Here is a 112663-nt window from a genome sequence, read left to right on the forward strand (position 1 = left end):
AATATGAACTCAAATATTCAATGTTTTATGGGTTATCATGCAATGATATCATGTATTTCGTTGCTCAAATTTTTTCACATTTGGCCTTTGGGAGCTCCTTCACCCCTGTGAGGAAGGTAGCACTATCTCCTTTTTATAAATGAGTAATTGAGATTCAAAAAGGGTAAACAGTTTAGTTATTCATGATTACAAGGCTATTAAATAGCAGTAGGGGAATTGAATTTGACTTGGTTTTGGCTGTAGGTTGCAGAGGGAAATTTTTCCCCAAATAAGAAGTTCAGCAAGGTTCTCAGAATCCAGGAGGGAATTGAAAGTCAAGTCAACATGCGTTTCTTGAGGGCCTGCTAGGTACAAGTTCCTTAAGCACCACTTGGCCAGAGGGACAGACCCACAGGTGGGTGAGTCTGATCCAGGAATTATTTGTTTCTGTATGTGAAGTAGGTAAGAGAAAAGAGAAGACAGGTGTCCTAGCCGCTGTGCTGGAGACAGAAATTTGGGAACTCAGAGTCTCCTACCTAAAGCTCTTTCTCTGTCGTGATCCCACCTTTTATTCATTCACCAAACAACTATTTTCTGAATGCCTACTATGTAATGGATGTTACTTTAGATGCTGGGGATACATCAGTGAACACAACAGACAAGCTTCCTGCTTTCATGGAGCTAACATTCTGGGAGAAGAAACAGAAAATAAGTAAGGAAAATCCTTCTGGATGGTGATATGCCCTTCAGATGGCCAGAGCAGGCCTCACTGAAGAGTTGAGCTTTGTTTGAATGGAGCCCTGAACTGCAGCCACACAGAGGTTGTGGGGTGGCTGCCAAGGGAGTGCTATTCCAGGCAGAAGGAGTGGTGATGGCAAAGGTTTTCTGACTGGGATGGATTTAGAATGTTTGTGGAGCATGCTCCTGTGATTTGCTGAGTTGGAGCCTGGTGAGGGAAGCAGGAGAGAAGTGGGTGGGGTGGGGTGGGGTGTAGAGAGCTCAGTAAGGAGTAAGGAGTGGGGGTCAGGAATCTGCTGAGGAATTTGGGTCTTACTCTGAGCTTGGGGAATACTTTTTCAGATTTAACGTTTTCAAAAGGTCATGTTAACTGCTGTGTGGAGAATGGAACACAAGTGTTTAAGGTCAGTTAGGAGCTGGTTGAAGTTGCCCAGGCAAGAGGTGATGCAGACTCAGACCAGAGCAGTATATTCAAACCATGTTTGAGTGTAGCTTCAACACAGCACGCTGATGGGACTTCCCACCAGGGAAGTAGCTAAGAATCCACCTGCCAGTGCAGGGGACATGGGTTCCACCTCTGGCCTGGGAAGATTCCGTGAAACGGGCAGCGAAGCCCATTCACCGCAACTACTGAGCCAGAACACTAGAGCCTGAGCTCTGCAGTAAGAGAAGGCACCTCAGTGAGAAGCCTGCACACCACAGAAAGTAGCCTGTACTCAGCAGCAAAGCCCCAGAGCAACCATAACTAACTAACTAACTAAAATAAAAACAGAAACAGAGCATGCTGATGGATTGGACATGACAAGTGAAGGAGAAACAGTCAGGGCCTGAGCCTCGAGGGCCTCCAGAGCAGTTGTGCTGATCAGCAGGAGATCTTGGCTCCAACCAGCATGCTCTGCATTGCTCTCTGATGGCACTGGGTACCTGACACTGTGATAGGCTCTGGCGGTGAAGCAAAGATAAAAACATGCAGGACCTAGCTCCCAAAGAGCTTAGCTTTTCACCAAGACTTCTCCAAGGACAAGGGGGAATGTCCCCATTTTTTCAGAACTTCAAAAACCATCTTATAAACCTTGCAGTATATTTTCTGAACACACGTTTAATGCTTTTAACATATACTCTCCCTAACAACAACAAGCAATATGAGTGTCTAGTCACATAGTAATAGCTGGATTTATTTTAAAATACAATTGCATTCCATGCCATGGAAGGTGTGGTATGGCACCGGGTCCACATTTAAGTTGCTTACTTGATGAACACCTTCTTTCCACCCCACCCCTGAGGGATGGGGTATCTCTGTGATGGGGTGCCAGTCCCCTTGGGAAAGCAGCAAGAATCTAAATGTGAGGTCTCAAGTGACTGAGTGGCTCTCCTGGTTCCTTCTCTAACAACACTGCGTCTACTTTCTTCATTTATCTACCAAATACTTATTCCACCCTGGTGTAAAAGGCCTGAGGTAGGCAGTAAATAAATAAGCCCCCAAAGAAATGGCAATTTCAGAAAGTGATAAGTAAAGGAAATCTAATAGGAAAATGTGTAGAAAGTGCTAGAGAGAGGAGGACAAGATGAGGGAGGCAGATCTGGGAAGGTTACCCTGTGAAGGTGGTGTATAAGCTGAAACCTATGTGATGAGGAAGGCCAGGCTCTGCCGGGGAGCTAGGAGGAGCATGCCCTTGACAGACGGTAGACAAAGGCCAAGATGGGAAGGAGCTTCCCAGTTTCTGGAACAGAGATGATCAGGCGCTGGGCTGGAGGGATTCAGCAGTCGAGCAGATGGCCAGGGCCAGCAAGGGGCTCCAGGAGCTCTGAGAACTCGCCCCCAGAAAGCTTTACCCAACTCCCCAGGGAAGGGAAGGGAGAGGAACAGGAGAAATAAAGTCTAGTTCTCTCAGCTTCTTCAGGCCTGGCTTGCCGGTGCCTCTGCCCCTTGCCCTGAGCATCTCCCCTACCCTCTGCTGCCCTTCTGGCCTTGGACACTTTCCGGCTGGGAAAGTGTTCGGAACAATGAGGAAAGAAACCAGTTCTTCCAGAAAGATCACCTGCCTCCAACGGCCCTCTCCTGTCCACAGGCTGTTTCACCATGTGCAAACGGCCGTGAACTAATCCTGAGTCTAAACTAACCCTAATATTGCCTCTCCCTGGGAATGGGGGAGCACAGAGCTGGAAGTATCTGCCTCCTTCCTGGTTTATGCCCAGTCCTGACCTAGACCCCAGCCTGACCACAGTGATGGGCTTGTCACTAACTAGACTGAATAAACTTCAGCTCTGTCTTCTTCCTGAAAGGAAGTTGGGAAGCCAGGGAACTTTTCTTTTTTCTGGGATACCAAAGGAAACCCTGGAGGGAATTCCTCTGGCCAGTCCAGGAATCAGGGGTGGGCCTCATATACATGGAAGGTGCCCCAAGCCAATATGTGACTCAGTTCCAGTTATGCTGAGAGAGCAGCTCATGTCCTATAAGCATATCCATTATACACATTTGCATTCCCTTCATTTGCATTTGGAGAAGGCAATGGCACCCCACTCCAGTACTCTTGCCTGGAAAATCCCATGGACCGAGGAGCCTGGTAGGCAGCAGTCCGTGGGGTCGCTAAAAGTCAGACTCGACTGAGCGATTTCACTTTCACTTTTCACTTTCATGCATTGGAGAAGGAAATGGCAACCCACTCCAGTGTTCTCACCTGGAGAATCCCAGGGATGGGGGAGCCTGATGGGCTGCTGTCTATTGGGTCACACAGAGTCAGACATGACTGAAGCGACTTAGCCGCAGCAGCATTGCATTTGCTTTACTTTTCCCTGTTACTAATTTCCTGGATAACATCTATATTTCTATATGGAGTTATATCTTTGAAACCATCATGTATCTCTTTGCAGGTGTATACAAATAAACCAGATTGGCAAATCATACTATAACTGAAAGGTGAGAAAAAAAAAATCTAATTTCTGTATTAGTGCTCCAAGAATCTGGTCTTCCTCATGAGTCCCTACTTGCCAGTTAACTAGGAGAACATAAATGTTTAGGCTCACTGTTTTAAAATACTGGTTTATGAGGACTAATTGTCAAATTTTCAGGAATTTTGAGAGCCCAGTTGTTAAATACAAATAGTATTTAAATTATTAAACTTACAATTAATTATATCAAAGACAAAGATAATGCTCAAAAATCTATCACTTCCTAATTATTTCACTATATTTACTTTTTATACTTTTAAGTTTATTTACATCTACTGTAGATAGGGGCTTCCCAGGTGGCACTAGTGGTAAAGAGCCCACCTGCCAATGCAGGAGTCGTAAGAGACACAGGTTCTATCCCTGGGTTGGGAAGATCCCCTGGGAGAGGGCTCAGCAACCAAGTCCAGTATTCTTGCCTGGAGAATCCCCATGGAGAGAGGAGCCTGGTGGGCTGCAGTCCATAGGGCTGCAAAGAGTCAGATACCTCTACTTAGCTTGCACACCCACTGTATTTGTACATAGAAATACTGTACAGTGATTTCTTAATGCGCTTCTCTTCCCAACATGTTGGTAGCTTGAAATCATCCTTGATGGGAGGACTTATACCACAAAAATCAGCAAAGGCTACATATCTGGATTTGTTTTTATTATTTTATTGATTGCCTAGGCTTAAGAAATAAATGCAGGAAATGTTAATAATTCAGATTAACAAGTGTATTGCCTGTAGGCATTACATTGTGAACAGCACAAAAAATGAGAAAATCCTCTTTCGGTATCTGGAAACTCTTCAGCAGTTACATGGGTTATTGGCAAATGAGTGAAGATGCAACCAACATAGTCTTGGATGCTTCAATTCCCTCTTACTTGTTAACATAAAGCACAATGTCAAGTTACAGTTGTGTTGGAACTACATTCACTCACCAGTTGCAATCACAGGTTAGTTGTAGATGCACACGTTTACCAGCACACCATTGACAACACTAAGACAGTCCCTTGCCAGGGTGCATGACTTGCAATCTAGAATTTACTTCCTCCCCCTCCTCCATCCCAGTCCCTCCACTGAGCACCTTTGTGTCTTAGTAAATAAACTGTAAGCCAGTATACCATGATTCTACCCCCAGGGCTTCCTTCCACTGAATCAAGCCAATTTCACTTTAGGCTGCTCTGACAGAGAGAAACTGGATTCTTCCCAAAGTCTTAAATAAGAGCTACCTGACACCCTCTCTTACCTGACATACCTCTTTTATTTTAAAGTTTTCCATCACCCCTGAAAGGTCCACTTCTATCCTCACATGCAAGTACACTCACCCCTCAGTTCAGAGCTGGGATTTGTTCCAGTCCCCCTGTGGATTTGAAAATCCAAGGATGCTCAAGTCCCTTATATAAAATAGTGTAGTATTTACATATAATCTAAGCTCATCCTCCCATATACTTTAAGTCATTACTTATAGCTGTAAATACAATGTAATGCTATGTAAACAGTTTCCTTTGCCAACTGAAGCTTTCCTTTGGGGAATACTGAGATTTTCTTTTATTTTTCCTTAATATTATCTATAGTCAGTTGGTTGAATTTTGATTGCAGAATCTATGGGTACAGAGGGCTAACTGTATACTTATGGCCTGGTGCCATGGCTGGGGAATCTGTCTTATAGGCTCTATAGGAGAATTCCAGAAACTGAGTCCACCAGATTTGGGTGTGATTTGCTAAAAGGAAGTGAGATGAGAGGGAATGGGATAAAGGAATTTAGAGAATCTTCTCCCAAGACAATAGGCTAGTCTTCAAGTCTGTTTACTTGAAACACAATCCAGTATTTGAATGCCAAAAGCTATATCTGAGCAGGAGGACTGACTACATAATTTGTGGGACCCAGTGCAAAACGAAAATGTGGGACTCCTTGTTCCGATTGTGAAGAATTTCAAGATGGTGGTGGCAGAACATCTGTAAGTCCATCACAAGCTGGGGCCTGGTGAGACACCCATCACACCCCATGATGCCAGCCCTGTCATACATTTTCTTTCTCTTTCCATTCCTTCAGAAACGTTACTGACTACCATCCCCTCTCCTGCCCCAGGCACATGGATGTTCTGAGAGTGAATCATATATTCACAAAGGCAAAATGAAAAGCAAATTAATATATTTTTTAGTTATTTAAATTTCCTAAATCAAGGACCTGGTGGTCCAGGGGCTTTGACTTGAAGCTTCCAATACAGGGGGCCCGAGTTCCATGCTTGGTCAGAAAATTAGATCCTAAATCCTCAAATAAGATTTTGCATGCCTCAACTAAAGAAGCCACATACTACAGCTAAGTCCTGATGTGGCCAAATAGATTTATAAATATTTTCATAAATAAATAAATGTCCTCAGGCATACCCAGATCCACTCCCCTGAGTCTGAGAATGGCAAAATCACATTTCTTTCATTTATTTATTCATTCATTCACCATTGATTTACTGAATATTGCCCTCCTCCTAGGGGATCCCTAGGCCTGAGGGATTTAATAGTAAGCAAAGCAGACCTGTCTTTGTCCTTGTGAGAGTCTCCGTTTAGTCCAAGAAATGAACTCTAAAAAATCAGTGATTCACCTAAATAGACAATTATAGACTGGAATAAAAGAAGAGGCATGGTTAAAGAAGCATGGTTTAAAAAAAAAAAAAAGAAGAAGAAGAAGCATGGTTTTACGAGCAAGCCTTGAATATATTAAAGAAGATTGACCTGGCCCAAGGATGTAGGTTGGGAATGGGTGGTTTGGGGTTTCCCTGGGTGATCTTAGGCTGAGCCCCAAGTAGAAGTTTAAAGACAGGGAGCCAAGCCCATTCCTAACAGAGGGAAGAGCAGGTGCTGTGACGACAGCCCCCCCGGACACTCCTTCTTGAGCGGTATCCCCCTCTCCTGGTTGCTTGGGGTTCCATCTAAGCTGTTCTTACCTGTTGCCTTTTCAGATTCTCTGATTCTGGGAAACAAAGAATTGGCAGTACACCTGAAAATGACCAGAAGGAGGATGTACTGGGTCCCCAGGTCTTCTGGTGGCCTTGTGAATCTCGGCTTGGATGTAGATGATGACATGGTTTCAGGACTTAGCTATGTAAGTAGATCTCCTTTGCATCAAAACACCAGGAAACTGAGTTCAAAGGGTACTGTCAGTGGTCATAAACTGGATCAAATTTTTTTGGTCCCCTATTTATTCAATTTTGAGTTTTTTAAAATGAAGCTCTGGCTTCTACAATTAGATGAATCATAATTGTTGATTATGATGCATGTTCATGGCTCATACAGCTGTCTCCCACTACCCTCCACTCCCCACCCCATTTCTGTCTCTCTCACTTATTTATGCACTTACTTATACTAATATGATAAGCACCAATAAATCTACCACCAACTTACCAGTTCGGACCTTGACCCCATTACATTCCCAAACTCTCCCTGGTTCCTTCAGGAACCACTATTCTGAACCTTTACCCAAGGATCCCTTACTGTGTTTTCAAGAGAGTATTATTTATTCTATATGAAGTCCTAGAGATAATATACCTTTTTCATTTCAGTGGTTTCCTACTTTATCAAAAGGGTAACATGTAATGTCTTGTGATTTGTTTTTTACTTCTTGATTTCTTTTTAATAGTTTTATCCTTAGAGAGTGACTTGGTTTTGCATTCTGTGGGTGACTAAACATAACACCCTTTCTTGTCTACAGTGTTTATGGCCAGAGAAAAGCCCAGAGAAGTTGAGGGAACTGCCCAGAGTAGGAGCAGAGCCAGAGCTGGGAGCTGGTTATTCTGACACATCACTCATTCCCTACCTGGCAGGCTTTCCTTTATTTATTTTTATTGAGACATAAGTGGCATAAAACATCATATGACTTTCAGATGTATGATATAATGATTCATTATTTGTATAAATTATGAGAGGATCACCACAATATCCATCACCACTCATAGTTCAACTATTTTTTTTTTCTCATGAGAAATTTTAAGACCTACTCTCTTAACAACTTTCAGATATGCAGTGCAATATTATCAGTTATAGTTACCATGTTGTACATTATATTCCCATGACTTATTCATTTTATAAATGTATGTCTGTACTTTTTGACCACCTTCACCCATTTTGCCTATCTTCACCTCTGGCAATTACCAGTCAGGTTTTTGTTTTGTTGTTAGTTGGGTAGGTATTTTTTATTCTATTCAGTTCAGTTCAGTTCAGTTGCTCAGTTGTGTCCGACTCTATATGACCCCAGGGAGTGCAGCACACCAGGTTTCCCTGTCCATCACCAACTCCCAGAGCTTACTTAAACTCATGTCCATCAAGTTGGTGATGCCATCCAACCATCTTATCCTCTGTCATCCCCTTCTCTTCCTGTCTTCAACCTTTCCCAGCATTAGGGTCTTTTCCAATGAGTCAGTTCTTCACATCAGGTGGCCAGAGTATTGGAGTTTCAGCTTCAGCATCAGTCATTCCAATGAATATTCAGGGTTGATTTCCTTTAGGATTGACTGGTTTGATCTTGCAGTCCAACGGACTCTCAAGGGTCTTCTCCAACACCACAGTTCAAAAGCATCAATTCTTTGGCACACAGCTTTCTTTATAGTCCAACTCTCACATCCATACCTGACTCCTGGAAAACCATAGCTTTGACTAGATGGACCTTTGTTGGCTCCATGGTGTTGTTTAAGACTCTTAAGAGTCCCTTGGACTGCAAGGAGATCAAATCAGTCAATCCTAAAGGAAATGAGTCCTGAATATTCATTGGAAGGACTGATGCTAAAGCTGAAATTCCAATACTCTGGCCACCTGATGTGAAGAACTGACTCATTGGAAAAGACCTTGATCCTGGGAAAGACTGAAGCCAGGAGGAGAAAGGGGTGACAGAGGATGAGATGGTTGGATGGCATCACCACCTCAATGGACATGAGTTTGAGTAAACTCTGGGAGTTGGTGATGGACAGGGAGGCCTGGTGTGTTGCAGTCCATGGGGTCACAAAGAGTCGGACACGACTGAGCAACTGAACTGAACTGAACTGAACCTTTGTTGGCAAAGTGATGTCTCTGCTTTTTAATATGCTGTCTAGGTTGGTCATAGCTTTCCTTCCAAGGAGCAAGCATCTTTTAATTCCATGGCTGCAGTCACCATCTGCAGTGATTTTGGAGCCCAAGAAAATAAAGCCTCTCACTGTTTCCATTGTTTCCCCATCTATTTGCCATAAAGTGATGATACCAGATGCCATGATCTTTGTTTTTTGAATGTTGAGTTTTAAGCCAACTTTTTCACTCTCATCAAGAGGCTCTTTAGTTCTTCTCTTTCTGCCATAAGGGTGGTGTCATCTGCATATCTGGAGTTATTTATATATCTCTCAGCAATCTTGATTCCAGCTAGTGCTTCATCTAGCCCAGCATTTCACTTGATGTACTCTGCATGTATGTTAAATAAGCAGGGTGACAATATACAGTCTTGACATACTCCTTTCCCAATTTGGAACCGGTCTATTGTTCCATGTCCAGTTCTAACTGTTGTTTCTTGACCCACATACAGATTTCTCAGGAGGCAGATGGTTCCCATCTTCCCATCTTAAGAATTCCCATCTCTCTAAGAATTTTCCAGTTTGTTGTGATCCATACAGTCAGAGGCTTTGCTTTAGTCAATAAAGCAAAAGTAGATGTTTTTCTGGAACTCTCTTGCTTTATTCTATTAGGGTGGCCAAAAAGTTCCTTGGGGGTCTTTCCATAACATCTTATGGATGTTATATCTCAGATATATGTAAGTGAGATCATAGACTATTTGTCTTTTTCTGTCTGACTGCCATATCCTTTCTCTAGGAGGCTGAATGTGGAAAGATCTATCCTCCTTGGGTGGCTGGTCCCTCATTCCCTCAGGACAGTATTTGTGAGGTCTGAAACTGATGCTCTTTTGTTTTTTCTTTCCCAAGAAAACAATAACTGTTGAAGATAGCCCCTGGAGACAGCAGGTGAGGGAACCTGAGGCACCAGGGAGAGGGAAGTATGATGCTGCCTGGAAAACCATGATTCCCTTCCGACCAAAGCCAAAGTGAGTCCTGAGTGGGAGCTGAGGGTCGGTACCCTCCAGGGCAGTGATACTCAGGCCCTCACACCTGGACCCCTCCAAAAGGCTGCACAGCCCTGTCCCAACACTGTCCTGTCACCCTGCACAGCCAAACACCTCCCAAGAAACCTGAGACACATCAGGGCAGCACAGCCAGCATCTCCATTCATTCAGCCAGTCAGTCAACAGGACTCATTGACACTGGGCTAGACTGTGGGGGGTAACAGTGAGCCAGCCAGACACGACCCTTGCCCATTACCGACCTCACATGGGGGAGAATGAGTAAGCTTATAAGCATGCCAACCAAGTTCTATCTAGTCAAAGCTATGGTTTTTCCAGTAGTCACGCATGGATGTGAGAGTTGGACTATAAAGAAAGCCGAGCACCAAATAATTGATGCTTTTGAACTGTGCTATTGGAGAAGACTTTTGAGAGTCTTTTGGACTGCAAGGAGATCCAACCACTCCATCCTAAGGGAAATCAGTCCTGAATATTCATTGGAAGGACTGATACTGATGCTGAAACTCCAATTCTTTGGCTACGTAATTCGAAGAGCTGACTCATTGGAAAAGACCCTGATGCTGGGAAAGGTTTAAAGTGGGAGGAGAAGGGGACAACAGAGGATAACATGGTTGGATGGCATCACTGACTTGATGGACATGAGTTTGAGTAAGCTCTGGGAGTTGGTGATGGACAGGGAAGCCTGGTGTGCTGCAGTCCATGGGGTTGCAAAGAGTCAGACAGGACTGAGCAACTGAACTGAAACATATGATTATTGCTGTTTGAGGAAGGTGCTGTAAAGAAATGTGGGGGTGTGAGGGACACAGAATAGCGACAGCATGATAGGTTCTGAGTGACACTGAAACTGAGACCTGGAGCATGATCAGGAGGCCGATGTGGGCAGCATGTGCGAGGGCCTGGCCTTGCAGTGGGAGAACAGAGTGATGTGCGTGTCCAGGATCTGAGAAGGAGGCCAGTGCCTCTGCAGAGTCCTGGCCATAGTGGATGCGGCAAGGCGACACCACCAGCATGTCTCCACAGACCACATTAAGTACGTCGGTCTTCATCCAGTGAAAAATGGGCAGCCATTGAAAGGCCAAATGCCCTGTGATGTTACCTTAAGCTTAAGAGTTTAAGAAATTCATGGAGCCTCCTCTACTAAACCATAGTTTCAACCATCCCCAAATGACTTTCTGGTTTATACACCTGGGGCTTCAGGGAACTCCACAGATTCACGCACATACTCATTTATGCAGCATTTGTTGACAGGCGCTTAACACTTCTGCTCTGATCCCTCAGTGTTTCGTCATGGGAAAAACTTTGTATTTAGGAATCCCTCTTCGCTCCAGTGTTTTTCTAACAAACAAACAGCAGGGGTTTTCCCTATTTTTTAAATTTGAGCTTCTATCAATACCAGTTACATTGTTACCCACCAAATCAATCGTATCTCCACCAGGAATAGAGAACTTTGGTACTTGAGTTCAGCTGGACAGCCTTATCTTAGAGAAGAAATGTTTCTGCTGGGCCCTTGGAATATCAGCCCCGGCGCATTAGTTCTGGCCCAACCCTTGCCATCACAGATGGCCCCACACATCTCCTATAATGTCTCATCTTCCCTCAGTTCTTCTCTCCCAACATCCCCTGCTGAGGCCCGGCCAGCATATCCCAGAACGTACAACCATGATCGCTGGTGGGCTGGAAGGATGTAAAGGGCCAGAATGTGGAGAAAAGAGTCCATAACCCGAACAAGAGAACATCTTGCAAGTCTGGCATTTTTGTCTTCACATCTATCTCCCCAAATCTTTTTTAATGTTGAATTTTCCTCATATTGAACCATATAACATTAGAGACAATGTTGAAAAAAAAGTGAAATTACACACAATATCAACACCTTAATGAAATCATTATTTGTCTTTTGTGAATGATTCACAAAGATATGACCTTATCATTCTTATTTACTTTTTTTGTTTTTTACAGTTTTTATGGAAGTTACAGAAGCAGAGCATACACATTTAAAGTGATGAGAATTTAGTTTTGCTCCTTTGCAATTTCTAACCCCTACTTCAAAGTCAATCTATGAATGATTTGATATAAATTGTTATATAATTTGATGTTTATTATATATAATATGCTGCTGCTGTGTTGCTTCAGTCGTGTCTGACTCTGCGTGACCCATAGACAGCTTCCCGTCCCTGGGATTCTCCAGGCAAGAACACTGGAGTGGGTTGCCATTTCCTTCTCCAAGGCATGAAAGTAAAAAGTGAAAGTGAAGTCGCTCAGTCATGTCCGACTCTATCGACCCCATGGACTGCAGCCTACCAGGCTCCTCCGTCCATGGGATTTTCTAGGCAAAAGTACTGGAGTGGGGTGCCATTGCCTTCTCCGATGTATAATATAGATATTTAAAATATATATAATATAGATATGTGTATATTGTTCTCTGTCTGATGTCCCTTATTTCTTCGTTTTTTATATAAGTAAAAATATTTTAAACTTCTTGATCTTCAAGTGACCTTTTTTTCAGTATGCTTAGAGCCCGCTCCATGTTCTGCGTGTAGATCGTCCCTATTTTTAGACCCTTCTGCACTGTTTTCTGGAAAATCCCATGGACAGAGGAGCCTGGTAGGCTGCAGTCCATGGGGTTGCTGAGGGTCAGACACGACTGAGTGACTTCACTTTCACTTTTCACTTTCCTGCATTGGAGAAGGAAATGGCAACCCACTCCAGTGTTCTTGCCTGGAGAATCCCATGGATGGAGGAGCCTGGTGGGCTGCAGTCCATGGGGTCGCTAAGAGTCAGACACGACTGAGCGACTTCACTTTCACTTTTCACTTTCCTGCATTGGAGAAGGCGATAGCAACCCACTCCAGTGTTCTTGCCTGGAGAATCCCAGGGACGGGGGAGCCTGGTGGGCTGCCGTCTATGGGGTCGCACAGAGTCGGACACAACTGGAGCGACTTAGCAGCAGCAGCAGCAGCAGCACTGTTTTCTACAACATGGTGCAGGATATGCCGTATTTGTCTTCTTTCTTTTTAAATCATTCCTCTGTTGCTGGATGTTTTGTTGCTTCTGGTTTTTAACTATGAGAACTGGGGAAAAAGCACAGTGTGGTCCTCTGGATGTAGGAAAAAAGTATTTTTTCATGACTATTATTTGTGATGTTAATAATAGTCATGAAAAAATACTGTTTTCTCCATGTAGACGGTGTAGAATCCACACTGTGGTTTTCCCCCAGTCCTTGTTCGTCTCTTCCAAGTTCTGCCTGTGCCTGAGCTGTCCACCCCTGGAGCCCACGGCCCGGTGTCACCGTGTTGCCCGTGTCTCTTCTGCTAGGTTTCCTGAGCCCCAGCCCCTGGATGATGCTGGCCTGTTCTCCTACCTCACGCTGTCATGGCTCAGCCCGCTCATGGTTCGAGGTTTACGGAGAAGCTTAGATGAGGACAACATCCCCCAGCTGTCAGTACACGATGCTGCAGACAAAAACGCCAAAAGGTAAAGTCATGCTGGGCAAGCCCGCGGGGTTAAAGACCATGTCTCGGCAGTCGGTGCCAAGTCGCTTCAGTATGTGTTTTAAGGGGAGGGGGGCAGTGGTTCATCTTCAGACGAGCAAAATATATCAGTTCTCCCTTTGTAGCAGGAACCCTCCTTCTATGGGAGGTTCTTAATCTGGAGTTAAGTAATAATTTACGTATTTCATATGTAAATATTTATATATTTACATACAGGCTAGAGAACTTATTCTGGAACAAGAATTCTCATCTTTTATTGGGTCTGTCTGAGGTCCCAGGACCCTGAGAAAGAAAGTACTGCTTCTTGTCCCTTTTGCCTTTTTTGGTGTGTGGATAAAGCATTTATCTGTGTCCCAGATCATTAAATTTTGGCTAGTGGCCCAGGCACTTAAGCCACCTTGAGCCACCACTAATTGTTGTGGGATTACATTTCCTGTACCGTCTACCTCACAGGTGAAATTAGATCAAAAGGGGAGGGGTGGGAATGAGTGACCTGGAATGTCCTGTACTCATGTTACTGCCTCTAGGTTCTTCATGAGAGACACCAGGTGTAGATGGCCTTTTCCAAATGTATCCCAGACATGACGGCACTCTAAGAGCCTTCCTGAAAAGAATATTCAGTGGTCAGAGAATTTGTGAACCGTCAGATGCTATCACCAGGTCTCAGAGATTTATAAAGAAAATCAGTGTAGTGAAGGCACTGACAAAGCAGAAACTGGTTGAATTTTGACCCATTGCTTCTTAGACTCAGGAAAAAAAATAGAGGTTCCAGGGAGCACCTCTTGGATAATGCCAGATATTGGTAGAATCTCACCTCTTACCAGCTATGATGTCAGAGGAGTTACTTACCTATGTTTTTGTGTATAAAATAGTGAATTATAAAAAAAATATCTCTCATTGCCCTTCATTGGTTCATTATGAAAATCCCATGGATGGAGGAGCCTGGTAGGCTGCAGTCCATGGGGTCGCTGAGGGTCAGACATGACTGAGTGACTTCACTTTCACTTTTCACTTTCCTGCATTGGAGAAGGAAATGGCAACCCAGTCCAGTGTTTTTGCCTGGAGAATCCCAGGGACGGCGGAGCCTGGTGGGCTGCCGTCTATGGGGTTGCCCAGAGTCGGATATGACTGAAGTGACTTAGCAAGAAGCAGAAGAGGTAATAGATTTGATGTAAAGCACCTGGGAAAATGCCAGACGCATCATAGGCCGTCAGTTAAATGTTAGCTTGCTTGTTCTTCCCTAACCATTGCGAAGACCAGGTCTCCTAATTTACTTCTGTTCACTTTCCGCCCACTGGTGCTGCCTTTTTTATTCTGTAACTCAGAATGCCTCACCACCAACATTTTTGCAATCACTCCATCTTTACATGTTTCTTTGAAATGGTAATTTCCCGTGCATTCACACTTTTAGAGGAATTTCTTTCTATGTGTTCTCCGTTTAACAGGGCTTCCCAGGTGGCACTAGTGGTAAAGAACTCACCTGACAAAGCAAGAGACTCAGGAGAAATGGGTTCCGTCCTTGCTTCAGAAAGATCCCCTGGAGGGGGGCCTGGCAACCCATTCCAGTATTCTTGCCTGGAGAATCCCATGGACAGAGGAGCCTGATGGGCTATGGTCCATAGGGTCACAGAGAGTCAGACATGACTGAAGCAACTTGGCACACCATTTAACAGGCAGCGTTCTGGGTCACATCTTCCCTAATCCTTCAAAAGAGCTGCTGTGTTTCCTATGAGGATGGGCTGACAAAGTGCCAACCATCACCCTCACCACCACTCTCAGCGGGATTACCATTGTCACCACCATCATCTTCATCCTGTGATCACCATAATCCCTCACATGTTAACTGTTCTTAACTATAGAGCATCTCCCCACCCATTGTCTCCTTTGACCATCACAAAAGGTTTATGAAATAAACAAGGCAGATGTTATTTCCCCCATCTTACAAATGAAGAACCAGAATTAAGAGAAGTATGTTCCTTGAATCATATCATGAATGAATGGAGGAGGTAAAATGAGAAACCAAGTCTCTTGAATCTGAATCTAATAATCATGGCCAGAAATAGATAGTGATGCCCAGAGAGCTGTGGGTAGGCTACGGAAGACTTGGATTTGTTTAGCCAAAGTAGAACTGACTCTAGAGCTTGTTGTTCCTGAGGATTGTGTCATGTGTGGAGGCAGGGCTAGAATGAGGAGAGGCAGCCCCATGGTTTGACCTGAGCAATAGCATCCACAAACAATAGAATCCTCCAACACAGACAGGGTTCGTGGGGACGTTTTGGCTTTGTTGAGCTAGGGTCCGGGCCCCTCAGGTTATCTGATCCGCATAGGTGGGCCTGGATGGAATGGGGGTAGTTTTTTAATAACTCAGAAAGGAAAAAGCCTGGAGTTTTGATTGCAGAAGGAAAGTGGGACAGAAAGGTCTCATGGTATTGGTTCCCTTCTGGTTTAGGCTGGGCAGGAGTATCCATGGCTGGAGGAGTAAAGAGTTGAAAGGGCCAGAACTGCTTTGTCACGATGAGAGACTTGCTGAGATTCTGGGCAGAGGATGAGAACCAGATGCCGACAGAGCTCTCCGAGAACAGGCACATCTAGTGCCGCTGTCGGGCCCTGGGGGCAAAGGGCAGCCCAACAAGGGACAGCTTTGTCCACTGTGCTCTTGCTGTCTAAGGAGCAGCAGCTTTGGCGAGTGCCTGGAGTCCCTTGGCCTGATCCACGACGCTGTCATGATTGCTGTTGTTCAGTTGCTAAGTCACGTCCGACTCTTTGCAGCCCCGTGGACGGCAGCATGCCAGGTTTCCCCGTCCTTCACTAACTCCCAGACTTTGCTTAACATCATGTCCATTGAGTCAATGATGCAATAAAACCGTCTCATCCTCTGTCACCCCTTTCTCCTCCTGCCCTTAGTCTTTCTCAGCATCAGGGTCTTTTCCAATGAGTTGGCTCTTTGTGAGGTGGCCAAAGTATTGGAGCTTCAGCGTCAGTCATTCCAATTAGTATTTATAGCTGACTTCCTTTATGATTGACTGGTTTGATCTCCCTGCTGTCCAAGGAACTCTTAAGAGTCTTCTCTAGCACCACAGTTCAAAAGCATCAATTCTTCAGCATTCAACCTTCTTGATAGTCCAACTGTCACATCCATACATGACCACTGGAAAAACCATAGCTTTGACTAGACAGATCTTTGTCGGCAAGGTGATGTCTCTGCTGTCGTCATGGGCAGCGCTAACCGCTTTCCAAACAGGGGAACCGGACATAGGGAATCAGGAGCCAGGACGTCCAAGTTCAGCCAGCATGGTGCCTGCAGCTGATAGATTGGACTGTGGATGCATGCTGAGGCAGGGAGGCATCCAGAGCGAGATTAAGAGTCCGGAAGCCTTGAGTATCATAATGACTATTGTCTAGTCACTTGTTCCTGCCTCTGAAACAAAAGAGAAGTGTAGGAAAGTCAACACAATTTAAAATCTTTTCATGAAAACTTCTTGGATGCTTTTTTAAAAAAGCTTATATACAAATAGTATATCAATTTTCTCCCCAAAGATATGTTTAGGTGTTCTTATTCTGCTGGTGTACCACAAATCTCCCAGGCATCATCAGCTTGGAATGTCAAAATTAGGATACATTTTTGGTTGCATGATCCAACACTGGGGCACCCTTTTGGGAATTTTGAAATAAATAAGGACACTTTTTGGAGATCAGAGTTCTGTGTTTTATGAATCTTATTTTGTGTATAAAAAGGAAGGGCGATGTTTTTCAGAGCCTTAGGCTATTTCTTCAACTAACTGTATTTCAGGGTAACAAAACAGTTGATGAGGGAAATTTCTTTTTTTAATATTTCCATGTTTATTTTTATTTGGCTGTGCCAGGTTTTAGTTGCGGCATGCAGAATCTTAGGTTCAAAATTTGGGCATGTGGGATCTAGTTCCCTGACCAGGGATCGAACCCAGGTCCCCTGCATTGGCAACTTGGAGCCTTAGCCACTGGACCACCAGGAAACTTCTGGGAAAATTATTTTTTTTACAGAAAAGTCAAGCTGATAACTATAAATGGAATGATAGAATTAGACAAACCACCATTTTGCCAGTCCTGTCGGAGGTGGACATAGGCAATGATCATCACCGATGGGGAACTTGGCAATGGATGAGTCAGGCTAACACACCTTAACTCAGTGATCCAGCTTAACATATCCAAAAGTGGGATAGCACACTTTGTACGTCTTCTGATGTGATAAAAGGAACATATACTATATCATCTATTAAGTATTTTTGCCAGCTGACTTGAATTCTGAATTTTATTATGCCTCTCACCCCACTCCAGTACTCTTGCCTGGAAAATCCCATGGATGGAGGAGCCTGGTAGGCTGCAGTTCATGGGGTCGCTAAGAGTCGGACACGACTGAGCAACTTCACTTTCACTTTTCACTTTCTTGCACTGGAGAAGGAAATGGCAGCCCTCTCCGGTGTTCTTGCCTGGAGAATCCCAGGGACGGGGGAGCCTGGTGGGCTGCCGTCTATGGGGTCGCACAGAGTCGGACACAACTGAAGTGACTTAGCAGCAGATCTAGCTAACAGCTTAATAGGAAATACATGGCATAGAAACTTATACGAGCCCCACAGGGGTGCAATCAGTCAAATCCAGAATGTGGAAAACTCAACAGGATAAATCATTCAGATTCTTTATAAAGTAAATGGCAGAAAATGCAGAGGATTGGAAATTATTACAGATAAAATGAGATGCAAGAGGTCTGTCAGATTTGTCTTTAACTCCAATGAGTGGGACCTGTTTGGATCTTGATTTAAGCAAACTAACTGTAAGAACATATTTTTGAAATAATTAGAGAAAGTTGAATTAAATGCCATTCTTACTATGCTATTAATATATGCCTATTATTAATAGTTAATAATGAATAGGCATTAATTCATAACCATTTTTATGGTTACTCTGTGGCTTTTTAGGGCTTTATCTGGAAGAGATGCATACTGAAGCATTTATAGATGAAACAATATCTTTGGGATTTGCTTGAAATATTCTTGCAAAAAGAAAAATAATGGAAGGGGAGGAGAGATTAAACAAAAATGTCAAATGTTGGTAATTCTTGGAGCTGGGGCATGCATGCAATCTAAATGCCCTGTATTGTTCTCTCTCTTTGTGTTATCTTTGACAATTTCTGTAACCAAGTTCCTAGACCAGCAAGAACTGGGGGAGTTGGGTGATACAACCAAAGAGATTTCATTTGCTTCCATTTTCTTCTTTTCAAGGCTTCGTCTTCTTTGGGAAGAAGAGGTCTCAAGGCATGGAATCGACAAAGCTTCAGTGCTTCGAGTGATGCTGAGATTCCAAAGAACAAGGCTTATTTTTGATACAATTATGAGCTGCTGCTTCTCCATCACAAGTGTTCTGGGGCCCGTAAGTAGCAGACTTGACGAGGTGTCCGGACTTCAGGACTTGGTGATTAGCATGTTTAGATCCATGCCAAGAACTGGAGATGTCTTGAGACTTCCCTGGTGGGTCAGTGGTTAGGACTCCACACCTCCAACTAGGGGGAGGAGGTGGGTGTGCAAGTTTGATCCCTGGTTGGGGAACTAAGATCCTATATGCCATGCAGGGTGGCCACAGAAAATAACAATAATTTTTTAAAACCCCAAAACATAAATAAACAAACAAAAAGATTTGAGGATGTCTGTCTCTCAACTGCTGCTCAGAAAATGAAGGCTTTCTGGGGGCAGTGGAGCTAGTAGTAGCTGGAAGTGCGAATTCTGCAGCCAGTGCTTAGGTCCCAACCTTGGTTATGCTACTTAATTTCTGGGTGACTTTGGGAAATTTGTTTACCCCTTCTGTGCCTTGGTTCCCTCATGGAACCCCATGATGCTCTCAACCATAGTCCTCATGGAAACTCTCATGTTTGAAATGGAGAGCCTGACATTGTCTGGCTCATAGGGTGACCTTAAGTTCAGTATAGAAAACATTTAGAACTCAGTCTGTCTCAGGACGTGGGAGCTGCTTTGAGAAATGGCTGAACAGCTCGGGGCATGCAGGAGACTCCACGTACCGTGGTTAGGATGAATGGGCTCGCTATTTCCTGTTAGTTCCTCAACTGCAGACAGTGAACCTGGCTGTCCCAGCTGGGGTCACGTGCTCACTTGCTTGGTCAGCAGTGGAACGCTTTGATTGACGATCCAGCCTAGACTGTGTGCATTGGAGCAGGCGACCGTCTTCCCAGAAGAAAATAGAGGCGTTGTTACCAGCTCGGGGGAGAGGGGTTACAGGTCAGGAGGAAGCAACAGCTGATGACACCACAGAGAGAAGTGACTTGGGTGACAGCACGTTCTCCATTCGTCCCTCCAGATCCACTCTCCACCCTTGTCCGCACCACCCTATGCTATGCCCCTAGTGTGAGACCTCTCTGGATCACATCCGTGGGGTACCTCTACCTCTGGCTTCTGGTTGAGTTTGACCAGTGGGAGACCCCATCTGGAGGCTGGAGGGAAGGAGAAGGTGAGGGCAAGATATATATCACTCTGACTTCCTCCCTCCCTGTCACTGAGGGTTGGTGACCAGATCCTAAAATGAAGGGCCCTTTTTGTATGACTTTCTCCTTCTAGGCTTCAGGAAAACTCATCCTCCCCTCCCCATTTAGTTCCCTGTGGTTGCTAGCTCCAAGGTGCTTCTCCATTCCTGTTAAATTTCCTCAGTTCTGCCCACATCTTTATAAATAGTCAGGTTATTAACCCCTGGATTACTCCATGTGTGTGTAATCTATTTCCCATTGGGACTGATGCTGAAATGTGGTCTCTGTACTCTGGTGCCAAATCAAATCTCAGAGACAGAATTTTGGTGAAGGGCTTCCCAGGTGGAGCTAGTGGTAAAAAAAAAAATGTCCCTCTGCCAGTGCAGGAGATGCAAGAGACATGGGTTCAGTCCCTGAGTTGGGAAAAGCCCCTGCAGTAGGAAATGGCAACCTAGTCCAATATTCTTGCCTGGAAAATTCTATGGACAGAGGAACCTGGTGGGCTACAGCCCATGAGGTCACAAAGAGTTGGACATGACTGAGTGACTAAGCAGCCACACACTCACACAGAAAAGAATAGCTTTATTGCTTTGCCAGGCAAATGGGGACACAGTGGGCTAATGACCTCAAAACTGTGTGTCCCAATTCAGGGGGATTTGGTAAGGAGTTTTATACCAATCCTCATGGCTCAGACAGTAAAGAATTTGCCTGCAATGATGGAGACCCGGGTTCGATCCCAGGGTTGGGTAGATCTCCTTGAGTAGAAAATGGCAACCCACTCCAGAATTCTTGCCTGGAGAATTCCATGGACAGAGGAGCTTAGTGGGCTACAGTTCGTGGAGTCACAAAGAGTCAGACATGACTGAATGACTAACATTTTCACTTTATAGCAATGGTTCAAGGGTGAGGTTTGCTGATGAGATCAGGGTGTGTGTATGGCCTGCACTCCTTTAATCTGGCCTCAGGAGGTTTTCTGATGAGCTTCTGTGGTTCTCGAGGTTATCAAACTGTGACCTTCTCTCTGGAGTAGAGTATTTCATCAAGTAGTTAGCAGCTTCCATTTGTTGGGCGTTTTAATTCTGCAGAAGAGCTCAAAGATATTGTTATGTGTATCCCTTGAGGAGGAACCAGGACCCTGCCCAAGACTGTGCTATTGTTTCTTGGTTGCTCCATCCTTGTCTCCCCATCCCCTCTCTTCCCTTAGGAATGCAGGGAAGGTAATGGAGGCTGGAGTCTGTTCCCTACAAATGAGAAATAGGGAGCACAGAATAGGCTTCTGCGTCCAGGAGCACCAGAGGATCCTGCTTGGTGGTGGTGGGCTTCTATGAGGTGGTGGAGCTGGGCTTCAGATCTGGGTCAGTTGAACTCCTAAGTGTCCTCCAACTGGACTGCGATCTTCTGCGTGCAGAATTGTGCTTGAGTCAGTTGTGATCATCTAGTAAGCCCCCTCTCTTGACCTGAGGACCTCACACCCAGTGCACTTTGGTTAGGTGTTGCCTGAAAGCAGGATTGGGAAGTCAGAGTGATCCAAACTCCTGTTTCCTTTTAGATATTGCTTATGCCAAAGATCCTGGAATACGCCAAAAACCCATCCAGGGACGTTGCCTATGGAGTTGGGCTTTGCCTTGCCCTTTTTTTCACTGAATGTCTGAAGTCTCTGAGTATGTGCTCATGCTGGGTCATCAACCAGCGCACAGGCGTCAGGTTTCGTGCAGCTGTCTTCTCCTTTGCCTTTGAGAAGCTGATGCAATTTAAGTCTCTAACACACATCACCGTGGGAGAGGTAAGTGACGAGGTTGCACATTGAGGGGGTACTTTCCTCCTCCTCCTCCTCCATACCTCCTTACCCTGGAGGCCAAGGGATGGAGAAAAGGCTGGAGACAAAGAAGAAAGAGAAAGGAAATCATTTCCAGGGTGAGTGTTGATAACCATCAATAATTGCCTCTGGGATCATAGGAGCAGGTCAACAGTAAATGAGATTCCAGCTGTATTCAAAGCCTTAGAGAGGATTTATCCATCCATTCAATAAATTGTTACTGAGGTATGCTTTGGGCCAAGCCCTGTTCTAGGCCCTATGGGTATGTGCTAAGTCACTTCAGTCGTGTCTGACTCTATGTGACCACATGGACTGTAGCCCACTAGGCTCCTCCATTCATGAGATCCTCCAGGCAAGAATACTGGAGTGGTTTGCCATTTCCTTCTCCACCTAGGGGTATAGTTCAGTTCAGTTGCTTAGTTGTGTCTGGCTCTGCGACCCCATGGACTGCAGCACGCCAGGCCTCCCTGTCCATCACCAAGTCCCGGAGCTTGCTCAAACTCATGTCCATCGAGTCAGTGATGCCATCCAACCATCTCATCCTCTGTTGTTCCCTTCTCCTGCCTTCAACCTTTCCCAGTATCAGGGTCTTTTCAAATGAGTCAGCTCTTTGCATCAGGTGGCCAGAGTATTGGAGGTTCAGCTTCAGCATCAATCCTTCCAATGAATATTCAGGACTGATTTCCTTTAGGATGGACTGATTTGATCTCCTTGCAGTCCAAGGGACTCTCAAGAGTCTTCTCCAACATCACAGTTCAAAAGCATTAGTTCTTTGGCACTTAGCTTTCTTTATGGTCCAACTCTCACACCCATACATGACTACTGGGAAGACCATAGCTTTGACTAAACGGACTTTTGTTGGCAAAGTAATGTCTCTGCTTTTTAATAAGCTAAGTTGGTCATAGCTTTTCTTCCAAGGAGCAAGTGTCTTTTAATTTCATGGCTGCAGTCACCATTTGCAGTGAGTTTGGAGCCCAAGAAAATAAAGTCTCTCACTGTTTCCATTGTTTCCCCATCTATTTGCCATGAAGTGATGGGACCGGACGCCATGATCTTTGTTTTTGAAGGAGTTTTAAGCCAACTTTTTCACTCTCCTCTTTCACTTTCATCAAAAGGCTCTTTAGTTCTCCACTTTCTGCCATAGGGTGGTGTCATCTGCATATCTTAGGTTATTGATATATCTCCCAGAAATCTTGATTCCAGCTTGTGGTTCATTTAGCCCGGCATTTCACGTGATGTACTCTGCATATAAGTTAAATAAGCAGGGTGAAAATATACAGCCTTGATGTACTCCTTTCCCAATTTGGAACCAGTCTATTGTTCTATGTCCAGTTCTAACTGTTGTTTCTTGACTTGCATACAGATTTCTCAGGAGGCAGGTAAGGTGGTCTGGTATTCCCATCTCTTTAAGAATTTTCCACAGTTTGTTGTGATCCACATAGTCATAGGATTTGGTGTAGTCAATCAGCAGAAGTAGATGTTTTTCTGGAACTCTCTTGCTTTTTCGATGATCCAGTGGATGCTGGCATTTTGATCTCTTGAGCTACCAAGTCCTCCCATACTTTTCTTCCCAAGTCGTCTGGGGGGATCAGTCCAGGCAAGACTACTGGAGTGGGTAGCCTTTCCTTTCTCTAGGGGATCTTCCCAATCCAGGGATCAAACCCAGGTCTTCTGCATTGCAGGCAGATTCTTTACCAGCTGAGCCACAAAGGAAGCCCAAGAACACCAGAGTGGGTAGCCTATCCCTTCTCCAGTGGATCTTCTTGACCCAGGCATCGAACTGGGGTCTCCTGCATTGCAGGCCAGTTCTTTACCAAGTGAGCTATGAGGGAAGCCCACCAAAGGGGTACAGCAGTGGCCAAAAAGACAAAAATCTTGGGACTTCCCTGGTGGTCCAGTGTTTAAGACTCCATGCTTCCATTGTAAGAGGATATGGGTTCCATCTCTGGTCTGGGAACTAAGATCCTTCATGCAGCTAAAAATTAAAACAAAAAAACCATGAATCCCCAGTAGAAGCACATCAGAAACCACATCCCCTCAGATGCCCTGGGGAGGAAGGTATGGGAGGACTTGGTAGCTCAAGGAAAAACAAGAAGAGATAATCTCTGGGTGTTAATTTTCTTATCTGCAGAGGAGAAATACTTACAGCTGCCTGGTTATTGTTATTGATGGGTTATTTCCTAGCTGGTGCTCCCTACAGCATAACACAAACAATGGCAGAGACTGACGAAAGATATATGACCAACTATGACCCAGAGTCATGGGGGGATATTGGAATTTTCTATGTTTAATTTCACTTTCTCTATTTTTCTACTATTACTACTACTGCTACTGCTAAGTCACTTCAGTCATGTCCAACTCTGTGCGACCCCATAGACGGCAGCCCACCAGGCTCCCCTGTCCCTGGGATTCTCCAGGCAAGAACACTGGACTGGGTTGCCATTTTCTTCTCCAATGCATGAAAGTGAAAAGTGAAAGTGAAGTCGCTCAGTCGTGCCCGACTCTTAGCGATCCCATGGACTGCAGCCCATCTGGCTCCTCCGTCCATGGGATTTTCCAGGCAAGACTACTGGAGTGAGGTGCCATTGCCCTCTCTGTCTCTATTTTTCTACTGCTTACCAATTGCCTTGATGAGCATGGATTACTTTTATATTGAAACAGATTATTTAATTTTTGGAAAAGACATCCCTGCTCTGGCTCTTTCCTCTCAAACAAACTCCTTTGTGATCTGGCCTCAGCAGCTGTCCTGCCTCATCTCTTCCTGTGTTCCTTTCTCTAGTCCTAGGTTGACTTCTACCCTCCTGGCCAGGCAGGGCTAAACCTCTAGCCCCAAATAGACCAGGCATGTCCACCTCCAGGCAGCTTTGCTCACATCACTCCCCCCGCCCTTTCAAAATCTCATTCAATCTTCAAAGGCCTGGCTGAGATGGTCTCTCCTTCATGATAGTATCTCTAGACCCCCTCTTTCTGACCCTACTCCCCACCAAGCCCAAATCTGGTTTCTCCACTCAGATGAGCTCCCTTCAAAGACATGAACTATTTCAGATCCACAACTCTATCCCTCAAAAAGCCAGGCATCTGAATTACACAGGATAATCTCCAAACTACAGTCGGCTAAATGAACCATTGCCCCCAAACAGATGCTTCTTCTAACTCAAGTACCAACAAATGTAAGACTTTTATCTTACATGATAATGTATTGTTATCATTATTACTGTTCTTCTTCACCATTTTACTCATTCTCTAACCTTAGGCAACTTGTTCAGCCTCTCTGGAACTGTGGGATAGTAATAGGACCAACCTTGTAGAAGTGTTGTCTTACAGGATTACGTGAGTTAGTACATATAAAGGAGAAGGCAATGGCACCCCACTCCAGTACTCTTGCCTGGAAAATCCCATGGACGGAGGAGCCTGCTAGGCTCCAGTCCATGGGGTCGCACAGAGTCGGACACGACTGAAGCGACTTAGCAGTAGCAGCAGTACATATAAAGCACGTAGAAGAGGGGCAGTGATTCATATGTTCAGTTGTATCATTAATTCCTTGTAGGCCTTAAGCATCAAAGCTACCCTGTCCTCCTGCTCTTGACCGGAGCTCAAGGAGCCATGGCAGCCCTTCTCCCTGTTCTCAGCAAAGTTATCACACTAACTGTGAACGTCCTTTGGCCAGATATTATCCCAAACCCATCACTAAGTTGGCTCACTCGGTCCTCTGATGACCTCTTACGTGATAGCTTCTGTTACTGTTCCCATTGTCATGGAGGAGGAAACTGAGGCCAGGAAAGGGTATGAAACTTGGACAAGGTCACACGATTGGTAAGTGGCAGAGCCTGGCTGCAGACTCCAGGCTCTGAACCCGAGCTGCCACCTGACTTGCTAAGGAGATCTTCTGCATTCAGGCCAGTGCTGCTGCCTTTTCTGTTTGTCTGTTCTAAGCCCCACTATATGTGAAGTCCAACTTTCCCAACATCTTCACAGAAGCAGAAAATAAGATGATCCATTTGGAACTGAAGATGGAAGTAGTTGCTCGTATGAGGATTTCTAGAGAGTTGCTTCCATAAGTTTTATATTAAAATTAATTTTAAGGACACCTGGGCTGTGTCCATGTCCCGGCTATCGTAAAAGGTGCTGCTGTGAACACTGGGGTTACATGTGTCTTCTTCTCAGGATATATGCCCAGGAGTGGGGTGGCTGGGTCAGATAATAGATTTAGCCCCATCCTAGTTTCTAAAGGAATCTCCATACTGTTCTCCATAATGGCTGTATCAGTTTACATTTCTGGCAGAAACTAACACAGCACTGTAAAAATTTTAATTAAAAAAGCAATAGAAAAAAAAGTTTAAAAAAGCACACCTGAATACTTTCTCCTTAGGAAAGAAATAGAAAAACTAATACAGATGACCCCCTACACCTGGTCACTCCTCCTATGCCTGAACTAACATCACCTCCCAACTTTTAAAAGTACATTTAGGTACACATGTGAATTACCCATAGAAAACATAATATATTTTGTGTGCATGTTTTTGCATAAATCATACTGCATTTTACATAGTTCTGCAACTTGGTTTTACCAATAGAAAATGTAAGATATGTATTTTGGGGTGAGATTTTTACATCAGTGGTACTACATCACTTACATCATTTTGCAGTTTTTTCTTCTCTCCTCGCTATGCCTTTAATTTCCATGTTGGCACATTTAGATTCTTCCTCATTACTTTTCAGTGATGCTTACTCATAATTAAAGCACTTTCTCTTTTCTTTATTTTTCACTGTGATATAATTGATGTAGAACTTTGTATTAGTACAAAATACACAGCATAATGGGCCTTCCCAGGTGGCATTAGTGGTAAAGAACCCGACTGCCAGTGTAGGACACGTGAGAGACATGGGTTTGATCCCTGGGTCAGAAAGATCCCCTGGAAGAGGGCATGGCAACCCACTCCAGTATTCTTGCCTGGAGAATCCCATGGACAGAGGAGCCTGGTGGTCTACAGGGTCGCAAAGGGTTGGACATGACTGAAGTGATTTAGCACGCATGCACGCATACAGCATAATAATTTGATGTATGCATATATTGCAAAGTGATTGCCACAGTAAGTTTAGTTAACAACCAGCACTACACAGAGTTACAGACTTTTCTTGTGATGAGGATTTTTAAGATTTATTTTCTTAGCAACTTCCAGGTATACAATACAGTTTTGTTAATTATAGTCACCATGCTGTACCTTACATTCCCAAGGACTTATTTATGTTATAACTGGTAGCTTTTACCTTTTGATCACTTTTGTCCGTTTCTATCACTGCCATATAGCCTTCTCAATGTGTGAAAATATTTTGTATGTGCTACCTCATTCAGTTATCACATCAACGCTATAAAGTAGGTTGTTTTATTATTCCCATTTTACTGATGAGGCAACAGAGGCTCAGAGTGACTGAGTCACACATCTGTGGCTCCATAAATGACAAGCCTGAGACATCAACACTGACAGTGTGCTCCAGGATCCAATATTAACTAATACTTCTTAAGTGAGTGCTTTAACCTTCCCCCACCAATGGACATTTAGGATGTTTCTGGGTTTGCTGCCATGGGCAGTGCTATAATCAACATCCTTATATATGTGCTTCCACCAGCACATCAGAGTGTTTCTCAATGGAGAAATGAAAGTGACAGTCATGAGGTTTGTATAATTATTAGTTTTCGAAAGACACTGTTAACTTGTCCTCCAAACTGGCTGTACAAAGTTATGCTCACCCAACGCTAAAAATTTTTAAAGGCTCAGCCTGGGGCACATTCTGGGCACTGGAAGGAGATTGGGTTAAAATGAAAAGAAAACACTTCTTAAGGATTCAGATTGGTAATTCCACAAGACATTAACGAATTGATTCCTTAAATATGTTGTGACTTGGAATGTCAGCTTTTATACAATGCAGTAGGCAGTACATGTTGGGGAGGGAGGGAGTGGGCAGAAGAATCTATAGCAAATAAGAGAAAGGAGAAGGAGAAAAAGACTCAGCTCCTGCCAAAAAATGCAGGTATTATTATTAGAATGAATGGAATGGAATGGAATAGAATAAAATACTACAAGCAACTCTGTGGAGTCTGGCTATTAGTAGTAGTAGCAATAGTAGTAGTAGTAGCAATAGTAGTAGCTAATTAATAGTAGTAGCAATAGTTCAAAAATGTAACTTTCGTTGGGTGCAGTCTGTGTGTGCAGGTATTTATCTCATTGACATTCTTACAATAACCATGTAATCATTCCAGCTTTACAGGTGGAGGCTCAGAGTGGCAAAGTAACTTGTTCAGGGTCACAAAGCTAGTGACGTGAGACCTGTGAACCTGGTGTGTCTCTCCGCTCTGCCACCCTGCCTCTCTAGCTTGCCTGCCCATAGAAGGCATGGCGAAGCCACCTGTCACAGGCACATGCAGCCTCTTCTGGGAACTTGGAGAGGTGACACCTGTGTCCATGGGCTTATTGTCTCACAGGCCATTGGCTTCTTCACCACCGATGTAAACTGCCTGTACGAGGGAGTGTACTATGGGCCCCTGGCCGTGCTCACCTTCTTACTGTTGATAAGCTGCAGCATCACCTCTTGCCTTGTTCTCGGACCCATAGCGCTCATTGCCACGCTGTGCTATCTTCTGTTTTTGCCACTGCAGGTAATGTCTTTGCCACCCGTTTGATGTTGGACATTCCCCAGAACTCTTAGGGCTCTGGAATTGGGGGTGCTTCTGAATGGGAAGGCTGACACTTGTTGACTGCTCATTCTATTGCAAGTGAGATTCAGAGTCCATTCCTACCTCAAATGGTTCTCTGACCACCATGCTGGGGCCTCATAAATATTAATAAGAAGTGAACCTGATGGGTGAGGTCCACCTCGTGGGTTTCTGTGAGTGATTATCTGCTTCATGGACTTTCCTCAGTAGCTATCTTCTGTGGAAGATTTTGGTTCCTTCTCTTTTACCCGGACTGTGCTGGTATACTAGAGCTGACAGCATAGAACATTGGCACAATTTAATGGGGGAAGGGAAGCAAATTTGCTGCCAAAGATTCAGCTGAAAAAAAAAAATGGGCAAAACAGGAAGTGACTCTTGGATTTGTGTGCTCTGAATTATTGAAATGGAGTGTTTTCCTTTGTCAGTTCAGGTAATCTAATCAAAAGGTGATTGTGGTCCCACTGCACAGCACAGGAAACCATATTCAATATCCTGTGACAAACCATAATGGAAAATTATTTTTATATATATATATATGTATGTATAACTGAGTCATTTTGCTGTACTGAGAAATTAATACAGCACTATAAATTAACTATACTTCAATAAAATTTTTTTAAAAGGTGGTGTAATTGGTAGAGGGTTTAGGGTTCCCAGAGGCAGAGGAGTCATGTTTCTGTTTAGTTGGCCAAGTTCTGGCTTGGAACCCAGAAGAGAAAGCCCCCCAAGGATGTGTGAGGCAGGTGTCTTGAGGCATGATGGCCCAGAGAGGCTTCTAAACCTTCAGCGGGGACCAGGAACCGGGAGTGCAGGATTAGACCCAGGGATTCAGTCCACACGCAGAGCTGACTTTGGAAGTACTCTCAGTTGCCACACTAATGCCAGACTGCACTTTCCTGCCCTTATAAAAGATGCTCTTGCTGCATCCTCACTGCAGGCATTCCTGACCAGACAGCTTGTGGAGTCACAGAAACATACATCAGAGGTCAGTGACCAGCGCATCCGCATGACCAGTGAAGTTCTCACAAGCATTAAGTTGATTAAAATGTACACCTGGGAGAAGCCATTTACAAAAGTCATTAAAGGTACAGAATATCTGGCTTTCTGCTCTGAGCCTGGGATGTCATGGTGGACTGAGCCTTTCACCTTCTGGGGATTCTTTCATCTTCTGGGGCTTGATCTATGCTCCTGGGAGAATGTTCTTGTGATTCATTTCTTCATTTTGAATTTTCCAGATCTCAGAAAAAAGGAAACAAAGCTCTTGGAGAAGTGTGGGCTTATCCAGAGCCTGACCACAGTCATCTTGTTCCTAGCCCCCTCCTTATCTGCAGTACTGCTGTTCCTCACTCACGTAGGCTTACGGTTGAAACTCACAATTTCAGTAGTAAGTGCTGGGGTACTTCATTTCCTCCCTCATATTGATAGGGAGTTTTCTCATGTGTCCTTTTCCAGTTCATGCCCCCTGAAAGATCTAGAGGTTTTGTAAATGAATAATACAAATGAATCTTGATTTTCCAGGCTGTTAGCGTCTTGAGCTTTCTTCCATTTCAGTCCATATGTGGAGCTGATATCCCCTGCATAGCAGCTGTGGGGGCAGGAGCGGGGTGGGGAATGACTATCATCTGGAGGGCAGTGGAGGTGAAATGTGTAATTAAAACCCAGACAATGCTGAGGTTGAAAATCCTGAAGTGGAGAGCTCCTCTGATCTCAAGATAGGGCCCTGGAAATGCATTTTAAATGCAAAGGTCTGGCTTCTTCTGTCTTTTCTTTTGTGATCTGACCCTGGCCTTGGGGAGCAGCAGCTGCCTTTCAAGGTTAGGAAGTTGATTAATTGACAATAGAGGCTTTCCAGGTGCTCAGTGGTAAAGAATCCGTGGGTTTGACCCCTGGGTTGGGAGGATCCCCTGGAGAAGGAAATGGTAACCCACTCCAATATTCTTGCCTGGAGAATCCCATAGACACAGGAACCTGGCGGGCTACAGTCCATGGGGTTGCAAAGAGTTGGACAAGACTTAGTGACTAAACAACAACAACAACAAAGCAGCTGTTAGAGAGGTTAGAATCCATCCGGAAAGCCCAGGAGCCTGCACCTGAAACGAGAGAGGTAGCATTTGACAGTCTGCAGCCAAGGGCTTGTTGCTGCTCCAGACGGCAGTCACCTCTGCTAGCCCGGCACACACCAAGGAACACCCCAGCGAGTCATTGGGTGGTAGGAAGACTGTGTAAGGAGAACGCTCAGTGGAACTTTAAGGTCACACTGCACTTACACCACACAAGTTTAGACTAAAGGTTAGACTAAAGCTCGGTTGGAGTGGAGGTTAATTTGGACCAAGAAGAGGGTAGAGACGGGGCATGAACTGCATAAATTGAATGGAAGGTTCCCAAGGTACCTCCAGGAGGTCATTCTCTGGGATCCTGAAAACCAAGGGTGGTTTGCTACAGTCAGGAAAGTTCTCCTGACAGGGTAAGGTGAGGCATGGATTAAGCCTGATGCTTAGGGAGATTTTTTCTTTTTTTTCTAAATTTTTATTGGATTGTAGCTCATTTATAATGTTATGTTAGCAAAGTGAATCAGATATATCAATTTTTTTTCAGATTTTTTTTCCTATATAGCTCATTACAGAATATTGAATAGAGTTCCCTGTGCTATATAGTCGATCCTTGTTAGTTATCTATTTTATATATAGTAGTCTGTACATATTAATCTCAATTTCCTAGTTTATCTCTTCCCCCCACGTTTCCCCTTTGAAAACCGTAAGTTTAATTTTGAGATCAGTGAGTCTGTTTCTGTTTTGTGAATAAGTACATCTGTATCATTGTAAATTAGATTCCACATATAAATGATATCATATGCTCTTTGTCTTTCTCTGACTTAATTCTCTTAGTATGATAATCTCTAGATTCATCCATGTTGCTACTAATGGCCTTATTTCATTCTGTTTTATGGATGAGTCATATGCCATTGAATGTATGTACCACATCTTCTTTATTCATCTGTCATTGGACATTTAGGTTGCTTCGATGTCTTGGCTGTTGTGAATAGTGCTTCCACGAACATTGTGGTGTACATATCTTTTCAAATTATGGTTTTCTCTGAATATATGCCCAGGAGTAGAATTGCTGGGTAATATGGTACTTTTCAGTTCAGTCGCTCAGTCCTGTCCGACTCTTTGTGATCCCATGAATCACAGCACGCCAGGCATCCCTGTCCATCACCAACTCCTGGAGTTCACCAAAACTCACATCCATCGAGTTGGTGATGTCATCCAGCCATCTCATCCTCTGTCGTCCCCTTCTCCCCCTGCCCCCAATCCCTCCCAGCATCAGAGTCTTTTCCAATGAGTCAACTCTTCATATGAGGTGGCCAAACTATTGGAGTTTCAGCTTTAGCATCAGTCCTTCTAAAGAATGCCCAGGACTGATCTGCTTTAGAATGGACTGGTTGGATCTCCTTGCAGTCCAAGGGACTCTCAAGAGTCCTCCAACACCACAGTTCAAAAGCATCAATTCTTCAGCGCTCAGCTTTCTTCATAGTCCAACTCTCACATCCATACATGACCACTGGAAAAACCATAGCCTTGACTAGACAGACCTTTGTGGACAAAGTAATGTCTCTGCTTTTGAATATGCTATCTAGGTTGGTCATAACTTTCCTTCCAAGGAGTAAGCATCTTTTAATTTCATGGCTGCAGTCACCATCTGCAGTGATTTTGGAGCCCAGAAAAAAAAGTCTGACACTGTTTCCACTGTTTCCCCATCTATTTCCCATGAAGTGATGGGACTGGATGCCATGATCTTTGTTTCCTGAATGTTGAGCTTTAAGCCAACTTTTTCACTCTCCACTTTCACTTTCATCAAGAAGCTTTTTAGTTCCTCTTCACTTGCTGCCATAAGAGTGGTGTCATCTGCATATCTGAGGTTATTGATATTTCTCCCAGTAATCTTGATTCCAGCTTGTGTTTCTTCCAGTCCAGCATTTCTCATGATGTACTCTGCATATAAGTTAAATAAACAGGGTGACAATATATAGCCTTGATGAACTCCTTTTCCTATTTGGAACCAGTCTGTTGTTCCATGTCCAGTCCTAACTGTTGCTTCCTGACCTGCATACAGGTTTCTCAAGAGGCAGGTCAGGTGGTCTGGTATTCCCATCTCTTGAAGAATTTTCCACAGTTTATTGTGATCCACACAGTCAAAGGCTTTGGCATAGTCAATAAAGCAGAAATAGATGCTTTTCTGGAACTCTCTTGCTTTTTCCATGATCCAGCGGATGTTGGCAATTTGATCTCTGGTTCCTCTGCCTTTTCTAAAACCAGCTTGAACATCTGTAAGTTCACGCTTCATGTATTACTGAAGCCTGGCTTGGAGAATTTTGAGCATTACTTTACTATCGTGTGCTGCTGCTCCTGCTAAGTCACTTCAGTCGTGTCCGACTCTGTGTGACCCCATAGACGGCAGCCCACCAGACTCCCCTGTCCCTGGGATTCTCCAGGAAAGAACACTGGACTGGGTTGCCATGAGCGCAATTGTGCGGTAGTTTGAGCATTCTTTGGCATTGCCTTTCTTTGGGATTGGAATGAAAACTGACCTTTTCCAGTCCTGTGGTCACTGCTGAGTGTTCCAAATTTGCTGGCATATTGAGTGCAGCACTTTCACAGCATCATCTTTCAGGATTTGAAATAGCTCCACTGGAATTCCATCACCTCCATTAGCTTTGTTCGTAGTGATGCTTTCTAAGGCCCACTTGACTTCACATTCCAGGATGTCTGGCTCTAGGTGAGTGATCACACCATTGTGATTATCTGGGTCGTGAAGATCTTTTTTGTATAGTTCTTTTGTGTATTCTTGCCACCTTGTCTTAATATCTTCTGCTTCTGTTAGGTCCATACCATTTCTGTCCTTTATTCAGCCCATCTTTGCATGAAATGTTCCCTTGGTATCTCTAATTTTCTTGAAGAGATCTCCAGTCTTTCCTATTCTGTTGTTTTCCTCTATATTTTTCTTTGCATTGATCGGTGAGGAAGGCTTTCTTATCTCTCTTTGCTGTTCTTTGGAACTCTGCATTCAGATGCTTATACCTTTCCTTTTCTCCTTTGCTTTTTGCTTCTCTTCTTTTCACAGTTATTTGTAAGGCCTTCCCAGACAGCCATTTTGCTTTTTTGCATTTCTTTTCCATGGGGATGGTCTTGATCCCTGTCTCCTGTAATGAATGTCACTTAATTGTATAAATATATATATATATTTAAGGAACCTCCATATTGTTCTCCATAATGGTTGTACTAATTTACATTTCCACCAACAGTATAGGAGGATTCACTTTTCTCTACACCCTCTCTAGCATTATTATTTATAGATTTTTTGATTTATTTATTTTTAATTGAAGGATAATTGCTTTACAGTATTACATTAGTTTCTACCAAACATCAACATGAATCAGCCATAGGTTTATCCATGTCCCTTCTCACTTGAACATCCCTCCAACATCCCTCCCAATCCCACCCCTCTAGGTTGTTACAGAGCCCCAGTTTGAGTTCCTGAGCCGTACAACAAATTCCCATTGGCTATCTATTTTGCACTTGGTAATGTATATTTACATGTTACTCTCTCCATACCTCCCACCGTCTCCTTCTTCCCTCTGCATCTGTCCGTAAGTCTGTTCTCAATGTATCTCCACTGCTGCTGTGTAAATAGGTTCATCGGTACCATCTTTCTAGATTCCATATACATGCATTAGTATACAAAATTGCTTTTCTATTTCTGACTTACTTCACTCTGTGTACTAGGTTCTAGGTTCATTCACCTTATTAGGACTGACTCTCAAATGTGTTCTTTTTTATGGCTAAGTAACATTCCATTGTAAATATGTACCACAGCTTCTTTATCCATTCATCTGTTGATGGACATCTAGGTTGCTTCCATGTCCTAGCTATTATAAATAAAGCTGCAATGAACATTGGGGTACATATGTCTTTTTCAGTTTTGGTTTCCTCAGGGTATGTGCCTAGTAGTAGGATTGCTGGGTCATATGGTAGTTTTATTCTTAGTTTTTTAAAGGAATCTCCATGCTGTTCTCCATAGTGGCTGTATCAATTTTCATTCCAACCAACACTGCAAGAGGGTTCCCTCTTCTCCACACCCTGTCAAGCATTTATTGTTTGTAGATTTTTTGATTATGGCCGTTGTGACCAGCGGAGAAGGAGATGGCACCCCACTCCAGTACTCTTGCCTGGAAAATCCCATGGACGGAGGAGCCTGGTAGGCTGCGGTCCATGGGGTGGCGAAGAGTCGGACACAGCTGAGCGACTTCACTTTGACTTCTCATTTTCATGCATTGGAGAAGGAAATGGCAACCCACTCCAGTGTTCTTGCCTGGAGAATCCTAGGGACGGGGGAGCCTGGTGGGCTGCCGTCTATGGGGTCTCACAGAGTCGGACACGACTGACACGACTTAGCAGGAGTAGCAGCGTTGTGACCAGTGAGAGATGATACCTCATTGTAGTTTTTGATTTGCATTTCTCTAATAATTAATGGTGTTGAACATCTTTTCATGTTTTTTTTGTTTTGGTCATCTGTCTGTGTTCTTTGGAGAAATGTCTGTTTAGATTTTCTGCCTATTTTTTGATTTTTTTTCTTTTATTGAGCTACATGAGCTGTTCGTATATTTTAGAGATTAATCTCTTTTAACAACAGTAATAGTTCAAAGCTATGTCACTGGTAGCTCTCTGGGTAATTTTTCAGTGCTTCCCAACTATTCCTGTACCACCGTCAGGATTTGGGGCATTTTGCCAATGGGGAAACTGTGGTGGGAGTGACCTGTCTGAGTTAAGGAATTACCCAGTGCTAAGCTATAAACGCGACCAGGCCTTCACTCAGTGACTTTAAGATGAGTGCTCTTCTCCACTTTTCCTAGTCTTCCCGAAATACCACATGAAGCTTGCTGGAAGCTACAGGTCTGGCTTTGCAGCTTGAAGCTCCTGGATGGGGTCTTCCTTGGGGTGGGGGAGCAGGACAGTGTTGAGACACTCACTGCCTCCTCTCTGCCTCATCCAGGCCTTCACCACTTTGGCCACCTTGGGTCCCATGCGGCTGTCAGTGTTCTTAACACCCTTCGCAGTCAAAGGCCTCACAAACTCCAAGTCTGCCGCGGACAGGTTCAAGGTGAGTGGCCAGAGGTCTGACCATGCAATCCTTTACTCCCTGTTCTCATGTGCCTTCAGCCCCATGGCGTTCCTCCTGAGTGTGACCCCAGGCCAGGCAGGTCCAGCCTAGATGGAGAGGGACTAACTAGTAGTAGGATTGCTAATCCATCTAACTCAGTGGCCTCCTGTGCCCAGGCTGGTGTGGGGCTGGGAAGACAGATGAGTCAGGCTAGTTCCTGGGCCCCAAGGACATTCTAGGACATGGATCCAAACCACATCTCAGCCAGATGTGGTTTGACCTGCAGACCCTGTTCAGGTGTGGGTAGAGTTACCATGATGGTTTTGGTTTTTTAAAAATTGTATCTGTTGCTGGCATTTAAAAAACCGGAAATTGTATATTAAAGGCTCAGATTTCTGGATTTTCTTGAATAATCAGAAGATCTGGCAATAGTGGGCCCGCATTATTCTGTGGCCACAGCAGCTCTAGCCGAGGTGATAGCTACCCCTCATTTAGTCAGGGAATTCAGGTGGAGTTTGCTGCAGCCTCCACCATGGCATAGCACACCTCCAGGCCTGGGGCTTACTTTCCATTCATCATCTCAGCAATGGTTTACTTCACTTCTTTACATTTCTGGTCTTGTCCCTATAGGCATCAAAGTTGAAAAACTCTAATCTAAACCAATTTTTAAAAGCATTTTATAGTCATCTCTCTTAAATGTGTGCAGTCCTCAATCTATATCATCCATTCACTCATACACTTATTAAAAAAAAAAAAAAATTAGCAAGAAGTTTCCCGGCAGTCCAGTGGTTAAGAGCCTACATTTTCACTGCTGTTGCTCTGATTCAATCCCTGGCAGGGAACTTAGATCCTACAAGTTACACAATGTGGCTTAAAAAAAAAAAAATTAATGAATACCCACTCCAGTACTCTTGCCTGAAAAGTCCCATGGACGGAGGAGCCTGGTAGGCTGCAGTCCATGTGGTCGCTAAGAGTCGGACACGACTGACCGACTTCACTTTGACTTTTCACTTTCATGCATTGGAGAAGGAAATGGCAACCCACTCCAGTGTTCTTGCCTGAAGAATCCCAGGGACGGGGGAGCCTGGTGGGCTTCTGTCTATGGGGTCTCACAGAGTCGGACACGACTGAAGCGACTTAGCAGCAGCAGCAGGCATGGAGAACACCACAGTGAGAATGACCAGTATGGTTCCTGCTCTCAGAGGGTTGTAATTGTTACCAAGTCCAGGTTCACTCTGCTCACCACACGACAGGCCAATTAATCAAGAGACGAGGTGTTGAGTCAAGGAATACGACTTTATTTGGAAAGTTGGCAGACTGAGAAGATGTCAGAATAATGTCTCAAAATAACCATCCTATGGGGGTCTGGATGCCAGGTTCTTTTATAGAACAGAGATGGGGGGAAGTGAGGAAGTAAAAAAGACCATTGGTTTTACAAATGTCTCCTGGCATGGCCATCCTTGGGGAGGAGATGTGTTAATTTCTTCCTTCCTGTAGCCATCCACAAGTGGACACGGTACTGAACAAAGGCATTCTGGTTTAACTTTCAAGCAGAGAAGGGCAGGGTTCTCTGAGGCAGGCCATTATGTAGGAGCAGTATCCTTTTAGTGGATAAAAGCAGTGGGAAGCAAAGGTTAAAGTAAAAGAAGCAGATCCAATATGGAGTCAGTTCTTTTCTATAACGTAATCTGGTATTGGAAACAGGTGATGTACAAGTGAATTAACTATCAGAGAAGATAACATTAGCTCATGTGAAGGGCTGTGGTACCAATAAAGCAGAGTGATATTCTGGAGTGCGTGCTGGGGAGGGCTGGGGCCACAGTGGTCAGGGACGTATCTCTTCCAAGGAGAGGTTTGAGTTGAGTGATAATGACAAAGCAGAGAGGACAGAAAGTACAAAAGCCCTGAGGCTGGAATTAACTTGTCTTGTCTGAGTAACACCAGTTCTTGACTTATCAACAGCCGCAGGAGCTCCCTAACTTCTCAGCTTCAGCTGTTGGGGCCCCTTCTGCCTCCTCCTCCCCACTGGAGGAGTTCTCCTGCCCTCCCCTTCCTGCAGGGGAGGAGGAGGCTACAGCCTGGGCTCAGAAAGGTGGGTAGGGATGCTGACCAGGGAGACAGCTACAGGGCAGGGAAGGGAGTGGGATGGATGCAGGAAGAGAGGAGGAGGCTGGAAGGGGAGGGTCAGGGCAAAGCCACGGTTTTTCCAGTAGCCATGTACAAATGTGAGAGTTGGACACAAAGAAGGCTGAGCACCGAAGAATTGATGCTTTCAAATTGTGGTGCTGGAGAAGACTCTTAAGAATCCTGTGGACTACAAGGAGATCAAACCAGTGAATCCTACAGGAAATCAACCCTGAATATTCGTTAGAAGGACTGATGCTGAAGCTGAAGCTCCAGTACGAAGATGTAAAGAGCCAGCTCATTGGAAAAGACTGATGCTGGGAAAGACTGAGGGCAGGAGAAGGGAGCAACTGGGATGAGATGGTTGGATGGCATCACTGACTCAGTGAACATGAATTTGAGCAAACTCCAGGAGATAGTGAAAGACAGGGAAGCCTGGCATGCTGCAGTCCATGGGGTCTCAAAGAATTAGACAGGACTTAACTACTAAACACCAGCAAGAGAGCTAAGATATCAGACACTGGACTGCACTTCCTCAAGGCCTCAAAGGGCTGCAGCTGTTACGCTGGACAGGTACTAACCCTCCAAGTCCCTTCACTTCAAGACCTCTTTTCAGTCACCTGCATTTTCTGTCTGATGCATAGGCATTTGTCTTTGAGATCCTCAGGCTGGAAGCGGGAGGAGAGATCTCTGAGGCCAGATTCTTTCTCCTCTGTTCCCCTCAGGGCTGTACTAAGGAGTCACCTTGGGGATGGGGCAGGGAGAAGAAAGCTGCAGGCCCTCAGGAAGGCTGCCTCTGTGCAGGTGGTCACAGGTAGGAGGCAAGGTGGCTGCTGGGTGCTGCCGAGGCTGCATGCTGGGCTCTGGGCAAGGCCCCGCGGTGGGCCGCACTCAAGACCACCTTTTCCTCTGCACTGGTTATTAAAAAAAAAAATGAGTGAAAAGTCACTGAATGGCATCACTAAAGCTACAGACTGAGAATTTGCTTAGAGCATTTGGGGGTCACCCCATAACCCAGTTTGTTGGTGTCAATTCATGTCCAGATGTGTGCTTGCTGCGCTGACACATTAAGGCAGTGTGCTGTTTTTGTTCTTTTTTTTTTTTTTTTAAAGCAAGGGAATGAAAACCACAAATCTGGGGACAGTGGTTGCCCAAGGGGAGGGCTTGGAATGAGGGGGTTGCTTTGTCCCACCAAGCAGGAGGATGAGCTGGGGAAGGACCCCATTGATCGATAAAAGTCATGGTTCCTGGGTCTGCTGGTGGGCTCACAGATATTCAGTATATTATTAAAAAATTGCTAAACAAGTAAATGCCCAACTAGCTAAATGAAATAAAGTGGGCCATGCAGTTCCTGCTGATGACTATATGCCTTGACCCAAATATTATAGTTAATTCATGTCAATGTACCTGAGGTTCAATTTTTAAAAATAAACAAACTACCTCTCTTTTTCTAAATTTTATTTTATGTTAGAATATAGTTGATTTACAATGTTGTATTGGTTTCATGGATACAGCAAAGTGATTTATATATATATATATATATACACATTTATATATCTCTATACACACACACACACACACATACACACACATATATATACACATTCTTTTTCAAATTATTTTCCTGTATAGGTCATTACAGAATACTGAGTAGAGTTCCCTGTGCTATACAATGGGTCCTTGTTGGTTATCTATTTTAAATAGAGTAGTATGTATCTGTTAATTCCAAACTCCTAATTTATCCCTGCCTCTACCTTTCTTCTTTGGTGATGATACATTTGTTTTCCAAGTCTGTAGTCTGTTTCTGTTTTGTAGATAAAATTCATTTGTACCTTTTTTTTTTAGATTCTGGATTTACTTCACTTAGTATGATAATCTCTGGGTCCATCCATATTGCTACATGTGGCATTATTTCTTTTATTCCTCTGAAAATAGCTTTTTGTTGTGTTTTTGTGAAAGGCTATATACTCTTTGCAAAGGTTCAGACAAGGCAAAAAGATACAGAGAATAAAGATTTCTCAGTATTTACTATAGAGAGACAAAATCAATTGTCCAAAATGTCCGCAAGTGTCTTTCTAGATCTCTTTCTGAGCATGTCCTGGTGGAGAAATGCAAATGCAATTTGATCAGTGAGGTCATACTTCCCACCCACCTTTTTTTGGTGCTAGAATTCTTGCAGTTCAACTCTTATTCCTTGCAGACAGTGAGATGGAGGTGTGGAGAAAAGTGACCTGCCAATACATTTTGAAATATATGACCCAAACAGCATTTTGCACAGAGTTGTGCCTGGACAGACCTTTTTACTTTTAATACTTAGAAATGAAAGTTAATGAGAAAAACCACACATCAGTATTATGTTTCAACAGCTCTTACCACTTAAGACAAGGCTAATGTAGGTTATGTCACTGCTGCTGCTGCTGCTAAGTCGTGTCCAACTCTGTGCTCCTGCTTCAGTCGTGTCCGACTCTGTGCGACCCCATAGACGGCAGCCCACCAGGCTCCCCCGTCCCTGGGATTCTCCACGAAAGAACACTGGAGTGGGTTGCCATTTCCTTCTCCAATGCATGAAAGTGAAAAGTGAAAGTGAAGTCGCTCAGTCGTGCCTGACTCTCAGTGACCCCATGGACTGCAGCCCACCAGGTTATGTCACTAGTTAATGTAAATTAAGATGGAAAAGAACTCAGTACAGGAAGGATACAAATGTGAAAGAACGGCCCAGTAGTCTGAGATTTGGAAAACCCTGATGTGGAATTTTCACTAGCAAAAACTAGCCTCTTCCAATTGATGGTGGTTCTTCAGACTTCTCAGTTTATTAAAAGTTCATAAATCAGACCAGTTGGCAAGCCAGTAAAACGGGTATGTGTTCCTACTGGACTAAAGAACTAAATTCCTCCCCGCTTCCTTTCCTTTTTTTTTTCTGTACAGAAATTTTTCCTCCAAGAGAGCCCTGTCATATATGTTAAGGAATTGGAAGACCCCAGAAAACCAGTGGTTTTAGAGGAGGCCACATTGTCATGGAGAAAGACTTGCCCTGGGATCGTCAATGGGGCCTTGGAGCTGGAGAAGAACAGATACACTCCCGAGGGGATGACTAGAGCTCAGCCACCTCTGAGCGGCCTTGAGCCCGAGGATCAAGGGGACACCCGGGGCCCAGAGTTGCGCAAGATAAACCTGGTGCTGTCAAAGGTAGCCTCGTGTGGTCTGTGCAGGCGGGCTGGTGGCCAGACTTTCAGGGCCGAAGACTGGGAGATTGGCCTCACGCACCACCACTTCCTTGGCTAAAAACTGCCCTCTCCAAGATCTCCCTCTAAAATAGAAAATTTCCATAGAAAGACAAAGAGAGAGAAAATTTCCATGGAGGGCAAATAGGAAGTCTTTCATACTTAAGTGTAAATCAGTTAATCATCTAAACTGTTTTGTAATAGCATGACCTAGAATAGCAAGCTGTATGTTCGCTGGTCTTTGCAGGGACCAAGGATAAAGGGAGAAGGCTAAACTAATGTTTATTGAGTTCCTAGTGTGTGCCAAGCACTGTGCTGTATCTTTCAGTTTGGTTATTCTGTGAACTGACATCATTTGGCTTCTTCTCTGACTAATATTTGCAACAGTTGGCTCCTCTGCTCTGTCTAATAATCATATAGATATAGAATATAGACATTGATCTATATCTAGTGATAGATATATCTAAAATAGATACAAATATCTAATAGTAATCAATATTGACATCTAGTAATAATAAATATTAATATCTAATATTAGTGATATATCTATATTTCCCCCCTTGATGGTCACCTGCAGTCCCATGGCTCTGGCATCCAGCTCTACGGTGTTATTATCTCTAGCCTTGAAGTTTCCTCTGAGTTCCAGACTTAACTCTCTGTTTATTACCTCCTGTTCAATGCCTACCAGATATTTCAAACAAACAAGACCAAAAAAGAACTTGGTTTTCACCCTCTCTGATCCATTCCCCAGGTCTTCTCCATCTCTGGAGGTGGCATCACCATCTTTCCAGGGGTTAAGGTCCTAGAAGTCAAACTTGCCTTTCCTTTCCTCCCATCCATCCAGTCTCCATCAGTGAGGCCTGGCAGCTCTACAAAAGCATCTCTCCTGGACCAGCCTCATCTCACCACAGCCTCCTCCACTGCCTTAGCCTCAATCACCAGCATGCCATGCCCAGCTCCTCTATCAAACCAGTCGCTCAGTCGTGTCTGACTCTTTGCGACCCCATGAGTTGCAGCACGCCAGGCCTCCCTGTCCATCACCAACTCCCGGAGTTCACTCAGACACACGTCCATCGAGTCAGTGATGCCATCCAGCCATCTCATCCTCTGTCGTCCCCTTCTCCTCTTGCCCCCAGTCCCTCCCAGCATCAGAGTCTTTTCCAATGAGTCAACTCTTCGCATGACGTGGCCAAAGTACTGGAGTTTCAGCTTCAGCATCATTCCTTCCAAAGAAATCCCAGGGCTGATCTCCTTCAGAATGGACTGGTTGGATCTCCTTGCAGTCCAAGGGACTCTCAAGAGTCTTCTCCAACACCACAGTTCAAAAGCATCAATGCTTCGGCGCTCAGCCTTCTTCACAGTCCAACTCTCACATCCATACATGACCACTGGAAAAACCATAGTCTTGACTAGACAAACCTTTGTTGGCAAAGTAATGTCTCTGCTTTTCAATATGCTATTTAGATTGGTCATTACTTTCCTTCCAAAGAGTAAGCATCTTTTAATTTCATGGCTGCAGTCACCATCTGTAGTGATTTTGGAGCCCAGAAAAATAAAGTCTGACACTGTTTCCACTGTTTCCCCATCTATTTCCCATGAAGTGATGGGACCGGATGCCATGATCTTTGTTTCCTGAATGTTGAGCTTTAAGCCAACTTTTTCACTCTCCACTTTCACTTTCATCAAGAGGCATTTTAGTTCCTCTTCACTTGCTGCCATAAGGGTGGTGTCATCTGCATATCTGAGGTTATTGATATTTCTCCCGGTAATCTTGATTCCAGCTTGTGTTTCTTCCAGTCCCGCGTTTCTCATGATGTACTCTGCATATAAGTTAAATAAACAGGGTGACAATATATAGCCTTGATGAACTCCTTTTCCTATTTGGAACCAGTCTGTTGTTCCATGTCCAGGTCTAACTGTTGCTTCCTGACCTGCATACAGGTTTCTCAAGAGGCAGGTCAGGTGGTCTGGTATTCCCATCTCTTGAAGAATTTTCCACAGTTTATTGTGATCCACACAGTCAAAGGCTTTTTCATAGTCAATAAAGCAGAAATAGATGCTTTTCTGGAACTCTCTTGCTTTTTCCATGATCCAGCAGATGTTGGCAATTTGATCTCTGGTTCCTCTGCCTTGTCTAAAACCAGCTTGAACATCAGGAAGTTCACTGTTCACATATTGCTGAAGCCTGGCTTGGAGAATTTTGAGCATTACTTTACTAGCATGTGAGATGAGTACAATTGTGCAGTAGTTTGAGCATTCTTTGGCATTGCCTTTCTTTGGGATTGGAATGAAAACTGACCTTTTCCAGTCTTGTGGCCACTGCTGAGTTTTCCAAACTTACTGGCATATTGAGTGCAGCACTTTCACAGCATCATCTTTCAGGATTTGGAATAGCTCAACTGGAATTCCATCACCTCCACTAGCTTTGTTCGTAGTGATGCTTTCTAAGGCCCACTTGACTTCACATTCCAGGATGTCTGGCTCTAGGTCAGTGATCACACCATCGTGATTATCTGGGTCGTGAAGATCTTTTTTGTACAGTTCTTCTGTGTATTCTTGCCATTTCTTCTTAATATCTTCTGCTTCTGTTAGGTCCATACCATTTCTGTCCTTTATCGAGCCCATCTTTACATGAAATGTTCCTTTGGTATCTCTGATTTTCTTGAAGAGATCCCTAGTTTTTCCCATTCTGTTGTTTTCCTCCATTTCTTTGCATTGATCGCTGAAGAAGGCTTTCTTATCTCTTCTTGCTATTCTTTGGAACTCTGCATTCAGATGTTTGTATCTTTCCTTTTCTCCTTTGCTTTTCGCTTCTCTTCTTTTCACAGCTATTTGTAAGGCCTCTCCAGACAGCCATCTTGCTTTTTTGCATTTCTTTTCCATGGCGATGGTCTTGATCCCTGTCTAAGAGCCTCCTTAGTAGCCTCTCTGCTTCCACTTTTGCCCTCTTACAGTCCATCCCACGTGGTGGACAGAGGGAGCCTTCGAAAACAAACCAATTCAAGTCAGTCTTCTGGTTAAGTCATTCGGTGACTCTCCACTGCACTTAGGGTAGAGTCTAGGTTTCCCTGAGCACCTGCCCACGTCTCCAACCTCGTCTCTCATTCATTCCCTCCACACCAGCCCTCTAACTGCTCTTTGTCTGTCACCTTGTTCCTATCTCAGGACCTCTGCTCCTCTTGTTCCCATGGTGTGAAACCTTCAGGTCTTCTCTCTCACTCCTTCTTGTCATTCAGGTATCCGCTGCAATGACACATACTCTTATGAAGCCTTCCCTGGCCAGCCCATCTAACACTGCTTTAACCTCCAACTGTCTGTCATGGTAGCAAATTTATTTAATTTATACCACTTACCACCATCTGTTTTCTTTGTTTTGTTATTTATTTCATGGTTTTTCTCTCCCCACTAGTTGTAAACTTAATGAGAGTTCTTGGTGCACAGAAGAAATGCACATGACTATTCGATGGATGAATGAATGAATGAATGAAGGAGTATATGCTGAACTGGCTTCATTATCCCCATTTTACAGATGAGGAAACCGAGGCATAGAGAGTCTTAAGTGACTTGCCCAGGATCATAGAGTAGAATAGATGTAGATCCGGAATTTGGGTTTTGTGCCTGACGGGCCATCTGTGCATAATTCCTTTCTGCCAGCCTCATGCAATTTCCTTCCTCTGAGGTTGCCGCATCCCACCTGTACAGACTGGCCTCTCAGCTCCTCTTGAGCTTTGTCTGAGGGGCCTTGGGGTGCGTGTAGCTGTTTTCTGTTTGTCATTTTGCATAACAGACAATAGACCTGTCCTGGGCAAGTCACCTGTCCCAACGCCTGTCTGTTCTCCTTGGCTTTGCAGGGTACCATGCTAGGGGTCTGTGGCAACACAGGGAGTGGCAAGAGCAGCCTGCTATCAGCCATCCTGGGGCAGGTGAGTGTATTCTGGCCCATGCATGCACCCCCGCCCCCACTGAGGGCCAGAAACCCCCAGGTTCCAGGTCCCCCAGCAAGTCACGCCACCACTTCTTTCCCAGAAAGGGGTCCAAACCAATAGAATTTTTATAAATTCAAAACAGTTGAGCATGTGCTATGGGGGAGGTGAGTTATGAATGTGCTTCCATTTCACCTCCCAATGGGAGAACCACTTCTTAGGACACCTGGAGATCCATCCTCATTCTCTATGCTTTCCCTGCCCTTTGCTGTAATCAAGCGGCTACCAAGGTGGTGATACAGGCATCTCGATGCTTAATATGATAACACAAATCATCTCATGAAGACAAACTCAGAGTGGGACATGTGTCCCTATGGAGACAGCATCAGGCCCTTGAAATCTGAACCATCTAATCGCATTGCCTGGGGACATTCTTGAGGTCTGCTTCATCTGCAGCTATGCAGGCATATCACTCAGCCCACTCCTTCTCCAGTTTCCAACAAGACCAACCCTTTCCCCCCAAACATTGAGGTCATATTGCACACCTCCTGCTAAGTCGCTTAGTCACTTCAGTCATGTCCGACTCTGTGCAACCCCAGAGACGGCAGCCCACCAGGCTCCTCTGTCCCTGGGATTCTCCAGGCAGGAACACTGGAGTGGGTTGCCATTGCCTTCTCCTAGTGAACAACAAAAAACAGCCATAAACCTGGACTGTATCTTAACAGCCATCTGTGTGTCTATGGCCCCCTTCTCACGGGGGATCTCTCCAGCCCTTCCACACAGCCTCAGCCTCACTGCGTCCTAGGGCTCTCTCCTACCCCCTCCCCACTTTGTCCACTGTCCTCCTTCCCACATGGTTGGGAGAACTATCTGGTATCCCTCCTTCCTTAGCTCCTCCTCCTTAAAGCACATGGACAAACTCATCACCTGCTAGGAAAACGCTCACCTTGTCAATAGCAATTCTCTCTGAATACATCAGTCTGATGGCTCATTTTTTTGTGTGTGTGTGCACCACAGGTGATGCAATTTCTTCCCCCAACTTCTTACAACTAAGGAGAAGAAAACTTCCACTTTTAAAAAATCATTCACTCATTCATGTATACATTCGGCTGTGTTGTGTCTTAGTTGCGGCATGAGGTGTCTTCGTTGCATTATGTGGAATCTTTCACTGTGGCTCATGGATTCTCTAGTTATGGTGTGAGGGCTTAGTTGCTCCCACACATGTAGAATCTTGGTTCCCTGACCAGGGATCGAACCCACGTCCCTTGCATTGCAAGGTGGATTCTTAACCACTGGGCCACCAGGGAAGTCCCCACTTTTTTTTTTTAATAAAAATAGTTTGAATAGTATTTGAATGCCAGGCCCTGTGTTCAGAGCTTCCCATTTTTTCCCTTGGCCCGCAACCCAAAAACAAACTCCACGAGGAAGGCACAGACATTGAGGTCAGTTTACAGATGAGTAAATGAGGCTGAGAGAGGTGACTTGCCCACAGCTGCCAGCAGGTGAGGGATGCAGCCAGGGAGGATACCAGTCCAGCTGATGTCAGAGCTTTGCTTCTCATCACAGCTACGTTTCCCAGCAGCTTCCATTCAGGGCCACCTTTCTACGTGGTTGGGGGCTTGTCGCTTCAAATGAACCAATCACTTAGCTTCCCATAAAGGAAAACAAAAAGATGTCATTTAAAGGTTTAGTTCTTATTAAAGCCTGTCTTCAGTTAAGAAGTAGGAAGCACAGGATAAGAAGAGAAAGAAGCATAAGATCATGAGGTCCTCTGCTGGGGTCATGGGCATGAGGGTTGTGGCCTTGATTCTTTTTAAATGTGTGCTTTTAAATTTACCCTGCAGAAAAGCAGGAAGAACACTACGGTAAAGATCCGTATACCCACCATTGAGATTCAGGAGTTGATAGCATTTGTATATTTGCCACATCTATGTAGAAATATACTTTGTAGAAGCATTATTTATTTATTTTTTGGTAGACCTATTTTAAATTACAAAGATTATGACACTTTCCCCACTAATGTTTCACCACGATGTCCAAAAAGTAAAGGCATTTCCTCATCTAACCGTGATGACATTATCACATCCACAAATCAGTAATAATTCTGTGATACTCAGGGATGGACAGAGGTGGCCTGGAGCTTGCCATCTCACAGCAAGGGATTGGGGCTGGGGAAATAAGAGGAAAAAAGTATGGGTGACTTCAATGTGAACCTTGCCTTCAGTCACAGTAGGAACAGGTCTGGCTTTCCCCAACTACTGCCCACGTTCTCAGGGCCTTCACCAGTGGGCCTGACAGGATCCTGTTAAGATTTCATTTACACAGGAGAGCCCCCAGGTTCCTGGAGCACAGTGGAGCCCTGGGCACTGTGGCTGCTGAGCCAGGGGGGATCTGTTCCGTGGCTGCCACGGTCCTGAGGCTGGACTCACTCTGCCGCAGATGCACTTGCTGGAGGGTTCAGTGGGGGTGCACGGAAGCCTGGCCTATGTCCCCCAGCAGGCCTGGATCATCAAGGGGAGTGTCCGGGAGAACATCCTCATGGGAAGCCAATACGACGAGGCCTGGTGAGCTTCTGAGCTTCTGGGGCTGGTTTGGAGAGGGGCCTCTCACTGCTAATAATGACTTGCTGTGTGCTCACTTACATGCATCACTGTATTTCCTTCTCACTGGGAAGGAAAGATTCTCATCAGATCCATTTTCTAGCAAATCAGCTGAGGCCCCCAAGAGACTGAATAATTTGCCCAAAGTCGTTGAGCTGCTAGGATATGGTAGAGTCAGAATCTGAACCCAGTTGCTTTCAGAAACTTCACGCTAAGTCGCTTCAGTCGTGTCATACTCTGTACAACCCCATGGACTGTAGCTCCTCTGTCCATGGGATTCTCCAGGCTAGAATATTGGAGTGGATTGCCATGCCCTCCTTTAGGGGGTCTTCTCAACCGAGGGACCGAATTCGTGTCTCACACCTCCAGCAAAGGCAAGCAGGTCCTTTACAGCTAGTGCCACCAAATTTAACTATTGTGCTCCTTTGGCTCAAAATAACCCTCCCCTTCCGAAAGTGTTCCTTTGAAACTTCCTTTGTGTTAATTAATTCCTGAAGGTAAAGTCAAAAGCTAAAACACATGGGTGGTGTGCAACAGTAGAGGAAGGAGTTTAGATTCCCAGCCCCGCCCACACCCTCCTTACCCTTTGCAGCCTCTCCCTCCAGAGTCCTGGGTGGACCTGCCTGAGACACGTGCTCTGAAGTCATGAGCAAAGTCTGGTCAGTGGAGGAGCAAGGAAAACTGCTCTGATTGCTACAGCTATGCTTCCAATTCTGGTGGACTCTGGCCCCTTTTAACTCTTTGCCTGATTTTGCAATCTGCCTGTTGTAACCTTGCTGAAAGGCACAGATATGTGGGTGTATAAACCAGCTGTCTCCAGTCGGTTTGTTCGTGAGCTCCTCAACATCAGGTCTATCATGCCCAGCCCCCACCCCACCTGCTTTTCCTCCCAAATTCCCAATTAGGCTTAATGGCATCACTGAACTGTGCAACCCAGGGAGCCCGACCCTGCCTCCTCCAAGAACCACCTCCTCCTTCCACATGTAATTGGTCAGCAACTCTGGAAGACTCAACCTCCTAAATAGCACTGGTATAATATTTCCCTTCTCCACCTCCACTGCCAGCTCTGGTCTGTGACCTTCTGCCAGAACGGTGCCCACTGCCCCGCTCTTGGCTCTGTCTCCAGCCTTCTCCTGCTCTGTTCGACTTTGTGCTCTGCCTCCAGGGCAGCTGTCCTAAAAGCCCAGTCTCATCCTGTCACTGCTCAGCTTTCAGACTGACATGACTCATAGAGCAGTTTGTCAAAAATAAAAACACACTATCTTTTGACTCTGAAAATTCACCGCTATGTAGTTAATACATATAGCGCCACCCATGAATGCCAAGATCCATGTACAAGAATGTTCACATCGAATTATTCAGGATAGCCAAAAACTAGCAACAATCCAAATGTCCAGCATTAGCTCACTGGTTAAACAGTGCATGGTGCTTCCCTATACTGCAATATGGTAGTGCCATTAAAACAATATAAACCTATATCTGCTGTACATACCGTACATCACTAGATTATTTCTGAACACGTATAGAGGAAACTGTATTAGTGACTGATTCAGAGGAAAGCAGCTGAGGGTCAACGGTGCGAAGGAGACTCACTTTTCACCTTTTCTTCTTTTTGTTCTGTTCAAACAATTACCAAGTGCACGTGTTAACATTTAAAAAAAATGAAGGAAGGAAATGAAAAAAGCCTCCTGTGATTTACCATTAAATTCAGGATCAAGGCCAAATTTTTCAGCATGGAATGCAAGACCTTCCCTTCCAAACTGGAGAAGGCCGGAGGGCCTGCGGCCGGCCACCAGGCCCTTTAGCTCCCTCTCCTTCACAGGTATCTCCAGGTGCTCCACTGCTGCTCCCTGAACCATGATCTGGAAATTCTGCCCTTCGGAGACATGACGGAGGTGAGCGGGAGGCGAGGGTACCGCACTTCTGTTGTGATGGTACCTTTGTCATGGTGTTCTGGGGTCCCCAGACTGCCTCCCTGGGTAGGTAAGACGAGAGACCCCAGCTCTTCCTTCCCAAAGCAGCTGGAGCTAGTCCTGCAGTCTCAGAGCCTTCCCTCCCAAGGAAGGGAAGTTGTGGCTCACCTGACCTTGGGAGCTGACAAACGGGCTACCTTGCCTCACCAGAATGGGAGTTGATCTCAGACTTCTTCTGAATCAAGAGCAGAGACCCTGTGAGGATGAGAAGCACCCCCAACCCCTCTACTCCACCCCCACCCCAGTCATCCATCTTCCTCCCCACCACCCTGCCCCTCTAGAGCACTGCCTTTGACAGTGGGGATGGTAGCCATAGCCCTGCTGTGGCAGTGCCAGTTCTGACTGCTAGGTGCTCCTGATAATTCTCCATCTTTCACGTCAGTAGCCACCCTTACTCTACATAAGACCTTTGTAAGATAAAAGCAGTATGGTTGCCTTGATTTTATTATCTAATAATAGCTCAGTTGGCTGAGCATTCACTACATTCAAGGTACTGTTCTAGCAACTCTAATATATTAGGTGAGCCTCAGATAACCTATGAGGTCAGTTCTTTTATTATCCTTCCTTTAATGATCAGCAGTGTACCCTGGAGGGTAGAGAGCTTGGTTGTTTTGTTCAGCGTCTCCCCTTCAGTAGGAAGAACCAGCTCTGCTCTGTAAAATGCATCAGTAATAGTTCTGACCTCATCAGGATGATTAGAGGTTTAGGTGAGTTGATACATAACTTGCTTTGAATAGTGCTTGGCGTAGGTTAAGTGTTAGGCCGTCATTAGAGGAACACAGTAGGCATTGAAGTCTGCTGAGTGAGTAAGGAAACTGAGCCTCGCCCAGGCCAAGCCCCTTATCTATGGTCACATGCGAACTGGAGGCAGAGCAGTGACAAGCGGTCACCCCACTGCTCTTTAAACTGCTTCTCTTCTACAGCGTCACCAGAGTTCAGGGTCGAGCAGAGATAGAACTTAGACCCTGGGTGTCACGGCCTCAGGACCTGACATAGGGATGGGCCAGCCAGCACTGCCTGAAGTGCTAGTCTGCTAGGGAACTCCAATACACTGCCCAGTGATTCTGGTTAGCACCCTCGACTCCTGACATAACAAACCTGCCCACCACCTCAGCTATAATACAGTCTTGGTCTTGGGCAATACCCCTAACCCAGGCCAGTGATCCCACCAGTTGACAGTTACAGTCAACAGAAATTTAAAACCATTGTAAGATGTAAGAAGGTGCTGTTTCTTGGGATAAGTGATTTATTTTTATGAGCTAAGCTGTTAAAAGTTTTAATATGCTTTCTGACAAGCCAACCAATTTAGAAAAAATGATATGTTACTATGAATTACAAATTTCAGTTAAGTGAGCATCAGTTTTTTTCATCCTTTACTAGGCATATTGTGAAAAGTATTTTTATTTTCTTTTTAATTAATTATTAATTTTTGTTTGACTGTGCTGGCTCTTCATTGCTGCACCCAGGCTTTCTCTAGTTGCAGCGGGCAGGGGCTGCTCTCTAGTTGCAGTGCTCGGGTTTCTCATTGTGGTGGCTTCTTTTGTCACTGAACACAGGCTCTAAGAGCTCCCAGACTTCAATAGTTGCAGCATGAGGGCTCTAGAACACAGGCTCAGTAGTTGCGGGACATGGGTTTAGTTGCCTGGTGACACATGGAAGCTTTCCGGACCGGGGATCAAACTCACGTCCCCTGTATTGGCAGGTGGACTGTTAACCACTGGGAAGTCGAGATTGTGAAAAATATTTTAAGTGCCAGGGGTGTCAAATCATTAGGTGTCCAGGAGTGTGCACCGAGGGGGGTTAGTCTGTCCACCTGCCCACCTGGCTGGTGGGAGCACAGCTGGCTGGGTCACCCTCCAGACTCGGTGCCTTTGGCTGCCTGTCCACAGATTGGGGAGCGGGGCCTCAACCTCTCGGGGGGGCAGAAGCAGAGGATCAGCCTGGCCCGGGCCGTCTACTCTGACCGTGAGCTCTACCTGCTGGATGACCCACTCTCGGCCGTGGATGCCCATGTGGGGAAGCATATCTTTGAGGAGTGCTTTAAGAAGGTGCTCAGGAGGAAGACCGTCATTTTGGTGACCCATCAGCTGCAGGTGACCACCCTTCCGGGGCTCTGGCCATGATTGACAGATAATGTAGCTCCTCAAGCCCCTGCCATCTCAGCATGATCAATAACAGCCTCCCAGCAGATACCCCTTCGTATCTCAGACAGACCCCAAAGTCAGAGAGGATTGCAAAGAACTTGATGTCCTCTGCTTTCTATGTGGAGAAGATAAGTTGGTAAAAATGGAAACTAAATTTTTTAAAATTGTTTTTTATTGAAGGATAATTGCTTTATAGAATTTTTTAAATGGTTTTTTTGAAACTAAATATTGAGGCCTCCTTTATTTTCAAAATTGTATGGGCGAGCCCCTGCTTTTGAAGTTACAAAAAACTCCCTCAGAGAAGAATTCGCCAAGTCTCACATTCTTCCATCAAGCACACTGGCTGTGCTGGGTGCTGCCTCTCATGGGTCATTTTCCCTAGATATGTTCATACCAGACCTTGTTATTATTTATCCTTCTCCTATTTGGGCTTTAGTATTTTTGGTATAAAATATGTAAGACATAAAAACAGGTTAGAAAATAACCTAATGAAAGCCCATGTAACTGCCCAGATGACACATCACAGTCCAATGTCGATGGCCCTCAGATCACAGCCCCTTCCCTCCTTCCTGCTCCTCACTCACTGTTCACTGTTTCCATGTGCGTATTCACACTTTTACAACATATGTGTCAATCCAGACAGAGCAAATGTCCTTTTGCATATTTAACAACTTATAATCGATGTTTTACTTTCTGTGTCCTTAGGTAATTTGCTTTTCTACTCAACATTATATTTTTAAGGTCTTCCATGTGGATACATGGAATTTTATTTCTTTCTTACTAGTATTGTATTACAATATCTGAATATTCCAGAATTTATTTCTCCAGGATGGATATTCGGGTTGTTTCCCATTTTTCACTTTTTACAAAAAAATGCTTCAGTATATTGATACATTCTTCTACATGTGTTTTTATGCATGTGTTTGAGAGGGCTTTTTTTTGGGAAGTGTTTTAGGAGTAGAATTATTGGTTCATAATTCTTCAAAAATCTTTAATTTTACTAGATATTGTCAAATTGTTTTTCAAAGTAGCTGTACCAATCTATGCAGGCCTCCCCCTCCACCCCAGTTTTGTAAGAGTCCCTTTACCCTAGTCATTACCAACACTTGGGATTGTTTTTGCCAAACTGGTGATATAAAATATTTTCTCAGGATTTAAATTTTTCCTTTTGAATAGTGAAGTTGAGCATCTTTTAGTATGCTTATTGAAGATCTTATTTCTTCTGACTCTTCAGTATTTAGAATTTTGTGACCAGATCATTTTATTTGAAGATGGGAAAATCTGTGAAAAAGGAATTCACAGTGAGCTCATACAGAAGAGGGGACGATACGCCCAGCTCATCCAGAAGATGCGCGGGAAAGCCACACAGGTGATTTCCCCCTACCCCACCCTCACTTCTGACCCAACTGGGCAGACCCTTCCCTGCATCCATGGCTTGTGCTTTCTCCCCAGGGTGTGTTGCAGGGAGTAGCAAAGACAGAAGAGGATCTACAGCTGGAAGGTCAGGCCCAGACCGCTTGCCAGGAAGAACTTCTCAGTGAAAATGCTGGTAATAGTGCTGAATGAAATAGTGCTTTCACCTGGGAGCAGGGTGAAACCCTCTGCCTGCCTGTCTGCATCTTCCACAGGCTCTGGCATTTCGTCCTGAATGTGAGACCAGGCCTTGTCACTCACTGAATGGGGTGCCAGACATTACTCATATAGGGTACAGATCCAAGTATTGGAGGGCTGTGGGGTAAGGGCTGTGCTGGTCCAGAGGCCTGAAGCAACCAGGAAGTGACTATTGTTGGGGGAACAGCTGAGGGTGTGCAGAGGCAGATTGAGGGTTGACCTCGAGTGACTCTGATATAAACTTTGCACAGTTTCTGGGCCATTAATTCATTATACATTTTTTGAGAACAATGCCATTGGAAGTCAGAAATAAATTAAGCCCAGTTCTGGGCATTCAAAAGGTGAAGCTGAACATCTTTTAGTATGCTTATTGAAGATCTTGCTCTTTTCTGAGACAAGGTAGCAGACGAGAAAGACTTTCATTTTTAAAGTAAGACAGGTTCTGGATTAGAATTCCAGGACTACTGCTCTCAAAGCCGTGTGACTTTGGCCAAACAGGTTAAACTCTCTGAACCGTCACTGGCAAAAGTGGAGATAATTGTTCTTATATTACAACACCACAGTGGAGATTAGAAGAGGTCCTGAGGGGTTAGGACAGTGCCTGGCACATCTGTCACAAACAGAGCCTTCAGCTGCAAAGATCAGAAGCCAATTTGGGCAGAAAAATAATGTGTTGGCAGAAAAGGGTGTTGATCATAGAGTGAAAAAAAAGCTGGAGTACTAGACCTCAGAAAGTTTGGAGTCTAGAATAGCAGGAACAGGTATAGAATCCTTTTGAAGAAAACCTGCTTCAGATGTTTTCCATCCTAGTCTAATTTCCTGCAAGATTAAAATCCCACAAAGAGAGCTGTCTTCTCCTGGGAAAATAGTGGTGTTGCTGTTAGAAGAAGGGAGAGCGGCAGGCAGAAACAGTAGGTATCCCCTACAGTGCTGCCTCCTGTTACTGTTGTTGTGGTGGTTGTCATTGACAACATTGATGACATCTACTGATATTTCAGGTACTGATCTCTCTGCCCTGCTGTAGGCCACGTGTCCGCTTGGGCTGGTGTCAAATCTGTTTCGAGGAGCTGTTTCAGAAGCATATCGCTACAAAGCGTCTTAGTGATTATCTGTAGGCCTGCCAGTTGTCAGATGAGGAAACAGAGAGGTTAAGTGATTTGCTTCTTGAAGCTGTACAGTATCATGATGACAATTCTGGTCCCAGGTCACTGCTTTCTTCCTTCTCTCCCGCTCTCTCTCTCAACCCATTCAGCCCTTGGGAACCTCAGGCTCTCCAGGGTCTATTGAATGGCTGGTGATGGACCCCCTTTTCAGAGTCCAGGCAGATCTGCAAACTCTGCTGGTTGGAGTTAGACTTGGGTGGGGTACGGGTGGCAACCAGAATAGAAGGCTTCGCAAGGACTCTTCTTGACCAGGAAGGAGATATAGGAGATTGGGAGGCATACTGTTTCCTTTTTCTTTTCCCTGATCCAGTGCTGGAAAATCAACTCTCACAGAAGGAGAAGATGGAAGAAGGGTCCTTGAAGTGGACAGTCTACCACCACTATATCCAGGCGGGCGGAGGTATGGGCTGTTAGCTGCCCCAGGCCAGGCCTGCTCACAAAGCTGGGTCAGACTGGAATGTGCAAGGTCATGGGAGGTAGAGGGACTCAAACGGTCATGCCATTCATGAGTTTAACTTGCATAATTCCAGCCATTCTCAACTATAATAACTCTACCACTGTAGTCAGTGCCAGAAATTATGTTTCTATGTGTATTTGTGTTAATATACCTGGCATTTAAAAAATCAAATATGTCAAGGCATATAGACATGTAAATTATGTTCATGAAGGGAAAAGTTTATACTTTTTTGCCTAGAAATAGGCATGGTATGCATGCCGTGAAGGACCACATGGGGGAAGCACCAAGTTTGGCCAGTGGTGGAGTGGTAAGAGAAAGCAGGGCCCAGAGCCTTTACTGGGGTTTCTGTGGGAAGAAGTGGGTGAGGCAGGGTAGGCACCCTGAGTAAGCTTAGGATTGGACAGCTTGAACAATTCTGGAGGGCTCATTGCTATAGTGATGGTCCTAAATGTCTGATACCTGGTCTTAGGGTGATTTAGGGGAGGGCAAATATTGGCTTGGTGGGTGAGAGTTTGATAAAAGAGGTTATTGGGAGGGTGGGCTGTGGATTGGTTCGTTTGTATATCAAAGGTGTGCCTGTAAGGAGTTAATTGCTGTTTCTAGGAATTAGCTAGCCTTGGGATTAGCAGTCTGTCAGGATTAAGGCCCCAAATAACACAGTATTAGGAATATAGAAAATAAGAAACATTTTACATTAAACATCATTAATATTTTTAGTGAAATAAAGAATGCCATAGTACTCTTTATCTCAGTGCTTTTCATACCACAGGTCCCAGCCCACTAGTGGGCTGTGAAATCAACTGAGTGGGTTGTAAGGAGCGTTGAGAATAGAAATGTGACTAGAGTTGAAAATATCTGCAGAAGTGATGTTGGTGAAGCTTTCATTTTATTATGTATTAGACTGTATATCTGAAGGTGGATGGCAATAAAAAGTTTCAAAGCTTCTGCTTTATTTAATGGTGTATGTTACCAAATTCACACATATATAACTCTACAATGTTGTAAACATGAGACCAGGTATATGCTACTGTGGTTTTGAGTAACTTAATTTTTGAGAGTAATTTTGACTCCATGCCAACTTTTTATTCTTCATTGATTTTGGAACCTAACCCTGCACAAGGCGTGTCTTCTCTCTACCTGTCTAGGGAGGAGGAGGCAGGCTGTGCATAGGAGATTGCCATCCTCACCCCTTCCACTGTGAGCATCCTTACAGGATATAACACAGGGCCTGACCAGAGCAGGGGAGCAGCAAATACTTGTGAAACGCAATGAATGAACCAAAAAACCAATTGATCTGTATTTAGGAAGTACCTGTTATGAACCAGGCTCTTGCTGAGTTCTGGAGGGGAGGGTGTATAAAGTTGCCTGAGAACCTACCCTGTAATCTAGAGAATTAAAACATTCATCCACTGGTAGCAAGAGAGAGAGATCTCCGGGACCAAGCATGGTCTCAGATGTCATTAAAGAGAGTTGGCCCTTGGGTGGAGCTTAAGGAAGAATTCAAGAAAAAGAATACGGGCATGAGGCACAGACTGGATAGGTGGGTAGAGTGCCAGGGCAAGAGGTAGATGGGAAAGGAAGGCGTGTACCCTAGGTTTTCCCATCCTTGGCTTCCCCACTCTCCAGCTCTATGACTTTGGGCAAGTTACTTCCTCCCTTGGAAACTTGGCGATAGGCATTCTGAATTCAAAAATAATTCATGTATTTAGTACTCTACCTGGCACTTGGTACATAATAGTGAAAGGTAGCTGTTGTTATTTTGAATGTTGAACCCTCAGGGCTTGCATAAGGGCAACCAGCTTCTCTAGAACACTGCTCACATAACCAGGCACTGGGCTGGGTACTTGACACACGTTACCTCATAGCATCTTTAGAGCAGCCCCTTGAGGCTGCAGGACTACCATCACCATCTTGTATGTAAGGAAGTGGAGTGTCACTGACATTTGATCCCTTGCCCAGGTTCACATAGCTTGTAAGTAGTTTGAGCCAGCATTTGAACCCAGGGCTTTCTAATCTTGGAACCCAGCTCTTTCGAGTCTTCTAGGGTGTCTGAGGAAGATCCAAGGGCCTGGTGTGGCCACGTACCTTCTTTTGGCACCTGTGTGTCACGTTCCTCTCTCTCCCCAGGTTACCTGATCTGCAGCATGATTTTCCTTCTCATGATGATGTTAGCCTTCTTCCCGGTGTTCAGCTTCTGGTGGCTGAGCTATTGGCTGGGCCAGGGCTCAGGGGTGAGTGCCATGTGGGGGTGGGGTGCATTTCTGTGGACCTGGGTGGAATGGGGGAACTTCTTTTTCCTTGGGGCCCCATGGGTATGGGTTAGAGAAGCCCATGGCAAGCCCAGTACCTGCCCTTGCCATGCTGATGAATGGGGCCCTAGAGGGAACCCTTGGGAGCTGAAACTCTGGAGCGCCCTCCCAGGTGGGCATCCTGTGTTCACAGAGCAAGAGGTCACCTGTACAGTCTCCTAGGAACAAAACCAAGAGATTTCTGTCCCCAAACAGCTCTTTACACCAAGAATGCTTTACAGTCTGCTCTAATATGAGTTAGAGAAGGGAAAAAAAGTTTTATCCATCACTCCTGACAGCAGGGAAAGAGCTGAGCTCCAGTATGACTTGCACAGAAGTGATCTGGGCTTTTGAAAGGGAGAATGAGAGAGGAGGGAAAGCAGGGGCTCTGCTGGGCCAGAGAATGAAAAAGTACAAAAGGTTGGTGAGTGTCAGTACAATTAAGCTATCAGTGTCTGCAGCCAGCTTTCTCCTCCCACAGAGAGTGGGGGACAGAGGCTCTGTCCTTTCTGAGGATTACATTTTAAAGGAATCATTCTCAGATCTTTAAGAAAGATGCTTCTGAGTTGCAAGAGATACACAGTCACAGCTGTGAGTGCTTCTTAGTAAGTGCTCTGAGGAAGAAAGATCAGGGGCCTGCCAGGAAAACAGTAAATTTTCCTGGCAGAGGCACTTTAATGAAGGTGGGGGGAGCTGGGGTCCTCCGAGGGACATACCTTAGCCTCTAGGAGCCACGCTAAGGTTCGGTCAAGTCTTTTAGTGCAGGAGTTCGGACAGGGTTGTTTGTGTTGAGGGTTCTGGAGCTCTCAGCCATTATGTATCAGATTAATTCATTAATCTTTCCAACCTCATTCTGAGGTAGGTATCACTGTCCCCATTTTATATTTGCAGAAATTATTCTTAGAGAGGAGAAGGAGCCTGCCCTGAGATGTCAATGTGCCTTGAACTCTGTGCTCTGAATCCAGGCTATGTCTTTCAAGCAATCTATTTGGTTAACTTTTGAGTCATGTTTCAGATGGAGTTTGGTCAGGAAAGCAGGAGCCGCTTGAAATATTTAGAGCTTCCAAAGATTTAATACACAAGTTAGAGGCTACACAGCCACTGGAAGGGCTGGAGGAGAGAGGGAAAGCGGGCTCCAGGAATTTTAGCAGCAGGCAGCACTAAATGGGCTGATCCTTGGAAGGATGCCTGCTAACCACTGGCTGAATTCCAAGCTCCATGCACCTGTCCACAATTGCCACCAGAGTATAATGGCTTCTCTTTCAGCCTTTAGATTTTCTGCGAGTGCCTCTCTTTGGTAGAATCTAACCTAAGACCATGCTGGCAAGGAGTTTGAGAAACAGTTCTCAAACTCTTCCCTGAATCACATTGGAGAGTGTGGAAGGAGGCAGAGGTGATGTTAGATGACCATCTAGTGCAGATTTCTAACAACATAGAGTGAAGTAATCTATCAAGCCATTTTCTACCCTGCCAGAAGAGAAGAGACTCATATCAGACAGCAGGCTGCCTTAGGACAAAGATGCATTGAGGAAGGGATGTATAGAAGTCCTAATGGTAGTGGAGTTGAGTTTGGAACAATCAGGGTAGAGGAGGCAATGGAGTGGAGGCAAGACCTGGATCAGGAGACAGGCCACTGAGACTGATGCTGTAGTGGTCCAGGGGATCAGCACAGGGCAGTGGGGAGGGAGAAGGGAAAAGCGATAGCACTGAGCAGGAAGCTTTTAACATATAGTTTCACCTTCTACTGGCTGCTGAGTCTTCTGTAGCCCCAGGAAGACATATTTTTCTCCCTGCTGAATTTCACCCTGAACTCAGATGGTTTGAACCTCTGAAAAAGAAAACTCACAGTTTTTCTCTCTCCACACGTAATGTCTCTGATACGCAAAGTGCAGGTTTTGGTTTTGGTTTTTCCCCTCTGTGTCAACCAGTTCTCCAACTCCCTGGACACTCGCTGGGTGTACTACAGTTCAATTCCATTCTGATACTACCTATCCAGAGTTAGCAACACCTCACAGGTTAAGGGTTCAGTCCCATAAGACTGCTCATGTGCCAATCACAAGTCTAGACATTTTGTTCAGTTGCTCAGTCATGTCTGACTGTTTGCAACCTCATGGACTGTAGTATACCAGGCTTCCTTGTCCTTCACCAACTCCTGGAGCTTGCTCAAACTCATGTCCATTGAGTCAGTGATGCCATCCAATCATCTCATCCTCTGTCATCCCCTTCTGCTCCTGCCTTCAATCTTCCCCAACACCAGGGTCTTTTCCAAAGTATTGGAGTTTCAGCTTCAGCATCAGTCCTTCCAATGAATATTCAGGTCTGATTTCCTTTAGGATTGACTGGTTTGATCTCCTTGTTGACTAAGGGACTCTCAAGAGTCTTCTCCAAAACCACAGCTCAAAAGCATCAATTCTTCAGCACACAGCTTCCTTTATAGTTCAACTCTCTCAAATCCATACATGACTACTGGAGAAACCATAGCTTTGATTGGATGGACCTTTGTTGACAAAGTAATGTCTCTGCTTTTTAATATGCTTTCTAGGTTGGTCATAGCTTTTCTTCCAAGAAGCAAGTGTCATAATGTCATGGCTGCAGTCACCATCATGGCTGCAGTGATTTTGGAGCCCAAGAAAATAAAGTTTCTCACTGTTTCCATAGTTTCCCCATCTATTTCCCATGAAGTGATGGGATCAGATGCTGTGATCTTTGTTTTTTGAATGTTGAGTTTTAAACCAGCTTTTTCACTCTCCTCTTTCACTTTCATCAAGAGGTTCTTTAGTTCTTCTTCCCTTTCTGCCATAAAGGTGGTGTCATCTGCATATCTGAGGTTACTGATATATCTCCTGGCAATCTTGATTCCAGCTTGTGCTTCATCTAGCCCAGCATTTTGCATGATGTACTCTGCATATAAGTTAAATAAGCAGGGTGACAATATACAGCCTTGATGTACTCCTTTCCCAATTTGGAACCAGTCTGTTGTTCCACGTCCAGTTCTAACTGTTGCCTCTTAACCTGCATACAGATTTCTCAGGAGGCAGGTAAGGTGGTCTGTTATTCTCATCTCTAAGAATTTTCCAGTTTGTTGTGATGCACACAGTCAAAGCCTTTGGTGTAGTCAATAAAGCAGATGTTTACCTGGAACTCTCTTGCTTTTTCTGTGATCCAACAGATGTTGGCAATTTGATCTCTGATTCCTCTGCCTTTTCTAAATCAAGCTTGAACATCTGGAAATTCATGGTTCATGTACTGTTGAAGCCTGGCTTGGAGAATTTTGAGCATTACTTTGCTAGTGTGTGAGATGAGTACAATTGTGCAGTAGTTTGAACATCCTTTGGCATTGCATTTCTTTGGGATTGGAGTGGAAACTGCTGAGCTTTTCAAATTTTCTGGCATATTGAGTGCATCACTTTCATACCATCATCTCTTAGGGTTTGAAATAGCTCAACCGGAATTCCATCACCTCCACTAGCTTTGTTCATAGTGATGCTTCCTAAGGCCCACTTGACTTCATATTCCAGGATGTCTGGCTCTAGATGAATGATCACACCATTGTGGTTATCTCGGTCATTAAGATCTTTTTTGTATGTTCTTCTATGTATTCTTACCACCTCTTCTTAATATCTTCTGCTTCTGTTAGGTCTCTAGTATTTATTGTGCCCATTTTATCTGTCTCTTATTGTGCCCATCTTTGCATGAAATGTTCCCTTGGTATCTCTAATTTTCTTGAAGAGATCTCTAGTCTTTCCCATTCTATTGTTTTCCTCTATTTCTTTGCACTGATCACTGAGGTAGGCTTTCTTATCTCTCCTTGTCTTCTTTGGAACACTGCATTCTGATGGGTATATCTTTTCTTTTCTCCTTTGCCTTTAGCTTCTCTTCTTTTCTCAGTATATCTTCCTCAGACAACTATTTTGCCTTTTTGCATTTCTTTTTCTTGGGGATGATCTTGATCACTGCCTCCTGTACAATGTCATGAACCTCTGTCAGTAGTTCTTCAAGCTCTCTATCAGATCTAATCCCTTGAATCTATTTGTCACTTCCACTGTATAATCACAAGAGATTTGATTTAGGTCATACCTGAATGGTCTAGTGGTTTTCCCTCCTTTCTTCAATTTAAGTCTGAATTTGGCAATAAGGAGTTCATGATCTGAGCCACAGTCAGCTCCCAGTCTTGTTTTTGCTGACTGTATAGAGCTTCTCCATCTTTGGCTGCAAAGAATATAATCAGTCTGATTTTGGTATTGACCATCTGGTGATGTCCATGTGTAGAGTCTTCTCTTGTGTTGTTGGAAGAGGGTGTTTGCTGTGACCAGTGAGTTCTCTTGGCAAAACTCTATTAGCCTTTGCCCTGCTTCATTCTGTACTCCAAGGCCAAATTTGTCTCTAGTCCAGATATCTCTTGACTTCCTACTTTTGCATTCTAGTCCACTATGATGAAAAGGACATCTCTTTTGGGTGTTAGTTCTAGAAGGTCTTATAGGTCTTCAAAGAACCGTTCCAGCTTCAGCTTCTTATGCATTAGAGGTTGGGGCATAAACTTGGATTACTGTGCTATTGAATGGTTTGCCTTGGAAACAAAGAGATCATTCTGCTGTTTTTGTAGTTCTGATAAATCAGCTATGAATTGGGGATTCCCATGACTCCTTCTGTGGGCCTGATAATTTTCTATAATGGCTTACAGAACTTAGGGAAATACTTTTATCAGTTTTTAGACAAGGAATATAGTAAATGATGCAGATGCAGAGCCAGATGAAAAAATATATAGGGTGAGGTACAGAAGGGTCCAAAGTGCAAGAGCTTCTGTTTCCATGGAGTTGGGGTACACCACCCTTCTAGCACATGAATATGTTCACCAACCTGGAAGCTCTCTGAATGCCATGCTTTAGGGATTTTTATGGTGGATTCAACATGTTGCTCAGTTTTAAAGAATCTGCCTGCAAAGTAAGAGACCCTGATTTGATTCCTGGTTTGCGAAGATCTATTGGAGAAGGGATAAGCCACCTACTCCAGTATTCTTGGGCTTCTCTTGTGGCTCAGCTGGTAAAGAATCTGCTTGCAATGTGGGAGACCCCAGTTTGATCCCTGGGTTGGGAAGATCCCTTGGAGAAGGGAAAGGCTACCCATTCCACTATTCTGGCCTGGAGAATTCCATGGACTGTATTGTCCATGGGGTTGCAAAGAGCTGGACATGACTGAGCAACTTTCACTTCAACATGTAGACATGATGGATCATAAACTAAAATTCCAGCTCCTTCCCATTTCCAGAAAATGGGAGTAGGGCTGAAAGTTCGAAGCTTGGACTCATGACATGGTCTTTCTGGTGACCAGCCCCAGTCCTGAAGCTATTTAGGAGTCCCCAGCCCCTAGTCATCTCGTTAGCTACAAAAGACTCTCTCATTGCTCCAGAGGCTCGTGTCAGAAACCAGAGTCAAAGGCCAATTATTACCACAAATGAAGCCCCACGCACCCCCATCACCTAGGAAACTGCAAGGGTTTTAGGACTTGTGTGTCAGGAATTGGGGACAAAGATGAAGCATATTTCTTATCATACCATACTCCCTGTCCTTTCTTGAAGAATAATAGCAGTCAAGAGAGCAACTGGACCACTGCAGACCCAGGTGACATACTGGACAATCCTCAGCTGCCCTTTTACCAACTGGTGTTTGGCCTCAGCGGTCTGTTGGCAATCCTCCTGGGCATCTGCCTCTCATTGGTTTTCACCAAGGTGATGGGGAAGGCATCCACAGCATTGCACAACAAGCTTTTCAACAAGGTATGGGTCTGGGCACTGGGCATGGCCACAGGCTGAGCCTTGACCTTGCTCAACTCTTTTTTCTAATTATTAGGCTTTATTTTTTGAGCAGTTTTTGGTTTAGAGAAAAATTGAGCAGAAAATATAGGGTTCACTTTTACCCTTCACCACATCCTCAATTTCTCCTATTATTAATAGCTTGCATTAGTGGGGGACATCTGTTACAGTTGATGAGTCAACATTGATACATTATTATTATCAAAGTCCATAGTTTACATTAAGGTTCACTGCTTGTGTTGTACATTCTATGGGTTTTGACAAATGCATACTGGCATGCGTCTACCATCAAGTATTATACAGAATAGTCAAACTACCCTAAAAATCCCCTTTGCTCAGCCTATGTATATCCCTCCCCTAGACCTCTGAAAACTGCTGATCTATTTTGCTGTCTCTGTGGTTTGGAGAATATAATGTCGTATAGTTGTGAGTTTACACTGGGTCACTAACTAGGTGGGAGCAGGCCAGAGAATGAGATAGGTTCTTGAAACTCTCCCACGACTAAGTTTAATGCCCCTTCCTAGAGGATCAACCCTCAGCTATCAATGCTGGCCTCTGTTGGCTGAGCACAGTCACATAAACAGTTTCTTCTAATTTCCTTAAGTTCCTTTTGAAGTGGGTATTTTACTCTTATCTTACACATGAGAAAATGGAAACCCCATATGTGTTATGGTTAGAATGTATGTTATGGCTAGAATACCAAGTTATCTATAGTGTCACATTAGCTCTTGGACATGTCCTTTCTGTCTTTCACTTATCGAATATTACTGGGTGCCAGGCTCTGGAGTAGGCACTTGGTTCACAGTGGTGAGTGAACAATGCAGATGTGGTTTGGGTCATCTTAGCCTACAGCTTAAGGATGGAGATGGACAGGAAAATAATCTGTTGTAATATGATGTGCAGAGTTAACCATGGGGGTGGCACACAGGACCATAAGAAAATGACACACCTGACCCAAGCATGGGGGTGGTGGAAGGAAGGTGGGAGTCCAAGAAGGCTTCTTGGAGGAAGTGACCTCTATGCTAAGATCTGAGGATGAACGAGATCTCGCCAGGTCAAGATTAAGAGGTGAGCAGAAGCAGAACATTTCCAGAGAGCTGCATGGAGCTCAGGAAGGCTGGAGCTGAGAACTGTAGAGAAGGGCTTCTCAGAGGGATTCTCGGGAGGCAATGAGGGCACCCGTCATTCCTTGTAGATTCAAAGCAAATCCTTTAAAAATATTTTTTTTTGATGTGGGCCGTCATTTTAAATATCTTTATTGAATTTGTTACAATATGTTTTGGTTTTTTGCCACGAGTTTCCTGACCAGGGATCAAACCAGCACCCCCTGCAATGGAAGGCAAAATCTTAACCACTGGATCATCAGGGAACTCCCACAAATTGTGTTTTAATTTAGGAGGGTGAGGCCAAGGCATTTCCCCACATCTCAGATAAAGCAACCGGCTTGATGAGCCAGAAGGCAGGAGAGGGAAAAATTACTCCAAAGCCTGGCAGTCCTTACCACCTAATCTGTGGTGGTGGCAGCAGATAGCTGGTCTCTAAGTTTCTGACTCCACATTCCCAGATTCTAGAAATACCTAGTACCCAGGCCTTCTCAAAGTTATGTTCTATATTTTAATTTTGAGAAATGTTCAAGTTTTTTTCATTAGAAAATACATTTCATATTTTAAACATTTTCTTTTTGCTCACCTTTTTATGGCTTTATTGATCTTAAATTTGCCATGTAGTTTTAGATAATCACAAGTAAAGGAAAAATCTCTGAAAAAATTGGCTCAACTATAAAATCAACAAATATAAAAACAAAACTAGAACCAGATTAATTTACTACTTAAGGAGGCAACCAGAGATCCTGACCCTGTGTCCCCACCATATACTAATCCCTAGTGAGCATGGGCTCTCACCAAGACCCCTTTCATGCCACAGCTGAGCTGAGTCCTGCCCCCCCTAGCCCCTCACTCCTCAAAAGTGCTCAGTGTCCTAAGGGGGTGATTGCTTTAGTCTTTTATTTGTGATTGTGAATATTCTTTTTGCTTTAGCTCATGTATTTAACAAAAGATTCTGGAGATAAAATTAAAGACAATTTAGAAGCAGAAGAAGAAAGCAAGGATCTCACAGTCTGCCCCACTGATGTTTGCTGCTCCCTACCTCCTACCTTGGGCTTGCCTGGTGGCTCAGAGGGTAACGAATCTGCATGCAAGGAGAGAGACCTGGGTTCAGTCCCTGGGTCGGGAAGATCTCCTGGAGAAGGAACTGGCAACCCACTCCGTGTATTCTTGCCTGGAGAATTCCATGGACAGAGGAGCCTGGCAGACCATGGGGTTGCAAAGAGTCAGACACAACCAAGCGACTATTTGATGATGATGACCTTCTACCTTAGACAGCAAGCAAACTATACTTATCAGCAGGATCCAGACATTTGCCACGAGGGCTGCTGTAAGAGCCACTTCATGACTCAAATAATAATATTAATGTGTTGGTTGCTCAGTCGTGTCCGACTCTTTGTGACTGCATGGACTCTAGCCCACTAGGCTTTTCTATTCATGGGATTTTCCAGGCAAAAATAGTGGAGTGGGTTGCCATTCCCTTCTCCAGGGGATCTTCCTGACCCAGGGATTGAATCTGCATATACCCTTTACAATTTTATTTATTTACTTACCTCTGTGCAGGTTTTCTTCAGTTGCAGTGGCCGGGGGTTGCTCTTTGTTGTGGTGTACAAGCTTCTCATTGCAGTGGCTTTGCTTGTTGCAGAGCACTGGTCTAGAGCGTGGGCTTAGTAGTAGTGGTGTATGGGCTTAGTTGCTCTGAGGCGTGTGGCATCTTTCCAGACCCAGTATTGAACCAATGTCCCCTACATTGACAGGCATATTCTTAACCACTGGACCACCAGGGAGGTCCCAATATACCCTTCTAAATCGTATATTTTAGTATACTTGCAGAGTTGTACAATCCTCATCACAACTCTGAAGCATCATTATCATCCCCATTTTACAAATGAGGACCCTGAGACTCAGAGAGTTTATATGTAACTTGCCTACAGTCCCAGAGCAATAGGTGGAAGACAGGCAGCCCTGGAGTCCAGGCAAACTGACACTCTGGAGCCTCTGCCTTTAAGCCGTGCTCTACGTTGCCTTCCCTGGATATCCTTCAGTCTGCATCCTGTACATCATTCAGAGCTTGAGGATGTCTTCATCAAGCCCCCACCATGGCGTGCAGAGCCTTGTGACCTGGGTTGCTTTTGCTCTCACAGGTGTCCCACTGCCCTATGTGCTTCTTTGACACAACCCCCACTGGCCGGCTCCTGAACTGCTTTGCAGGGGACATGGATGAGTTGGATCAGTTCTTGCCCATAATGATTGAACAGTCTGTGCTCCTGGCTTTGGCGGTGATCATCATCCTGTTGATAATCAGTTTCATGTCTCCCTATATCCTGCTGATGGGAGTCGTCATCCTCTCTGCTTGCCTCATTTATTTTAGGTGAGTGGGTTCTTTTTGCTTGTGAATGAGGTTTGAGTCTAGGACCGACCTAGAACTGGAGGGTGTCAGAGGTGGATGGCCCAGGTCGCTCCCTCCCGTTCTCAATGCAGGATGTTCAAGAAAGCCATCAACGTGTTCAAGAGACTGAAGAACTACAGCTGCTCCCCTTTGTTTTCGCACATCCTCACCACCCTGCAGGGCCTGAGCTCCATCCATGTCTATGGAAAAACTGAAGAATTCATCAATGAGTGAGTCCTTCTGCTCTCTGAGGGTGATGGGGAATGTGGCAATGGTGGGGAACAGGAAGGAAACAGAGCACCTGGGAACAGCACCATTGTCAGAAGACTCAGAGCGATCATTGTTTTATTCCATTTATTTCACTGCACCTCCAGAACCCCATCTGGAAGATGGTACTTATAAGAATAAAAAATGTAAGGGATATGAAAAATGTCTGTCAGTTTTAAAGACCTGTGCTGTTATATACATATATTAATACAATGAATGGTAAGATGTATTGCCATGTTAGTACTGAATGCATTTATTTCTTTCTTTCACTTGCAAACAGATATCTAAATATAATAAAATAATAAAGAACAATAGTTTTCAAAATAGCAGAATTTTCTTCACTATTCACACCCATAGATTTGCCTTCTAAATGTTTGTTGAAACAATCAAATCCTATGATTGTTGCTGAGGTTTAACTGTGTAACATAAACTTATCTACTTGTAAGCATCAGTCAAACATGGTCTGCACTGAACTACAAAAAGTTTGCAGTCTAATGGAAGACAGGGGACACAGATGTATATTTTTGTAATAAGACAAGTGTTGAATACAATGCAATAGGGAGAAACGCAGGTAGAATGACTTGGGGTTTCAGAGGAGAAAGTGATAACCCGCAGCTTGGGATCAGGGAAGGCTTTGGGGAGGAGGCAACATCTGAGGTGGCCTTGAAGCCAGGGAAGATTTGGGCATGGGAGATGGTGTGTGCTCTGTTAACTGAAATATTGAATGAACCATGGTGCCAGCTCTCCCGTTGGCACTAGAGAGACCCAAAGACTATGCAGAGACTAGGACTAAGGGATCATTCAGTCAACATTGAGACCCTCCCAGGTGCTCAGCACCCAGTGGGGATACAGCTGTGAGCAAGGTGGACAGATACGAAGAAGGGATTGCTTTCCTTCATTCACTCACAAATCTGGGCCTTTATTCATTCTTGTTGGCCCAGTAGAGTAACTTACCCATCCTGAATCAATTATCGAGGCGAGGGGAAGAGAACTGCTAATAGGCCTAAATCGGTCCGAGCTCACTCCTAGATCTGGGGTCAGGTGAACTCCATGGCTGAGAAAGGAGTAGAAAGGAATCCTCTCCAATTTTCTTCGTTGGTTCTTTGGTGAGACTGGGGAGCTGGATGCTGGAGAAAGCAACCAGTGTTAGGAAACCCTGGGTCAGACAGACACATGTGACTTTCATGTTGTCCTTTCTTTGTCAGGTTTAAAAAGCTGACAGATGTACAGAATAACTACCTGCTGATGTTTGTGTCTTCCACGCGATGGGTGGCCTTGAGACTGGAGCTCATGACCAACCTGGTGACCTTGGTGGTAGCCCTGTTTTTGGTTTTTGGCCTTTCCTCTGTCCCCCATTCCTATAAAGCCATGGCTCTCAGCCTCGTCCTGCAGGTAAGGGATGGACTATCAGACAGCAGGGGGCCAGGGAGGAGGCTGGTGGTGGTCTGTGGCCTGTGGGCAGACTTGGGGGTCTGTGGGACTTTGATTACACCTTGGGTTTTGGCCATTTGTGACCTTATGAACTGGATGCTTGGCTTTCTGAATCTGCAGCTTTGTTCTGTTTCCTTGTCACTTCCGAACTGGGAAGCCTACATTGAAAGGTATTTAACAGAATCAGAATATTGGGATTGAAGAGAAGCCCAGAGACAGCAGAGTCCAACCTTCCTATTGTGTAAATGGGGAAACTGAGGCTCAGAGAGGGGAAGGAGTTGTCTGAACACACAGAGCTTTAGAAGCAGAGCCAGGGAAGACCCTGGGCCTCTTGGTTTCCTGTGGTGTCTTTTTTACTTTACTGTACATGCCCTGAGTCAGTTGTCACTTTTCTGAGGTACCTGGGGAGGCTATTTAAAATGTAGGTTTCCCAGTTCTCCTCTGGGGCAGGCCTGTGAGGCTTCAAAGTGCATAGACTTGAACCCGAATGCTTGGCCCAGCCTGGTAGGCTGATTCAGCTGGGCTCATGGAGCTGACAGGAGGGCCACACTCCAGAGCACAGAGGAGTGATTCAGAGTCAGGTCCTGGTTGGGTGGGGTCTTGGAATCTGATTTTTAAAATGGGTTCTTGAGGGGACCCTGGTGTAGAAGCTTTTCATGTCTCATGGCCTGAATTCTTCCATGCCCAGGATCAGGGCCAAGGCTTATGTCCACAAAGTCCTGGGGAAGGGCTCTCCCCAGAGGGCTGTGAGGCTAGTTAGGAAACTCAGTAAACCATGGGTGCACAGTTCCATTGGCACCCTCTCCCACAGGGGTAGTTGTTAACCATCCTCTCTCATTCTTTCTCTCTAACTGGGCTGGGGTCTTGTGTGCCCCCTGCTGAGGCATCCTTTTGGGTGCAGAGGGGCTCCTTCCTGCTCCTTGTTGAACCCTGTGGCAGACACACATGACTGCTGTGCTCACATGGCCAGGCCTGTGTGCAGACTCTTCTGAGGGTGCACAGGCCATGCAGGTGGCTGTGTGGTGCGCATGCCCACAGACAGCCGCCCCAGGCCTTAAGTGGGCAGCTGGGGAGCTTGCACTGAGCCCATGCCCTGCTGGACACTTGCTATGCTTCTTCCATTGAACTGTCACCACATTCCATGAGATGCGGCCAAGTGGTTAAGAACATGTGGTTTGGAAGCTGCAGGTTCTCAACAGGCTCTGTTCATTATCATCTATGTGACTTTGGGGAAATCTGTTACCCTCCTTATTTCTTTTATGAAAGGGAGATAATAAAAGTTCTGGAATCATAGACTTGTAAGGAATATATGTAAACTCAAGTGTTCATACGTGTTAAAACCTTGGCCCAGAATAAATGCTGGATAAACATTCCCTATTATGGTTCCCAGCTTACAGATAAGAAGCTACAGTTTCCAGAGTTAATTTGCCTGTGTTCCCACAGCAGCTGAGAGACAGGTTTGTCCATGGTGGGACACACTCTTCTCTCTCTCATTTTTTCTGACACACAAATATATAAACACACACCTGCACACACACGAACACATGTGCATGTGGCCCACTGCAGAATTACCCTGAGCCTTCCAGAACTCTGGGGAGAGGCCCCACACTGGAGTCCTGGGGGACACGCGTCACTAAGGACAGAGATGCCCCCTGCCTGCTGAACCCTGTGCCTAGGTTATCTAGTGCTGGAGCAAAGAGTGGGTGGAGGCTTTGCTGTCCCAAGTACACCATGTATTGGAGTGTTTGCTCAGGGTTGACCAGTTGTCCCACCACAGGACACCAAGGAGAAACTCTGCTAGAGGGCCTGAGGATTTAAGAATGGCCCTAAGTTCATCCTTTCTTCTCAATGTCTGGTGTTCTGTTTGAGTGTCTAATTTCTATGCTGGGTAACAACTTCTCAGTCCACCTGCCTTGCCCATCCCTGAACCCCTTCCCATCCACTTTCTTCAGTTTAGCTGCTCAGTCATGTCTGACTCTTTGAGACCCCATGGACTGTAGCCTGCCAGGGTCCTCTATCCATGGAGGTTCTCCAGGCAAGGATACTGGAGTGGGTTGCCATGCCTTCCTCCAGGGGATTTTCCCAGCCCAGGGATCAAACCCAGGTCTCCATCATTGCAGGAGGATTCTTCACCATCTGAGCCAGAAGGGAAGCCCAAGAATACTAGAATGGGTAGCCTCTCCCTTCTCCAGGGGAACTTCCTGACCTAGGAATTGAACTGGGGTCTCCTGCATTGCAGGTGAATTCTTTACCAGCTGAACTACCCCCACTCCAGAGTGATCTTTAATTCTGGTTTTCCTCATGTCATCACCTTGGTTAGACCCTCTAGAGACTCTCTGTCTCGTTATGCACTAAACCTAAGCCATCCACCTACATTCCAGGCCCTTACATCTGGCCCTAGTCCCCACACACACTCTGTCCTCTGATCAGACTTTGACTTCTGCATGTACTCTGGAGGAAATTCAGGCTTTGGGAGGCAGGTATCACACACAATGTTGCTTTGTAGCCTTGAGAGATTTCTTAGTAAATATTAGAGATATTTTTGGTTACAAGCCAAAACAAGTCATATAACCAATTCAAAATGGCCTTAGCAATCTGGGAACTTATTATCTGATGTGACCAGAAGGCTGAGGTAGGGCTGTCCTCTGTTGGCAAATTTACTGGCTTATCATGAACCCATGATCTTTAATTTTTCTGCTCTGGCATCCGCAGTCTGACTTTATCCTCAGGATTGTCTACTCAAGTTCACGGAATGGCTGCTGCAGCCCCAAACAACTCATCCTCATCCAGAAACTGCTAAAGACTGGAGAGGAGATAACTTTTTCCATGTGCCCCCTTGTAAGAACAAGGAGTTGTTTCCTAGAATACTCACATCTGAGTTTTCCTTGTGCTTCGTTGGCCAGAATTGTGTCATGGCTCACTGCTAGGGCTTCCCTGGTGGCTCAGAGGGTAAAGCGTCTGCCTGCAATGAGGGAGACGGGGGCTAGATCCCTGGGTCAGGAAGATCCCCTGGAGAAGGAAGTGGCACCCCACTCCAGTACTCTTGCCTGGAAAATCCCATAGACTGAGAAGCCTGGTAGGCTACAGTTCATGGTGTCGCAAAGAGTCGGACACGACTGAGTGACTTCACGTCACTGCTAAACCAGTCATTGGCAAGAGGATAGGGGTTAATATGATTGGTTTGAAGTAACCAAGCCTCCCTGGAATTCCAGGCTGCCAGACACCTGAACATAACAGAAGCTGTGTCAGCAAGGAACGAAGATGGGACTGGCTGTTGATAGGCAGTCAGTCAACTGTGCCTGATATCCTTTCCCAGCTCAGTGTCATTTCATGATGGTGGCCTCTTCTCTGACTTCTACAGGTTTTCCCTCCCTGGTCTCCTTAGCCCATACATACCCTTTGCTTTATCCACAGTCACATGGCCTGAGGAGCCCTGAATGGATGATGCCATTTTACTACTGTCAAGACTGTCCCCCTACTATGAACACCTGTCTCCATCCATGTTTAGCTGGCTAAATCCCACCTCTCCTTAAAAAGGTGCCTCCAGTGCCACCCCCTCCAGGAAGCCTACCCAGCAGCCCTCGTCTGGTGACTGTCCTGTGGCCATGACGGAGCTGAGTGCTTCCTCTATCATGCCGCCTTCTCGATTGACCTGTCTTTCTCCCCATTCTACTGGGTGCTCCTTGAGGGCAGGGCCTGGGTCTGCTGCACTTTAAGCATGGAGCCTGGCCCAGCACCTCCATCAGAGTTTGTTGATTGACTGTATAAGGGAGTTGTTGCCTGGCACCTTCTGCATGGCCTGAGGGGTGCAGAGCATCAAAACTGGGGCCCCCATCCCAGCTCTGCCGCTGGCTTCTGGGTGATTCTGTGTGTATCACTTCCTCTCTCTGGGCCTCTGTATCCTCATCTGTGGTGCCTCCAATTCCTAAGAATTCCTGAGGCTCCTCTTAGTCTGGTTTTTCCTGAAGGCAGAGCCTGAGACAAGGACTCGGATGCAGGTAGATTATTTGTGAGATGCTGTCTAGAAAGGACCCAGGAGCAGGAGCATGTGACAGGGGAGGAGGAATTGCACTGCAAGAGTGTCATCGAGAGTCACTGCTCCATCACCAACTAACAGGATTGTCCCTGAAGGCCAAGAGATAGGAGAGTTTATCTAGTGGCTCCTTTCCCCACTAGGAGAGGGCTGCTCCCAAGGGCCGTAACTCCCATGTTTCTGGGCTGCACTTGGGCTGAGTGGGCTCCTGTAGTATGGACAAAGGTTTTGAACATAAAGCAAAGGGCACCTGAGGTGAAACAGGCTTGGTGGGATTCTCTCCTACAGCTGCCCACCACAGCTGCAGCCACACTCAGACGTAGCTCAGTGGGGCACCAGAGATACCTGCTCCTTCCCTTTAAGGGAAGTTGTCTTGGTTTGAGGAGCTACTCAGGAGGAATGGCAATTTCCCACCTTTGGAAGCGGTGAGAACCTGAGGTCACCCCTACAGCCTGCTCCTCAGATACTTCTCCTTTGTTCCAGCTGGCGTCCAACTTCCAGGCCAGTGTCCGGATTGGTTCAGAGGCAGAGGCATGCTTGACAGCTGTGGAGAGGATACTGCAGTACATGAAGGTGGGACACAGATCTGGCTTTGTGCAGGGAGATGTGGAAGTCTCACATCCAGCCTTTGCAAGCCCCAGCACCTCAAGGGCCCTGAGATTTTCCCAGGAGGCAACTGGCTTCTGGTCCTTCCCCTTCAGCTCCCCCAGAAGGATATATATCATCTCTCAGAAGCTCTTCCACACTCATCAGCTCTTTTTGACCATATCCCTCATGGCACTCTTGGATATAGATGGAATGATCTGCCCTTTTTAGAAGAGAGAGGTTTGCTCAAATATAATAATGATGATAACAATAATAATTGTTATTAATATGGCTTCTATTTACGTCATAGTACTTAAGAATCCAGATGTGGAAACAGATCACCTGGGTTCAGGTCTAAGCTTTGCTCCTTGAGTCAGCTGTGTAGCCTTGTGACTTATTCAGCCTCTCAGCTCCCCATCAATGAAATGAGACAGATCGCAGTATCTGTGTCATTGGGTTATTACAAAGATTAGATCACATCCTATGTAAATCACTTAACGCAGTGCCTGGCCCATAGTAAAGGCTCAGTATAATGATATCTAGATTGTTTCATGGAATCACAAAACAACTTAATATGGTTAGCTGAATTATTATCCCAATATCCAGAGGAGGAATCTTTCCTCCCAATCCAGCCACCTTGCTCAATGCAGAGTTGTGGGCTTAGAGTCAGGCAGCCCTGGGTTTGAGTCCCCATCAGCTGTGTGATCTTAACATGTCATCCGACCTGTGTGAGCCTCTATTTCCTTGCCTGTGAAATCATTTAAAATTGCCTACCTCCTAGGATAGGAATAGAAAGAAATTGTCTGCCCAAGGGCTCTGAGCTCTAAAACACAACTAACAGGAGTGAGCTAACCCTGCTGTCCTGGTTATCATTATTCCGGATTCTGTGTCTTTAGAGCCTCACACAATAAATTAGAGTTTTCTATGTTAATAACATGGGAACTACCAATATGGTTTCTCACTCTTTGGGGATAAAATCATGTGCATTTCAGGTGATTGGGGGTGGGATGCTCCTCTGATCACATGGTGGTGGCTCAACCCTGATTCAAGGGCAGGCTGGGATGGTTCACACACTCAACAGCTAGAGGCCAGTGGGTCAGCAGGGGATGGGCAGAGATGGATAATCATTGATTTATTTTTCTCTGTTTGAAAACGAGATGTGTGTCCCTGAGGCTCCTTTACACATAGAAGGCGCAAGCTGTCCTCATGGGTGGCCACAGCATGGGGAAATCACGTTCCAGGATTACCAGATGAAATACAGAGACAACACGCCCATTGTCCTCAACGGCCTCAGCCTGACGATTCACAGCCAGGAAGTGGTGGGCATCGTGGGAAGGACAGGCTCTGGTGAGCTCAGGGTCCAGGGCATGCCCTGTCTTCAACATTGGATTTGGGTGTCAGACTTGTCTTCAGACATGTGGTGACTCAGTGACCCTACAAATAGTTACTGGGGACTCATTTTGTGCTAGAAGAACAAAACCCATAGTCACTGCTGTCATGGGATCCCAGTGGAGGCGACAGATGTTGACAGGTCATCAAATAAGGAATGAGGAAGATAATTGCCTTGGTGGTGAAGGCCCTGGGGAAGGAGAGGGGTGATGTTAACAGAGCCACGGAGTTGTTGGGCCCTTGAACTACGGTAGTCTGCACTCTGAGGCCAATGTTTGCGATGGAAGGGTGAACAGGGTGCAGGAACGAGTGCTTCCTGCAGGGGGCGTGCAGAGCTCTGCAAGGGCGAAGACCAGCTTGCGTGGGCTTCCCTGGTGGCTCAGATGGTAAAGAATCTGCCTGCAGTGCAGGAGACCCAGGTTTGATCCCTGGATCTGGAAGATCCCCTGGAGAAGGAAATGGCAGCCCACTCCAGTGTTCTTGCCCGAAGAATCTCATGGACAGAGGATCTTGGTGGGCTACACAGTCCATGGGCTCACAAAGAGTTGGACAGGACTGAGTGACTAACACTTTCCTTCTCCCCTCCCCCTCTCAGTCAGTTCAGTTCAGTCGCTCAGTCGTGTCCGACTCTTTGTGACCCCAAGAATCGCAGCACGCCAGGCCTCCCTGTCCATCACCAACTCCCGGAGTTCGCTCAAACTCACGTCCATCGAGTCGGTGATGCCATCCAGCCATCTCATCCTCTGTCGGCCCCTTCTCCTCCTGCCCCCAGTCCCTCCCAGCATCAGAGTCTTTTCCAATGAGTCAGCTCTTCGCATGAGGTGGCCAAAGTACTGGAGTTTCAGCTTTAGCATCATTTCTTCCAAAGAACACCCAGGGCTGATCTCCTTCAGAATGGACTGGTTGGATCTCCTTGCAGGCCAAGGGACTCTCAAGAGTCTTCTCCAACACCACAGTTCAAAAGCATCAATTCTTCAGTGCTCAGCTTTCTTCACAGTCCAACTCTCACATCCATACGTGACCACTGGAAAAACCATAGCCTTGACTAGACGGACCTTTGTTGGCAAAGCAATGTCTCTGCTTTTGAATATGCTATCTAGGTTGGTCATAACTTTTCTTCCAAGGAGTACCTCTTTTTCCACCTGCTTCTCCCCACTTCCTTTCTCCTGGCTGACCTCTTCCTTCTCTTCCTCTCATCACTTTTGGGAGATCTGACCCAAGGGTATTCACCCCTTTCCACTTTTTGCCTTGTTCGGATCCCAGCCTTGGGCTCCAGGGGCTGCCTCCTCCAGGCAGCCCCCCAGGATGACAGGAGCCTCCCAAGTCTCTGTTTCCTCAGGCTCCTGCAGGCCTTGTACTGCTGCAAAGTGAAGAGCTCCCAGCTGTATTCTTTCATGTGCTTCTCCCTTTCCGTTTCTCCCCTGCAGCTGGGCTGAGAGGGCTGGGTCTGATGTAGAGCTGCTCTCAAGTAGTGATGGTCCAATTGACTGAATTCATCCAGTAGGTATTTAGTGAGCACTTACTGTATGCCAGGCCTGGAAACACAAAGGTGAACAAGACACATGGCTGCCCCTCACACGGACCTTACCTTTTACGGCAGAGGTTGGAAACTCAAATGTACGTGATAGGCCTGGGGTGCGAGGAAACAAGGGTGGGGAGGGCAGCGCATTGAACTTGAATACTTCCTCTCTCAAGGAAGCAGCTATGCTTGGCTCTAGCTGCCTGTTGCCTGAGGGGATATGGGCCCAGTGTTGCCCATTTTACTGACTCTCAAGAGAATCATGCAGTTTGAGCTTTTGTATACTGGGTCTTTGGATTTTTTTTTTTTTTTTTAATGCTGGCAAAGAATTAAAAAAGCAGCAATAACATCGTGTGTGTGAAACAAAACTTATGTGTGGGCTGGATTTACCCAGGGCTCCATTCACGCCCTCTGACTGAGGCAGTAAGAGCTGTTCATGGTTTTGGGCACCCCTTGGGGTGGGGACTGGAGACTCCAAGCCTCTTCTGCCCTCTCTGGTTCATGATGACAAGGAGTGGGTCATGGGGAGGGGAGTCTGGGGTGGACACCAGGTCTGACCTGTGCTGCCCCTCCTGCAGACTCAGAAGACAGAGCCCCACTTATTCTTGCCCTGCAGGGAAGTCCTCCTTGGGGGTGGCTCTTTTCCGCCTGGTGGAACCAGCCGGTGGCCGTATCCTCATCGACGGCGTGGACATCTGTAGCCTCAGCCTGGAGGACCTGCGGTCCAAGTTCTCAGTTATCCCTCAAGATCCAGTCCTGCTGTCGGGGACCATCAGGTGAGCGCTGGGCTGAGGCAGCCTGAGCAGAGGACAGTCTCCCAGCAGGAGTCACTGAGTGGATCCCTAGGGATGGGCTGCCTCTCATCACCTGTGGCCAGAGTCCCAATTTCTGGGCCTCTGCTCTCTCCTTGGTGGGAGAAGAGATGTCCCTGATGAATGAATGAGGCCTGGATACACACAAGAACACTTCAATCAAAAGGCCTAAACAAAAGGCCTAATTTTAATTTTTAAAAACCCTAATGGGATTGGTCAGATTTCATATCACTATCAGTGTTTGCTCTGTGGTTGACCACATATTTCCATGTCTGGATGTGGTTTATTCTCTTCTGTCTCCCTCTGGATAAGGCCAACAGGGGTGTTTAAGCTCGATGTTTGCAATCCAGGCAGTCCCGTCAGTGAGGCAGATGGAACTGGGTCTCTGGCCTCCTCACCACACTTTCTGTTTCTTCTGAAGGCAACTTGGGGATTAAGCATCATCCAGGTTACTGCTGGTGCTTGTTAGTGCTTCTTAGCCACGTGGGAGTCCACGGTACGGAGTCTGAGGAAGGATGAGGCATGAAAATGAAGCTGGGTGCCTCACATACAGGGATATCTAAGGGCATTTATCTTCTTAGAGGCAAGAGGATAGACTAACCACAGAGCTTCAGTCATCCATTTATTTATTTACCCATCATTCATTCATTCCTTCATCCTTTCATCCACTTAACTTGCCTTTTCTGAGCCTCTGCCAGGTCGACATTGTGCTAGGGACTGGGGACACTTGGATGAATGATCAGTGCCCTTCTTCCCCTCAGAAGTTCACATTCAAGGGTGAGGGGAGTTGTAGACATGTAAGACCTGTCAAGTTATAATATTAATGCAAGGATGTAATTTGCTAGATCAGAGATATAAACCCAGTGCTAAGGGAACCTAAAAGTAGGACAAATAACTCTGCCTGGGGGAATTCAGAAAGCCTTCCAGAGAAGCAGGGGAGGCCTTTGAGTAGGGTCTTGAAGGCTTAGTAGAAGACTGCACGGCAGAAAAAAGGAGGAAAGCCTTTCCAAGGAGAGTGCATACTGTATGCACAGAGAACTTTGTACCAATTGTGTTGTTTTAGAGGAATGAGATAAAATTTAGTGATAGACTTCTGTGTTAAGGTAGAAGTTGGCCCGAATCTATCGTGCCTTGATATAGGAGTAGTAGAAACATGAATTAATATTTATTGAACATTTAAATGTGCCAGCCCTATGCTTTAATATTCTGGGTCATTGCAGTGTCAGAGCAACTCAGTGAGGTGGGCACTATTACTTTCTACAAACTGAACTTAGGATAGTGACTTATTGAAGGAGACACACACACAAAAGGTAGAGCTGAGATACAACTCCAGATACTATCGCCCTACCGAGTCATAGTACCTCCCCTCCCCCCACACTGCTTGCAGCAGAAAGTGTGCACCGGCGGACAGGAGACCTGGGTTCCCTGCCTTTCGAGGTTCTGTCTAACTCTGAGTATCTTGATGCCAGCCTGTCTCTCTGACGTGTGGTATGAGCTTGAACAAGCCACTTAACACTGATAAGTCATAATTTTCTCATCAATAAAAGAGATCCGTCTCATGAGGAAGAGGATGTCAATGAACCCATCTGTAAAAATGCTTTGGCAATTACCAAATATTAAGCAAATAGGGCATTCTATCTTCTGCCTCTTCAATCTAGCCGTACACACAGAATGTATATTGAACTGGGGGGAAAAAAAAACAGCGGTTAAGACAGTTTTCAACTGGGACTGAGTGGCTGCATAACAAGGATGTGTTTATAATGTTTCCTATGCCAAATGCCAGGGCAAACTTTAATGGGTATAAAGTCCAATTAGATCCAAATATGATGTTAGTTGCCTGGATGATCAGTTAGGATTCCTTCTCTGCAAGAGACAGGAAAAAAAAAAACAACCTTACCACAATGAGATAACACCTTATACCTACTAGACTAGCGATAAGAAAAGAAAAAGGAACATAACAAGTGTTGGTAAGAATGTTGAGAAATTGGAACCCTCAGGAACTATTGGTGAGAACGTAAAATAGCACAGCCACTGTGGAAAACAATTTGGTGGTTCCTCAAAGAGTTAAATGTAGAATTATCATATGATCCACCAAACCTGGTTCTACAGATTTGAAAGAATTAAATTTCAAGAATCAAATCTACAGATTTGAAAGAATTACCACAGAATTGAAAGCAGGGCTTAACAGATACTTGTATAACAGTGCTTATGACCTTATTCACAATAGCCAAAAGGTAGAAACACCCAAATGTCCATTGACAGATGAATGGATGAACAAAATGTGACCTATACAAACTGTGGTATATCATTCAATCAGAAACAAATGAAAAATTGATACATGATACAACATGGATGGATCTTGAAAGCATTATGCTAAGTGAAGTAAGCCAGATGCAGGATGCTTCAGTCGTGTCCTACTCTTTGTGACCCTACGGACTGAAGCCTGCCAGGCTCCTCTGTCCATGCGATTCTCCAGGCAAGAATACTGGAGTGGGTTGCCGTGCCCTCCTCCAGGGGATCTTTCCCAACCCGTGGGATCGAACTGAGTCTATGATGTCTACCTGTATTGGCAGGCAGGTTCTTTACCACTAATGCCACCTGGGAAGCTCCAAATATTGTATATTTCCATGTAAATGAGATACCAGGAATAGGCAAACCTGTAGAAACAGAAAGTAGAAAAGAGGTTACCAGGGGATAAGGGAGGAAGGGGAGAGAGAACGTTCAATCGGCAGAGTTTTTATTGGTGTTGATGAGTTTTAGTGGTTGTTACCTGACATTGTAAATGTGTTGAATGCCACTAAATTGTACAGTTACAGTTAAAATGATAAATATTATGTTATGTATATGCTAACACACACTGAGACGCACACACACCCCAGATGGCTTAAGCTAAAAGAACCTCTTGAATCACAAAACAGGAAAGCCAAGGTTGATTCAAAGGACCAATATCCCCTTCAGTCTGCCTTGGCTTCATCCTTGGGCTCCACTGTGGGCCGTGGGGGCTCCATGTCTCCTCTTCCTGAGGCAAGATGGTTGTAGCCTCATTTGTGCAGTTGGTGAGAAAGTACAAACCCTTTTTCTGGTGATTGTTGTCTAGGTCCTGAGATACATTCTGATTGGTTACCTTCCCCACCCCTCAGCCAATTGCTGCGGCCAGGGGTTACCACCTTCTGGTTTGCTTCCACCCGAGTCTGCTCCACCTGGACCACACAGGCTTGATGGCTAGGAAGGAGGTGGCCCCCAAACAAGACTTGGGAGCTGCTGCCTGCAGAAGGAAGAGGTACTGGGAAGGCACAAGGAAGACCACTTGTGGGAGTTTGATGAGTTTCTCTGGATCCAATAATCCAGCTCTAACCATCCTGACTACCCTGGTGGCTCAGATGGCAAGAAGTCTGCCTGCAATGCAATACACCTGGGTTCAATCCCTCGGTCCGGAAGATCCCCCAAAGATGGAAATGGCAACCTACTCCAGTATTCTAGACTGGAAAATTCCACGGACAGAGGAGCCTGGTGGGCCTACAGGCTATGGGATCCCAAAGAGTTGGACACAACTGACCAAGTTTCACTTACTCAACCATCCTCGGTCACGTGCTCTGTGGGGTGCAGACGACTCAATGGGCAAGTGTGCTTCTTGAACACTTCTCTTTCTCTCCTGAGGCAGATTCAACCTGGACCCTTTTCACCGCTGCACAGACGAGCAGATCTGGGATGCCTTGAAGAGGACGTTCCTGAACAAGACGGTAAGCGTGAGGCTGAATTCTCAGTCCTGCTGGTCCTCCAGGCTCCTCTGGTGCGGTGTGCCAGACGCTGCGTGGATTAAATCATCTCACGGGAATGAGATGGTTTGAGATCCCTAGATAAGGGCTGATGATGCCAGTAGTAAGCCAGGCATTTACCAGCTCAGGGCAAGGGGGGTACAGCTTTGTCTTTCTGGTGCTTACAGTCAGGAAACTCAGATGGGACCAGTGCTGTGTAGGTAGTGATGAGAACTGCAGACACCGCAGTGGGTGGCCAGCCAGGGCCTCTGTAGAGACACACATTTGACAGACCAAATGCTGAGGGGGCAGCTGGGCACAGATCCTTGAGAGAACATTCCATGTTTAAAAACTAGCAGGTGCAAAGACCTTGTGAGGGGAACTGGATGGGCAGAGCTGGGGACGAGAAAGGTCAGTGTCTGGAGTGTGGAGACAGGGGCGGGGAGGGCTTGTCACAGACAGGACAGGACAGGAGAGGTACGAGGGGGTCAGTTTTAGAACTCATCCCACTGTGGCTCACAGGCGTATTCCTCGATATCACAGATCTCAAAGTTGCCACAAGGCTTGCAAGCAGAAGTTACGGAAAATGGCTCGAACTTCTCCGTGGGGGAGCGGCAGCTGCTCTGCATTGCCCGGGCCCTCCTCCGCAGCTCCAAGGTGAGAGCTGTGGGGCACGTGAGGGGTCTGGGGGATGCCCAGCTTGGGAAACACACTGCTGTTTCTCCCTCAGGCACCTGGGACTCTGGGCTCCACCCTGGGTTCTGTCCACAAATCCACAAAGGGCTTGATGGTAACTTTCTGCCATTCTGGGCAACCCTGCCTATGGAAGGGGGGGCCTCTCTGCCCACGTACTCCGCACCCTGGCACCCCAACCTAGACTTGAAACGTCCTTGCCACAACCAAGCCCCAATGCACGCCTCCTGCACAAGCCACAAGGCTAGAGATAAATTCACTCAAAGTCGCCTACTGTGCTTTCCTTTTAAAACTTGGGGGCAGGACATTCCCTCATCTTTATTAGATGTGAGAATCAGATGACACCTGTTCAGGAGCAAAAGAACATTTTTTTCTTAAAGTTTCATCCATCCAACAGTGTTTCTTCAGTTCAGTTCAGTTCAGTCACTCAGTCGTGTCCGACTCTTTGCGACCCCATGGACTGCAGCACGCCAGGCTTCCCTGTCCATCACCAACTCCCAGAGTTCACTCAAACTCACGTCCATCGAGTCGGTGATGCCATCCAGCCATCTCATCCTCTGTCGTCCCCTTCTCCTCCCACCTTCAATGTTTCCCAGCATCAGGCTCTTTTCAAATGAGTCAGCTCTTCGCATCAGGTGGCCAAAGCATTTGAGTTTCAGCTTTAGCACCAGTCCTTCCAATGAACACCCAGGACTGGTCTCCTTGAGAATGGACTGGTTGGATCTCCTTGCAGTCCAAGGGGCTCTCAAGAGTCTTCTCCAACACCACAGTTCAAAAGCATCAATTCTTCGGCCCTCAGCTTTCTTCACAGTCCAACTCTCACGTCCATACATGACCACAGGAAAAACCATAGCCTTGACTAGACAGACCTTTGTTGGTTTAAAATTTTCCAAATATTTCAGATACTACAGGGGCTACTTAGGAGCCAACTTTCCCTCACAAGTGAGGCGCTGTACACACATACACACCCACACCTCCACACTCACACAGGTATACATACTTGCACACACAGGCACATGCAATGCACAACATGGTCAGTTAATGAGCAGTGCAAAAATTGTTGGTGCGACAGTCAGAGCTGAGGGGAAGAGCAGACAGAGCTCCGTGGGGCCTGGAGCAGGGAGGTTTCAGAGGAGGAAGCACTTTCCCGTCTTGCTAAGAGAGAGGGGTGACAGGCCTGGCAATGTGTAGGTAACATTTTCTTAACCCCTCAGTTCCGTATTTCAGTTACTGAGCTGCTTGGTGTGAAGGCTGCTTTCTCTAGATTGTTTTCCAAGTTTGCGTCATCACTTTATGATTTTTGTCATATCTGTGTACCACCTAGCCTGTGATTTACTTGTGATGCCTTGTCTTGTGAAGGAGCAAAAATCACACTTTCTATACCAATTAAATTCTTCCAATGCATATTTTTTTAAAACTTTTTTATTTTGTGTTGGGGTATAGCCGATTAACAATGTTGTGCTAGTTTCAGGCCAATAACAAAGGAACTCAGCCATACATATACATGTATCCATTCTCCCCCAAACTCCCCTCCCATCCAGGCTCATAACATTGAGCAGAGTTCCCTTTGCTACACAATAGGACCTTGTTGTTTATCCATTTTAAATATAGCTGTGTGTACATGTCCATCCCCAACCCTCTAACTATCCCTTCTCCCCTTTCTTCCTCCCCCTGAAACTGAAAGTTTGTTCTCTATGTCTGCTAGTCTCTTTCTGTTTTGTAAGTTCATTTGTATCATTTCTTTTTAGATCCTACATATAAGGGATGTCATATTTCTCTTTCTCTGTCTTACTTCACTCAATATGACAATCTCTAGGGTCATCCATGTTGCTGCAAATGGCATCTGATGCATATTGTTAATGAAAGAAATACAAACATGTTAAAGTAAAAAGTGCATTTATCCACATACTAGCTGCACCATTTCTTCTGCCACCCGGGTGTGCTTGGCTGTCCTGAGAGGAACATTGCTCTACGTTAATTCAGGCAAATAGGAAGGCAGTTCATAAAACAGGAAGTTGCTACTGGCACATTTTCACTTTTAAGAACTTAATTTTCTGGTCACTAAAGAAGGTGTCCCTGGTAGTTCAGATTGTAAGGAATCTGCCTGCAATGCAGGAGACCTGGGTTCTATCCCTGGGTTGGGAAGACCCCCTGGAGAAGGAAATGGTAACCCATTTCCAGGATTCTTGCCTGGAAAATTCCATGGACAGAGGAGCCTAGCGGGCTACAGTCCATGGGGTTGCAAAGAGTCAGACACAACTAAGCTACTAACAGACACAAAGTGTAGTTAGCTCTTGGTTGAGACTTAACATTCTCTTCATAATGTGATGGATAACTTAAAGCTCCAGGTGGGTTTCGAACCAAGTCCAAAGATTTTCCAGCTGAGGTACTAGGCAGATTGGCAGTCACCCCAGGACTAGACCCAGGGTTGAGTCTGAGGAGGCTGCCTTCATTGCTATTTCTTATCTACCAGATCGTCCTTATTGATGAGGCCACAGCCTCCCTCGACTTGGAGACGGACATCCTCATCCAACACATAATCCGTGAAAGTTTCCGGGGCTGCACAGTGCTGATCATCGCGCACCGTGTCACCACCATCCTCAACTGCGACCGCATCCTGGTCATGGGCAACGGGAAGGTGAGGGGACACTCCCAGGCTGCTGGGAGGATGGCGCCCAGGCCTTCGGATCCCTCAGGACCGAGCTCAGCTGCACCCTGCTTCCCTCCCCTTCTCTCTCTGCCTCCCAGGTGGTGGAGTTTGACAAGCCTGAGGTCCTGCAGAGGAAGCCGGGGTCCACGTTCGCAGCCCTGCTGGCAATAGCCAGTAGTTCCATGAGCTGAGGAGGCGGGACTGCGTGGAGGCAGGCGTGGCTGAGCCGGCCGTGGTGCAGTAGTCAGAGCCGGCGGGGAAGACTGCAGCCTGAAGCCTCCTCTGCAGAGATGGCTGCTTCTCTGCAAAGCAGGGCTGGAGTGTGCTCCAAGTGCTGGTGATGGGCGGGAAAAGGACACTGAGGGAGCACAGCCTGGAGTAGGGCACTTGCTGGCTCCCCTGGAGACCACAGAGGAATTTCATAATAATGATAAAGTTTATTACAATTTCTGATTGGTGTTGAGTGTTGCAAGTGGTATACTGATTTTGTAAAAAAGAAAAAAAAATAAAGGAAAAGTCGCACTCTCAGTTCTGCTTTCTCTGTTAGCTGGTATTCATTCAGCTACAGCAAACAGAAACGTTCTTAAGCTTTCTGGTAAAAGGGACGTTATTAGCTCATGTAATGGAAAGTTCCAGAAAAAACTCTGGGTTGAGTGCCAGTATCAAAAGGACATCTGCCGTGTGGGCCCTGCCTTTCTTCACTCAGCCTCACTTTCATTTGCTTGACTTCACTCTCTGGCCTCCTGTCCTCATGGCACAGCACGGCTGCCAGCCGCCCGAGGCTCACATTCCACCAGCTCCACACTCCCAGTCCTCTTTCTCCAGGGATCCCAGCAAAACTCCAGCGCTAAATCACTGGGCCAACTTGAGTTGCTCATCCCTGAACTAGTTATGTGTTAGGCTGCTGGAATGCAGTGAGGGGCCAGGCCCAAATTGTATGCCTGTACCCGGGCCTGGGGAGGCGATCAGCTACCCTGAATCACATAAATGGAGAATGGAGAAGGATGCTTCCCCAAAATAAAACCGGGGTGTTATTACTACGTTAGGAAAGAGTGGACAGCCCCCAAACAGTAGCTGTCTATCCTGTGCTTGCTTACTAATTGGAGCATAGATGGGTGAAATAAAGAGTTAACTTATTATTAATACATATGCCAACTGAAAATAAGATCATTTGTGTCCCCCTACCCCTAATGGTTATGCTGCCGCTAAGTCGCTTCAGTCGTGTCCTACTCTGTGACTCCATAGATGGCAGCCCACCAGGCTCCCCCGTCCCTGGGATTCTCCAGGCAAGAACACTGGAGCGGGTTGCCATTTCCTTCTCTAATGCATGAAGTGAAAAGTGAAAGGGAAGTCGCTCAGTCATGTCCGACTCTTAGCGACCCCATGGACTGCAGCCTACCAGGCTCCTCCGTCCATGGGATTTTCCAGGCAAGAGTACTGGAGTGGGGTGCCATTGCCTTCTCCCCTAATGGTTATAGATATATATAAATAGAAAGGGTAATTATTTTCAATTTACTTATAGGGAGACCTCATTGTTTGAGGAGAATATGTTTCAAAGTACTTTCCTTTTGTTTTCAGATTAGTGTCTGGTTTTGCCCTAAGAAAGATCAATTCAGTAAATGAGTATTTCTTACTCTGTTGCAGTGGGGTGGATGCTGGGGACATAATGATGTACCCACCCTCATGGAATTTGTCCTCCAGAGAGTAAATAGAGAGTGAAAGTTGCTCAGTGTCTGACTCTTTGTGACCCCATGGACTGTGAAATTCTTCAGGCCAGAATACTGGAGTGGGGTAGCAGTTCCTTCTTCAGGGAAATCTTCCTAACCCAGGAATCGAACCCAGGTCTCCCACATTGCAGACAGATTCTTTACCAGCTGAGCCACCAGGGAAGCCCTCCCAGAGATTAACTAGTTAGCAAGTAAACAGGAGGTTTTAACACCAAGCGACAGGAGGCAAGGGCAGCGTTCAGGAGATGGAGGCAGTCAGAGCAAGCTTCTTGGTGGAAGAGATGAGACCAGAGAAATGGACAAAGGTTTGCTCAGATGAAGGGGACGGGGGTAAGGAAGACTGTCCCAGGCAGAGAGAAAAGCAAACAAACCCCTGTGGGAATGAACTGTGGCAGGGCTGATTCAACAGCGGGACCTGAGCTAGTGCCACGTGTGCATGGCCTCTGTGCCCTTCCTGGTTCTTAGGCAGCACCCGCTTCTCTCCTGAAAGCGTTTCCCAGGTGGATGTCTTCTCTCTTAAAAATCCTTTTGTTCAGTGGGTCCTCTTCCCCTCATCCTTGCTTTTTCCTCCTGGGGCCCTGAAGAGTGGCTGCTCCTGCTCCCAGCCTGGTACAACTCTGCAGGGTCGCAGAGCTGCTCGTCGGCAAGTTGAAGATCACTCTCCTCGCCTGGCCCTGCCCTCTCCCAGGGCTGCCATGGGGCAGCTGCCTGTGTCACTGGGAGAGTGCTCCACATACTCAGTGCTGCTGCCTCATGGGACAAAGTTATCTGCCTGTTTTCCTTCAGTTGGCCAGCAGATGGCAGGCTCTTCCCAAAAATGTGGGGAAGGTCCCGCGGGTTCCAGGTCTAGATCCACTGAGAACTACTGTTGACCCCTTAGTCAGAGGACAAGAACCAGAGCCCGTTTCCACTAGGTATTCAGGGCATCATTTCACCTCTCCTCACAGCAGCTTCTCTTCAGGGCAGGTTCTCAGCCTTCCCAGCACACTGGAGTCACCCAAGGTGCTTAAAATATCCTGATGGAGGTCCACCCCTAGGTGTTTTGATTTCATTGGTTTGAGGTAGAGAGTGTACATTGGGATTTTTAAAGTGGTAAGTGAATCTAATATGCAGTGGAAATTGAGAACCATTGGCTCCAAACAACAATAAAGCAAAACTGTTTGAAAAAATAATATATGATGTGTTTTTTTTTTTTTTAAAAACAACAGACTCTTGAGAGTCCCTTGGACTGCAGGGAGATCCAACCAGTCCATTCTGAAGGAGATCAGCCCTGGGTGTTCTTTGGAAGGACTGATGCTAAAGCAGAAACTCCAATACTTTGGCCACCTCATGCGAAGAGTTGACTCATTGGAAAAGACTGATGCTGGGAGGGATTGGGGGCAGGAGGAGAAGGGGACGACAGAGGATGAGATGGCTGGATGGCATCACTGACTTGATGGACATGGGTTTGGGTGTATTCTGAGAGTTGGTGATGGACAGGGAGGCCTGGCGTGCTGCAATTCATGGGGTCGCAAAGAGTCGGACACGACTGAGCGACTGAACTGAACTGAACTGATTGGTGATATTTTATTCCTTAAGTTGAATGATGAGTATATGAGTTTGTTTTCTTTAATTCTTTATATATTTTGGGGCTATCTGAACTATATTGTAATACAGTTTTAAAAATTGATTTTTTTTTTTTTTTTAATTTTAGGTGCACTGGGTCTTCGTTGCAGCACACAGAATTCTTTAGTTGCAATGCATGGACTTAGTTGCCCATGGGATGTGGGATTTTAGTTCCCTGACCAGGGATCAAAGGCCAGGGATCAAAGCCACATTCTCTGCATTGAAAGGTGAATTCTTAATCATTGGACCACCAGGGAAGTCCCCCAAAAAACTGATATTTCAAAAATAACCTAAAAATAATTATAATGAGAGAACACAGCTCCACTTCCTTATATTTACTTAGTGCTGTGCCTAGTCACTCAGTCGAGTCCGACTCTTTGCGACTCCATGGACTGTAGCCCTCCAGGCTCCTCAGTCCGTGGGATTCTCCAGGCAAGAGTACTGGAGTGGGTTGCCATGCCCTCCTCCAGGGGATCTTCCCAACCCAGGGATCTAACCCAGGTCTCCTGCATTGCAGGAGGGTTCTTTACTGTCTGAGTCACTAGGGAAGCCCATATTTGCTTAGTGGTTTGCCATTATTTGTATTTTCAATTACATCCCTACGGGGATGGGAGAGTATTTTTAGTGTTCAGGGATCTAAAGGCCTCCATCGGCCGCCAGGGCCCAGTCCCCCTCCTGGTTGAGTGCTGTGGACAAACTTCAACACAAACTGTGTGGTGTGGATGTGGTCACAGAAACAACAAGCAGATGTGTAGATCCAAGGAGACAGCGGTCCACCTGGCCCTGCCCTGCCCTCTGCCTCTAGCTCTGGGCACTATTTTAAGAGAAACACAAGTACATGGAGACTCTTCCAAGGGCGACCACTAGGTGGCCTGAGCTATGTTGTGAGAAGGACCAGGAAGGTAGAGGGAGTCTTCACTTTCCCTAAGGGCTTCCTCTAGGAACAGCTCCAGAGGGCAGCCCCAGATCCCCAGGAACAAACATTCTTCATCTGGAAAGGTCGGGCTAGGAGCTGCCCCTGGCTGGAAGCCTTTTCTGAATCAGACAGTTCTCCCCGGTGTAGGGCAAGGGGCACGGCTGGTATTTCCAGGCTCCGAGGATTCCCACAAGACTGAGTCCTGGAAGGGATTCTGTGTGTGGGAAATCAGACTGGATAACTTCTAGGGCATATATGACTCCAGGATGCAATGGTGAACATAATAATGCCAATGGCAGGAGTTCTTTAGCCTGGAGGGCTAAAGCAAACCTTGCCAGGGCCCGCACCCCAACACACTTTCTGATTCAGGAAGTCTGGAGTGGGGCTCGAGAATTTGCCTTTCTAAAAAGTTCCCAGATGTTGCTGATGCCGGACCCAGCACCATACTCTCAGAACCCAGGGGTTAGCAAGATGACTCTATTCTGTAGGGGCTAGACCGCAAAGGTTTAAACCTTGGTTCTAATATGTTCTCCAAAGTTTCCCCAAAGTCCATTTCTGGGGCACGTTTATTTCTATGACCTCTTTTGGTTCAGACTCCAGAGCGACCCCCTTGGACCATACAGACACTTGTTTCCTCCATTACATTGACTCAGAAGGAGAGCTTAGCACTTTCTCTTAATTTCCTTATTCCCTTTGTATGTGTGAAAGTGATAGTCGCTCAGTGATGTAGACTTCAGTGGACTCTGGGCCAAGGGGGAGTTTCTGTGCTAGTCTGCTTCATACTGCTCATTGCACCCTCTGAGTTCTCTCTGCTTCCACTTCCCAAGCCCTGACCTGTGCTACTCAGAACTGTTCATTTCTCTCTGTTGATGACTTTTCCTGCTGGGCAAGGCTTCAGGGTCGTATAGTTTACCTCAAGAGACTGGTCAAGGCAGTTCTTTAAACAAACAAAAACCAGTTTCCACCCTATGATAGGTGCCAGCTGTTAAGATAGTACCATCTCACCCTCATTAACCTAAATGTGGTAGTCTATCCAGCTCTGTGGAATCCAGCTATGTCAAAGTCAGAAGCAACTTCAGACACTGTCAGTTCAGATGTTCTTAACCTGTAGTCCATGGACTCCTTAGCTAGATTCAGGGGAGCCATCGATTTGAATGGGAAAAACTGTTTTGTTTTTACTGACAGAAATTTCCATGGATTATGAATGAGACAACAAGCTATAATGGTATTAACACAGCCTGTGACTTTGTCCTCAATAGAAATCATCAGTTTTCTCAAATCTTACTTCAGCTGTTTCAGATGTCTCAAAATACCATTTGTTTTATTTTATTATGTATTTATTTAGCTGTGCTGGGTCTTAGTTGAGGCATATGGGATCTTAGTTGCAGCACATGGGATCTTGTTCCCTGACCAGGGATTGAACCCAGGCCCCTGCACTGGGAGTGTCTGGACCACCAGGGACGTCTCACAAAATATCATTTATATGCATCACTGCTTTGAAATTATAGTAGTTATTTACTGTATCAGTAGAGAAGCACACATATGACAATGTCTGATTTTACTTTTTACATACTGTTTTGCTAACTATGTATCACTGTAATTGGTTTTCTTCCCACTCCTGTGTAGTTTATCTTATGCATTAGAAACTCTATTCTGAATGTCAAAGAGATCCATGGCACAAAAAGGGTTAAGAACCGTCATTTATTTGCATTCTTGATTTTACAGAGGGAAGCTGAGTCCCAGACAGAGGCTTCTTGCCCACAACTATACCACTGGCTGGCTTGGGACTTGACTCTAAAACAGAGAGGAATAGAAGGGGCAGAAGAGGGGACTTCCCTGGTAGTCTAGTGGTTAAGACTCTGAGCTCTCAATGCAAGGGGAGTGGTTTTGATCCGTGGTAAGAGAACTAAGATCCTGCATGCTATGCGGTGTGGCCAAAAATTAAAAACAAAACAAACAAAATAAAATTAGATTGTGAAAAAAAGAAAGGACAAGAGGGTAGCAAGGCTGGGGAGAAAGGTCTCGCCCAATACTGTGCTCGGGCATGGTTTGCTCAGAGCAGGGAGTGATCCCCTCACACAAACTCCAGTGTTGCTGCCTGGCTGATCCTTCCCTAGTTCCTGCGGCCATTGCAGGAGCTCTAAGCAGTAACAGGGCAAAACCATTTCTCATTACAGCAAAGAGGAGTATAATTTCCCACTTGATAATGATGCTTCCTGGCCAGTCCTTGGTTCCCAAATGCTTTGTCGTTTGAGCTGCGCTCTAGCAACAACTGACTGATTCAGAACCTTCTGTTCCAATAGGACAGTCCCAGTCCCACTCGGCATTTACTGGGATGCTCCTCACCCCCTTCCCCACACTCATCAATACACTTCACAGTTCTGGGCTTGTGCCTGATTCATGATTTAGAGCTTACAGAGAACATCCACACAAAATACTTACCATAAGATTGTGCACATTAGCTAGAGAGGGTTAAGAGTCTTCACTCTGAGTTCCTTAACAGTTAGCATGAAGAAAGAAGAAAGATGTGTTACAAGAACTTCACGGACCGATCATTTAAAAAAAATATAGTTGTTGACAATGAGCATAGTTTTCCTGGTCCTGAGAAAGGAGGGTCATCTTTCCCACGTGTGGAATATTGCTCAGCCATAAAAAACACATTTGAGTCCATTCTAATGAGGTGGATGAACCTAGAGCCTATTTTACAGAGTGAAGTAAGTCAGAAAGAGAAAAACAAATGTTATATATTAACACATATATATGGAATCTAGAAAAATCGGCAGCAATGGAAATGCAGACGTGGAGAAACAGACTTGTGGACACAGTGAAGGAAGGAGACGATGGGATGAACTGGGACACAGTGAAGGAAGGAGACGATGGGATGAACTGGGAGAGACGATGGGATGAACTGGGGATGAAATGGAAACACACATTACTACATGTGAAATAGACAGCCAGTGGGAATTTGCTGTATGAGGCAGGGAGCTCAAATCCGGCATTCGGTGGCAACGTAGAGGGCTGGGATGGTGTGGGTGGTTCGAGGGAGGTTCAGGAGGGAGGGAACGTGTGTGCCTACGGCTGATTCATGTTGTTGCATGACGGAAACCAACACGATGTGGTAGACAATTATCCTCCAATTAAACAAAAGAGCATTGTCTTCCAAAGATGTGCTCAGGTCTTTATAAGTGGCAGAGCTGAGCCAGAACACAAGTTTTCTGCCCAAGAACATGTTTTGTGTTTTCCAAGAGGCTTGCTTTCTGAACGCTGTATGCACACATGTCTGGTTCACTCATTTATGTTTCTTCCGCTTCCTGTTCTAAAAGTCCATTTGAATTCCAAGTTACTTTGCAAAATCATTTGACATCAGCTTTGTTTGATCTTCCCCTTGTATCTCTCTCCTGATTTCACAGGCAAACAAACAAAAATGAAAACCCCAAACTTCTTCCTTTAGCAGATACTTTGTGTCCTTCCAACAGCAGCTCGGAAGGTAGAATTCCTATTTCCTGTGAGATCTTGCTAATTAAAAAATTATTATTCACAAATAATAGCTACCATTTACTGAGTGTTTACTATGTCTAAGACACTGTGTTAAACACTTACATTATCTAATCCCCAGTTAATTTGCAATGCTTGGAAGTTAGTATTCTCATTTTGTAGCTGGAGAAATTGAAATTTAGATACTTTAAGCTCAGATCTAATTCCAGAGTTCCTATTCCTAACTGCCACATGTTGCTGATTCTGTACGACTCCATATGCCCATCTCTGTGTGCTTCCTGGGGTAGTCGAGCTCTGTCTCCCTGTCTGTCTCTTTCTCCCTTTATTATTTCTCCCCCCTCCCCTTTTTTTCTTCCTTCCTTCCTTACCTCCCCACCTCCCAGCTTCCTCCCTCCGGCCTTCTCTTCCTTCCTTCCTTCACCTCTCTCCCTTCCTTCCTTCACCTCTCTCCTTCATACACATACATTTTTTAAAATATTAAGCAATTTTTTGAGGTTGGTTGAGTTCATGCCTTTTATGCTTTGTTGGTGAAGGCAGGAAGAGGGAGGATTTCAGACAGAGAGTGACTTTGGAATAAAGGCCTCATAGAACTTCAGAGCTGGAAAATCCTCCAGAGGAGCGGTCCTGAAACTTTGCACTGAGCGCAGCATCAGAGTCCTGATACAGGCATGGACACTTATTTACTATGATGTACTGCATATACGTGTATATATGCACAAACATATTTGTACACACAAAAAATAGAATTTTTATAAGGATGAGGACAATTTAGAAAGGATTTCTAAAATTTTTATTTTCTTCTTATACTCCAGTGGATTCTCTGCCTCTGCAACCCCCTCCATGGGGGTGTGTACTCCCTGCCTGGGCCTCAGTGCCCAGAGCTTCTGTGAGTGTTCTCGCCACCTGGACAGGAGCTTGTCTGTGCTTCTCCTAAGGACTCCCTGGGGTGGCGACTGCACGGGCCCTCTCCGTGATTCATGCCCCAGCCTGCTGCGAGATCAGCCAAATGATCTTCTGGATGTGGCACCTCAAACTGTATCTTGGTAGAACCAGTTTCTATAGGGCTTCTATAGACATGGAGGAAAATTGCCTGTTCTTCTCCTTCCATAAACGCGGCAGCATTTGAATCTGTTTGGAAATTGTGAAAGTCAGTCTGTGCTGGGTTTCTGAGACCTCCTGGGGTTGTTGTGAAGATCAACTGATGAAAGGAGGCAGGACTTTGTGATACACAAAGGCCTTACAAAAGTCAAGTTATATTATTAGCTGTGATGTGCTTTTATGGAGGTAGGAGTGAAGGCAAATAAAACGAGACCGCTTAGACTTGCCGAGAGAGAGCCTCTGCGGGCCCAGCACCCCCCTGAGTTCAGGGAAACTTCCTCCTGGGAAGGTTTTCCTATATTGTCTGCAGTTCAGTTCAGTTTGGTCGCTCAATCGTGTCTGACACTTTGGGACCCCATGGACTGCAGCACACCAGGCCTTCCTGTCCATCACCAACTCCCAGAGCTTGCTCAAACTCATATCCCTCGAGTCAGTGAGGCCATCCAACCATCTCATCCTCTGTTGTTCCCTTCTCCTCCTGCCTTCAATCTTTTCCAGCATGGGGGTCTTTTCCAATGAGTCCTTTCTTCACATCAGGTGGCCAAAGTGTTGGAGTTTCAGCTTCAGCTGTCTGCAGACCTTCTCCATTTCCCACCTCCCTTTCAGGCACAAAGAGAGGGTGGCCTCGTCTGTGAATTTTAAAAAATTTATTTTATTGAAGTACAGTTGATTTACAATGTGTTAATTTCTGCTGTACAGAAAAGTGATTCAGTTTTATCTATATCTATATGTTGATACATATATTTATTGTTGTTTGTTGTTGTTTAGTCACTAAGTCGTGACCTTGTGACTTAATGGATTGTAGCCTGCCAGGGTCCTCTGTCCATGAGATTTTCCAGGCAAGAATACTGGAGTGGTTGCTATTTCATTCTCCAGGGGAATCTTCCCAAAGCAGGGATCGAACCCATGTCTCTTTACGGATTCTTTACCCCTGAGCCACCTGGGAAGCCCAATATCCTTTTTCATATTCTTTTCCAGTATGGTTTATGACAGGATGTCAAATATAGTTCCCTGTGCTATACAGTAGGATCTTGTTGTTTATCCACCCTATATATGGTAGTTTGCCTCTGCTAACTCCAACCTCCCACTCCATCCCCTATCCTCAACCCCTTGGCAACCACAGGTCCACTCTCTGTCTCCTCTGAATTACACCCCTAGGATATGAAGGAGTCAGAAACAGCCAGCAGGGGGAGAAATTGATCCGGAGAAGAGTAGGAAGAGGCCTCAGCAGGCTTGAAATGATACAGAAATATTTGTCATAAAATCCATGTGAATCAGATGAAGAAGGCCTTCTAAAGTGGTAAATAGTTCTTAAGAATGAATCAAGATTTGCTATTTCTGGATTTATAGATGTCACTCCTTCCCAACCATTCACCGGCAACTGTGGAATCCTCCAGCCACCACTGAGCTGGGCATGTCTTCTGAGGAAGGTACTGAGGCCGGCCACTCACAGGGACCCAAGAAAATGGGAAAGACCTGTAGTTACTTGTGTTAGAGTTAGCAAGCTTGAAGTGAGATAAACAGAAAACTTTTATATGCAAGAGAGCCAGTCCCGGACTTACTTTTCATTTAATTCAAGAAAGCAGAATTAAGCTCAAGTTGCTTTTTATTTTTGGTTAAATGAATGGGGAATGAATGAATGAAGCTTTCTGTTTTGAAGATTGGATTTCCCCATCCCACCTCAGAGTTGCTTCATCTTTGCAGGAACACAGAGGGAGAAACGCTTATCTCCTGAGAGTGGGGAGACTTGGCTACGTCTGAGCCTTGCCCCGAATCAGTCATGAAAAGCCCTCTGTTCTTTGGTCTCCTGGCTGTAGGGAAGACCAGCTGGGGGAGGAATTTCTCCTCTTATACAAGGTGATGATGTGGCAGGCTGGCTGGGTAAGCCCATGACACGAGCTTGGACTGTCACCAAAGGAGCGGGACCCTGCCCCAGGTCCATCCTGCGAGGGGGCAGTGCCCTTTAATGTGGGCAGAGGGAATGTTGGTCCCCAGGGTTCCCTTCACAGGTGTGGTGGGAGCGGCAGTTGAATGGGGCAGTTGGAGAGGAGGGCTCCAGGCAGGAGGGGCAAGGAAGCTGAATCCGAGGTTCGAGGAGCGAAGGTGACCTGGCAGCAACGGCAGGCACTGCTCTCAGAGCCCCATGACTTCTGACCCTGCCTCCTCTCCCGCCCATCCTCAGGACCAGAGCGTTTCCTGCCCAGGTAAAGCTCCTCTCTGTAGCACTCAGCCCCCAGTTGGTCTCTGAGGCCCTTGTCTCTCTCTCCCAGGACAGGCTGTGACGGGCAGCCTGTGTGGGAGGAGGCAGCAACCTGGGGCCCCCAGAGCACAAGGGGCACCCAAGCACTGCCATTAGGAGCTTCCCAGTGTTGTTAAAACGAAGCAGGAATGCCAAGGCAAGATTTCCAAATCTGACATACAAAAGCCTACATGAATAGAAGTCTCTCTCTCTCTCTCTCTCTCTCACACACACACACACACACACGTTCACCATTTAATCAAAGGATTTATTAAAAAGAAATGCTACTTTGTGGTACTCTCCTGTACGGTTTTGGTGTAAATGGAAGTCTTCATCTTTCTTCAATCTTGTGAGAGCATCTCTGTAGCTGAGAGACTGCCTCACCTGGAAACCCCTTCACAGATCGCCATCTGGGGCTCTCTGGGGACAAGAGGAGTTAAGCAAACCTCTGTCGCCTTTCTGCACTCTAGTCCGCATGTGCTCTCACCTGCCCATGATCCCTTCTGCCCTCTCTCCCCTTCTTTCCTTGCTCCAACACCAGTCCAAGGACTGGCTGTCCACCTGGATGCTGGGCACCGCTAGACTGGACCGACAGCAGAGGGGAGGGGAAGGGGCTGAGGGAAGCTTCCCAGAGCTTCCCCCCGAGCTGGAGCCTGGTTAGACTCTCAAGGAAGGGGCTGCAGGATTTGCAGGGAAGCGCATGAGATCATCAGATATTGGTAATTTTGATGATTTTAAATTAAGAAAAGATTTGTTAGGAGAGGAATGGTGGCCATAATCTCTTATCTGGGAAGGATTTTATTTTTATCCATTTGACTGATGCAAGAGAGTCCTAAGGAAGGATTTCCAATATGGGCACCAGGGGAATCTGAGAATCCAATTCTCAAACAAGACATTGTTAATTGTTAATTTTCTGGGTTAGAGAGGCAGAAATAGATCACAATGGAACAAAGTGGGTAGGTGTGGAAAATGTTTCTTCTTGAAATGCTCTCAAGGCATTTTTTGTTTTCCATCTTTGGAGGGAGACAAGGTTAGAGAAAAATGAACCCACTGTAAGGAAAATAGCAAATGCAATGATAAATGCTAAGTCACCCAGACCCCACAGTCAAAGAGACATTAAGGAGTGATGGGGACTGTGGCAAACTAAAGCCCTTGTGCCCTACCTAAAAAGGGTTGATGCAGCTCTTCATGAGTTGATACAGAGCTCCTGATAATGAGCATACAGAATTCCTGACATCTTGACAAAAGGCAGAAGTCTTTTTTCTTTTTAACAAGATTATCTTCTGATTTTTAAATGTTTTCTATAGGTTCAGAAAATTTGAAAAACTATACAGGCTAAATAAAATGGACTTGCACGTATAATGTGGTCTATGATCTGTGAGTTTGTGTCCTCTGCTCTAAAATGAGACCTTCCTGCTTCTGCCTTTTTAGTCTATTGAGGTCAGCTTAGGGAACACCCTGCCAGCAAGCAGAGGGATGCACCAGGGACCTTCCTCCATCTCGTATCATCCCTCAGATACTCTGAGTGGAAAACAGCAAGGTGGGAAGAGAGTCATGATGGTTGCAGGGGCCCTGGCCTGTTGGGTCCTTGCCTTTTCCAGCTCTCATCAGCAGGCCCCACCCCATGACTGCCAGCAAGCAGATTTCTCACTCCAGGCAGCTCCTCACTCCTGGCAGAGGATGGCACGACAGACGGGGTAGAGACGTTAGCCAAAGCAGACTTCCTGATTTAAAAAGCCTCATTTCCCCCTGGGGCTGCCAAATTCTGCAAAGTACCATTCCAGCTGCAATGCTTCCAAGTGGTCTTAGGTAATCACAACTCTGCACTCCCTGTGGAGTGCTCAAGGAAATTACCTCCCAGCCCCAATTTCCTATGCACTCTGATTACCTGAACCTAACCAGGGAGGCCTGCTGTCCTGTGTTTGGCATCTTGGAGTCCAGACCCCTTATGACAAGCTGATGACAGCTCCCTGCCAGGACTCTTTGCTATCAGAGAAGTGAGGAAAATAATAGAGATCATAGGAGGCTTCTCCACAGATGGGGAGGCGCAAGCTCTCAGAAGGAGAGTCAGGATCGGAGGCACTGGGGACGTTCAACCTGGACGAGAGAAGAATAGCAAATGGGTTGCTGGGGTGAGCAGAGGGACACAGCAATTGTCTTCAAGTATGTGAGGGTGCATAAAGAGGGCTTAAATGTGATCTGCATGGCCCCGGTGAGCAGAGCGACTGTGGCAGGCAAATCGCTTTCAGTTCCACTGAAGGAATACGATTTGTTCCCTGTAGGGCTACTTCTTTAAAAGGAAGTTTAGTTTTTTATTTTGAAATGACTTCAAACTTATGAAAAGTAACACGAATGATGCTATGAAATTCTAACTACTCTTCACTCTAATTTGCAAATTAACATTTTGCCACACTTGCTTTAACATTTTCTCTCTATGCATAATTATTATTTTTCTGACAAGTTTGAGAGTAAATTGCAGACATTTTGCTCCATTACCTCTAAATACTTCAGTATGTATTTCCTAAGGGTAAGGATGTTCTCTTACATAGTCATAATTATCAAAATGATCAATTATCAAATTGCACAATTATCAAAATCAGGATATACTTTGATATATTAATAATAATCTTACGTAACCTACAGTCCACATTCAAATTTCAATTGTCCCAGTAGCATCCTTATTTTTCTCCTGATCCAGGATTTAATACAGGGTTGTATGGGCTTCTCAGATGGCGCTAGTGGTAAAGAACCAACCTGCCAATGTGTGAGACGAAAGATACATGGGTTCGATCCCTGGTTTGGGAAGATCCCCTGGAAGAGGGCATGGCAACCCACTCCAGTATTCTTTCCTGGAGAATCCCATGGACAGAGGAGCCTGGCAGGCTACAGTCCATGGGGTCAGAGAGAGTTGGGCATGACTGAAGCGACTTAGAATGCACACACTCCTATTGCTTTTAGCTAGCATGTCTGTTTAGCTGTCTTTAACCTAGAATGTCTCCTTGCCTTTCTGTGTCTTATATTATACTAACAGTTTTGAAAAGCACAGCCAGTGGTTTTGCAGAATGTTTCTTTAGGTTTGTCTGATATTTCCTCGTGACTAGATCCAGGTTATCCATTATTTGCAGAAATATTGCATGAGGGCTATCTTGAAAAGGATGACTGGGGTCTGTTGCCAAGCTTGTTGCACCACAGTGTGGTTGACCAGAAGGAAATTCTTACTCAAGACACTGAGTTTGCCATGTCTGATGTCTTCTTGGGTTCTTTTAATTCTTGGCTTCTGTGATTCTCACTCCTCAAAATAGTTTCAGTTGAGTTTCAGAACTTGTACTGAGCTCTTTCATCAGCTAAACTGCTTTTCTACCTCTGCTGTGCTCACTTGGAACTTCCAGGCAGCCCTTAGGGCACCGCAGGCAGGGATGTGGCCCAGAGGCCATGGGAGGCTTGGGCATCTGGTCAGGGATCACAGCATGGCTGTTCATAACACACAGCAGTAACAGGGAGGATGGGGAGGCTGTCAGGAAACTCTGTGTACAAGGCTGTGCCTCTGACCAGATTTCCTTCCTCTTGCCTCTCTGCCCAGAGCTGGATTGCATATATTCGGGGAGCCAATGACCCATCCAAGGGTGACAGTCCAGTTTCTTTGCTTTTCTCAGTCTGAGCATCCCTACAGTAGCTATCAGCCCCCCTCACACACACTTCTCCCCTGCATATTCCTGCAGCAAAGCCCGAGAAGCCAGGAGGGCAGGGTGTTTTGGGTAGAGGAAGCTGTGAAGAGCTTTCTGGTAAACAGACAATGGAAGTCTTGTGGGAGAGGCTCAGGGTCGGACCTATGCAGGGCCCACAGTCTGCTGTCCACAGAAGCAGGAGCAGATCTAAAGCCCTCACTGGTGTTTCCAGTCTTGTTGCTCTTGACTCTTGCCTAACCTCATGCATGTGGTTCCCTTAAGAGCCTCACTACACAGACACTACACACCCAATCTCAGCGAACGTCCCACCTGGGCTTCCCCTCAAACTCTCCTTCTCTCCTCTCGTCTGCTTCTAGCCACCTACCTCTAGCCTCACTTCCTATTAGAAATCCTCCTGAAAGCCATCCTCTTCCCAGACCATCCTGACCTGTCCTTTCCACAGAACTTGGGTAGCACAGGGGGCCTGCATTCCTCTGTGATACTCAGCACAGTCAGCCCACTCCCAGGTTTGCATTCTTAAATACGTGGTTAAATATTTCAATGTCATGGGTCAAACCCTGTATGACCTCCATTTCTCCACCTTGAAGGTAATAACCATCATCTTGAAATTGGTGTATATCTTTTCAAATTCATTTTTAAAAAATACATTAAAAAAAACCAGTATTATGTTTACAGAAAAATTGAGGAATAGTACAGAGGATTTCCCCTCTTATTAACAGATTAGTATGGCGTATGTGCTATGATTCCATATATATTACTATTCAACAATAAAAATTAATGAAATAAAGCCACACATCAACCTGTGTGAATATTGTAAATCAAGAGAGGAAAAAAATCAGGTTGTAGGAAAATTTATTCACTGTGATAACCATATGTGAAAGTTCACATACTAAAACACTAATATATTCATCTACTGATAAACATGTTTGCAGTAAAATTCCATTTCTCCAAGTAGCTTGGATTCCTTTTATTGGGGAATGGTGTTAGAAACCAAGATTTGGCACTGGGCATGTTATTTGTTGCTGGGATATATACATCTTGCTTTTCTCACTTCTGAATAAATTGTAGAAACTCAAAAAAATTAAGATTAAGAAGAGAAGTGACATACTGGTATAAACATGATTCATTTAACTATAAAGAATTAATATACAGAACTTATAAAGAATGTGCAATAAATAATAACAAATACAATTAATTATCAATTGTATTGATAATTAATTCACAGGTGAACCAAATTAACACATATAAAAATGCTTAACCTCTGAGTATCAGGGAAGTTTGAATTAAAGCCACAATCACAAAAGAGCTATTTATCATTCTTCATATTATCAGTATTAAAAAGCCTGGAAATTGTTAAGTCTTGGTATATACATGGAGCAGAGCAGCTCTTAAGCCCTGCTCATGGGAGTAAAATTTGTCCAAAGCAATTTGGTGCTATCTGGTCAAGTCGAAGGGTATCTTACTACATTGCGTGCAATCCTCGCCCTTAGGCATTTACGTGCTCCGAACAGATTCTGCTTGCTGAAGGAGTCACCTGCAGAGTGGCCACCAACTTTGTATGCTTCCTCCCACTGTCCTCACAAATTCCCCCCACCTCTGCTAGACTTGTTGTTGTGGTTCAGTCGCTCAGTCATGTCTGACTCTTTTCGACCCCATGAACTGCAGCACGCCAGGCCTCCCTGTCTCTCATTATCTCCCGGAGTTTGCCCAAGTTCATGTCCATTGAATCGGTGATGCCATCCAACCAGCTCATCCTCTGCTGCTCTCTTCTCCTCTTGCCTTCAATCTTTCCCAGCATCAGGGTCTTTTCCAATGAATTGGCTGTTCACATCAGGTGGCCAAAGTATTGGAGCTTCAGCATCAGTCATACTGGAGAGTTCTAACAAAACATGGTCCATGGGAGGACAGAATGGCAAACCACTCCAGTAATCTTGCCCCCAAGAACCCCACGAACAGTATCACTTCAGTTCAGTCGTTCAGTCGTGTCCGACTCTGTGACCCCATGAATCGCAGCACGCCAGGCCTCCCTGTCCATCACCAACTCCCGGAGTTCACTCAGACTCACGTCCATCCAGTCAGTGATACCATCCAGCCATCTCATCCTCTCTCGTCCCCTTCTCCTCCTGCCCCCAATCCCTCCCAGCATCAAAGTCTTTTCCAATGAGTCAACTCTTCGCATGAGGTGGCCAAAGTACTGGAGTTTCAGCTTCAGCATCATTCCTTCCAAAGAAATCCCAGGGCTAAAGGCAAAAAAATATGATACCAAAAGATGAGCCACCTAGTTTGGAAGGTGTCCAATATGCTGCTGGGGAGGAGCAAGGGCAGTTAGCTCTGCAAGCGTCTCCCCTCTCATACTCACTGATGGCAACGCAAGTTCAGATGTATGGCAAAACCAATACAATATTGTAAAGTAATTAGCCTCCAATTCAAATAAATAAATTTAAATAAAAACAAAACAAAACAAAACAAAAAAGCAAGCAAAAAATGCACAGAAAATAGATTCATGCACAAAATATCCTTGTGGCTCTCTACAGGAACACTTGTAGCAACTCTAACAATTTTAAACATTCGTCAATAGGAAAATGGATGGATTGTGTAATATGGATATAGAATGTTACTCCATAACTCATTTATTTTGTGACTAAGAAAATGAGAGATACCAAGGGAACATTTCATGCAAAGATGGGCTCAATAAAGGACAGAAATGGTGTGGACCTAACAGAAGCAGAAGATAGTAAGAAGAGGTGGCAAGAATACACAGAAGAACTGTACAAAAAACATCTTCACGACCCAGATAATCATGTTGGTGTGATCACTCACCTAGAGCCAGACATCCTGGAATGTGAAGTCAAGTGGGCCTTAGAAAGCATCACTACGAACAAAGCTAGTAGAGGTGATGGAATTCCAGTGGAGCTATTTCAAATCCTGAAAGATGATGCTGTGAAAGTGCTGCACTCAATATGCCAGCAAATTTGGAAAACTCAGCAGTGGCCACAGGACTGGAAAAGGTCAGTTTTCATTCCACTCCCAAAGAAAGGCAATGCCAAAGAATGCTCAAACTACCACACAATTGCATTCATCTCACACGCTAGTAAAGTAATGCTCAAAATTCTCCAAGCCAGGCTTCAGCAATACATGAACCGTGAACTTCCAGACGTTCAAGCTGGTTTTAGAAAAGGCAGAGGAACCAGAGATCAAATTGCCAACATCCGCTGGATCATGGAAAAAGCAAGAGAGTTCCAGAAAAACATCTCTTTCTGCTTTATTGACTATGTCAAAGCCTTTGACTTTGTGGATCACAGTAAACTGTGGAAAATTCTGAAAGAGATGGGAATACCAGACCACCTGATCTGCCTATTCAGAAATTTGTATGCAGGTCAGGAAGCAACAGTTAGAACTGGACATGGAACAACAGACTGGTTCCAAATAGGAAAAGGAGTCCATCAAGGCTGTATATTGTCACCCTGCTAATTTAACTTATATGTAGAGTACATCATGAGAAACGCTGGGCTGGAAGAAGCACAAGCTGGGAATCAAGATTGCTGGGAGAAATATCAATAACCTCAGATATGCAGATGACACCACCCTTATGGCAGCAAGTGAAGAGGAACTAAAAAGCCTCTTGATGAAAGTGAAAGAGGAGAGTGAAAAAGTTGGCTTAAAGCTTAACATTCAGAAAACGAAGATCATGGCATCTGGTCCCATCACTTCATGGGAAATAGATGGGGAAACAGTGGAAACAGTGTCAGACTTTATTTTTTTGGGCTCCAAAATCACTGCAGATGGTGATTGCAGCCATGAAATTAAAAGACGCTTACTCCTTGGAAGAAAAGTTATGACCAACCTAGATAGCATACTGAAAAGCAGAGACATTACTTTGCCAACAAAGGTCCGTCTAGTCAAGGCTATGGTTTTTCCATTGGTCATGTATGGATGTGAGAGTTAGACTGTGAAGAAAGCCGAGCACTGAAGAATTCATGCTTTTGAACTGTGGTGTTGGAGAAGACTCTTGAGAGTCCCTTGGACTGCAAGGAGATCCAACCAGTCCATTCTGAAGGAGATCAGCCCTGGGATTTCTTTGGAAGGAATGATGCTAAAGCTGAAACTCCAGTACTTTGGCCACCTTATGCAAAGAGTTGACTCATTGGAAGACTCTGATGCTGGGAGGGATTGCGGGCAGGAGGAGAAGGGGTCAACAGAGGATGAGATGGCTGGATGGCATCACCGACTCGATGGACATGAGTTTGAGTGAACTCCAGGAGTTGGTGATGGACAGGGAGGCCTGGCGTGCTACTATTCATGGGGTCGCAGAGTCGGACACGACTGAGTGACTGAACTGAACTGAACTGAACTGAAGAGTGTTTTTAACCTTTAATCTCCCTCACTATTTCACTCACCCTTGCCTCCCTCTGGCAACAACCTGTTTGTGTTCTTTATCTGTTTCTGATTTGTTGTGTTTGTTCATTTGTCTTTTTAGATCCCACATATAAGTGAAATCATATGGTATTTGTCTTTCTCTGTCAACTTATTTCACTTAACATAATACCCTCTGGATCCACCCATGTTGTCACAAATGCCAAGATTTCATGAAGTGTAATCACTGGATTGTATGGCAGTTCTATGTTTAATTTTTTGAGGAACCTCTCTACAGTTTTTTTATAGTGGTTGCACCAATGTACATTCTTCCCAACACTGCATGAGGGTTCCCTTTTCTCTATATCCTCCTCAACACTTGTTATTTGTTGCCTTTGAATGGTAGCCGTTCTGACAGGTGTGAGGTGATATCTCATTGAGGTTTTGATTTGCATCTCCCTGACGATTGGTGATACCGAACATCTTTTCATGTGCCTGTTGGCCTTCTGTAGGTCTTCTTTGGAAAAACGTCTATCAGGTTCTCTGCCCATTTTTTAATTGGGTTGTTGGAATTTTTGATGTTGAATTTTAAGACTTCTATGTTTATTTTGGACATAAACCCCTTATCCAATGTATCACTGCAAATATCTTCACCCATTCAGTAGGTGGCCTTTTCATTTTGTTGATAGCTTCTTTTGCTGTGAAAAAGCTTTAGTTTGATGTAGTCCCACTTGTTTATTTTTTATTTTATTTCTCTTGCTTGAGAAGACATAACCAAAAAATATTTCTAAGGACAATGTCAAAGAGTGTACACTGCCTTTGTTTTCATCTAGTTTTATGGTTTTAGGTCTTTAAGTCTTTAATACATTCTGAATTTATTTTTTTATATGGTGTGAGAAAATAGTCCTGTTTGATTCATTTGCATGTTGCAGACCAGTTTTCCCAACACTACTGAAAAGTCTGTCTTTCCCCCATTGCATATTCTTGCCTCCTTTGTGTGGATTAACTGACTATACCAGAGTGGGTTTATTTCTCGTCTCTTGATTCTGTTCCACTGACCTATATGTCTGTCTTTGTGCCAGTATCATACTATTTTGATTCCTGTCACTTTTGTAGTATAGTATGAAATCGGGCTTTGTTCTTTCTTGAGATTGTTTTGCCCACTTGGGGTCTTTTGTATTTCCATGCAAATTTTAGAATTCTTTATTCTAATACAGTGAAAAATGCCATTGGTATTTTGATATGGGTTCTGTTGAATTATAGATTGCCTTGGATAGTATGATCATTTTAATAATGCTAATTCTTCCAATCCATGAGCATAGTATATCTTTCCATTTGTGTCATCTTTCATTTCTTTCATTAACCTTGAAATTTTCTGAGTACAGGTCTTTTAACCCCTGGTTTGATTTATTCTTAGGTATTTTATTCTTTTTGGAGGCAATTGTGAATGGGATTGCTTTCTTTATTTCACTTTCTGATAGTTCATTGTTAGTTTATAGAAGTGCAACAGATTTCTCTATATTAATTTTGTATTCTGCAACTTTACTAAATTCATTGATGAGTTCTAATAGTTTTTAGTGGCATCTTGAGGACTGTGTACATAGTATTATATTATCTGCAAACTGACAGTTTTACTTCCTTTCTAATTTCTTTTTTTTAATTATGAAAGTATGATAACACATTTATAGGAGACAGAAAATACAGAATAAAGTTACATATAATTCCACTATATATTCCAATTATTTTTTAAGTAGATAAATTAAGATTTTTTGCTTTTGAACTGTGACTCTTGAGAGTCCCTTGAACTGCAAGGAGATCAAACCAGTCAATCCTAAAGGAAGTTAACCCCGAATATCCATTGGAAGGACTGATACTAAAGCTGAAGCTCAATACTTTGGCCACCTAATGAGAACAGGCAACTCATTGGAAAAGACCCTGATGCTGGGAAAGTTTGAAGGCCAAAGAAGAAGGAGGGAGGCAGAGGATGAGGTGGTTGGAATGCATCACCAGCTCAATGGACATGAGTTTGAGAAACTCTGGGAGATAGTGGAGGGGAGTCTGGCATTGCAGAGTTGGACATGATTTAGTTACTGAACAACCACAACAAAATTAAGATTTTTAGTTGGAGTTTCAATATCAAACTCTCAAAAATCAATAGAATGAATATACAGAAAAGTAGGATATAGTAGACCTAAAAAGCACTATGAACCAATTCAACATATTTATGCAATTTTCACACAATAGTAGGATACAAATTCTATTCAAGTTCCCATAGACTATAAACTAGGAGATACTGGAACATATACAGGGACATAAAACAAGGTGCAAAAATTTCATGGTCTTGTAGTAGTCTCATGATCTTTTTTATTTCTGTGGTGTCCATTGTAACTTCTCCTTTTAATTCTGAATTTATTTATTTGGCCCCCTTTTCTTTTTTTCTTGATGAATTTGGCTCAAGGTTTATCAATTTTATCTTTTCAAAGAAACAACTCTTACTTTCATTGATCTTTTCTATTGTTTTTAATCTCTATTTCATTTATTTATGAGGATCTGTTCTGATCTTCATTATTTCTTTCCCTTTACTAACTTTGGGTTCATTTGTTCTTCATTTTCTAGTCCCTTTAGTGTAAGGTTCAGTTTAGTTCAGCCGCTCAGTTGTGTCCAACTCTTTGCAACCCCATGAATTGGAGCACGCCAGTACTTTGGCCACCTCATGTGAAGAGTTGACTCATTGGAAAAGACTCTGATGCTGGGAGGGATTGGGGGCAGGAGGAGAAGGGGATGACAGAGGATGAGATGGCTGGATGGCATCACTGACTTGATGGACGTGAGTCTGAGTGAACTCCGGGAGTTGGTGATGGACAGGGAGGCCTGGCATGCTGCGATTCATGGGGTCACAAAGAGTTGGACACGACTGAGTGACTGAACTGAACTGAACTGAGGCCTCCCTGTCCATCACCAACACCCAGAGTTCACTCAGACTCACGTCCATTGAGTCAGTGATGCCATCCAGCCATCTCATCCTCTCTGGTCCCCTTCTCCTCCTGCCCCCAATCCCTCCCAGCATCAGAGTCTTTTCCAATGAGTCAACTCTTCGCATGAGGTGGCCAAAGTACTGGAGTTTCAGCTTTAGCATAATTTCTTCCAAAGAAATCCCAGGGCTGATCTCCTTCAGAATAGACTGTTGGATCTCCTTGCAGTCCAAGGGACTCTCAAGAGTCTTCTCCAACACCACAGTTCAAAAGCATCAATTCTTTGGCGCTCAGCCTTCTTCACAGTCCAACTCTCACATCCATACATGACCACTGGAAAAGCCATAGCCTTGACTAGATGGACCTTTGTTGGCAAAGTAATGTCTCTGCTTTTCAATATGCAGTCTAGGTTGGTCATAACTTTCCTACCAAGGAGTAAGCGTCTTTTAGTTTCATGGCTGCAATCACCATCGGCAGTGATTTTGAAACCCCAAAAATAAAGTCAGCCACTGTTTCCACTGTTTCCCCATCTATTTCCCATGAAGTGATGGGACCGGATGCCATGATCTTCGTTTTCTGAATGTTGAGCTTTAAGCCAACTTTTTCACTCTCCACTTTCACTTTCATCAAGAGGCTTTTTAGTTCCTCTTCACTTTCTGCCATAAGGGTGGTGTCATCTGCATATCTGAGGTTATTGATATTTCTCCCAGCAATCTTGATTCCAGCTTGTGTTTCTTCCAGCCCAGCGTTTCTCATGATGTACTCTGCATATAAGTTAAATAAGCTTGTTTATTTGCGATTTTTCTTATTTCCTGATGTGGGATTTTACTGTTATAAAATTCCTTTTTAGAACTCTTGCTGTGTACCATACATTTTGGATCATTTTGGTTTCATTTGTTTCCAGATATTTTTAAATTTCCTCTTTGATTTAGTCAGTGATCTGTTGGTTGTTTAGTAGCATATTGTTTAGCCTCCAAGGGTTTGTGGTTTTTTGTGATCTTTTTTTCTTGTATCTGGTATCTAGCCTCATACATTTGTGGTCAGAAGAGGTGCTTGATATGACTTCAATCTACTAAATTTATTTGGACTTGTTTTGAGGCCTAGCATTTGGTCTATCCTAGAGAATGTTCTGGGCTTCCCTGGTGGCTCAGTGGTAAAAAATCTTCCTGTAATGCAAGAGCCCCAGGAGATGAGGGGTCAATCCCTGGGTTGGGAAAATCCCCTGAAGGAGGGCATGGCAACCCACTACAGTATTCTTGCCTGGAGAATCTCATGGACAGAGGAGCCTGGCGGACTACAGTCCCTAGGCGTGCAAAAAGTTGGACATGACTGAAGTGACTTAGTATTCACTCAGAGAATTTTCTACATGAACTTGAAAAATTTTCAGGTCAGAATACTGGAGTGGGTAGTCGTTCCCTTCTCCAGGGGATCTTCCCAACTGAGGGATTGAACCCAGGTCTCCTTCACTGCAGGTGGATTCTTTACCAGCTGAGCCACCAGGGAAGCCCAAGAATAGAGGAATGAGTAGCCTATCCCTTCTCCAGCACATCTTCCTGACCCAGGAATCGAACTGGGGTCTCCTGTTTTCCAGGCAGATTCTTTACTAGCTGAACTACTAGAGAAGCCTGAAGAATGTGTATTCTGCTGCTTTTGAATGAAATGTTCTGTACGTATACCTATTAAGTCCCTCTGCTGTAATGTATTGTTTAAGCCTTGTGTTTCCTTGTTGATTTTATGTATGATCTGTCCATTGTTTTAGGTGGAGTGTTAAAGTCCTCTAATATTGTCAATTTTCCCCTTTATGTTTGTTAATATTTGCATTATGTATTTAGCTGCTCTCATGTTGTGTGCATATATATCTTCAATTTTTATATATCCTTGTTGGATTGATCTTTTGATCTCACGTAATGTCTTTATATCTTGTTACAGTCTTTGTTTTAAAGTCTATTTTTCTGATGTGTGTATTGCTATTCCAGTTGAGCTATTTCAAATCCTGAAAGATGATGCTGTGAAAGTGCTGCACTCAATATTCCAGCAAATTTGGAAAACTCAGCAGTGGCCACAGGACCAGAAAAGGTCAGTTTTCACTCCAATCCCAAAGAAAGGCAATGCCAAAGAATGCTCAAACTACTGCACAATTGCACTCATCTCACATGCTAGTAAAGTGATGCTTAAAATTCTCCATGCCAGGCTTCAGCAGTAAATTAACTATGAACTTCTAGATGTTCAAGCTGGTTTTAGAAAAGGCAGAGGAACCAGAGATCAAATTGCCAACAGCCGCTGGATCATGGAAAAAGCAAGAGAGTTCCAGAAAAACATCTCTTTCTGCTTTATTGACTATGCCAAAGCCTTTTACTGTGTGGATCACAGTAAACTTTGGAAAATTCTTTAAGAGATGGGAATACCAGACCGCCTGACCCACCTCTTGAGAAACCTGTATGCAGGTCAGGAAGCAACAGTTAGAACTGAACATGGAACAACAGACTGGTTCCAAATGGGAAAAGGAGTACGTCAAGCCTTTATATTGTCACTCTGCTTATTTAACTTATATGCAGAGTACATCATGAGAAATGTTGGGCTGGAGGAAGCACAAGCTGGAATCAAGATTCCTGGGAGAAATATCAATAACCTCAGATATGCAGATAAATCACCCTTATGGCAGAAAGTGAAGAAGAACTAAAGAGCCTTTTGATGCAAGTGAAAGAGGAGAGTGAAAAAGTTGGCTTAAAGCTCAACATTCAGAAAATGAAGATCATGGCATCTGGTCCCATCACTTCATGGGAAATAGATGGGGAAACAGTGGAAACAGTGGCTGACTTTATTTTTCTAGGCTCCAAAATCACTGCAGATGGTGATTGCAGCCATGAAATTAAAAGGCGCTTACTTCTTGGAAGGAAGGTTATGACCAACCTAGATAGCATCGGAAAAGGCAATGGCACCCCACTCCAGTACTTTGCCTGGAAAATCCCATGGATGGAGAAGCCTGGTAGGCTGCAGTCCATAGGGTCGCTAAGAGTCGGACACGACTGAGTGACTTCACTTTCACTTCTCACTTTCCTGCATTGGAGAAGGAAATGGCAACCCACTCCAGTGTTCTTGCCTGGAGAATCCCAGGGACGGGGGAGTCTGGTGGCTGCCGTTTATGGGGTCACACAGAGTCGGACACGACTGAAGTGACTTAGCAGCAGCAGCAGATAGCATATTCAAAAGCAGAAACATTACTTAGCCAACAAAGGTCCATCTCGTCAAGGCTATGGTTTTTCCAGTGGTCATGTATGGATGTGAGAGTTGGACTATAAAGAAAGCTGAGCACAGAAGAATTGATGCTTTTGAACTGTGGTGTTAGAGAAGACTCTTGAGAGTTCCTTGGACTGCAAGGAGATCCAACCAGTCCATTCTGAAGGAGATCAGTCCTGGGTGTTCATTGAAGGACTGATGTTGAAGCTGAAACTCCAATTTTTGGCCACCTGATGCAAAGAGCTGACTCACTGGAAAACACCCTGATGCTGGAAAAGGATTGAGGGCAGGAGGAGAAGGGGATGACAGAGGATGAGATTGTTGGATGGCATCACTGACTCAATGGACATGGGTTTGGGTAAACTCCGGGAGTTGGTGATGGACTGGGAGGCCTGGGGTGCTGTGGTTCATGGGGTCACAAAGAGTCGGACACGACTGACTGAACTGAACTGAACTGATTGCTACTCCAGTTTTTTTTTTTTTCCAGCTATGTGGAATACATTTCTCCCACTTAGGGTTTGTCTCTCTCTTGTGTTCAGATCTGAAGTAAATCTCTTGTAGGCAGTATCTACATAGGTCTTATTTATGTATCCACACTCTGATGTCTTTTGACTGGAAAATTTAGCCCATTTATATGTCATGTAATTATGGATAGGTAGTTCCAAAGAATAGCAAGGAGAGATAAGAAAGCCTTCTCAGCCATTTTGCAAAGAAATAGAGGAAAACTACAGAATGGGAAATTTTAGAGATCTCTTCCAGAGAAGGCATAATGGCCTTTATCCAGTACTCTTGCCTGAAAAATCTTCATGGACGGAGGAGCCTGGCCTTTTCATTTTGCTGCAGTCCATGGGGTCGTGAAAGTCGGAAACGACTGAGTGACTTGTTTATTTTCACTTTTCACTTTCCTTGAGAAGGAAATGGCAACCCACTCCAGTGTTCTTGCCTGAGAATCCCAGGACGGGGGAGGAGCCTATGGGCTGCCATCTTGAGGGGTTTAACACAAAATATTTCTAAGGACATGACAAAAGCGACAGCAGCAGCAGCAGCAGAGATCTCTTAAGGAAATTCTGAGATACTAAGGAACATTTTTAAAATGGGGCTTTGAGAGGACAGAAATGGTATGGACCTAACAGAAGCAGAAGATATTAAGAAGAGGTGGCAAGAATACACAGAAGAACTGTACAAAAACATCTGCACAACCCAGATAATCATGATGGTGTGATCACTCACCTAGAGCCAGACATCCTGAATGTGAAGTCAAATGGCCTTAGAAAGCATCACTATGAACAAAGCTAGTGGAGGTGATGGAACTCCAGTTGAGCTATTTCAAATCCTGAAAGATGATGCTGTGAATTGTTTTGCACTCAATATGCCAGCAAATTTGGAAATTCAGCAGTGGCTACAGGACTGAAAAGGTCAGTATTTTCATTCCAATCCCAAAGAAAAGCAATGCCAAAGAATGCTCAAACTACTGCACAATTGCACTCCATCTCACACACTAGTAAAGTAATGCTTAAAATTTCTCCAAGCCAGGCTTCAGCAATATGTGAACCGTGAACTTTCAGATGTTCAAGCTGGTTTTAGAAAAGGCAGAGGAACCAGAGATCAAATTGCCAACAGCCACTGGATCATGGAAAAAGCAAAGAGTTCCAGAAAAACATCTCTTTCTGCTTTATTGACTATGCCAAAGCTCTTTTGATTGTGTGGATCACAACAAACTTAAAATTCTGAAAGAGATGGAATACCAGACCACCTGATCTGCCTCTTGAGAAACCTGTATTATAGGTCAGAAGCAACAGTTAGAACTGGACATGGAACAACAGACTGGTTCCAAATGGAAAAAGGAGTACATCACACCTGTATCTTGTCACCCTGAATTATTTAACTTATATACAGAGTACATTATAGGCAGAGGATGAGGTGGTTGGAATGCATCACCAGCTCAATGGACATGAGTTTGAGAAACTCTGGGAGATAGTGGAGGGGAGTCTGGCATTGCAGAGTTGGACATGATTTAGTTACTGAACAACCACAACAAAATTAAGATTTTTAGTTGGAGTTTCAATATCAAACTCTCAAAAATCAATAGAATGAATATACAGAAAAGTAGGATATAGTAGACCTAAAAAGCACTATGAACCAATTCAACATATTTATGCAATTTTCACACAATAGTAGGATACAAATTCTATTCAAGTTCCCATAGACTATAAACTAGGAGATACTGGAACATATACAGGGACATAAAACAAGGTGCAAAAATTTCATGGTCTTGTAGTAGTCTCATGATCTTTTTTATTTCTGTGGTGTCCATTGTAACTTCTCCTTTTAATTCTGAATTTATTTATTTGGCCCCCTTTTCTTTTTTTCTTGATGAATTTGGCTCAAGGTTTATCAATTTTATCTTTTCAAAGAAACAACTCTTACTTTCATTGATCTTTTCTATTGTTTTCAATTTCTATTTCATTTATTTCTGAGGATCTGTTCTGATCTTCATTATTTCTTTTCCTTTACTAACTTTGGGTTCATTTGTTCTTCATTTTCTAGTCCCTTTAGTGTAAGGTTCAGTTCAGTTCAATTGCAACTCATGAATTGGAGCACGCCAGTACTTTGTGAAGAGTTGACTGACTGATGCTGGGAGGGATTGCAACCCCATGAAGGGATGACAGAGGATGCATCAAGGTCTGAGTGAACCTGAGCGTGCAGGAGGCCTGGCATGATTCATGGGGTCGCAAAGAGTCGGACACGACTGAGTGACTGAACTGAACTGAACGGAGGCCTCCCTGTCCATCACCAACACCCAGAGTTCACTCAGACTCACGTCCATTGAGTCAGTGATGCCATCCAGCCATCTCATCCTCTGTCGTCCCCTTCTCCTCCTGCCCCCAATCCCTCCCAGCATCAGAGTCTTTTCCAATGAGTCAACTCTTCACATGAGGTGGCCAAAGTACTGGAGTTTCAGCTTTAGCATCATTCCTTCCAAAGAAATCCCAGGGCTGATCTCCTTCAGAATGGACTGTTGGATCTCCTTGCAGTCCAAGGGACTCTCAAGAGTCTTCTCCAACACTACAGTTCAAAAGCATCAATTCTTTGGCACTCAGCCTTCTTCACAGTCCAACTCTCACATCCATACATGACCACTGGAAAAACCATAGCCTTGACTAGACGGACCTTTGTTGGCAAAGTAATGTCTCTGCTTTTCAATATGCAGTCTAGGTTGGTCATAACTTTCCTACCAAGGAGTAAGCGTCTTTTAGTTTCGTGGCTGCAATCACCATCTGCAGTGATTTTGAAGCCCCAAAAATAAAGTCAGCCACTGTTTCCACTGTTTCCCCATCTATTTCCCATGAAGTGATGGGACTGGATGCCATGATCTTCATTTTCTGAATGTTGAGCTTTAAGCCAACTTTTTCACTCTCCTCTTTCACTTTCATCAAAAGGCTTTTTAGTTCCTCTTCACTTGCTGCCATAAGGGTGGTGTCATCTGCATATCTGAGGTTATTGATATTTCTCCCAGCAATCTTGATTCCAGCTTGTGTTTCTTCCAGCCCAGCGTTTCTCATGATGTACTCTGCATATAAATTAAATAAGCTTGTTTATTTGCGATTTTTCTTATTTCCAAATGTGAGATTTTACTGTTATAAAATTCCTTTTTAGAACTCTTTTGCTGTGTACCATACATTTTGGATCATTTTGGTTTCATTTGTTTCCAGATATTTTTAAATTTCCTCTTTGATTTAGTCAGTGATCTGTTGGTTGTTTAGTAGCATATTGTTTAGCCTCCAAGGGTTTGTGTTTTTTGTGATTTTTTTTCTTGTATCTAGCCTCATACATTTGTGGTCAGAAGAGGTGCTTGATATGACTTCAATCTACTAAATTTATTTGGACTTATTTTGAGGCCTAGCATTTGGTCTATCCTAGAGAATGTTCTGGGCTTCCCTGGTGGCTCAGTGGTAAAAAATCTTCCTGCAATGCAA

At 44.9% G+C, this 112663-nt stretch overlaps 1 protein-coding gene across 1 annotated transcript; it reads left to right on the plus strand.

The window, feature by feature from the left end:
* The first annotated feature begins 6650 nt into the window (after positions 1-6650).
* ABCC11 (ATP binding cassette subfamily C member 11) lies at positions 6651-83549 on the plus strand. Its single transcript, XM_070386767.1, has 29 exons — positions 6651-6749; positions 9586-9704; positions 13053-13211; positions 18484-18631; positions 21283-21516; positions 28031-28204; positions 29199-29346; positions 29497-29645; positions 35312-35419; positions 40469-40729; positions 44616-44687; positions 47127-47251; positions 49110-49182; positions 51150-51353; positions 52639-52773; positions 52857-52959; positions 54489-54578; positions 56763-56866; positions 62499-62696; positions 65980-66206; positions 66317-66454; positions 67697-67883; positions 72439-72528; positions 73698-73887; positions 76065-76224; positions 79922-80000; positions 80559-80672; positions 83182-83346; positions 83457-83549. Exons 1-29 carry the CDS (start codon positions 6651-6653, stop codon positions 83547-83549), a joined length of 4146 nt encoding a protein of 1381 aa, XP_070242868.1.
* The last annotated feature ends 29114 nt before the right edge of the window (positions 83550-112663 follow it).

This window comes from Bos mutus, chromosome 18 (genome assembly GCF_027580195.1).
Source record: "Bos mutus isolate GX-2022 chromosome 18, NWIPB_WYAK_1.1, whole genome shotgun sequence".
Taxonomy (NCBI): Eukaryota; Metazoa; Chordata; class Mammalia; order Artiodactyla; family Bovidae; genus Bos; species Bos mutus.

What these genes read in the sequence shown, in the direction of transcription:
- ABCC11 (XM_070386767.1), top strand. Translation starts at nt 6,651, where the DNA reads ATGACCAGAAGGAGGATGTACTGGGTCCCCAGGTCTTCTGGTGGCCTT. An exon ending in TGGTTTCAGGACTTAGCTAT is followed by an intron (nt 6,750 to 9,585) that starts GTAAGTAGATCT and finishes TTCTTTCCCAAG; the next exon opens with AAAACAATAACTGTTGAAGA. An exon ending in TAAACCTGGTGCTGTCAAAG is followed by an intron (nt 40,730 to 44,615) that starts GTAGCCTCGTGT and finishes TTGGCTTTGCAG; the next exon opens with GGTACCATGCTAGGGGTCTG.